Source organism: Strongylocentrotus purpuratus, unplaced genomic scaffold (assembly GCF_000002235.5).
Source record: "Strongylocentrotus purpuratus isolate Spur 01 unplaced genomic scaffold, Spur_5.0 spur5_contig_840, whole genome shotgun sequence".
NCBI classification, from domain to species: Eukaryota; Metazoa; Echinodermata; class Echinoidea; order Camarodonta; family Strongylocentrotidae; genus Strongylocentrotus; species Strongylocentrotus purpuratus.
In genome coordinates this window covers 899,702-1,036,179 of record NW_022145547.1, presented here as the reverse complement: position 1 = coordinate 1,036,179, position 136,478 = coordinate 899,702, and the positions used below count along the sequence as shown (strand labels likewise).

At 36.2% G+C, this 136,478-nt stretch overlaps 6 protein-coding genes across 6 annotated transcripts; all 6 read right to left on the bottom strand.

Annotated features, from left to right (window-relative positions):
• Window positions 1-5,494: 5,494 nt before the first annotated feature.
• Window positions 5,495-26,937, bottom strand: LOC105441660 (angiopoietin-1 receptor-like). Its single transcript, XM_030988242.1, has 11 exons — window positions 26,919-26,937; window positions 22,742-23,056; window positions 20,017-20,142; window positions 19,320-19,451; window positions 17,952-18,107; window positions 12,763-12,900; window positions 10,528-10,950; window positions 7,447-7,761; window positions 6,823-6,890; window positions 6,193-6,424; window positions 5,495-5,805 (listed from the first exon to the last, which is right to left on the bottom strand). The coding sequence occupies exons 1-11, from the start codon at window positions 26,935-26,937 to the stop codon at window positions 5,495-5,497; spliced, it is 2,235 nt and encodes a 744-aa protein (XP_030844102.1).
• Window positions 26,938-33,762: 6,825 nt separating this feature from the next.
• On the bottom strand, window positions 33,763-39,976 carry LOC105436569. Its single transcript, XM_030988234.1, has 5 exons — window positions 39,743-39,976; window positions 39,179-39,310; window positions 38,322-38,477; window positions 34,921-35,058; window positions 33,763-34,128 (listed from the first exon to the last, which is right to left on the bottom strand). The coding sequence occupies exons 1-5, from the start codon at window positions 39,776-39,778 to the stop codon at window positions 33,763-33,765; spliced, it is 828 nt and encodes a 275-aa protein (XP_030844094.1). The 5' UTR covers window positions 39,779-39,976.
• Window positions 39,977-47,647: 7,671 nt separating this feature from the next.
• On the bottom strand, window positions 47,648-57,977 carry LOC100893049 (receptor-type tyrosine-protein phosphatase U). The gene is made up of 11 exons (XM_030988224.1): window positions 57,968-57,977; window positions 57,194-57,346; window positions 56,242-56,492; window positions 55,482-55,557; window positions 54,458-54,561; window positions 53,349-53,559; window positions 52,511-52,610; window positions 51,829-52,072; window positions 51,129-51,168; window positions 49,009-49,117; window positions 47,648-48,451 (listed from the first exon to the last, which is right to left on the bottom strand). Exons 1-11 carry the CDS (start codon window positions 57,975-57,977, stop codon window positions 48,169-48,171), a joined length of 1,581 nt encoding a protein of 526 aa, XP_030844084.1. The 3' UTR covers window positions 47,648-48,168.
• Window positions 57,978-66,707: 8,730 nt separating this feature from the next.
• On the bottom strand, window positions 66,708-78,358 carry LOC105436594 (tyrosine-protein kinase receptor Tie-1-like). Its single transcript, XM_030988216.1, has 8 exons — window positions 78,340-78,358; window positions 74,200-74,514; window positions 72,202-72,450; window positions 71,782-71,913; window positions 71,157-71,312; window positions 68,803-68,940; window positions 67,895-67,933; window positions 66,708-67,138 (listed from the first exon to the last, which is right to left on the bottom strand). Exons 1-8 carry the CDS (start codon window positions 78,356-78,358, stop codon window positions 66,708-66,710), a joined length of 1,479 nt encoding a protein of 492 aa, XP_030844076.1.
• A 3,150-nt stretch (window positions 78,359-81,508) lies between these two features.
• LOC115918124 (receptor-type tyrosine-protein phosphatase mu-like) lies at window positions 81,509-94,843 on the bottom strand. Its single transcript, XM_030988613.1, has 8 exons — window positions 94,752-94,843; window positions 93,730-93,833; window positions 92,889-93,099; window positions 92,075-92,174; window positions 91,330-91,573; window positions 90,629-90,668; window positions 82,854-82,962; window positions 81,509-82,461 (listed from the first exon to the last, which is right to left on the bottom strand). Exons 1-8 carry the CDS (start codon window positions 94,822-94,824, stop codon window positions 82,179-82,181), a joined length of 1,164 nt encoding a protein of 387 aa, XP_030844473.1. The 5' UTR covers window positions 94,825-94,843; the 3' UTR covers window positions 81,509-82,178.
• A 4,873-nt stretch (window positions 94,844-99,716) lies between these two features.
• Window positions 99,717-110,085, bottom strand: LOC105436592 (fibronectin-like). The gene is made up of 5 exons (XM_030988210.1): window positions 109,790-110,085; window positions 108,615-108,929; window positions 105,545-105,862; window positions 100,967-101,128; window positions 99,717-100,048 (listed from the first exon to the last, which is right to left on the bottom strand). Exons 1-5 carry the CDS (start codon window positions 110,082-110,084, stop codon window positions 99,717-99,719), a joined length of 1,422 nt encoding a protein of 473 aa, XP_030844070.1. The 5' UTR covers window position 110,085.
• Between the last annotated feature and the right edge of the window lie 26,393 nt (window positions 110,086-136,478).

Genomic DNA, 136,478 nt, shown 5'->3' with positions numbered 1-136,478 from the left:
ACACTAGAACATATCTTCATTCAGCAACAGAAAGCAATTCAGCTAGGAGATCCATGCTGTCAAGGACATTTTATAGATGAAATTATCCTTTATCATTCTAACACACGAAATGAGTACGATTTATATGTATTTAATGAATTGTAGAAGCACTACCAAGGATGATGCCAAGGGCAGATACCCTTTTAGATAGATTTTTTAATTTTAAACTTTACTTTCAAACAAGTAATCTCTGAGATCCCACCTTACTTAGCACACGACCAGGTATTCATACCCTATTTCATATTTAGGTTACCTGTAGAATTGGAGAGCATAACTTCGTAGCTTGAGATTGGTCCATTACGATAACCACATTCTGGTTTCTCCCAAGTGAAAACAATACTGCGTTTCTTGATGGAAGTGGACTGAATATTAGTTGAAGGACCCGTAGGATCTGTAAAATAGAGGAGAAAAACTCATTCTCATTCATTTTTCTTATTCTTCAATTTGTACTTCATCTACATTTCCTTACTATCAGCTAATCTACATTTTGTCTTCGTAAACATCCTCTAACCCCCTGCAGTATACCTTTTCTAAACTGAACTTCCAGGCCAGCTCATTTCATATTACATATTCTCCAATGATATTTTGCAAGGTCTTATTCAAAGTATATTCGTTCAACTACCAGTTAAAATAATGGTTACCCTTGTATTCAAATTAGTCAAATGAATAACTGACTTAAGTCTAGCGTCTTATCCCCCCCCCCCCACTCAGTGTTATTTAGGGTACGCATATGCTTGTTCCCTCTTTTTGAAAGCACCCCCTATCTGAGGACTGCCAACATTTCCGGACCCCCCTTTCGCGGGCTTTTCGCGGGCTTTTCGCGGGCTTTTCGCGGGCTTTTTCTGCCTTGGAGACCCCCCTAAATCATGAAAAATGCTCAATGTACCCCCCTGAATTCGAAATAATTTCTCAGGAGTCCAAAGAGATGAGAGAGAAAAAGAAAAAACACCCCTTTTTTGTTTACAATTCTCGGGCCGGACTTTGTCGCACGAAAAGTACCCCTTTACCGGACATTTTGGTAACACGCATGGGGTCCATCCGTTCTCGGAGTGGGGGGGGGGGGGGGGTTGTATAAAGTAGATCATGAGCTGTAAATTGGTCTAGGCGTATTGTCAGCTCTCTGTTTTCTCCTGCAGCTGATTCAGAGGGACACGCGCGCACCCACACACACCCTCATGCTCACATCATAAACACACACCCTCACCGCCCACACACACACACACACACACACACACACACCGTCACCCTCCCGTACGTACATCAACACACAATACTAACGTGAATATCCTGCAGTAGCTGATTGGGAATCCGAATCACCATAACCGCTACTGGTTTTGCCTCTCACAAACACCATGTACTCAGAGTTGGGACGCAACTCCAGGACGTTGAAGGTAAAAGTTGAACCATTGACGGTCCCTGCTGAAGTCATTATACGATCACTTGGGGTATCCTCACACATATCGCCTTGAAGAACATAGTACTTGATTTCATAATGCGTAGGCTGGCATGGAGGAGTGGAAGGAGGTTGCCATGATACTGTTAGGCCAGGAGTGCCACTGTTTACCTGATATTGGGTAAGCTCTGTTATAACCGGTATTCCAGGAGCTGATAAGTGTACAGAAAGGAATTAATAAACATTTCATTCGGTCTAATCCAAGTTCCCAATAATTAATTGATTACACTGTGATTACACTAAATCTAATCTCTATCTTTAGAATATGTATTGACTCCAATTAATGTAGTTTTTTCTGATGTATGTTAGATTTGTATTATCAATGAGCCAATACTAGGCTAGCAGTAACAGCTATCTAACTCTCTTGGAGCAACGCCAATAGATGGACTGTATCAAAGCCTGGACTTTGAAACGTACAGTTTCCCATACTTTCCCTTGAAAACAAATACTCTTCAATCGTCAATAGTTTAATGTGTACAATGGACATATTACAGAATACGTGTCTTTATAACCAATACACATGTACGATAGGCCTATATCTCATTTATCAAACCTGATATATTAGTCATTGCCATTTCCATATGCCATTCACTCCTTCTCTGTTCGGTAGTAACTACTCTTATCCTGAAGCGAAATTCTGTGCAAGCATCAAGACCAGTTATTTGTACATAGTTTCTTCGTATGGGCGTTCGATCCTGGACAGTTCTCCACCCACCAATAGTATCATATCGTTCGTATTCGTAGCGATCCAAAACACCATGTAGGCTTTCACAAGAGGGTTCCTCCCACACAAAGCGCAAGGAGTGGGCAGTAGAGGTGTACGACACTGACTCGATAGCAGAGGGGTCTGTGAATAGGATCAAAGCGTTGAATGATAAATAACATAGTAAATGTAAGTAGTTGTAAAAGGTCAATCGCAAACAGGTGTACTTACTTGATCCTGAAACAAAAATAGAAGTGATCATTACGGAAAGTGACAATATTTCTCTAATAATTTGGAATCTCATCAATAACAATCATAACAACAAAAGTAGTAGGCCATTGGTCTTCCCGGACCTACAGAACACCACATAGGGTAGGCGTACACGAGGACAAACTAATGATTCGATACGTGTTTTATTAAGAAGACTTGCTTGTTATGTCGTGCAACCAAAATATAGTATTCCACGAACAGTCTATGGATAATGGTGCCCGGGGCAAACAAATGAAAATTTATTTATTTTTTCAAATTTTGAACTATGAAAAATCACTTTATATGGTTTGGCATTTGTCCTTTATCTTATACTTAACAAGAGACTAAAGATAATTATAAAATAGGAAGGAAGCAAGTGCATTTGCATGAAACAAATCTTGAACCCTTGAAAGAAAACTGTAAAGAAACTATAATATTAGAGCGCGAAATTTCAGGATCCTGACAAAACAATATTAAAGCAATGCGCTTAGCGATCCAGCTTTAGAAACTTTCACGCTTAAAACCTTAATTAAAACAAAATTATTTATCATGCAATTTATCTGCAAATTGAAGGTTCATATTATGATCTTATTTTAATTCTCTTTATTCCCTTGCTCTTGCTCTTTTGCGTTTTATTTTGTCTCTCTCTCTCTCTTGTAGTGTCTTTGTATGGGCTCTCTTCAAGTGCCATCCGGAGCACGTGCCCCCTCCCCCATAGATACAACATTACTAGTAGTTGTATTAGCATTATCTTTTATATACCTCCAGCTACTGTGTATCCAGTAAAATTCGAAGGTGGGCTCTCTGCTTTTCTAACCACAGCTATGATAGAGATGCTATACGTGGCATAATATTCCAAGTTTGTAAGGTATTTGGAGACGTCTGTAAAAAACGATGTGACGTTGAGTTCGTAGACTGGTGCATCTATTAAAGGAAGATCTTGACATGCCTCACGTGAGATGAGTTGATATGATAGTTTGTAGTAATCCACATTGCATTGAGACGGAACACTCCAAACAACTCTCAGTTGATTCCCAGTTGCATAAGCGGATGCACTGGTGACTATATTCAACACAAATAGAGAGAATATTTTCAATTGTTAATCTTGCGAAATATCGTTTATTTTAGGATAGCGGTTTGTTTTCTAGAGGGGTTATATCATACCAACCAATAACCATAACACAGAGAACTGCCTTCTACTCTTGCAACGCCGTCTCATTACATTATCATGAAATTCTTAGCTTAATTTTCTCTGTATCTAAGGATGAAGCCAAATATATTTCTACCTGTGTAAACATTGAACATGTTTTTACCTATTTTTTATTTTTATTTTTTGTGGGGGGGGGGGTGATAAAGAATATTCTATCCAACAAAAAGGTATCCTTGATTGCAATGAGCATACGAATTGGAAGCCTGCTAAAAGCTAGGTTGTATATTTGGGCGCCTATAAGGCATCATAATGCGGTGGACAAAAGCGTGATACCAGAAAGAGATTTGTTCTTATCTTTGTATCCTTACCTTTTTCCTCTTATGATAACTGTTAGCTCTGTAATAAATACATGGTCATACCTGAATCACAGTTAATTATGATAATCATAAATAACATTATGATACTAACATTTTCATGTTTGAAACTATTTATAAAAATTCCTCGAAAATGGTTAAAAATAATTAAATTTAAAGTCGTTCCGCCAATAAAACTTAGTGACTGAGATTGAAGGAAAATTAAAAATATAAAAACGACACTTTATAACGGGGAAAATATTTTAATACCTATATGAAAATACTTTAATGTCGCAAAGACATGATCCTTGAATTTGCAATGTGATTTTGTACATGTATATGGGCATATATATCCAATAAAACCTTGCATTATAGAAATATGGATCTCTTCCACAAATATTATTTAAATACACAGTTTTGGAACGAGGTTCATATAATTGGAATTCATACACAAAGCAGGGCAAGTTAACATCACGAGTGTGATTCTTTAAAAAGTATTATCTTTGTACTCTTTGACACTTACAAGTGACTTCCGTTACACCGATAGCATAAGACAGATTTCCAAGAGTTGACACATCACGGTTGACGGCATTGATATTCAGTTCATACATCGTGCATGCGTCAAGATTATTGAACTCTACTGATGAGTATGAAAAGTAATCATCAAGGTATGTCCTCTGAACAAAATTCCTAATTCTTTCACCATCCTTGTAGATTCTTGCAAAGTAGTACCAGAACACTCCATTCACATTTCTACAGTTGAGAGGTTGCCATGTGAATCCTATTCTTGATGGAGAGGTCCTTTCTGGATTAACCCTGACATTAATTTTGTAATGTTTGACGGTGCTAAAGAGAATCGGAAATATAAGAGAACGCACCTTTATTATTTTGCTTTATGATTGTGCAAACCTACATCTAACAAGCATTGCTTTCAAGTAGGTTCGTTTTTGTTCTTCTTCATTTCCTGTAACCAAATCATTTTGTATTATAATGACTTTTAAAAAAAGGTCAAAGATATTTCAATGCTCATTTCTGTTACCATTACGTTCATCATTGTCTGTCATTGTTTATATTATGTGAAAAGAAATTAAAAATAAATTTGCTTCGACTTTTACCTAAGTCCGTTAAAATGTTACGTGTTATTCATTCACGTAGTAAGGCTAGCGTGACGGTTGAAGGAAATATACATCGCAACCAAACTTTACCATTCATAATTTAGGTAAAGCAAAATTATTGAAAACTATATTTTTAGATCAATGCGTATGTTATATGCAGGGAATCTAATAGAGATTTGACTGGTAAGGTGTGTATGATACATACAACGGAGTTATATTTTCCAAGGGGTTATATTTTCATGGCTGGGAGTATATCTTTATTACGATCCTTGCAATCGATTTCACGTGACGAGCTTTGGACCCATAGCAACTTTGTTTCTGTATATTATATCCCATATTCATAATCATAACACGGATAACAAAATGTATCACCTTGTACCAGTACATGTCTTGAAACTGTTATGGGGAAAGGATATTTTGCTTATTAGTTCATTACTCACGTCCTGGCCTGGTTTCTGAATAGCCCATCATGGGTTCACTCTGCCCGGCACCATTTACAGCTGTAACTATGATCTTGTATTGCGAGTAAGGCTCTAACCCCACTAGAATATTGTATTGCGTGATATTGGTGTTCACTTCAAACTCTGTTGGGGTGGTTTCTGGTGATTGGCAGGCAAGCTTCTGATATAGACTGTAGCGTATGATATAGTAGTCAGGGGAGCATAGACTTGATGACGTTTCCCAGCTGACTTCAATTTGTGTGGTTGAAGGTGACATCTGAAGGGCTCCTACACGTGCGGGTCCTGGAAATGAATTTGAAATATACAGGTAAACGGAATTTGAAATATACAAATTGAAAGAAAATGTTAAGAAAAATTGAAGATCGTTAAACGAACGAGTGATGATAGCATTTAGACCATATTTGACTACCATGTACTTCTGAAATGTCCTGTTTTCTTAAAATTTACAAAATGATTCAAAGATATACATTTCACTTTAAGCGTATAGTGAAATAGTCTTTTTGGTTAATTTTCTATCATATGTCATAAATAAAGAAGGAGTAGAAAACAAACTAACTTGCCATAATGAATAAGCGAATATAAGGTATTGTAGATGTATTTCAGCCCAAGTGTTATCATTGTACAACTCAACGCAAATAAACATATACATAAGAAAACAGATATTCTTACGTATCAAATATGTGCTCACTGACAATATTTCTGAAGAGATCCCCAACTCGTCTTTGTTTCTAAATGCTGCGTTGATGCTATACGTAGTACAATCCGCAAACTCTCCAATGTTAGCAGTACCCGCCATAGTATCAAATGACAAGGTTCGAGGAAAGCCATTTTGACCATAGGTGCTGACATTGATTTCTAATCCAGAAAGGGCACTGCATCCCCATGATTCCTCTGGTATTACCTGTTATTAATATGAATATGAAAAACCGGAAGAGCACGCCAATTTGACAAATTAGCAAAATGTAAGTTTACCACATTTACCATCAAACCTTAGATGTTCAGTATACTCCGGACAAATCTTCACTGATCATTTCTTATGTGTTTTTTTTTTTATATATACGGAGTAAACATACGAAACGCTTTGTACAAACTAATTATCGTAAAAACGATACTTCGAGAAAACTGTGTATTTTAAATTGAAGTATTTGGGTCAGTTTATAAGCGCTCATACTAAAAATTTAACCCCCCCCCTCTCAATTAAGCAAATTGTAATTATTTAAATTAAGTAAATTGAACTGAAATGTGCTTCTTGATAGTAATAATAAGAAATTAAATGCGTTGAAATCATTCTTAGCTCACCTCCCAATCCAAAGTGATGAATGTTTGACCTCTATTTCTCACAGACAAAACAGGCGCCTGAGAAGGTGCTGCAAAAAGGGTTACAACAAAAACGAAGACAATTAAGTTGTTTTGGTTGTAATTCAGTTGCTGGTTAATACAAATAACTATACAATATTCATTATTGTACTGTCTACAAATTAGTTTGCCTTTAAGGTGAATTCACTACAGTGAGTCCATATTTACCAGCCTAACATTTGAGAGCGGGAAATTTAACAATCGAAAACTTTGAAACCTCAAAGGATCGCCGTTAAGGTCATAATGGTCAAGAGAAAAAACAATCATAATATCCAATAAACTAAACTGTTGTTTTTATAATATTTATCATTAACGCTTGGTTGAGTGCTTTTGTTTTCAACATCTTTGTACAATTTTTGACAACAGATTAATTCCATTAATTTAACTTACTTTAACCACCAACAATTTGCAATGATATAATTGCCTGTAATCTCAATCTTAAGTTAGAAAGCGTTAATAAGGTCGATATTGAAAAGAGCGAGTGAACTCCGTCCCGACTGCGGCCGTCAAAATGATGTTGATGATCCACCCATTATTAGTTGTTATGATAATAGTCACTGCTCTTACCAGTACACTTTGTCCTAGCTCTTGCTACTGAGCTGAACATCCCCTCACCAGATGGCCCCTCTCTCGAAGCAGTCACTCTGAAATCATACACTGTGTCCCGTGTCAAATTAGTGATCGTGAAAGTTGTATCTCTGATGCGATCGCTTGAAGCCCTGGCTATGTCACCCTGTCCATGTGTGCTGTGGTAGACTCGATATCCAATCACTGGCCCATCACCACGATCATTAGTCTCATTCCAATGTGTCCATCGGATGGTGACCGAGTGAGATGTCATCTCTTGGACGAGTATGTTAGATTCAACAAAGCTTGGAGGCTCTGATAGAACGTAAATTGAGTTTCAAAAACATTTGTATGAAGCCATCCTACAGACTACATATTTGAAGCCCCACTGTACTACTTGTAGCAACTTGCTCCCTCTATATAGAAAACAATGCCCAAGCGGTAACCGTTGGTCCCCCGTGATCCTCTTTTTCTTATGTTAATTGAGAGCTGAGTTGATGAGATAGCCACCTGTCACATGGAACCATTTTAAAGACAGAAAAGGCAATATAAAAAAGTGACAAATTGTGTTTATTATTTGTATTGATTGTTTGTGACGTACATGGATATGTACAAAGCATCTTCAATTCCATTCGCATTAACAATGAATGTATTCAGGACGCTAAGCTCTTGTCATTAAATCATAGCAAAAACAGGTATGCTGTTATAGTTCAGAATTACTTACCATAAACAGAGACAGCCAGATCTTTCGAGACATTTTCCCCGTTCGGCCTGCGCAAAAGACAAGTGAAATTCTGAGGTGCCTCACCGAGGCTCACCCTAACCTGGTACCGGGATGTCCTGGTTGATTCATTGACATTGGTCTCCAGAAGGACAATCCCTTCATCTGCACCGGCTGCATAGGTGACGCTGATGTTTTCAGAGGTCGGTGGAGGTGATCCTGTCACAACACAAACCAATGTTGTAGGTTCGCCATTGTTAACCTTGGTGTAGAAGAAGCTCGCTATGGCGTAAGAAGAATCAGGCTGTGGAGGTATGGGAGGGGTGGCAAAAGTGGTAGCACTAGTAGTAGCTTGAGTTGTAGCATAAATGGTTTCAACGAAGGAGATGGTTGAAGAAGTGGTACCAGAGCTTGCCGATGTTGTGCCAGGAATCGCTGAATATGCAGGTGATGAGACGAGAAAACATTGTTAAAATATCAGATTGTACGCCTCACGCACGCACATAACACTAACCCACACAGGCTTATACATGTTTATATAACATAATCATAGAAATCTAGCTATTCTAATGACAAGTAGCAATTTCGCAGGGCAGTTATATTTTTAGTTTCCATTTAAATCCCCTTAAAAACGTATCATTTTCTTTCTATCGCAACAGAGATGGTAATGCCTCATATATATTTTTTACGTAATTCATTCAGATATATTTAGTGGTAAACTGCAGCGGGGTTTTTGTTGTTGGTGATACCGTAAAGTGTAATACACTTCACATTTCTGTATCTTAAACAGAGAGCTCAGTATAGATGCAGGGCCTCTGTTATTCACTTATTCTTATCTATTTCTCCTTGTGCGCCTCAGAATAGAAGTTATATAGATAATCACACAACTGAGATCCTTATCCACTCCTTTGTCACCTCCCTTCTTGATTCGTGTAATAAAATTGTCTCCTCATCAATCTCCCCAATAAAGACATCGCCAAGCTTCAGCGAATTCAAAATTCAGCCGCCTGATTAGTTTCCAAATTACCAAGGCAAGAGCACATCACCCCCACTCTACAGGAACTCCATTGGCCATTGGCTACCCGTATCCCAGAGAATTCAGTACAAAGTCATCATTTTAACTTTCAAAGCACTTCATCAACTCTGTCCCAGCTACATATCTGAACTTGTTACACCTTACATACCCACTCGACTCGATCCCTCCGTTCTGCATCTCAACACCTCATTGAACCCACAACTTTTAAAACCAACTTATTATCAGGGTGGACTCTCCCTTTAAAGATACCATTTCCCTTTTGCAGCCAACATCAAATTATGTAAAACTTTGCAGGAATTGTGAATATGTCATGTATGTCCTATTTGTGAAATTTAAACGTTAGTAGTGTTCTAATATTCAAATTATGTAAGGAAACCCGTTTACTTGCTAGACTTCACTGTCAGACACTATTCAGTGACTGGCTGGCCTTTTTCTTCTTTGGTAATAACATACATAAAATGGGCTGTAAAGGGTACATCTACAGTCTACATCAATGACACACTTCTTGTAATGGCCAAAATTAAACTGATTGAATCTTTGCGCAGCATAAAACGTACAACCATTTGGTACAATGGTCTGAAATCAGACTACTACTTACCGGCTCTATAGCTCTTAGGTCGATTCGACAACTAATAGTCGTTAATTTCCAACTTAAAGACATTTTCAAGCCCCCTTTTTTGTGGGGGGAGGGTTTAAATTAGTATCATCTTTCAACTGCCGTTGGAATTTAACCTTTTCATTTGTTTGGCCTGCAAATGGGACATAGTACCTTTAAGTCGGTACTGTGCCTGCGATCGCACATTCGGTTATAGCAAAAATGTTTTTAAAAAAATCGACTATCACACCTCCACATAATTTACCCCCTTGGAAAATCATCCCCCCAGGACAATTATCCCCCGAAAAAAAATCTGCTTTTATTAAAACCAACTTATTATCAGGGTGGACTTTCCCTTTAACGAACAAGGGGTAATTTTCGGGGGGTTGTCCTAGGGGGGAGGGGGAGGAGGTGATGTTTCACGGGGGATAATACTTGTCCACGGGATGGGGGTAATTTGGGGAGGGGTAATTTTCCGGGGGTGATGGTCCTGATATATACAGGAAAGGTAATGTAAACAAAGTGACAAATTGTGTTAATTATCTGTATTCATTGTTTGTGACATACCATGTCATGTAGATATACAAGGCACTTTTACTTATCTGCAATAAAAAGAGTATCCTACTACGATTCCAATCGCATTAACAGTGAATGTTTAAAAAGGACGCATAAGCTCTTGTCAGCTGATCGTAGCAAAACAAGATGTTTTTGCGGTTCAGAATTACTTACCATAAACAGAGACAGCCAGATCTTTTGAGACACTTTCCCCGTCCAGTCTGCGCAAAAGACACGTGAAATTCCGAGGTACGTCATCCAGACTCACCCTAACCCGGTACCAGGATGTCCTGGTTGATTCATGGACAGTGCTCTCCAGAAGGACAATCCCTTCATCTCCACCGGCTGCATGGGTGACGCTGATGTTTTCAGAGGTCGGTGGAGGTGATCCTGTCACGATACAAACCAATGTTGCAGATCCGCCATTATTAACCTTGGTGTAGAAGAAGCTCTCTATGGCAGAAGACGGAATCAGCTGAGGAGGGACGGTAGTGGGAGCAGGAGTGGTAGCACTGGTAAAAGCTTGAGTCGTAGCTTCAACAATGGGGATGGTTGAAGAAGTGATACCAGAGCTTGCCGATGTTGTACCAGGAATCGCTGAATATGCAGGTGAGGAGAAGAGAAAATATTGTTAAAATATCAACTTGTACGCTTCACGCACACACGCACATACTACTTACCCACACGGGCTTATACTTGTTTATATAACGTAATCATAGAAATCTAGGTATTCTAATGACAAGTAGCAATTTCGCAGGGCAGTTATATTTTTAGTTTCCGTTTAAATCCCCTTAAAAACGTATCAGTTTCTTTCTATCACAACAGAGATGGTAATGCCTCATATATAATTTAACATAATTCATTCAGATATTTAGTGATGAACTGCAGCGGTTTTTTTTTTGTTGTGATGACGTAAAGTGTAATACACTTCACATTTCTGTATTTTTAACGCAGAGCTCAAAATACGCACAGGGCCTCTGTTATTCAGACACTTATTGTACAAATATACACTGTCATGAGAGGTTCTGGTTAAAACTATGTGCAAGAGGCGACTCCAGTAGTACTATTTGCTGAGAGGCGCAGCCCCGAAGCATATGGTACTTTTGGAGTCATCGAGGCCCATAGCTTTAACCAGTACCTCGAATAGAAGGCATGGCATATTTGTATTATATCCTGCATCAAAAAATTATTTTATTTAAAAAAATACCAAAAATTTTTTTTTTTAAATTAGAACCAAAAAAATGTCAATTTTTTTCTAAAAAGATTTAAAATATTTAGTTTGATGTAAAAAAAATTCAATTCAAAAACAAAATTCACATTTTTTTTCCAACCCCCAGATAGTTCTCCCAAATAGTACTTTCTAAGATATAGTTCAAGTATTTGTGGTCATGTAACAAGCTCTCAACCTATCAAAATTCAACAAATTTTTGATGCAGGATTATCTATTTCTCCTTGTGCGCCTCAGAATAGAAGTTCTATAGATAGATGGCTCAATAAAAATGCCAGATATTGTTACTCTTATTATTACTATCACTTGCAGTAGAATGGTGGAAGTTCGAACTGTAAAAAGATTAGGAAAACAATAATAAACAGGGTTCAAATTTACCACTATAGGAAAAATAATAACTTTTTAAAATATGATGCTTTTAAAATATAGCTTTTAACTGAAGAGCACGTACTTCAGAATATTAAAGAAGTACTTCCAGTTTGTCTAACAATTGATGTGCGGAAATCTTAATCTTAATACTAAATATCCGGCTCTCAAAGGTTCACCTTCAAGTGTAGTTACGATTAAATATCAAGACACACGAGAGCAGACTATTTGATCGTATTAGCAATATTATTCTGCACATTATATAGCACCATTCCGAGCGAGACGATATCTTGTTTTTCAATTACTGTTGTGCAAAAACAATCTATAACACCAAATACGCTTCGATTGCATGGGCATTAACATACATAATATTTCACAAGACAATAAGATGGTTCTCTATAAATGATGTACTGAATTTACATAGCTGAGTTTATGTGACCTTTGGGGCACCTATGTTCATGTTTGATATAAATGACAAAATCAAATTTGATCGAGATTAAAGTCTGCATGGATTGGAGAACGAATTCCATTGGTCAACTCAGCATAATAGACAAAAGCAGGGAATGCGTGTCAAATGATAACTAACTGCAAATCTAGCAACAAATTGGCTAAAACTAGTATCTGTTTAATCATGAAACTTTTTTCCCCTAGTTCTTGTTGTGTTTTTGCCTTTTGCTTTGACAAGCCCAAGAAATAATGAAGGACGAAATGGATTTCGGCTCTTTATCGTGATGTGTTTATTATGTGATAATAATGTATGGTAAAAATTTTAAAAAAACCTTTCTATGAAAACTGAAAGTTTAATAAAAAATCACCTTGACAGTTGACACCAGTCCAGCCTTCTTGACACTCAGTCCCATCAATGCATTCTCCTGTATCCTTGGTACAGATGTTACTTGGAGAGCAGTGGCACTCTTGCAAACAATTGGCTCCATACGTTCCCGGGTTACATTCTTTAAAAAAATCATGGGGATTGATACAGTAATAGAAGACAAGGAACAGCATTATAAGGTAGGCCTAATGCGCTTTTTAAACATCAATATTTCACACTAAGGGGCAGGAACAAGAACCCAAGGTACGTCGATGTAATTGTTGCCTTGATATTAAGTTTCGAGAATGAATTCAAACAAATCTTAAATAAATGAGTCAATGAGGTATCCAGGGTGCGTTATGAATGCTTAATAGATTTGGTTCCGCTAATCCGTTTTTTCAATTAGCTCCCACCCACAAGTGCATTAGAACGTCTTTTATACTTTTTAGTTAGATGTATCTGATGTGAATATATTAACGAGTACATTTATTTTTGTTTCATCTGTTAAATTGAAGTACACTGTCGAATAAATTACCCAGTTACTTCTAATAAGGTGGTTTCTACATACATCCGTTTGTAAATCACACTTTTTTCATCAATTTAATCCAAGCGGGACCGCTTCGAAGGATTTAAATGAAATTATTATAGTAAATGGATTTTAAAGCGAAGAACTGTTGTACATGCCCTAACATTTTGCCCTAACATGATTCGGCTAGGTAAATGCTTACGTAGGACAAATGTGTGTGGCACTGTTTTTTTTTTAACTATGACCAAATACCTAAATGGCCCTTTGAGAGCCTGAAACTGTCCAAAGATAAAGAATTAGAAATCAGTAACAACTTTTTCTTGTAGCATCGACCTAGGTTAACCTCCCATAGCTTAACGAAAAATTTTCATCGTTGCTTTATGCACATGAGGTATCCCTGAACAGCAAATTGTTTACGGAATTTTGTAACAAAATTGACATGCCATTTTGGTCGGAGCGGAAAAAAATATATAGCCACAAACAATATGTTTTTTTTTCTATTGATGATTAATGAGCATGAGTGGATCTTAAAGAAACTTAACAGTAATCTGAATCAACTCCCCTATTTTAATGGAAAAGTACAATTGAAAATGGCGTTTCGGACGTTACATTGTCCGTAAACAATGTAGACCCTCATTTAACCCACTAGAACAACAAATTAATGAGACTGTATATGGTTTGAGTAAGTTTATTAGTTGCTCCAAGTGATTATATTAAAAGAAAATATAATTTAATTATAGTAGTGCTTATATTAGAAATATGCTCAAAATTTGAAAAAGTCGTCTCATTTTCCGTAAACAGTTTTGTACCGTCCGAAACAAAAAATACCAATAAAATGATAATAATCCATATTTTAAGGTATCTAGAGTGAATAAATCATAATGAAATAAGTTATTGTAAGTCCTAACACAAGTCAAAACACAAATCAGGTCTTTCAAATCCATTAATTTGTTGTAATCACAAGAATGGTGTTTCGGACGTTACACAATTGTATTGTTAACACAAAGTCGACAAATTTCACCTAATTTTCGATCATATCTGCAAGTTACCATTTCACAATGGACACTCCTGTTAAAAACACTATTTTGATGATTTTATTCAGATTTGAATATAAAAATGTGTAGAAATATGATGCCAAAAATCAAATAATCCGTAAAATATCTAAATTTTCTGCAAAATTGACTTATAAAACATAAAACATTGAAGCCACACTTTGTGATGCAAGGCATGGCTGGTTGCTTCAGTATGTCATTAATTGTAATTTATCAGAAAAAATCTCAACAAAAGTGACTCATAACAAATATTCAGCTTCTTTAACAGCACTTTCTGGTATGCTGTTAGCACGTTTCGGACGTTACATTAAACTGTTAACAGACATTTTCATACTTTAACTAGTTCAAATGAGGGGCAATGATAGATGTGAGAATAGCAAATTTCATTTGTTCAACCTCTCCTTTTGCTATTTACATTGGTGTGTGTTTGCAAATCATGAGGTTTTCATTTTTATAGAGGTTGTTCCAAATGATGTCATATAACCAAAGATTGTATGGTCAATTTACACTATCTGGTAGGTTACAAAAATCAAAATCACCCACTTAAGCAATACCCAGTGTGCATGGTCATGACATGGATATGATACAGGTATATGAAGTTGATAAAATCAAGCAAATTAAAATGTATTTCTAAAAATTTATGAGAAATATGTATTTTCATCTGAAAATACATTTTAAAAAGGGCACTCAGTACATGTAACTAATCTATGTAGAAAGGATTACTACTGCCATTATCCAAAACTGGAATTGGAATTTACGCTTAATAATGATAACAATTTATCAAGCAATTTTATGAAATTGGCTTGCACACTACATGACACACTCATCGGTTGCATATATGTACAATTGATGAGCACAAAGGCTTACATTATAAAACAATAATCAGTAATCAGTATCCGATACCTATTCTAGAAACTTGTACAACATAATGTTGACATAGCTGTAGATCTGCCAAATTTCCAAATGACAAGAAAATGGATTACCAATTAGTGGGGGTAATTTAAGCATGAACATGAAAATAAGGTGTAGCCTCTTCAAAATTAATTAATTCATAATTTTTTCCTTTCATTGGATGAATTACCCTCAAATGTACTAGCCTTATGTACAAATAATTTTCAAATGCTTGACCCTCATAACAAAATGTACATGTTAATGATCATTTCATGATCCTAAAGATATAGTAACTTCCTCAAATTTATGCAAAAATATCGGGATGTACAATGAATTAGGATTTCCATATTTCTTATTACTTAAATGGCTGGGGCTACTTTTGTATACTTGTTAAAAGTATTTTTGTAATGTTTTGCTTACACTGTACACACTGTACATGTATGTGATAATGATATTATTGAATGACACACTTCATGAATCTAGTTTAAGGCAAAGTACAAAGCAAGCCGATTAAACATCTATGTTGTAAAGTTTAAAGAAATTGATGATCTGATTGAAATGTTCACATCTTGTAACATCCGAAACAAACTATAGCATATATTGTACACTGTTGTTCATAACCTGCAAAAGAGAGTATGTTTGTAAGTGAATTTTCTAGGAGTTGTGATGACTACAATTGCTATTAGCTCCATATTTCACTTTGTTAGATCACATAAGCATTTTTAACTACACGTTCCTGAAATGAACAGTATACCTTACATAAATTGAGTATTCGATGAAGACAAACTAGGTATATGTGAAAAACTAATTAAAACTGCACAAGTTTTTCAATAAATATTAAAGAAATATTTTTCTGCAAACAATTAATGTAACTTAGGTCAATAATACCTAAATAAAAGCCATTAAATTGAATAAAGTTATGATGTTAACAGTGTGTAACGTCCGAAACACCAGTGGTGTGACATATGGAAATTATTAGGCAATGCACTGGTTCCCCAATGTTTTTGGCTGTATTTAACTTGTATGATCAGTTGTTATAATAAAATATGTTTGACCTAAGAAAAAAGCATTTTACTTATTGAAATAAAAACTTTTTATTGTCAAAACCCTAATTTGGAGCTCTTTTTCACTTTCAAGGGACACAAAATCTGTATTTTTCAAGATAGAAACTCGATAAAATTTGCATGAATAATCTCTGAAACATATTCTTAAAGACCAACATATTTGTTGGTGAAGTTAATAGCAAATGAGTTTTATATCACAGTTATTAGATATGCTATAGTTCACAATAAAATTGTAAAAACTCAAAGTATTCATATCTGGTGAATAAATAAGGAGATAGATTAAGGTCCAAAATTTGCATTTCTCAAAAATATGAATAGTCCTGATCCTAAAAATACATGTTTGAAGTGAGTAAACATGATTTCATTTCAGACCCTATTGTGGACACATTTGGTATATGTTAAAAAAACCAGTGCCGTGTAGCTCCTAGCTAGAAAGTGGGATGGGGGAAGCAGCATCCTTCATAATGTGGAATATTACGAATTCGGTATTCCTTCCTTCCGATCGAGCACAATATTTAGGGGCTACGTGCTTGCACATTAATGATAACTTAAATAAATTAATACGGAAAAAAGTCGCTGGCTTTCCAGCTCTTACTCATAATTAGAATACATGTACAAAAATGTCGACTATTAAAAAATACAATTATTTTTCGCTTGTTTGTTTGTGTGCGTCTTTTCGAAACACGGATGAAGGAAATAATGCCCCTCGGAAAAGAATATGATTATTTTTGTTCATCTACGTGATGACAGAATATAACAAACTAAAATACCTTCACCTTCAATCAAGCACCACTTGTTAAAAGATAACAAAAGTAACAGCTGCACTGCTAAAGCCAGGGTAATTATGCTGCATTATTGTAGAGCGCTTAGAGACTTCTGACAAAGTAAGTGTTAGGCGCTATATAAGCACTGTAATTATTATTATTATTATTTTAAGTGGCAGAGTATATCCCATTATTGAATCTCTTTCATCCTCAAAGAGGTTTCTACTTCATTGTATTATTATATTAACATGTTCCTTGATACGCACTCATAACATTATTCTCGAATACTCTATTCAAGATATACTGAGGCTTATTTTAAGTTCAGGTTTCAAAAGATATAAGAAATATCAAATTAAATCGTGAGGAAACGCCATAATCAAGGTCCCTCTTAACGCCTTAGTATGTACTTGACAAGAAGACTAATTGACCTTTGAAAAGCACTTCTATGTAAACGAATACCTGTTCAAGTCTCATCACAAAAGTTAAAAGGTCACACATGGAGCAACCTCTATTTCAGTCTCGAGAATCGTATGGTTTAACCCATTCCTTACTGCACATATAAATATGCCTTCTTCGTCACTCATATCTTTCGTATTAATTTTTGCCGGCGCTAATAATGAAAGCTGCGTCAAGGTTGATTTTGTTTCTTTCATCTCTTTTCTCGTTACCTTCACTTACGCAAGAGAGTATCAAATATGTCAAGCGTTGGAGAGTAAAAACCCCGTTCATGAAAAATAAATTATTTGCTCGAATAGATATGTGAAGAACTGTTGAAAAATACATATACATGTAAATTGATGACTAATCTATTTTCAAACGAGTTGTTATAATGTATTTTGGAGGTCTCTTCTAGTAAAAATATGATTTCAGAATTTGATGTACATGACTCAAAGTACCTGTTGTACAATTGATTCCCATGAATCCTGCTGCACAGGTGCATCCAAAGGGGTCTGGTAGGCAGAAGAGTTTACCCCGACACCCTGGACTGTGATCATCTCCTGAAGAATCACAAGAAAAGCTGCCATCCTGCCCAAACCGGTTGCTGCCAAGGACTTGGGATAAAGTGACAATAAAGAGATAAGGATACAAGTGCCTTCATAATAGAGTTTAAAGGACAACATGGGCATCGCCATTTTCTTGATTGCATGGCGTACTATGCGGAGTCGTTTATAGACTAAATGTATTTAAATTTATGGATGCTTCCTTCCCAGGTGTTCGTGGTGTTGAAGTATTTCATTTCCCTGCTATAATATTTTGTACTCCAATTGCCAGAACGCAAATTACATAAAAAGGTTGATGTTGTTCTGGAATGAAGGTTTTGAATCAATGCAACAGATTTTTTAACCGCTACATTTTAGTACTTTTAAGTAAATGATTTAAGTAAATGAATTATAATTGTTACCCTATTATATATTTTTCACCACATGTAATTTTCACCTTCTTAGCTATGATTTTCCCTCATCGAAAATTAAAGGTTATGTTATTGAATTAAAAAGACTTTCCAATTAAAGATTGGGGCATGATACATGTACAACTCCCCGTCTGGTATGTCACATTTTCTTGAAAATGGATGCGCCCATGTCATGCTAAAAGGCATTATATTATACCAATAAATCTTCATTATATATCTCTTTTACCAGTTCGTAAGAATTATTGTACATTAAAAGGCAGTAATTCATCTCGTTTTTCAGAATACATACACTTATTCTTTAGGGTTAGTTCTCCTTTAAAACGACATTACGCAACAGATTAGTAATACTGTATCGAAATTGAGTTTAGTTGATTTGAATTTTATTCGCGTGATAGCTATATTGAAAAGAGTTTTAGGTATAGAACTATCAAAATGTACGAAATGACCGATGAAACAATGCAGTTTCCTTATCCAAGGTTTTCATCGATTGAATATTATTAATATTGTTACTTTTATCACTAGAATTATAGAGTATTGCAAACTGAATATTATCATTGTTTTCATTCACATCTATTGAACTTAATCCAAAACATGTTTTTGAAAAAGGTGTTAAGCTTGCTGTTGACGCATACGGGTAGTCAGGGTGTAAGGGGGGCACAAATTCATCCAAGTTGAAAAAAGGGCCTTCCATGAAACTGAAAGGGTGAGTGTGTTCGCGCGCACGTGTATGTGTGCGTGTGTGTGTGTGTGTGTAATATGTTCTTTCCCCCCCCCCCCACCTCCGCCTTGTTCAACAAGTATGTCTTTGCCAGTGTCTCGAAGCGCAGAGGACCCATATAAGTTTAAAACATACCGTGTTCACATGTTGTCCCGTTGAAACCAGGATGACATACACACTCTCCCGAGTCTGCATCGCACTTGCCTCCATTGAGACACTCAGTACAGGTGTGTTCACATTCAGATCCCCAACGATAAGCTGGGCATCCTGTTTGGAGTAAACAGTTGTAGTATTTCAAAGTGGAAAACAATGCAGCATCTAAACAATATCATACATAGATTACCTATATGCCAATATGCATCAACATGCCTGCATTCTGACTTTCTATTTCTAAATTTCCACCTAACACATAAAAAGATAACAATCGTCAATATTCGATTTTCACTATGCTGATATTATTGCATAATTTTTTTTAAGGAATCAATAAAATACGCTACTATCCACAGAACTTAGATACATTTTTTTTTTTTTTTTTTTTGGGGGGGGGAGGCCTTACGCATTACTTTTTACGGATATTTCGTTGACAACAATAATATTGAATTATAAGTACATTTTGTTGCAAGTTCAACGATCATGTTGGAAATGAAAGGTGCTTCGGAATAAGAGAATATGTAAGATACATGTACGAATAGGTAAGCTGTCAACTTACTGACGACATGAAGTAGGAATATTGCATTTCCTGCATCCCATCGTTTTCCAGGAAAAAAACACTTATATACCCCAGTTTGGTTTAGCTGCATGTTCTTCAAAGTTAGACTCTGCTTTCTACTACTGTCAGGTACAACATCTCCATTAAACCGCCATCGGAAGTCATCTTCCGTTCTGTTGGTGACAACAGCGATTGTAACAGTTTCCCCGACATGGACAGTCAAAGTTGTCTGTTCAGGCAGGAATGTTGCTGCAAAAATAAATGGTTTATTATATGCAAGAAAAACAATGTTCATGCAGTGCAGAAGCAGCTTTGGGGGAAATTTCTTCTGAAAAATATAGATTATATAATCTGTGTAGGCGTACCAGTTTGTAAGTACATGAATGGTGTTCTTTTTTCCAATCATAAGCACATGTACGCTTGATTTTTAGGACTGGAAGTAGGCGTATATAAATCATCAAATGTAAAAGTCAAAAAGGGGTATTCTTTCGAATGTATGAACAGGCTTATACAAGATATATTTTGACAATTATTTGAGTCTATCATTATATTGAAGGTGTCGTGGTTTAGTAGTAAAGTAACTGAAGTACATCGTACAGATTCGAATCCCTGTCATGGCAATACTTTCGTTTGTCAAGACATTAACCTATAGATTAGCTTCTCTCCCCACAATGAAATAAATGGGTACCCGGTGGGAATAAATCCTTCAATGCTCGGGGGCCGTATTAGGGTCGCCCGGCTGAAGCGGAGGGAATATGATTGCAGGCCCTCGGGAAGAACGATATTACAAATGATGAGGCTATTCCTGAAGACAAGGAATACCATATTGTTATATTACATTAGGTCAGGGAATGAGTAATATAACTTGCTCAGAAAATGCATCTCGCATCCGAATTTCCGACGTTTTATCAGTGCTCTATCACTTCCACAAATGTGAAAATGTTTTACGATCCGTTATTTTTTTTCTTCAGTGTCCTCCTACAATATTAAGTAGATATATTTCCTTACAAATTTCAAGGTATAGGACAGTGTATATACATAAAATTGCTATTACCCTCATTTCGTTTTCAAAAGATCTTCTTAAAATTTATCTCAGTTTTGGGGAATATTTTTTCCTTCTAGAATGGAGCTAGTTGTATATTCTTCCGAAAATAAATTATTAAGGTGCATGAGTTTAACCATTTTCAAAGATTCAACAAGAATTGGTGGCCCCCATATGGCTGTGCATGCTGTTATATGATCCAAGAAACGGAAACAACGTACAAGCATCAGACACTGTAAAAAAAAGTTGGGCAGATGTTACTGGGTAAATCGAAGTTGGGCAAATTTTGTCCGATAATTGGGTTATTTTCTCCCAACTGTTTACTATATGAAGTTACTTAATGAAAGGTAAAAAATAGGATGGGTAGATGTTACTTGGCAAATCGATGTTAGGCAAATGCTGTCCAATAATTGGGTTATTTTCTATCAATCATGTAGTAACCGATAAAATGAGTGGTTAATATTATTGGGCAAATTAGAGTTGGGCCATTTTTGTCAAAAAATTGGGTTATTTTCTCCCAACCATTTACTACATGCATTTACCCAATTAAATGTTCAAAATAAGTTGGGCAGATGTCACTTGGCAAACGTGAGTGGGGCAACATTATAATGCGACAATAGGGTTATTTTTTATAAGAGGTGTCGTGGTCGAGTGGATATGTCACATGACTATGGATTATGAGGTCCGCGGTTCGAGTCCAGCCGCGGCACTAATCTCTCTTTGCATATGATATTTTATCCAACTTATTTGTCCAACTAGTGTCTAACTTATGCTACACATTATGGTAAGAATTGGGTGAATTTTTGATTGGGTAAATTTTTGTTGGTTAAAAGTTGGGTATTTTCATTTTATCCAACACTGGGTAAATCATGCAAAATCTTTAATTTACCCAACAGTTGCTTGGACACATAATCGCCCTCATGTTGGGTGAAAATTGGGCAATTTTTTACCCAACATTTTTTAGAGTGTACATCAGTCACACCAACAAGACCGTATCAGAACAATTACCCCCTCGACAATCATCCCCGAAAGAATTACCCCCTTAAAAACTAACCCCTCCCCCCGAGGACAACAACCCCCGAGAACAATTGCCCCCTGAAAAATTTAGACAACTAGACATTGTGCTGACTTTTATTTACCTCTTATAAAATCACTTCTCGCTAGTGATTATATCAAACGTCCTTCATCACTCAATTCATTTAAGAGAAATATGACCTAATTTTTGCAAATATGTTTCACGGATGACAATCTCAAATATTCTTAACTTTCCTATTTCTAATCGGATTTTGCTCAAAGTTTTGCTAACCAGTTCTCTGTTTGTTTGCGCTTTTAATAAAACCAACTTGTTATCGGGGTGGAATTCCCCCTTAATGAACAGAGGGTAATTGTCCTCGGGGTGGTTGTCCTTGGTTGTGGTTTACCTTAGGGGTGGTTGTCATTGGGGGGGGGGGTAATTTTCCGAGGTGTAATTGTCGCTGGGGGTAATGGCCCCGTTGGTAATTTGCCGGGGTGATTGTCCAGGGGGTAATCGTCCTCGGGGTTGTTGTCCTTGATTGTCCTTGGTTGTGGTTTACCTTAGAGATGGTTGTCCTGGGGGGGGGGGTAATTTACCGGGGTGTAATTGTCATAAGGGGGTTAATTGTCCTGTTGGTAATTGACCGGGGGTAATTGTCCTAGAACCCAAACGAGACCGATAAAAGACTGACAACAGACCCAGTAAACAAGTTACATTACCTCCAATAGCCCCAAAACTGGTCGGTTTGGAGTTGGTTTTAAAGACCCTCGATTACAAATATTTATACTCACCATTGTGCATCAAGACAACAGTTGAAGAAGTACGTGTGGTTCCTTCATATTCGAAAGCTACGAAGAATGCTCCTAATGCCTTGGTTTGATTAGACTGTTCGAAGATTAGCTTTCTTATACATTGACCTTCATTTACTGTGACGATGTAGGTTGGGAGACGTGTAGTATCAATGGTCCGAATAATGCGGTCAAACATAATAATGTCTCTGATGCTCGCATCTTTCTGTCCTAGGTAAGCGCCGATATATTGATCACGTGTGTTGGGAGGATCCAGGAGGGGGTGATTGGTCACTAATGTCAGGTCTACGATGTATTCTAGAAAAAACAAAACAATAGTCAATAATAGATTTAATAGCATGCACATCTCAGTAGACTAATTAGACCAGAATTTGTTATTAATATTTTTTTTTTTTATTGCAACCAAAACTTGAAATTGGATTTCAAATAAAAATGCAAATACAAATAGAGATAGATAACAGTTGTACAAATATTGGACACAGTCAGAAAAAAACTATCAATTCTGAAACATAAATATATGTATATAATCATGTGCTACAATCGAATTATTATACATTATGAATTAATTAAAGTAAGCTCATGAGTACAATATTTAAAAATTATTGTATATAACATCAGAATTTATAAGGGCATGTATGTTTCAAAATTGAGCAGTTGATATTAATAATGGATTAAAAAAAGAAAACATTACACAGATTGAGAACCGAGCTGTGGGAGAGGGTGTCGTGTATCGCCTACTGTTGAGAGACAGGAGGGCGTAAACTCACATTCATAACATAGCAACAAAACACCCTTCCAACTCTCAACAGACGATATGTCATGTAATAATAATAATAATAACATATTTATAAAGCGCATAATAAACTGTGGTTTCCTTATGCGCTGTACAAGCATGAATGACGAGAAATGTAAATCTCATTGAAATCAAAATAAGCAATTAACAAACTGAGCCTAGATATGGAGTATGAATTCGGATTCGTTCTACAAGTAATAAAGAGAAAACTGAAAGCAATATTTCAGTATTCATTGAGGAGGAAGAGTATAAATTTGAATCTCACTTTATGTAAGTCATGCAAGTATGATAAGAATGATGAAATAAAAATTTCATGAGACTGATTTTAAAAAAATTATACATTGTGCAACTTGAATCATAACATAGAATGAAAACCAACAGTACTTCCGGTCCTGAATGAGGGGAGTCATCTTTAACAGCATTCGCCATAGGGCCTTAGCTAAATGGGAAGTTACATAGAAGCTAATCTAAATATTTCATTAAAATGCTCACTGAAAGATGCTTTAATCTACAATGGATGTCTAACAGTTTACTACATTAATATTCAAGACACCCCCCCTAACAAAAAATACAACAATAGAATGGCTCAGACGTGACTTATTTATATTTCATCGATATTTGATATTCCTTTTATCTCTAGATACTCCAATTTCTCTACATTCACAAGTTTTGCCCAGAGCTTTTTTGTTATGTTGTAACTCTCAGATGTCTGTTTTTGTTTTGTCAACATGGTCAATAAACCATTTTTGATATGTATTCCGATAGTTATTCAAATGTAGACTCATTTTCCTGGCAACGAGCAATTTAATTCACCTGTTTAGTTGTTGCTAGGTCGGACATTCATTATGGCTCGCCCTAATTATAATAACAATATAAAAAGCACAGCTACTATATGAATGTACTCTACTACACAGTGATGAAAACAAAATTCCTAACGCTAATACTTTACAAACAATACAAAAACCAATTCAAAAGCTTTCAGAAAACAAGTGCGTCTTCAGCAAAAACTCTGAGATAGCAACAGATAAGTCTGTTTGTATGTCTAGTGTTGGGTTATTCCAAAGCTGTGGAGCGGTGGAACTGAAGGCGCAATCTCCAAGAGATTGTCGTTGTGTGAGGTAGCCTTAGAAGGCAGCTTGTCCTGTGTATTTCGTTAGTTATGTGCACATGGATGTGATTTAAAAGATAATAATGTAGACAAATAATTTGGGGCTTGACCATTCAATGCTTTTTAAACAACAAAAAGTGTATTAATTGCAATTCTACGCCTTTTGGGCAACCAATGGAACCTTTTCAAAATTTGTTTTCCGTCGGGAAAAAAGAGAAAAGGGGGAGGGGAAAATAGAGAGGGAAAGGGAAAAAAAAGAAAAGAAAAACAGAAAAGGAAAGGAAAAAAGGAAAAGAAAGGAAAGGAAGGAAAAAAAAGGAAAGAGAAGAGAAGAAAGAAAGAGAAAAAGAAAAAAGGGAAAAAGGAAAAGAAAGAAAAGAAAGAAAAGGAGAAAAGGAAAAAAGAACGAAACAAAAGAATCGGGAGATGAAAGAGAGGAGAGAGAGGAGGAGGTAAGAGCCTGAGAGAGGAGGGGTTGTTCGGTGGAGTCGTCTCGTCGAGGGAGCACGGAAGACACGCATAAATATTTTGCTGTGTCGGGTTGGCTGTGTCGGTATTCTTGCTCGATCCTCGTGTCATATATCAATGCAAAAGTTTGAAGTCGGTGGGATGTATAATGTCAGTCGGCCGACAAGTTTTTTTTCCCTACGAACTGTGACGCTTTATCCGCTGTGACGACTTCGAGAGAGACTATAACTAGAATACTAGTTTTTCTCGAAGTTTCACTTTCCTGTAACATCGGCTAAAGAAATCAGAGTTTTAAAATTTTCGTGGAAACTAAATTCAAACAAGGTTTACGAGTCAAGAACGGTACAACGAATCGTCTTTTTCCCCCTAATATTTATTGATACGCCAAAGCTTCCGCGCTTTGCGCGAGAGGGGGTAACTGAATTCATACAAGGATTGAGAGTCGAGAACGGCACCAAAAATTGCCTTCTTTCTATGATAGTTTAATGAAACGTCAAAGCTTCCGCGCTTTGCGCGGGAAGGGGAAAAATGAATTCAGATTATTAGGGTTAAGAGTCGAGAAAACGGTACAACAAATCGTCTTCTTTCTATTATAATTGAATGAAACGTCTGAGCTTTCACGTTTCGCGAGGGAGGGGGCGCGGATTAAGAGTCGAAAACAGTACAACGAATCGTCTGCCTTCGCGCGGGATACGGTAAACTTCATTCAGACAAGAATTAAGGGTCAATATGCATCTAATAATTTGATGAAACGTCTAAGCTTCGCGCAGGAGGCCCTTCAGCGCCCCCCCCCCCCCCCCAGGGAGCGCGCTTCGCGCGGAAGGAGGGAATACTGAATTCAGATGATTAGGATTAAGAGTCGAGAACGGTACAACAAATCGTCTTCTTTATATAATAATTTAATGAAAGGTCAAAACTTCCGCGCTTTGCGTGGGAGAGGGGGGGGGGGGAACCTCATTCAGACAAGGATTAAGAGTCAAGAACGGAACAACGAATCGTCTTGTTTCTCTAATAATATAATGAAACGTCTAAGCTTTCGCGCGGAAAGGGGGAACTGAATTCAGACAAGGATTCGAGTCGAGAACAGTATACAACGAATCGTCTGCTTTCTCTCATAATCGGAAAAATAAATTCCGACAATTAGGGTTAAGAGTCGAGAACGGCACTAAAAATCGTCTTCTTTCTAAAATAATTTAATGGAAATTCAATGCTTAAGCGCTTCGCGCGGGGGACCCTTCGCCCACAACCAAGATTTTTTTTTTTTTAAATATAGTGACCTATACCAGTATTACAAATAAGTTATCAAATTAAGCTCATCTGACCTTAATTAAATGCCCAAAACTCCCAAGCTTACGGGGGCTAGCTACGCTCTACGCGATCATAAATAATGTATATACATCGAATTGTCAAACAGTTAAAATGTACTCAGAAATTCAGATATTTCTTTTCAAAAGATGACTTTCACGTCCTTAAATCTTATAATATGCAAACATCACTTTGGTTCAAACTTTGACTTTTGAGTTGTTAACAGTCAAAAGGATTCAAACTTATTAATTCTCTCGTTTTGTCACACTCAGTATAAAGTAACGTTACGCAAAAAATATCGGGGTTAGTATTATGTAATATGTATAGACTTGTATTGACTTTTAAAAGAGGAATTGTTAATGTATTTTCCCTTATTTTTACAGAATATCTAGTTTCTCTCATTCAAGTATACTTTTTGATTAAATGGAGGTTATTTACATGGTAAATCTATTCGTTAAGATAATAAATGGTGAATATTTACTTACCATTACTCGTAACAACCATGTAGAATAATACAAGCATGAGTCCAGAAAAAGAATTGCTCCAACACAGTAAGGATGCCATCATACACTAGCGAAAACACTGAAGACACTGCTTCAAATTGTCAATCTAGGAAGCATCAACGAGGCAAGATGAAATTGTCCAGGCCATATTCAGGAGTAGTGTTTCCTTGTTCACAAAATTTAGTATTAAATTTAATTTATCATGGATATAATTTATTGTCACTCATAAAAATGGGTTTTTTCCGATGAGAAATTATCCAACAAGAAGGAAGTTTCGGCTGGGCTAAATTTGGCACCACTGGTGAATTTTGTTCGTATTTCTCTCCTATGGTGCAGACAAAATAGCAAATTTAAGCCAGGTCTATAACTTACCTGGTCGCCCTAGACAGAACGAAACTTTCTGCATACTACTTCAATCATCGACAATAGCCCTTGTCAAGACTCGAGAGTACAAAGTTTCCTCCTTGTCTCACAATTTAAATTCGTCTATCGGGGTTGCGGAAATCTTTTAAAGCATATACTTACAGCGACCTGGTAATCACTCAAATGCGATTCAAACTACGTCATATATCGAGCCAGCTATTTATGGAACAGCCAATAGCGTGTTCCGATAGATTGTGTCTGATCCCCACTTTGCAGCTAGAAGATTTGCCTCATCCAAAGGGGAAAATACCACTACGATTCCGGATATCAAGGCGGAACCTTACAGAAACTGGATGTTTATACTGAAGATATTTGTTCTCCTTATAATAACTCAGCTTGTAGAAGGAACGCACGAAATGATTCCATTAGTTACTTATTTGCCATTTACTCCTTTTTCATGCCATTTTAAAAATGTCGTCTTTAATAGCGGTCGTATATTTTGATATGTAATAGGCCCGCATAATGTGTGGACATAATTATGTGGACCCGTATATTTGGGCTCTGTGTGCGAGAGCGTGTGTGGGTTGGTGTGTATTGTGTAGGTGGGTGGTTGTGTATGTGTGTGTGCGTTGATGATTGTGCGTGTGTGTGGGTGTGTGTGTGTACGTTGATGGTTGTGTTTGTGTGTGTGCGTGTGTGTGAACATATGAGACGAGGATTATATGAATAGTGTATTTGATTCACTTCACTAACATTGTTCGAACAAAGCATACATTGATTATAATATACTTCTGCAAAGATCCCCCCCCCCCCCCAAATGTGTTTGAAGACAAATATTGATAAAAAAAATACATAAATTGGGTTTTCTGTTGTACGCGGAAAACTTGAATTGTGTTTCTTTCATAAATATTTGTATGATAGTATCACTACATATGTAAGAGAGTCAGTGAGGCATTGTCCGTAAACACTGCGTGTAATAGGCATGTTACTTCCCTCTCTCAGTCACTCCATTCTGTCTTCAAACAAGCAAGTTGAGGGCGCCATACACTTCAAGCTGTAACCTTTACTAGTTGTCTGGGGTAGTTGTCCTGGGGATAGTCGTCCTAGAGGGTGTTTGCCGTATGGGGTAGTTGTCAAAGGGGTTAGATGACTGGGGTGGTTATCCGGGGGTGGATTTAATAATAATAATTCATAATAATAATTCATAATAATTACTTTTACAGGGGGGCCTACATCCTACAAGCTCTGCTTTTTTGTCGGCCCTCCTTCCCTTTTAACTGCATGTTTATTTGTTTGATGTATTGTATTGAGCAAATTGATTTACATGTATATGTATATTAATATGTGAATATGTTCAAACGTACCATCATTTTAAAAATGAACAGTTGAAAGAGGAGAAATAAATGAACTGAATTGAATTGAATTGAATTGAATTGATTTCCAGTGGGTAGGTGTCCGGATACGACCTTTTCGATATCGTCTGGGGCATCGTCTGGAAAAACTTCTACACCATGCACCTTTGAAAATAATCCACAAAACCTTAATTATGATTTGATGGATTTCGTGTCTAGTTATTTCATATCAAAAATTATTTCACCGTTTTAAATAAAATGGTATTAAATATGTCTTCATAAGTCTTAATGAATAATTAATCGAGTAATTATTAAATAGTTACAATGAGAACGATGGTTGGGATCCCCTAAAAAGCATGATAAATCTTTTTTTTTTGCATAATGGGGTAATTTAGGTGATTTTTTTTTGTAATCATCTTCTTCCGATTAATGCATTTTTAAATTTAATAATTGTTACCGCAATATAATCTGGCTTGTATCTGACTGGCTGTGCTAACAGTCTGCTAAATTCCAAACTGCTTTAATAATCAGACGGATTAATTTTGTTGAGAACCGTTCAAAGTGCCAAATGACGAGCTGAAACAAAATAACTTGATTTGCTTTTGTATTCTTTATTGTTTTTACTTCTTTGATGTTTACATATTGTGCGTTCTATATTTTTATTTATCAGTATTCATATTTAATATGTGCCAAAACATCCCCTGCTCATATGGTAATATATACATGTTGACTTGGATTGCATTATCTTACTCTATTAATTAATTTCTAATTCTACTATATAATGATTGGCTAAACATCCACCCTCATATAACATAATGCTTTCACGTTAATTTTATGGTGCATAGTCTTGGTCTATATTCACAACTATTATTTTCATATTTCATCGTTCACATCCTAACAAATTATCGTTTACCTATTCATCAACTTAAATTCCACTTTTTAGTAGACGTAGAGGTAGCAGTCGTAGTAGTAGAAGTAGTAGTAGTAGTAGTAGTAGTAGTAGTAGTAGTAGTAATGATATTAATAATAACTGATAATTTATTTATTTCACAAAAGTGGAAATAATGCTTTCCACCACATTTCACGTGTACTTCATTGTGCATAGGCCTAGTCTATATCTATATTCACATCTTATTTTTTCATATTTCATCGTTCACATCCTAACACATTATCGTTTACCCATTCATCAACTTAAATTCCACTGCTTCGTAGAAGCATGGAGTTACTAGCCTGGTAGAAGTAGTCGAAGTGGAAGTAGTAATAAAAAACATTCATAGTAATAATGATGATAATAATAATAATAACAATAATGATAATAATAATAATAATGTTGATGATAATAATAATAATGATAATAATGATAATAATTTTAAAAATAACAACTATAATAATAATAATTGATAACTTGATAAACTCTTGTCCATCGAAGCTGTGAATCCTTTCCACTAGCAACGAGAGGCAATAACACTTGTAATCAATACAATGCCTAAGTGGTGACCATTGGTTTGCCCCACGGTACCCTTTTTCATATGTTAATTGAGAGCTGATTTCATGCTTTAAAGAAACTAATCGCATACCTTTACTTTCATGTAGTGTGGTACCCAAGGTGTGCAACTATTTTTACCCAAATTCGTCAGACCTGTGCGAATCATTATTATTTAAAAAGGTTGTACTTCAACTGATCCCCGATATGAACAGATTTGGGAGTAAGGCGAGTAGAGATGGTGAATGAAAACGAAGCCATGATACTTTTTGACAGCTTTCGTCATGGTATTCCATTTGGATACTTAAGAGGAGACGCCACAGTCCATCAGCACAGTTTTTCTTTCAGTTATTGAGATTAAATTTGATATTTCACGATAAGTGATAAAGTATGATTTCATCTTCACGAAATTAAAGAGACATAGACATATATTTGTAATATATTTCCACTTAAAATTATAAAAAACTTTTTTTTGATAACTCAAAATCATCTTAATGGATTTTTTTCATCTCGTGTATTCAATTCTTCTTCACCACGTTGAAATTGTCTCTGTTCATGGCGTCAGTTACATCTTCGTATATAGCTTCTTGATCAGGTTTCTTGAGATCTTGGTAGGTATGAGGGTCAGCAAGATTCTGGTAGCTCTGCGCATCGGTATTAACACCTTGGTAGGTGTGGCTGGCAGTGTGCAGGTCTTGATAGGTATGGACGTCTGTCTTTGACGGATCAAATACAGGGTTCTCATACTGCGGAGACGAATCGGTCTCATTCCCTTTAGACTTAGAAGTGGCTGATTCATCGCTGTAAGTTAATATGAAAACAAAGATATAAACCGCAGTAATGAAATACGTAATTAAAACAATAATTATGTCCCAATAAATAGGTATATATAAACATGTCAACATGACAATTGGTATGGGGGAATGGTATTTACAAAAAAACTTACTATTACATACGACTTTCAAACAGGTTGCCATGGTATTAATAAAGCGTTATGCTTTAGAATATTTACATTGAATAGCATTTTTTTAAACAATAAATTAAATTACTATACAGACCCAAACAAAACTACAATCATAATTTATCTTGTTGTTTCATGACCATATGGTTTTAGCATCTTGCATGGAACAGTACGATTAGGATGGACTGATAAGAGGGACAAGTTAAGAATAAGGTATTTCTCTAACCTTCTTCGCTTGTAAAAGATGATGATGAGAATTATAACGATAACAATCACAAAAATAGCACCAACAGTGCTTCCTACGACTGTTGCTATGGAACCTGATGAAACTCCAGCTGCATTTGATTTTGGTGGAGAAGAGACAGTAGGTGAAGAGGATGGTGTGGGAACAAGGATGGTAGTGAAAAGAAATTACATGAGTTAAAAGTCACGAAGATAGCATCAGAGTTAATAGATTAAACCATAATAAATCAGATACTAGATTTGAAATACTAAGGTAGCATCAGAGTTGATATATATAAATGATAAATAAATCAGATACAAATGTAATAGCAGCATAATTATGATCATAATTGATTGCAATGGCATGTGAACAGACCGGTCCCAGTAGTAAGCTTACTAGCACAGCTAGTCATGCACGATTCGCGTATGGAAAGTTGTGTGTGTGCGCGCGCGCCAGAGGATGTGTGCGTGTGTGCGTGTGTGTGTGTGTGTGGGCGACGATTATTGTCCAATGAATGGAAAATATATAAATCTATAGAAGTGAGGTCAAGACGAACAAATAATAAAATTTAATGATAATAATAGTAATAATTATAGTAATACGAGAAATTTAATTCGTCATTGGAACAAATTAGGTGGTCTGTAATTCAATCTGAACAACTGGAAGCCTATAGACATCTATGAAGGAGAGTGAAATCATATATTTATATGGGACGAATTGATGTTGCAGTATACATTGCTGATCATGAAGATGGTGATAGCGATGATGACGATGATCATAAGGATAAGAAGAAGAAAATGCCGTGTAGATTTATGATGTGAACGAAATTCACCGTCCATAGGCATAACACACAAATTAAGACAATTCTGACATGTCGCCTAAATTTTCACTATGACGATGTTATCAAAATGAGGAATCGTGTGGATTACTATAGTAGAGAATTGTCGCAGCTACAACATATCAATATTTGAAAGAAAATCGATCAATATTCACAGAGATACAATCAATTTTCCATAAATGTGCTGACGTCATAATATGCAAATTCGTATTTTGAGTTCCAAGGCCATTATGATGATGTCACGATATACTTAATGGCCAAATGAGACATGAAATCATATCTCCGACTCATACTCTATCCTAAAATGAGAAAAAATGGGGGCCTCCAGGCATCCGAAAGAGCTTTAAAAGATGTGTTATATGCATGACGGTTTTACGTAATCCGACGATGACTTCTACAAACATGGACTGTATCAAAACCGATATCAATTGGAAATTTGAAACATACAGTTTCCCCATACTATATATTATAAACAATTACTCTTTAATCACCTATAGTGCAATGTGTACAACGGAAAATTGCATAATTCATGTATTTATAACCAATAAAATAAAATATTCCGCATATCACAGTATGTCTCTATGCGCTAGGCCTTTATCTCATTTCGCAAACCTGTTATCATTGCCATTTCCATATGCCATGCACTTCTTCTCAGTGGGATAGTAACTACTCTTATTCTGAAGCGATATTCTGTGCAAGCATCAAGACCAGTTATTTGAACATCGTTTCTTCGTATGGTCGTTGGATACCGGACATATCTACCCTCATGAGTAGGATCATAGAGTTCGTATTCATAGCCATCCAAAACACCGTGTAGGCTTTCACAAGAGGGTTCCGCCCACACAAAGCGCAATGAGTCGGCAGTAGAGGTGTACGACACTGATTCGATGGCAGAGGGGTCTGTGAATAATATCAAAGTGTTGAATAGTTAATTAACAACATAGCAAATGTTAGTAGATATAAATCCAAAGCTGAAATAGAAAAAAGGAATTCGGATCTTATTAATCATTACGGAGAGTGACAATATTTCTTTCAAATGTTTAACGATTACAAATCACTTTATATGGTTTTGCATTTGCCCTTTGTCTTATATTTAAACAAGGCTGATGATAATTTGCATTACAATAAATCTTGAACCCTTGAGAGAATACTGTATAAATCTCATAAAAATCTTATACTGGGGTGCGAAATTTCGGGACCTAAAGGAACATACACGATGAGCAAGGCGACCAAGCTTTAGAAACTTTTGCATTTGAAACCTTAATACGAAAAATATTTCTAATGGAAATTGCTATGCAAATTTAGACTTTATATCATAATGATATTTATCTTCTCTTTATACCCTTTCTCTTTCTCTTTTGCGTGTTTTGCGGTCCCTTCAAGTGCCACCCGGAGCAAGTGCCCTTCCCTCCTCATAGATATGCCAACGCTAGTATTAGCATAATTGTTTACATACCTCCATCTCGTGACGAGCTTTGGACCAATAACAACTTTGTTCCCTTATATTATATCCAATATGCTTAATGACAACACGGATAACATAATACATCACCTTGTACATTTCTTAAAACTGTTATGGGGAAAGGATATTTTGCTTATAAATTCATTACTCACGTCCTGGCCTGGTCTCTGAATAGCCCATCGTGGGTTCTCTCTGCCCGGCACCATTTACAGCTGTAACTGTGATCTGGTATCGCGAGTAAGGCTCCAACCCCACTAGATTATGATTATTGAGTTGTGTATAGGTGGTGTTCACTTTAAACTCTGTTGGGGTGGTTTCTGGTGATTGGCAGGCAAGCTTCTGATAGAGACTGTAGCGTATGATATAGTAGTCAGCGGAGCGTGGATTAGATGATGGTTCCCAGCTGACTTCAATTTGTGTGGTTGAAGGTGACAACTTTAGGACTCCTACACTTGCGGGTTCTGGAAATAAGTTTGAATATGAAATATACATGTAAACGGAACTTGTAATCTACAAATCAAGTAGATGTGTTTTGGGTATAAAAAGAATTGGAAGAAAGTTGGATTAAGAAAAAATTCTACGAGGCACTCAAAACGTTAGGACTTTGTATTAAAAAATATGATGGTGATGTTATAAGATGTGTAATATTCCAAGTTTAAAAGGTTTCTGGGGACATCTGTGGAAACTGACGTGACGTTAAGTTTGTAGACTGGAGCATATATTATAGGAATATCTTGACATGCCTTACATGAGATTGGAAAATTTCGAATGTTTGATATAACTGCGCCTCTGATTGTTATAGATGGCGAAAGTACAAATGCCTATTAGTTTTACTATTAGTTTTACCATCAGTAATATTAGTAGGGGAAGTAGAAGTCGTAGTAGCAGTAGAACTAATATTTTTTTTAAATTGTATTATTATTATTATTAATAACATTTGTTTCTCGCAAACAAGATTCATTTACACTTTATATAAAACAAACAGCAAGGCGTTGATATTTTCTGCTTCATATCTTAACACGCCTGTATTCTTATGTTAATCTATGATCCCATGTGAGCTTGCGTGTATCACCGTCAACGTCGTGAATTGGGGAACTTCGAACTGTAAACAAAAAGTAAAACGATAATAAAGAAGGAAACTGTTAGGTATTTTATACAAATACACTCGTCCTATCATCCAGTCAACACATCTTGCATACACACGGCAGGGTTCAAATTCACCACTATGGGAAAAAACAATAAGTGTTCAAAATTTAAAAAAAATTACTATGAAAACTGACTATTCGGGAAAATATAAATCACCTTGACAGTTGACACCAATCCAGCCTTCTTGACACGCAGTCCCATCAATGCATTCTCCTGTATCCTTGGTACAGAAGTTACGTGGAGAGCAGTGACACTCTTGCAAACAATGAGCTCCATACGTTCCTGGGTTACATTCTTTAACAAAATCATGGGAATTGATAAGTAATAGAACATAAGGAACATCATTATGAGGTAGGCCGAATGTGCTATTTAAACATCAATACCTAAATAACTGGGTCAATGAGGTATTTATAGTGTGGTACGGTATGTCACTGAAACAGCTCCCGTAGCATTTTTGTGCCAAAGTTGATTTTTTTTTTGTTGCTGTTTTGGCTTCAAAAGGGTCCCAGCGTACAGAAGAAGAACTTATCAATTGCACTCAGTGCTCTAAATCCTTTGAACTTTATGCATTACTAAATGTCTAATCACTTTTGTCCAGTTAATGTACCGATATACTGGCAAAAATCAGAGAAATATCTACAATAAAACACCTTTTTGGCTCGAAATTTATATTTCACACACTGCATCACTCATTAAAATTGATATCAGAATGAAGGTATTTTAATTATCCATCTTTTGACACCAAATACATGGTGATTGGAGATTTTAGTTCAAAAGTTATCTTTAAAACTCGATGTAAACACACCAAACAAGTCCTTAATACACTAATGCACGTATATGCATACATTTATTACACATGTGGGCAAAAATGTTGTTTTTGTGGAAATCAAATCGATAACTTTGGATTGCTATGACTTTTTATTGAAACAATACATAAAACTCTCCCTCGCACAGGATACTGTCGTTGTACATACAAAAATTCCTGGAAAGTTATGACAAAATGCAATTCTCCAATTTTGATATATGGAAAATAATGTTTTTTGATAAAATTCAATTTTTCGATTTTTTTTTTTTTAAAAATCATGTTTTTTACTTAAATTTGCGCTGTTAATTAATCCCAAATTCTTTAAAATTGGTATCAAAATGTAGATAATTTAACTATCTTTCATATGACACCAAATTCATGGTGGTTCAAGGTTTCTTTAAAATATTAATTACATAATACTATTTTGTCGTCAAAAGGGACACTTTTGACATTCTAGACGGTCAATTTGTTATGTGGAGCTATGCGATCTTTACATCTGTGCACATGAAAATTGGTTTCCTTCCCAGCTAGGTTGACCCCCCCCCCCTGGCTCCGGGTCTAGGACCCCCCCCCCCCCCCCAGGAAATGAAGGAGGGGTCTGAAAATTTGCACCCCATCATTTTTTACCAATTGGGACCCTTTTGAAGCCAAAACAGCAACAACAAAAAATCAACATTGGCACAAAAATCCTACGGGATTACATACCATACCGCACCATTTAGGGTGCGTTTTGAATGCTTGGTAGATTTGTATCAGCTGGTTCGGGTTATTTTTTTTTCTCGTCCGCTCCCACCCACAAGTGCATTTGAACGTCTTTGATAGTTCGATATAGTGATAATTATAGAAAGATCGATTTCAATCATTTTTGAATACTCTCTTAAATTCGGTACAGTTTCGAATAAAGTACCTAGATATTTGTGATATGCAAGTTTCTACATGTTATTGTAGAATAGGCTTTAAAAAAATATTCGTTTAATTGAAATGGGGCCGCTTCGAAGGATTTAAATAGAATCAATAAAGTTTATAGTACATGGGTTTTAAAGCAAAGAACTTTTGTACATGTATGTTGCCTTAGTAATGCAACATTCTGCCCTTACAGAATTTGGCTAGGAAAATGTTTATGTTGGACAGATTTGTGTGACTCCTTGCCAGAAAGTTGGATGAGGAAGCGTTATCCTTTATAATGTGGAATATTGTCAATTCAGTTTTCGTTCCTTCTTTCGAGCGATTTTAAAAGACTATGTGCTTCAACGAATCCAGAATCGTGCAGCCCGTATTATTTCAAATGCAAGAAAATATGATCATGTGTCTCCCTTGTTAAAACAACTACACTGGTTACCTGTTCATAAGAGAAGAATGTATAAAGTTTCACTATTTGTTTATAAATCCATATATAACCTTATCCCATCCTATATTTCTAGTCTGTTTTGTCCCATCCAGCAATCAAGATATCCATTACGTTCAAGGTCAGACCCCCTTCTTCTGCAAATCCCCCGCATCAATTCGAAGAAGGGTCAACAAAATATAATTTTTTCTGGTCCCACTATTTGCAATAGTCTCCCTTTAAGCATTCGTTCTTGCACCTCAGTCGCATCATTTAAGAGACATTTAAAAACTCATTTGTTTTCTTTGTCATTGTCATTTTTTAGAGTGTAATGCACTTCGAGAGTATATAACTTTTATGTTTGTATTTTAAAATGTAAGGCGCCTTGAGCATGTTCATGTAAAGGAGCTAAATAAATACCAATATGTATGTATGTATGTATGTAATGGCTACTTCAAAATCTTGATACGGAAAAGAGTCCATGGCTTTCCGGCTCATCCTCATTCATAGAAGGCATGTACAAACATTTTGACTATACGATAAAACGTCATTATCTTCTCGCTTTTCAAAACACGGATAAATGAATTAATATCCCTTGGAAAAGAATATAAATATTTGTTTTCAGTTTCACGATGACGGAATAATAAAAACTAAAACACTTTCACTTTCAACCCAAGCACCGCTTGTTAAAAGATAACAAATCTCATGTTTCGAATGGCAGAGTATATCCCATTATGGAATCTCTGTCAACCTCAAAGAGGTATATAGTTCATGGTCATATGTTACCATGTTCCTTGATACACACATAACATTACTATCGATTACATTGTTTAGGATATACCTGTGCTTATTTTAAGTTCAGGTTTCCAAAAATTAAAAGTGGAACAAATTGAACCGTGCTGAAATGTCATGATAAGAACACTAATTGTCATTTGAAAAGCATTTCTATGTAGACAAATACTTCTTCTCATCACACGAGTTGCAAGGTCGCACATAGGCCAGCCTCTCTTTCAGTCTTGAAAATCGTATGGTTTAACCCATTCAATACTGCAAATATAGATATACCTTCTTCTTCACTCATATCTTTCGTATTTTATTTTTGCCGGCACTAAAAATGAAAGCTGCGTCAGGGTTGATTTTGTTTCTTTAATATCTTTTCTCGTTACCTTCACTTACGCCAGAGAATATCTAATATTTTAAGCGTTGTAGTGTAAAAACCCCTCTCATGAAAGACACAATTATTTGCCGGAAGAGACATGTGAAGAACTTTTGTAGTATACATGTACATGTACATTTATGAGTAATCCATATTTACACACGTATGTTATATCACATTCTTCTTTAAGATTATGTATTTTTGAGCTCTCTTATAATATACATATTTGCTCAGGAATGATTCTATAATTTGATTTACATGATTATAAGTACCTGTTGTACAATTGATTCCCATGAATCCTGCTGCACAGGTGCATCCAAAGGGGTCTGGTAGGCAGAAGAGTTTACCCCGACATCCTGGACTGTGATCATCTCCTGAGGAATCACAAGAAAAGCTGCCATCCTGCCCAAAGCGGTTGCTGCCCAGGACTGAGGATAAAGAGATAAGAATACAAATGCTCTCAACATAGAGTTTCTAGTATTATTCTATCGACATTGAGTTGATTCGATTCTGATTCGAGTGATAGCTTTATTGAAAAGAGTTTTGAGTATTAAACGATCAAAATGTACGAACTTACTGATGAAACAATGCTGTTTTCTTAACCAAGGGTTTCATCGATTGAATCTGATTAATTAAAGATGATGTTGTTATGTTCATCACTATGCGTTAGAAGAGTATTACAGATTGAACCTTATTTCAAGCAGGTATTTTACATGAAATCATTGTTTTCATTCACATCAAACAAATTTTGAGCTGAATGCATGACAAGAAAATAGTTTGGCATGTGTGCAAATAAAATGTGTAAACTAAAATATGATATAACTCGACATTTCGCTTCGGAAGCTTGGTGTCGAGACATATGGGTAGTCAGGGTGTGTGTGTGGGGGGGGGGGTAAATTCATCCACTTTGAAAAAAGGTCATCCATGGAACTTATACTCTTTATGAGTGTGTTCGTGTGTGCACGCGTGTGTGTGCGTGTGGGAGGGTGTGTGTGTTTGTAAGTATGTGACTCTTTGTTTTGTTGTGTCTATCTGTTCCCCCCCCCCCCCTCGCCCCCAAATTGTTCAACAAGTATGTCTTTGCCAGTGTCTCGACGTGCAGAGGACCCATACAAGTGTAAAAACCTACCGTGTTCACATGTTGTTCCGTTGAAACCAGGAGGACATACACACTCTCCTGAGTCTGCATCGCACTTGCCTCCATTGAGACACTCAGTACAGGTATGTTCACATTCAGATCCCCAACGATAAGCTTGGCATCCTGGTTGAAGTAAACAGTATTATTATTTCAAAGTGGATAAGAATCCAGCATCTAAGCAATATCAGAAATAGATAACCGATATGCCAATATGCATCGACATGCCTGCATTCTAACTTTCTATCTGTAAACCCCCTAACACATATATAACAATTGTCAATATCAAATTTTCAATATGCTAAAATTATTGCCTTTTTTTTTAAAGGGAAAAAGAATCTATAGCCAAAAAATGCCATGTTAGTATGGAAACAGCCGTGAAAATATGCTGAAATCCACCAAACATAAATACATTTTTAGGACCTTTCGGATTAATTTCACTGATGTTTCGCTGACATCAATAATGTAGAATCATAATTACTTTTGTTGCAATGAAAGTTGCTTCGAAATAAGAGAACATGTAAGATGCATGTACGGATAGGTAAGCTATCAACTTACTGATGACATGAAGAAGGAATATTGCATTTTCTGCATCCCATCGTTTTCCAGCAAAACACTTGTATACACCAGTTTGGTTTAGTTGCACGTTCCCCAAAGTTAGACTCTGCTTTCCATTATTGTCAGATAACTTATCACCATTAAACCGCCACCGAAGGGAATCTTCCGTCATGTTGGTGACGACTGCGATTGTAACAGTTTCCCCGGCATGGACAGTAAAAGCTGACCGTTCAGGCAAAACTGTAGCTGTAAAGTAAATGGGAGCATAATGGGAGTAATATACCAGAGGAAAAAAATGAATTGTAGAAGCAGCTTTAGGGGAAGTTTCTCTAAAATAAAGTGATTTATTGTAGAGGCTACTTCTAAAGTCGTTTATCGACTGTATGATCTGTATAAGGTTTTAAGCATATGAATGGGGTTCCGTTTTCCGATTAGCACTTGAACGCTTGATGTTTAGTACTGGAAGTATAGAAATCATCAAAATAATGTAAAAGTAAAAACGGGGTATCCATTTGGATGTATAAATAGGCTTATATGTACATATTTTGATGACTTTTTAATACAATCATTGTATTGAAGGTGTCGTGGTCTAGTAGTAAAGTCGCTGAAGTACATGGTGCGGTCAAATACGCGTCACGACAATACTTTCCTTTGGCAATACATTTCTCTACATTAGCTTCTCCCCCCACTATAAAATAAATGGGTACCCGGTGGGAATAAATCCTCCGATGCTCGGGGGCCGTATTAGGGTCGCCCGGCTGAAGTGGGGGAGAAATATTGAAGGCCCTCGTGATGGACCATATTAAAAGTGACGAGGCTACCCGAAGACAGGGAAGACCATATCATTATTATATTACATCAGGTCAGGGAATGAGGGAAAAATGATCAAGAACTGCAATTTTGAAAATGCTTTTTAGTGATTCTAAATGTTTTCTATCCGTTGATTATTTTCTTCTTCAGTGTTCTCGCACAGTGTTAAGTGGAATTGTTTCATTACAAATTCACGAAATAGGACAGTGTTTATACATGAAATCGCTATTACCCTAATTAAAAGCTATAAGATAATTTTGATATTATTTTTCAGTTTTTTAGAATGTGTTTTCCTTTAGACCGGAGTAAGTTGTATAAATCTCCTAAATTAAATTATTAGGCAACGGCCAGAGGTCAATAATCTGGTCCCTAAGTGTCACTATTTCCAGAAAAATGGTGGCTCCCAGTTGACTGTGCATGCTGTTATATATTCCAAGAAACTGAAGCATTGTACGAGCTTTAATCTTCAGTCACACCAACGAGACCGATAGGAGACTGACTACAGACCCAGTAAACAAGTTATATTAGCTCCAGAGGCCCCAAACTGGTCGGTTTGGCGGTGTGACCAAGGTATTAAAGACTTTCGATTTTACAAATATTTTGAACTCACCATTGTGCATCAAGACAACAGTTGAAGCCAGACGTGCGATTCCATCATATTCAAGAGTTGCATTGAATGCTCCTAATGCCCTGGTTTGATTAGACTGTTTGAAGTTAAGCTTTCTTATATCTTGACCTTCGTCTACTGTGTTGCTATATTTTGGGAGAACATGAGTATCAGTGGTCCGGATAATTCGGTTAAACCTGATACTGTCTCTGATGCTTGCATCTTTCTGTCCTAGGTAGGCGCCGATATATTGATCACGTGTGTTGGGAGGATCCAGGAGGGGGTGATTGGTCACTAATGTCAGGTCTACGATGTATCCTAGAAAGAAAGAAAATAGTCAATAATAGATTAGTTAACATGAACATCTCAGCGAACAACATTGACCAGAATTTAGGTTTCCAGTCCTGAATGAGGGGAGTCATCTTTAACAGCATTTGTCATGGGACCTATAAAGCTAAATGGAAAGTTACATAGTAGCTAGTATGAATCTTGCATTAGATTGCTCACAGAAAATGCTTTAACCCGTAATGGATGTATAAGAGTTTAGTTCATGGGTATTAAAGACATCCATCCAACCCCCCCCCCCCCCTCCCATAAAACAAGAACAATTATTGATCAAAAATGCTTCGACCAGGGGTTCTCTTAATTTGTCAGACGGACAATAAATCTTCTGAAATTACTGAGACTTTCCCATTTTACACTTACACATAAATTACCGTTTATAAAGAGGAGGGTGAACATTTTCAAAACAATCCTAGATTGACATAAGGCCAAATAGCATTTAATTAATGTCATTATACTTTATACATGAAACTGTGTTTTCAATAGGAAGTACCTTCCCCATTTCCACCTGTGTTTCATCGCTTGTAATGTAATTTATTGCTAATGAATAAAGAAAGTTTGGAGATGGCAAGCAGACTACAAACAAATGTTCTATTTCTCAAAAACATGGCAGTGATTGGAGAAACAATAATATAAAATTCCCTTCTTTGCTATAGCTTATAATAAAGGTTAATCATTGCATGAACGTTACCTGCGGATGTACATGAACAACAGTATGAAATTAAATCTGCTCTAAACCATGACATACATGGAATAAAATCTACATCAATCTTGCTGGGTACTTGATTAAAAGAAATATTCCTTTCAACACTCACAACCCTTCATCGAATGACTAATGCAATCAAAATATTCCTATAAGATTTCCTCTCTGTAAGACAGCCTATCCACCCAGGTGTTAAATGGGTACCCGGTAGGATGCGAAAGCTAATGTGCTTAGATTAGCAAGTGTGCGCTTGTAAAAATGATGCATTGGCTGGAATGCTCCCTAGGGAGTGGAGAATGTGAACACATTGTGTGCGGGTAAGCCTGAATCCGATGACCGGGGTAATAATATGATTGCAGGGCCCTCAGGGAGAACAGTATGAATACTGATGAGGCTACCCTGGGTAAACAAGACATATTATTATTATTATCATTATTATTACAAACTTTCTGCGGACAAATACCCAAGTAAATTGGGGCTTTCACCGTTCAACGTTATGTTAACAAGCAAATGTATCTCACACGCAATACTATGCCTCATTGGCAACCAATGTAACCTTTCTATCAAAAAGATGTGTAATAGTGGAACATTTCGTGGAATCGGATAAAAGTATTGTACATGCATTCTGAACGCGCTGTAACCTGATTATTTGTAAATATGGCAAGCCAAACCATAATCCATTACAATAATCAAGCCTACTGCTATTGAATGCATGGACAAGGCTTTCAGTGTTTTCCGGTCTTAATATCGACAAATGTGACGGACATTGTATCAAATAAAAACTGTAGAAGGCAGATTTGCATGTGTTGGATATGTGCTTCTTTATGTTTAAAAAAGAATCAAGCCATATATAAACCCTACCTAACAACGCGTAATGCATGCAATTTTGCATACTGTCATACAATTATTGAGGTGCATGAATAATAGTTAGAGCGCCTTGAGCACGTGGCTTGGTGGATATGTCCGCTATATAAATATCCGTTATTATTATTATTATTATTATTATTATTATTATTATTATTATTATCTATCGAGGGAATACAAAGAGATATATTTGAAAACATAACGAAAATGGCTCATTGAGAGAAGCGACATTCGTCTGCATTACCCTGTGTTATAAGAGACGCTTCGGACTTGTACAATTTCACAACGGTATACTGATGTGATCTCAATTAATTACTGACACCGATTTTATGTCCTCGAATTGTCAAACAGTTAAAATGTAATCAGAAATTCTGATATTTCTTTTCAAAAGAAATGTCACAAACGTGACTCTTAATGACTTTCACATCCTTAAATTTGGTATGCAAACATCACATTGGTTCGAGCTATAAGTTTTGAGCTTTTAACATTCAAAAGTTTCTTTCTTTCTTTTATTAATTATTTCTTTCTTTTTGTCTCACCTAGGCTAGTATAAAGTAACGTTTCGCAACAAATATTCGGATACATATACTGTAATATGTATGGACTTACATTGACTTTAAAAAGAGAAATTTGTTATGTTTTTGTTTTGTGTGTGTAGCTTATTTTATTTCTCTTATTCAAGTATATTTTTTGAATGAATGGATGTTATTTATAAGGCACATCGCTTCGTAAAGATAATGTGTATTTATTTACTTACCATTACTTGTAGCAGCTATGTAGAACAATCCAAGCATGAGTCCAGAAAATGATTTTCTCCATCTTAGTAAAGACGCCATAATACTTAGGTGAACACACTATTAAACAGGTATAATATGTTTATCAGTGATTAGTCGAGCCGTGTGCTCTATAGATACACCATTCCAAATCCTTAAGGAATTCTCTGTAATGGAGTGTGTTCGATACTAGCCTTTTGACAAGGCCTCGTGACTCTGGCTATTTTCCACCCCAATCAGCGGTCGCTCGGCGTCTATCAGACATGTGGCCTTGTTTAAAGGCTAGTTCAATACTAAATCCAGGCCAGAAAGGCCTTGAAATTAACTGGTTGCAGCCTCAAAAATTGACATTTTAAACAATCCAAGCGCACCTTTGTACATGTAGCTCTTCAATACCAGTCTCTTTACAACTGTTTGGTTCGCTTGGATAAGGTACAAGTTCTGCCGTTGTTAATTTTGTTTGGTGATTGACAGTGTTTTAGGTGAAACTTACGGTTCTAAGTTTGGCTATTTGTGGAATCCTAAATGAGAACCGTATTATATAGGCCTCTCTTCTTTTACGTACAAAAACTCCAATCATGATACGAAGAAGCACTATTAGGTCAGCATCGTGCTTCCATTAATCAAGCTGGTCAAGTGAAGATCAGGACCTTGTAAAAACTGAAGACATAATAGTTGAGCCAACCGCATCCACAGATGGACAGAAAGGACTGATTGAAATAATCAATCTAGAAAACATCAGCGAGGCAACATAAAATAGTCCAGGTCATACTCAGGAGTTGTGTTTCCTTGTTCACACAATTTAGCTTTAAATTTAATATATCATGGATATAAAATGGGTTTCCCCATATTAAATTATCCAACAAGAAGGAAGTTTCGGCCGAGCTTAGTTTTGAACTACTGGTGATTTTTTCGTATTTCTCTCCTAGTGAAGACAAAATACCAAATTTAAGTCAGTTCTATACCTCAGCTGGTCGTCCTAGATAGAAGGAAAACTTTCTGCAAACTACTTCAGTCTTTGACAACAGCCCTTGCCAAGACTCGAGAAGACAAAGTTTCCTCCTTTTCTCACAATTAAAATTCAGATATGTTCTGATTTCCTTGCGTTGGAAATCCGTCTATCGGGGTCACGGATATCTTTTGAAGCATATAGCGACCTGGTAATCCCTCAAATGCGATTCAAACTACGTCATATATCGAGCCAGCTATTTATGGAACAGCCAATAGCGTGCTGCGATAGATTGTGTCTGATCCCCACTTTGCAGCTAGAAGATTTGCCTCATCCAAAGGGGAAAATACCTCTTCGATTCCGGATATCAAGGCGGAACCTTACAAAAACTGGATGTTTATATTGAAAATATTTGTTCTCCTTATAATAATTCAGCTTGTAGAAGGAACGCACGAAATGATTCCATTTGTTACTTAGTTGCCGTCTATTCCTTTTAATGCCTTTATAAAACTGTCGTCTTTAATAGCGGTCGTATATTTTGATATGTAATAGGGCCACATGATGTGTGGGCATATATGGGCCGGTATATTATGTGGGCCGTGGGTGCGGGAGCGTGTGTGGGTTGGTGTGTATTGTGTAGGTGGGTGGTTGTGTATGTATGTGGGTGTGTGTGTACGTTGATGGTTGTGTATGTGTGTGTGCGTGTGTGTGAACATATGAGACGAGGAGTAAATGAATAGTGTATTTGATTCACTTCACTTACATTTTTCGAACAAAGCATACATTGATTATAATATACTTCTGCAAAGATCCCCCCCCCCCCCCCCCCCCAAATGTGTTTGATTGATAAAAGAATACATAAATTGGAATTTCTGTTGTACGCGGAAAACTTGAATTGTGTTTCTTTCATCAGTATTTGTATAATAGTAGAACTACATATGTAAGATAGTCAGTGAGGCATTGTCCGTAAACACTGCGTGTAATAGGCATGTTACTTCCCTCTCTCAGTCTCAGTCACTCCATTCTGTCTTCAAACATGCAAATTGAGGGCGACATACACTTCAAGCTGTAACCTTTACTAGGTGTCTGGGGTAGTTGTCCTGGGGGTAGTCGTCCTAGAGGGTGTTTGCCATATGGGGTTAGTTGACTGGGGTGGTTATCCGGGGGTGGATGTAGTAATAATAATTCATAATAATAATTCATAATAATTACTTTTACAGGGGGGGGGGGGCTACACCCTACAAGCTCTGCTTTTTTTTGTCGGCCCTCCTTCCCTTTCAACTGCATGTTTATTTGTTTGATGTATTGTATTGTGCAAATTGATTTACATGTATATGTATATCAATATGTGAATATGTTAAAACGTACCATCATTGTAAAAATGAACAGTTGACAAGGGATAAATAAATGAATTGAATTGAATTGAATTAATGTCCAGTGGGTAGGTGTTCGGATACGACACTTTAGATATCGTCTGGGGCATCGTCGTGAAATTCTTTTGCACCATGCACCTGGAATTTCATCTTCATATGTTTGGAAATAATCCATAAAACTGTAATTATGATTTGCTGGATTTCGTGTCTAGTTATTTCATATCAAAAATTATTTCACCGTTTTAAATAAAATGGTATTAAATATGTCTTCATAAGTCTTAATAAATAATTAATCGAGTAATTATTAAATAGTTACAATGAGAACGATGGTTGGGATCCACCCAAAAGCATGATAAATCTTTTTTTTTGCATAATGGGGTAATTTAGGTGATTTTTTTGTTGTAATTATCTTCTCCTGATTAATGCCTTTTTAAATGTAATAATTGTTATGGCAAAGTAATCTGGCTTGTATCTGACTGGCTGTGCTAACAGTCTGCCAAATTCCAAACTGCTTTAATAATCAGAGGGATTAATTTTGTTGAGAACCGTTCAAAGTGCCAAATGACGAGCTGAAACAAAATAACTTGATTTGCTTTTGTATTCTTTATTGTTTTTACTTCTTTGATGTTTACATATTGTGCGTTGTATACTTTCATTTATCAGTATTCATATTTGATATGTGCCTAAAAATCTCCTGCTCATATGGTAATATATGCATGTTGACTTGGATTGCATTATCTTACTCTGTTAAATAACTTTTAATTCTACTATATAATGATTCGCTAAACATCCACCCTCATATAACATAATGCTTTCACGTTATTTTCATGGTGCATAATCTTGGTCTATATTTACAACTTTTATTTTCATATTTCATCGTTCACATCCCAACATAACACATTATCTTTGAACTATTAATTAACTTGAATTCCACTGTTTAGTAGACGTACAGGTAGCAGTCGTAGTAGTAGTAGTAGTAGTAGTAGTATTAGTAGTAGTAGTAGTAGTAGTAGTAGTAGTAATGATATTAATAATAACTGATAATTTATTTATAATTTCCACAAATGTGGAAATAATGCTTAGCACCACATTTCACGTGTACTTTATTGTGCATAGGCCTAGTCTATATTTATATTCACATCTTATATTTCATATTTCAACGTTAACATCCTAATACATTATCATTGAACTATTAATCAACTTGAATTCCACTGCTTCGTAGAAGTAGTAGAAGTGGAAGTAGTAATAATAAAATTCATAGTAATAATGATAATGATAATAATAATAATAATGTTTATGATAATTATAATAATGATAATAATATTAATGTTGATAATAACAACTTTAATAATAATAATTGATAATTTATTCATTATTGTTCATCGATGCTGTAATAATGCTTTCCACCAGCAACGACAGGCATTAACACAAGTAATCAATAGAATGCCTAAGTGGTGACCACGGTACCCTTTTTCATATGTTAATTGAGAGCTGATTTCATGAGATAATCATCGGTCTGTGACCATACAGGGAGGTCTAATCCCTCCTGGTCAAACTAGTACAGATAGGCTTTAAAGAAACTAATCTCATACCTTTACTTTCATGTAGTGTGGTACCCAAGGTGTGCAACTATTCTTACCCAAATTCGTCAGACCTGTGCGAATCATTATTATTTAAAAACGTTGTATTTCAACTGATCCCCGATATTAACAGATTTGGGAGTAAGGCGAGTAGAGATGGTGAATGAAAACGAAGCCATGATACTTTTTGACAGCTTTTCGTCATGGTATTCCATTTGGATACTTAAGAGGAGACGCCACAGTCCATCAGCACAGTTTTTCTTTCAGTTATTAAGATTAAATTTGATATTTCACGATAAGTGATAAAGCATGGTTTCATCTTCACGAAATTATAGAGACATACACATATATTTGTAATATATTTCTCCTTAAAACTATAAAACTTTTTTTCATTTCATTTTGATGGACTTTATTCATCTCGTGTATCAATTCTTCTTCAGCACGTTGACATAGTCTCCGTTCATGGCGTCAGTTACATCTTCGTATATAGCTTCTTGATCAGGTTTCTTGAGATCTTGGTAGGTATGAGGGTCAGCATAATTCTGGTAGCTCTGCGCATCGGTATTAATACCTTGGTAGGTGTGGCTGTCAGTGTGCAGGTCTTGATAGGTATGAACGTCTGTCTTTGACGGATCAAATACAGGGTTCTGATAATGCGGAGACGAATTGGACTCTTTTCCTTTAGACTTAGTAGTGGCTGATTTATCGCTGTAAGTTAATATGAAAACAAAGATATAAATCGCATTAAGGAAATACATAATCAAAACACTAATTATGTATAGTATGGTATTTATTCATCAACATATCGCAGCCAATGGCTGAATTGCATGCATGATTTACAGAGATTTTATTTTAAAAATATTAAAAAAAAACCATCATATTTACAGTTCGTTCTTTAACAATAATTCAAAGACAAGAACCTCAATTAAACTCATAAACTGTCCCAATAAATAGGTATACATAAACATGTAAACATGACAATTGGCATGTGGGAATCGGTATGGTACCTTTAAAAGACTTATTATTTACATACGTCCTTCAAACTGGTTGCTATGGTATTAAGAAAGCGTTATGCTTTATAATATTTACATTGAAAATCTTCTTTTTTTTTAAAGAAATTAAATTTCTATACAGATCCACTCAAAAATACAATCATAATTCATCTTGTTGTTTTATGACCATACGGTTTTAGCATCTTGTATGGAGCAGTACGATGCGGATGGACTGATGCGAGGAACAGGTTAAGAAAAAGGTATCTCTCTAACCTTCTTCGCTTGTAAAAGATGATGATGAGAATTATAACGATAACAATCACAAAAATAGCACCAACAGCGCTTCCTACGACAGTTGCTATGGAACCTGAAGGAACTCCAGCTGAGTTTGATGTTGATGGAGAAGAGACAGTAGGTGAAGAGGATGGTGCGGGAACAAGGATGGTAGTGAAAAGAAATGACAGGAGTTAAAAGTCACGAAGATAGCATCAGAGTTAATAGATAAATACCTACTAAATCAGATACTAGATTAGAAATGCCGAGGTAGTATCAGAGTTGATATATATAAATGATAAGTAAATCAGGTACACATGTACTAGCAGCATAATTATGATCATACTTGATTGTAATGGCATGCGAAAAGACTAGTCCCAGTAGTTAGCTCACTATCACAGCTAGACATTCATTCGTGTGTGTGGGTGTACGATTATTGTTCAATGAATGGAAAAGTGAGGTCAAGACGAACAAATTATCAAATTAAATGATAAAAATAATGATAATAATAATAGTAATATAATAGTAATAAAAATTTAGTAATAATATCGATTATCAAGGAGCACTAAAACCACAATCTTAACCAAAATTATGCTCTATATATACATGTAAATGTTGATATAGTTCTACTAACGCGGACATCCAATTTTTCCGAAACCAAAACCTTTGTTTTTAGATTCGAAATATGCAACGATTTCGATAATTCAATACATTTGTCCATTATTGTGAGCATACCTCAAACAGGAATTGCAATTTCGATGTTCAGCAATGGTAACTCTCAATGTACTTGGAAAAAGTATCTGCCGTTCATGTTCAAAATCTTACAGTGACACCATATTGTCAAAACCATGGCAGTAATGAGTCGCGTTCTGACTGATGAACGCGTAAACAAAGGTCATTAAGAATGTGGTCTAGAATCCAGCATTGCGACATCTTCATTCTCATGTATATATTAACATATTATAAGATTACATTTTATAAAGCACCTTTTCATTAGATACAAAGCGCATAAAAAAAGAAATACTGACTAACAAACAAAAAGAGAGAACATTACCGTACGAAGCTTACATTAATTACAAACAGAGAGGAATATTAAAACGAATAAGAACAGATGTAATTCCAGACACCTCTTGAAAGCTGTGAGAGTAGGGCAATTTTTTAGTACAGGTGGTAAGTTCGGGGTTTAGGGGGCAATGATAACGGGAAAAAACCTATCATCTATCTGTTTACTGGTTCGAGGGACGGTGAGTGTTGCACTACTGGCTGATGATGTATTATACATGGATGTGTGCGAATGGAGTAGATCACCTCGGTATGATGCGGTCTGATTAGTGATACACTTGTAAGTGAGAGTTAAGGTGTTATATTATGATACGATTATTAACGCGGAGCCAGTGAAGATCAGTGATGAGAGGGAAGATATGGACACATTTTTTGTTTACAATGAATGAGAGGGTTCCCCCACACACAAAGTGCAATGAGTGGGGAGTAGAGGTGTACGACACTGAATCAGAGGGCAGAGGGGTCTGGGAAGAAAGTCAAAGTGTTGAATGATAAAAAAAAACCTAGCAAATATTAGTACTTGTAAGAGGTAATTCGCAAACAAGTGTACTTTAAACCCCTTGAGAACCCTTGAGAGAAACTGAAAAAACTATATCTTATATTGGGGCGCGAAATTGGGGGGTCTGAAGGAACATACGCGATGAGCAAAAAAGAAACTTTCGCATTTAAAACCTAGTATAGGTATATAAGTATTGATATTCATAACTTAGTCAGACCTTGCATGCAAAATTGATGCAAAATCAGGAATCTTGGACAAAAGTGATTAACTTCGAGAAATCTGCTCAATAAATTTTGACTGCATTTACCACTTTGATTCCCGATCGTAGAGAACCATTTGTTTTGGTACTAATTAACAATGATTGCTTACATATTCGTAGTAAGTTAAGCCGCATTGATATTGAACATATTGAAGAGGTTGGTTTGATCTAAAAAGAAGTTACAAGTACAAGCAATGGGAATGTGCCATGTCTCTTTAAACGTAGGACAATCGGGACAATTTCCATTCAAACGCAAAAGCGATTTCAAGTGCAAGACTCTCGTAAAATAGGCCATCCTACCTGTTTGTACTTCAGACGGATCTCCGAACAGAGTGGATTTCTAAATAAAAGGTAAACAAGGAATATGAAAAACATTTTTACTGAAATGAAATGTTGATGTATTTATCCAGTAGCAGTTTTAATGAAGTTTAGTCGAACCTTTTCTATACTAGGGAAGCGCATAACATGTGTTAATGCCTCTGCGATATACATACAATGGCCATATCCTGCACTTCCAAGTGACTTTGGGTAATAACAGGTACCAAGTACTGAAGTAGTTAGACCACTTTCTTCGGAGTTCATAACGGCGGTTAAGTTTTTAAAAATGGTATAGGCCTATCTGTAATGGTCCATCAAGTTGTGTAGCACGAATCATTACAAAATACTGAAATTCTCTAAAAGGCTAACCCATAACACTTGAATTCTTTGATCCATAATGTGTTATTGTATTTTTCCCCCACGGAACTGTCCTCTAAATAATACCACACGTTGCGTTTTTCTGATAGGGCTTGTATCTAAAAGGAGCTATATTAGACAATGATAACAATATCAGAAACACCCGACGAAAACACTTATTCTTAAGCCACTCATTATTGTCCCTTATAACCGATATTTGCACCTAAATATTACTTCCACAATATAATTATGCCACGAAACCGTAGGCTCTTACATCGTGTAGGCAGACCGTCAGTCCCTTTGGACATACATATCCACCGTATACCTTTCCTCCAACATTGCTCTCAACACCTATTCGAATATCATATATCGCTTTGTCTTTGAGGGGTGCATTGTGGTAATGTCCATAAGTCTCGTTATCCCCTATAGTTAGCTCTATCGGAAGATCATCTTTGCTGATGTTAGCTGCTATGTATGAGGAGGGATTCTCGGCATAGGATCCATACGCTGCCTGTTGACGTCGGCGCCTTGCTAACGGACGTCTCTCTTCAACAGCAACAAGTATGTGCCTGAGAGTTTAAAGAGATATTTGTCATGATTATACCCTCTATCACTATCCTTAATTTTAATAATCATCATTTTATTCCAAAGCAAGGACGAGGAAAACCTAAATTTATGTAGGCCCTTGTCAGTCCTTGTGTAAATAATGTTGATGCCACAGCTTGTATACATCATTACATGACTAGCAGACTTTCTTTAAAAAATCATATTACTTCTTGAAGTAAAGTAGCCTTCACGATTAATAAATTAATGCTTTCAAGAATTAATATAACAAAAGCTTGTTCATTAATAAAGTTATGAGAGGTTTTATATTACTGTTTATAAGCTCTGGTCTATATATATATACACATAAACAAGATACAAAGATTTATATAATTTAAGGTCGACAAACATCGTTTGGAATATGTAGCTGGCGAACGCCAGACACGGCTAGCAAGAATACTTACGTTATATATGGAGATTCAAGCACATCACTAAACTGAATGGTAGTCGAACCGTCAGGGGAAGATACTATCACTGGTGGGTTGGGCTTTGGAAGCTCGTCAGCTATGGCACATTACAAAAAAGAGATGTCAACATCAAACTTAAACCTCATTGAGCAATTATCTTTATCCAATATTGAAATTAGAAATATCCTCAGAGACTAGTAATTAATTCTAAGTATCAGTTTTCCGCTGCTGTACACGTCGGTTATAAACCTGTAGTCTGGTAGAAATAAAAGCTGGATGGTGATGGTATTCTCTTGTTTCTTATTCGAAAAGAAAAGTAGAGGACGGTTGCACTAAAGTCCTCATATTTACCACGTGGGACCTGGGCTTATTGTCCCTGATGTAATTCGAACCCTGTCATCTTGATTTATAATGAATAGTGTAAGCAGTGTTTTTTTATAAAGCTATAGGAGGTGTCAATGGTTAAACATGGGGGCCTTTAGTCAGCGTTGAACACCAATAAAACTAATGTTAACATGCATGCAAAACAATTTTAGTTTAACGGGTTTGTCCTATTGTCGTCATCTTTATTGTCAAGATGGATGGAGAATCATATTCACCTTGTTACTTATTATCATGTTAATTTGTAATCGTATGTAGTCTTTACTGCAAATTTGACACTACCCTCTCACAATATTATAACCCCTATTAAATTATCTTTATTTTATTCACTTATTTATTTCATCAAATATGTATTTATTTATTCTTCTCCCCCCCCCCCTTTTTTTTTTTTTTTTTTGGGGGGGGGGGGTTCTTTTTTAACAATTTCCAAATTTATACATATTTCTTCCAATACCTGCAGGAGGTTCCGTAAATTCTTCAACATGCTGACTAGACTCTCCCTCCCCTTTGCTAGTGGACGCTACCACGTAGACCTCATAGAGTGTAGCTGGCTCCAGATCATCAAGTTCAAAGCTCAAAGAGGCTCCCGCTACCTTTTCAATCGTAAATGAATCTCCTGGCTGGAATGATCTGTCGTATGGCTTTCCTTTTACTTTGTAGGCCAGCTAGAGAGAGAGAGAGAAAGAGAGAGAGAGAGAAAGGTTAGAGAGAGAGAGAGAGAGAGAGAGAAAGAGATAACGCAATTGTGGATAATACCATCGTCTACTGATGTGTATTAAGGTCACCTTGTGGATATTTGCAATTTGACCCGGAAACAACTGAAAAAGTCTTTGTCCGTTCATTTTTAAAAGATCGGTAAAATGCATCTGCATACATTTTTTTTTTTTTTTTGGGGGGGAGGGGCGTTCAAACGATTCTTTATTAATGAGACTTGAATATCAAACTGCTAACCTGCACTGTGAAGCTTATTTGACTCATCGAAACAAATCTTGGTTGAACAAACTCCACAACTGTACCTATACTTCAGCATAAATTATGATTTAGTGATTCCGAAATGATTCAGAAATAAATTTATTTTAAAAATGCGTTTCTTTTTCATAAAATGGATTAACTATATTTGTATATCAAAATATCAGTCCTATTCAAGTACTCAGATGAAACCTAGTCACCTAGTCTAACCGAAGATACTGGAAACCTCAACTTAGAACAAAATATTACCTGATATAGAAGAGAACTCCAAAGAGAAGGTTAGAAAAAGGATTACAGTTCGGATACACTTTTGTATTGTATTGTATTTATTAACATTTATTTCCTTCTCAACAGCACAATATAAAACACAATGTATATATACATGATATATGTAACAATTATTTATACAGTAAATAATTCAGATACGAAAGGAGGCGAAAACCCGGAAAGCATAGCTTGAGTTGGGAACGCCCATAATAAATTAACACAGTTACCGAAAGAACATTATAGATATTATTAAGAAAATTACATTGTATATAAAAGAACACTTAAAGCATTACGAGAACTTTCCTTGAAATTAAGTATTGAAGTTACCGTATGGGAGATGATTTTTCCACGGGGGTACCTCGGCTCCTTCCAGGTGATCAGTAAAGATTTTGATCTGCTGGAAACAGTCAACGCCTGAGGCTCACTAGGAACTGTAAAGCAGGAAATAAGATCAATACAAACAAGTGCAATACAAGTCAATATTTGTGTACGATTGTATCATTTAGATTTCGAACCTAAAACAAAACGATCATACAGTTAACTACTTTTTTTTCTCTATGCATTGGTTTGCGTTGTATTTGTGCAGAGAATTTAAGTGTTTTAACATCTACTGTAGATTCGTTTTATTTAAATTGAAGGTTAAATTGTAGAGGTGTTGTGGATAAGTCACCCGAATGCAAATCACAAGGTACGGGGTTCAAGTCCCGCCGCAGCACTAATGTCCTTTGTCAAGACATTGATCTACATTTGCCACCACTCTCCACCCAGGTGTAAATGGGTACCTGATAGGCTTGCGCGCTAGTTACTTTGGTAGCTCGGCTACGACCAGGGTAGTATGTGTAAAGCGCCATGAGTGTCAAAACCTGACGGATACCGGCGCTATATAAATAACCATATTATTATTAGTTATTAAGATAAGATCTGGCTGAAGGATTTTCAATACGGTTCTCCAAATTTATGTCTACATCTGTGTCATCTGTGTAATTATTCCCTCCCTTAGTCAACTAAAACTGTTGTCTAAAGTGATATTTTTTGTGCAATAAGCCTAATATTCCTGAACATATACTCAACCGAATATCCTTCCGAACACTTCAATGGCGTTCTTACATAATCTAAAGATGAATTCTACATAGCCAAAACGATATACGGCATTGAAATTGCCCTTGAGTTGATTTCTTGAAAGTCTCTGCGATTGTGTTTTATGAACATGTGATGTTTTTATAGCCTATATTTCCCTGTGTCTGAACGTTTTTTTCTTTCTTTTCCTTTCTGAATGGGGATGAGTATATTTCTACAATAATTATTTTGATCTACATGTGACATTATAGAAATGAGAAGATAAATATCGTACTTCCTTCCGATGTAATCCTGACAACAGGTGGGTCCGGGCTTGGGTCACCAACACCCCGAATGGTCTCCGCCATGACCTGTATAGTGAAAGAAAAACTTTGTGATATAAAAGGGAGATGAAGAGCGGGAAAGTACTAATATAGAGAAGAACAAAGTTATGAACCTCCTGACATTGTTTTCTATTTCATCAGAAAGAATATAGATACCAAGATGGTGTAAAAAAAAAACTCCTCACCATACATATATATTTTGTTTACATTAGAAAAATCAGGAAACCCACAGAGTGCTTCTCCTTGTTTTGTCCCTCGTCATCCTTTGAATGTCATCCCTTAAAGCCCATCTGTACTAGTTTACAGGAAGGATTAGACCCCCCCCCCCTGCATACAAGGTCACTGGACAGGTGGTTATCTCATCAACTCAGCTCTCAATTAACTTAAGAAAAAGAGGATCACGGGGGACCCATGGTCACAGATTATGCATTGTTTGTTATATAGAGGGCCGCGCACGAGAGTGAGACTTTAAGTTCTATATGAGCTATCATACAACAAACACATCGTAGAGTCTTATATCTTTAAGTTCTCTTTGCAAAACGCAGGATTGAGGAAGCCATATCTGAAGATATTGCCGACAGAAACTCTCTGTACGGATGGATACTATTTTAAACCATAGGTCCGTTATCACAATATTAAGAAAAGGTATTTTATATCCTATTATCAATATACAGAATCCCTTTAGAAAACGACTTAAGGGATCACGCTTGCCTGAACGGAATAATTCATGTCCGGCTGGAGATGGAGAATAATTGTGGAAAACCTGTAGTTAATGTCAGAGCAACGCCCGTCCCGACACGAGATGCTGACGTTTCTGGGCGTGGAACTATTATCATCCGTCTCACAGTAGAGAATGTAGTAACCTATTATCCTGCCCAGAGGAGGGTTCGGTGACATCCATTCTACTGTGATGCTCTCCTGGTCGGAAGATGGCAGATTTACTCCGATTGGTTGATCTGGGCCTGTAATATACACATGATGGAGACAAGTCGTAGGATAATTATGGTCGAAATAACTGAATGGTCTATCACACATTGGAAGTAGTATAAAATAATATCATGTTTCGTTTTCTGTCGGTTAGTCTGAATTAAAAGATCCTCATAGTGAACCTATTGACTGGCAATGATGGCGGAAGATAGATTTCAACAAGCAATGTTAACAATTTAGATGATTATTATTGTACTCGCACTTGGCAACACGCACACTCAGAATCAATAACCCACTATGGACAGCTGTCAATAAGGGTCTTGGGTGCAAGAAATCTAAAATTCACGATAACTCCATTACGTCTTATTTTATGACTGGTAATGAATACTTAATTAGGGATCCATTTATTAAAAAGGGAAACTTCTCTATGCTCTTTTTATTTTCGTTTAAGGAGTGGATGAAAAAAGAATGAATAATGTAACAACAAAACAAATTAAGGAATTGTACCAGTACATCTTCTCATAATATTAGTTCCTGTAGATGAACAAGTCTAAATTTCACAACTTTGAGTACAACATAATTATTATCAGAGTTATATTTCTGGTTCTATAGATACACGGTTAACATTGATAACGAACAGCTGTATTTGAAAAGATATAATTTTCGTCCTTAACGCTGTTTTGTCTTCTTCATCGTTATCAAAATGGAACTAAAAGACATGCATTTTGTGACCTACTTGCTTCATCTGTCTGTGCCCAAATCGCAGGACCATACTCCCCTGCTAGTTCATAATTCCAAGCCCTGATCCTAATGCTGTAATTTGAATAGGGGATGAGGCCAAATATCTCGTGCTCAGGTCCCGACACATTACTATGATAAACCACGTTTCCTGGAAATGAACAACAGGAATAATAACATCAATAAAAATGGCTTCTCATAAAGTGCTCTTTTGACGCTCATGGCCTTAAGACATTATTACCCTGCTTATAGCCGAGCCGCCAAAGTAGCTAGCGCGTAAGCATATCAGGTATTCATTTACAATTGAGTGGAGAGTGCAAATGCAACGTCTTGCTAAAGTACATTAGTCCCGTATTGTGATTTGAACCCCATACCTTGTGGTCTACAGTCCGGAGACTTATTCATTAGACTACAAAACCATTACAAAACATCATGCGTAAATTTTACTTGGGAGTATTAAGCTAGCATATCGGAAACAAAGCTAGACTAATTGTTTGTTTAAGGAAATTTCGAAATGAGGCCGCGGAATGGAACAATGGACACCATTAATTTAAAATTTGTTGCGCAGATTTGTCTACATGTATGATTAATGGACTAAATTAAAAGAATGATCATGATGCAAGACCATATTGAATACTACATCTTATTTGCCTTTGCCGGTCGTGATCACTTGATCAATGTTTGAACCTAAGTCAAATTTTTTCTAACTATTTTTATCCACACATCACTGACAAATACACCCTCTAGCTTACAGCAACACTTAAGTACTGACCATAATTCATCATTAATCGAGATTCTGCCTTCAGAATATCCTAAAAGTATCCACACAAAAACGGCGGGCATAATTACTTCAGGGTTTAAAATTGCAAAAGATAAGTCCGCAAAATGACCTATCCGCTCATGTTGAATTATTATACTGAGTTAGACAATACCTCCTGTGCATTAAATAAAAAATAGTATGATTATTATTATTATTATTTCCAAAAATAATTGCAAAAAAACTACATTGGTTGGCGCTTAGAATAAACAAAAATATTTATCTATTCGGTGTTATCCAGTGTTATTCGTCGAATCTATCAATTTCATCTACCAGAGAAAAAAAAAGCAGGTCAGTTTTTGCAAAGAAATATGACACTAGAACATATTTTCATTCAGCAACAGAAAGCAATTCAGATAGGAGATCCATGCTGTCAAGGTTATACCATGACATTTTATAGATGAAATTATCCTTTATCATTCTAACACACGAAATGAGTACGATTTATATGTATTTAATGAATTGTAGAAGCACTACCAAGGATGATGCCAAGGGAAGATACCCTTTTAGATAGATTTTTTAATTTTAAACTTTACTTTCAAACAAGTAATCTCTGGGATCCCACCTTATTTAGCACACGACCAGGTATTCATACCCTATTTCATCTTTAGGTTACCTGTAGAATTGGAGAGCATAACTTCGTAGCTTGAGATTGGTCCATTACGATAACCACATTCTGGTTTCTCCCAAGTGAAAACAATACTGCGTTTCTTGATGGAAGTGGACTGAATATTAGTTGGAGGACCAGTAGGATCTGTAAAATAGAGGAGAAAAACTCATTCTCATTCATTTTTCTTATTCTTCAATTTTGTACTCCATCTACATTTCCTTACTATCAGCTAATCTACATTTTGTCTTCGTAAACATCCTCTAACCCCCTGCAGTATACCTTTTCTAGACTGAACTTCCAGGCCAGCTCATTTCATATTACATATTCTCCAATGATATTTTGCAAGGTCTTATTCAAAGTATATTCGTTCAACTACCAGTTAGAATAATGGTTCCCCTTGTATTCAAATTAGTCAAATAAATAACTGACTTAAGTCTAGCGTCTTATCCCCCCCCCCCACTCAGTGTTATTTAGGGTACGCATATGCTTGTTCCCTCTTTTTGAAAGCACCCCCTATCTGAGGACTGCCAACATTTCCGGACCCCCCTTTCGCGGGCTTTTCGCGGGCTTTTTCTGCCTTGGAGACCCCCCTAAATCATGAAAAATGCTCAATGTACCCCCCTAAATTCGAAATAATTTCTCAGGAGTCCAAAGAGATGAGAGAGAAAAAGAAAAAACATCCCCTTTTTAAAGAAATCTCCGGGTGAAAAGTTAATACACCCCTTTTTTGTTTACAATTCTCGGGCCGGACTTTGTCGCACGAAAAGTACCCCTTTACCGGACATTTTGGTAACACGCATGGGGTCCATCCGTTCTCCGAGTGGGGGGGGGGGGGGGCGTTGTATAAAGTAGATTATGAGCTGTAAATTGGTCTAGGCGTATTGTCAGCTCTCTGTTTTCTCCTGCAGCTGATTCAGAGGGACACGCGCGCACCCACACACACCCTCATGCTCACATCATAAACACACACCCTCACCGCCCACACACACACACACACACACACACCGTCACCCTCCCCTACGTACATCAACACACAATACTAACGTGAATATCCTGCAGTAGCTGATTGGGAATCCGAATCACCATAACCGCTACTGGTTTCGCCTCTCACAAACACCATGTACTCAGAGTTGGGACGCAACTCCAGGACGTTGAAGGTAAAAGTTGAACCATTGACGGTCCCTGCTGAAGTCATTATACGATCACTTGGGGTATCCTCACACATATCGCCTTGAAGAACATAGTACTTGATTTCATAATGTGTAGGCTGGCATGGAGGAGTGGAAGGAGGTTGCCATGATACTGTTAGGCCAGGAGTGCCACTGTTTACCTGATATTGGGTAAGCTCTGTTATAACCGGTATTCCAGGAGCTGATAAGTGTACAGAAAGGAATTAATAAACATTTCATTCGGTCTAATTTAGGTTCCCAATAATTAATTGATTACACTGTGATTACACTAAATCTAATCTCTATCTTTAGAATATGTATTGACTCCAAATAATGTAGTTTTTTCTGATGTATGTTAGATTTGTATTATCCATGAGCCAATACTAGGCTAGCAGTAACAGCTATCTAACTCTCTTGGAGCAACGCCAATAGATGGACTGTATCAAAGCCTGGACTTTGAAACATACAGTTTCCCATACTTTCCCTTGAAAAAAAATACTCTTCAATCGTCAATAGTTTAATGTGTACAATGGACATATTACAGAATACGTGTCTTTATAACCAATACACATGTACGATAGGCCTATATCTCATTTATCAAACCTGATATATTAGTCATTGCCATTTCCACATGCCATTCACTCCTTCTCTGTTGGGTAGTAACTACTCTTATTCTGAAGCGATATTCTGTGCAGGCATCAAGTCCAGTTATTTGAACATCTTTTCTTCGTATGGTCGTTGGATACCGGACATATCTACCCCCATCAGTAGGATCATAGAGATCGTATACGTAGCGATCAAAAACACCATGTAGGCTTTCGCAAGAGGGTTCCTCCCACACAAAGCGCAAGGAGTGGGCAGTAGAGTTGTACGACACTGACTCGATAGCAGAGGGGTCTGTGAAGAAAATCAAGCTATGAATATTTAATTAACAATATAGCAGTTGTAACTAGATATAAGGGGTAAATCCAAAACAGGAATAGAAAACTGGATTTCGGGGTGTACTTACTTACACAAGAAATAATGTAAATCACTATGGAAAGTGACAATATTTCTCTTATAACTTAGAATCTCATCGTAAGGGTCACGCAAAGAACTCCGTCATAACGACCAATACAACAACAATAGTAGGTCCTTTGTCTTCCCGGGCCTACATAACACCACAGAAGATAGATATATACCAGAACAAACGATTGATTCGATGAATTTATTATTATTAATTGGACTCGCTTGTCATGTCATGCGTTACAAAAGTGTGCTTCCGTGGAGTATCTATTAATTATGGTGCTCGGTGCAAACCAAAAAGCCGGAAAAATTGAGATTTCTTTCAATCGATGAATCAAATAACTTTGTACTTGTTCTTTATCTTATATTTAACCATAGGCTGTTGATGATTTAAAAATGTAGCAACGACAGTTGATTTTTTTGTTCAATCTTGAACGATTCAAAGAATTAAATTCTATAATGGGGCGCGAGATTTCAGAATCCGGACGGAACATACGCGATGAGCAAAGCGACGGAGCTTCAGAACTTTCGCATTTAAATACCTTAATTAAAGAAAAGCCTTATTTCTATTGCAATTCATTCTGCAAATTGAAGTTTCATATTATAATCCTATTTGTCTTTCCTTTAACCCCTTTTTTCTTTTCTTTTGCGTTTCCGTTTCCTGCGCCCCTCTCTGTCGCGTGTGTTATAATGTTTGTTTGGCGCTCCCTTCAAGAGCCACCCGGAGCTAGTGCACCCTCTGCCACACCCCCCCCCCCCTTCATCGAAGATACGCCAAAGCTAGTATAATCATATTTGTTTATATACCTCCATCTCGTGTGTCTCCGCTAACATTCATAGGTAGGCTCTCTGCTCTTCTTATCACAGCTATGATGGAGATGCTATAAGTGGCATAATATTCCAAGTTTGTAAGGTATTTGGAGACATATGTAAAAGGCGATGTGGCGTTGAGTTCGTAGACTGGTGAATCTATTACAGGAACATCTTGACATGCCTTACGTGAGATGAGTTGATATGATAATCTGTAGTAATCCACATCGCATTGAGACGGAACACTCCAAATAACTTTTAGTTGATTCCCAGTTGCAGAAGCAGATGCCCTTGTGACTGTATGCAATACAAAGAGAGAGAAAAATGTAAATTGTTAATCTTGCAAAATAAAGTACATTTCAGGAGAGTGGTTTGTATTCTAGAAAGGTATTACACCAACCAATAAACATAACACAGAGACCCGCCTAATAGTCGTATAACTCCATCGTATTACATAGTCATGGTTTTCCGAGCTTAATTCTCTATGTAGCCAAAGATTAAGCTAAACATTTCTACCTGTGTAAACATTGAACATGTGTTTACCTATTACTTTTTAAGTTAAAGAATGTGATAACCTCTTTCCAACAGACGGGATTTCCTTGATTTGGAGTAAGCGTAAGAATTGGAAGCATGTCTATAGAGCGCCAGGAGTGTCAAGTCTGACAGATAAGAGAGCTATACAAGAACCCACAATTACTATTATAATAATTATTATTATTATTATTATTATAGCTGGGCTATTTGTATTCGAGCGCCTTTAACATATCATAATGCGAAGGACAAAATCATGATACAAGAAACAGATTTTATCTTTTCTTTTTTTTTCTTATCATTTTACCTGGACCCTTTGTTATGATAATTATACGCTCTCTAGTCAATACAGGGTCGATATCTGAACCACAGTTAATTATAACAATTATTAATACAATTATAATGCATGACGTATCTAGATATTGAATAAAAAGAGACTTACAAATTCAGTTGAGAATCCCGCCCCTTACTATCACTATTCTTTATGAAAATTCCTAGAAAATAGGTAAAATGCTAAACATATATACGAAAATCTGTAAACATTGTAAAAAAAGATTTTTTGTAACGGGGACAATTTAGTAATCTCTACCTGAAAACCCTTAAATGTCTTAAAGACATGATTATTGAATTCGAAATGTAATGTCGTACATGTATATGGACATAATGTATCACTATAGGAATGTGGATATCTGGCACAAATATGATTTTACTATGCAGTTTTGGAACGGAATAGTTGGAATACGTTCACAAAATAGGGCAATGTGACTTCCCGAAGGTGATTCTAAAAATGTAATTTCATTTGTACTTTTGTGTACACTTACAAGTAACTCCTGTTACACCGATAGCATAAGACACACTTCCAGAATTCCACGGAGCCTGGTTGACGACATTGATATTCAGTTCATACATCGTGCATGCCTCAAGACCATTGAACTCTACTGATGAGTATGAGAAGTCATCATACAAGTATATCCTCCGAGCCGGTGCTCTACTCCTACCACTATCCGTGTAGATTCTTGTATAGTAGTAATAGAACACTCCATTTACATTTCTGCAGTTGAAAGGTTGCCAGGTGAATCCTAATCGTGTTGGAGACGTCCTTTCTGGATTAAGCCTGACATTTGTTATGTTGGACGTTGCTGAAGTGAATCAGAAATATAAGAGAACGTACCTAAATCCGTTAAAACTTGACGTTTTATTTGTTTACGCAGCAAGGCTAGCGTGACGGCTGAAGGGAATATACATCGCAACCAAACTGTACCATTCATAATTTAGGTAAAGTAAAACAAAATTCTTAAATATGATATTTTTAGATCAATGCGTATGTCATATGCAGGGAATCTAATAGAGATTTGACTGGTAAGGTGTATGATACATTTTCGGACTACCGAAAGGACTTTTTTGTCCACAAGGGGGTATATTTTCATGACTGGGAGTATATCTCTATTACGATCCTCGCAATCGATTTCACGTTAGGTGACGAGCCTTGGACCCATAGCTACTTTGTTTCTGTATATTATATCCAATCTTCATAATCATAACACGCGGTTAACACAATTTATCACCTTGTATATTTCTTGAAACTGTTATGGGGAAAGCATATTTTGCTTATAAGTTCATTACTCACGTCCTGGCCTAGTATCTGAATAGCCGATCGTGGGTTCACTCTGCCCGGCACCATTTACAGCTGTAACTGAGATCTTGTATCGTGAGTAAGGCTCCAACCCCACTAGATTATTGTATTGTGTGACGTTGGTAATCACTTCAAACTCTGTTAGAGTGTCTTCTGGTGAAGAGCAGGCAAGCTTCTGATATAGACTGTAGCGTATGATATAGAAGTCAGGGGAGCATAGACTTGATGACGTTTCCCAGCTGACTTCAATTTGTGTGGTTAAAGGAGACATCTGTAAGGCTTCTACACCTGCGGGTCCTGGAAATAAATGTGAAATATAACTAAACTTGCAATTTGCAAACTGAAAGAATATTTAAGAACAAATTGAAGACCGGTAAATGTACCAGTAATGATGCCATCTAGTCCATATTGGGCTACCATGTACTCCTGAAATTCCCTCGCATGACAGACCTGTGTTCTTTGATTCAATGACTATACATTTCACTCTTAGCGTTGTGATATAGTCTTTATGGTAAATTTTCTTTCATCCGTCAAGATAAGCGATATAAGGTATTGTGAATGTAATACAACCCAAGCGTTAATATTGTACAACTCAACGCACTAAACATACAATTAGAAAACAGATATTCTTACGTATCAAAGACGTGCTCACTGAGAATATTTCTGAAAAGATCCCTAACTCGTCTTTGTTTCTAAACGCTGCGTTGATGTTATACGTAGAACAATCCTCAAGCTCTCCAATGTCGGCAGTACCCGCCGTTGTATTGAATAACAAGGTTCGAGGAAAGCCATTTTGTCCATCGGTGCTTACATTGATTTCTAATCCAGAAAGGGCACTGCATCCCCATGATTGCTCTGGTATTACCTATTATCAATATAAATATGACAAACGGGAAGAATTCACCCATTTTACTAATTTGCAAATGTTAAGTTCGCCATATTCACCGTCAAACCTAACATTTTCAATACGGAGTAAACATACGAAACGCTTTATCCAAACTAATTAACGTACGAAATGATACTTCGAGTGGACTTTTAGTAATGTGTACAATTGTGTATTTTAAATTGAAGTATTTGGGTCCGTTTATAAGCGCTCATACTGAACATTTAAACCCTTTTTTCCAATTAAGCACATTTTAATCATTGAATTTAAGTAAATTAAACTGAAATGTATTCCTTTATAGTTGATAATAATAACAAAATAAAATGCAATGAAATCATTTCAGCTCACCTCCCAATCCAAAGTGATGGTTGTTCGACTTTTATTTCTCACAGACAGAACAGGCGCCTCAGAAGGTGCTGAAAAAAGGATTAATACCAAAAATAAAGACAATTATGTTGTTTTGGTTGTAACTAAGTTACTGGTTAAAACAACTAACCATATATTATTCACATTAGGTGAATATTATACTGTCTACAATTATTTTGCCTTCAATGTGAATTTACTACGGTGAGTCCATATTAACCAGCCTCACATGTCAGAGCGGGAAATTTAACAATATAATTTTTTAAAGAATGCAATGTAATATAGGTCTTTGGAACCTGTTTAGGTCCTAATGGTCAGGAGAAGAAAAGCAATCATTATTTTTAATAAACTATACTCTTACTTTTATCAGATTTATCATTAATTATGATAATATCGCGACTATATTTGCTATTATTAATAAATCTTCAGCTCGAGGAATGAAAATGTGCGGAACCTGTAAGGTACACGCTTGGTTAAGTGCTTTTGTTGTCAATAACGGTTAAAAAATAATAACAACAGATAAATTAAATTCATTAAACTTACTTTAGCCACCAACAATGTTAAATGATATAAATTCCCTTAATCTCAATCTTAAGTTAGAAAGCGTTAATAAGGTCTAGGTTGAAAAGTGTTAATGAGGGTTTGGGAGGGGGTTGTAATTTTTAATTCTTGATTTGTATTATTTGTAAATTGTATTCTTGTATGTATTGAATTTTTATACGGAAAATAAAACCAAACCAAACCAAACCAAAGAGCGGGTGACGTGAAAGAGTGAACTTCATCCCGACTGCGGCCGATAAAATGATGTTGATGAGCCACCCATTATCAGTTGTTATGATAAAAGTCTACTGCTCTTACCAGTACACTTTGTCCTAGCTCTTGCTACTGGGCTGTACATCCCCTCACCCGATGGCCCCTCCCTCGAAGCAGTCAATCTGAAATCATACACTGTGTCCCGTGTCAAATTAGTGATCGTGAAAGTAGTATCTCTGATGAGATCTCTTGAAGCCCTGGCTATGTTATCCAGTCCGTGTGTGTTGTAGTAGACTCGATATCCAATCACTGGCCCATCACCACGATCATAAGTCTCATTCCAAGGTGTCCATCGTATGGTGACCGAGTGAGATGTCATCTTTTGGACGAGTAAGTTAGATTCAACAAAGCTTGGAGGTTCTGATAGAACGTAAATTGAGTTTCAAAAACATTTGTATGAAGCCATTCAAATTTTAAGACTACATATTTAAAGCCCCACTGTACTACTTGTAGCAACTTGCTCCCTCTATATAGAAAACAATGTCTAAGCGGTAATCGTTGGTCCCCCGTGATCCTCTGTTTCTTATGTTAATTGAGAGCTGAGTTGATGAGATAGCCACCTGTCACATGGAAACCATTTTAAAGACAGAAAAGGCAATATAAGAAAACTGACAAATTTTGTTTATTATTTGTATTCATTGTTTGTGACGTACATAGAGATGTACAAAGCATCTTCAATTCCATTCGCATTAACAATGAATGTACTCAGGACGCTAAGCTCTTGTCAGTAAATCATAGCAAAAACAGGTATGCTCATGGGTGTCGATCCGTAACTGATACCTATTCATCAGGGGGGATGATCTATTCATTCATCCCCCCCTGATGAATAGGTATTACGTAAGGATCGACACCCATGGGTATGCTGCTATAGTTCAGAATTACTTACCATAAACAGAGACGGCCAGATCTTTCGAGACACTTTCCCCGTCCGGTTTGCGCAAAAGACAGGTGAAATTCTGAGGTGCCTCATCGAGGCTCACCGTAACCTCGTACCAGGATGTCCTGGTTGATTCAGTGACATTGGTCCCCAGAAAGATAATCCCTTCATCTGCACCGGCTGTATTGGAGACACTGATGTTTTCAGAGGTCGGTGGAGGTAATCCTGTCACGACACAAACCATTGTTATAGGTTCGTTATTGTTAACCTTGGTGTAGTTGAAGCTTGATATGGCGTAAGAAGGAACAGGCTGTGGAGGGATGGTAGGGGTGGCAGGAGTGGTAGCACTAGTAGAAGCTTGAGTTGTAGCTTCAACAATGGGGATGGTTGAAGAAGTGAAACCAGAACTTGCCGATTTCGTTCCAGGAATCGCTGAATATGTAGATAAGGAGAAGAGAAAACATTGTTAACATATGAGATTGTACGCCTCACGCACGCAAGCACGCACATAACACTAACCCACACAAGCTTATACTTGTTTATATAACATAATCATAGAAATCTAGGTATTCTAATGGCAAGTAGGAATTCCGCAGGGCAGTTTAGGAATTCCGCAGGGCAGTTATATTTTTAGTTTCCATTTAAATCCCCTTAAAAACGTATCAATCTATTTCTATCACAACAGAGATGGTAATGCCTTATATATATTTGTTTAAATAATTCATTCAGATATTTAGCGGTAAACTGCTGCGATTTTTTTTTGTGATGACGTAAAGTGTAATACACTTCCCAGAGAGCTCAGTATGCGCAGTGCATCTGTTATTCAGACACTTATTCTTATCTTTTTATCCTTGTGGTGGTTATGTGGTGGTTATTTTAACTGTGCGCCTCAGAATAGAAGTTCTATAGATAGATGGCGCAATACAAATGCCAGATATTGTTACTAATATTATTACTATCAGTTGCAGTAGTAGTGGTACTACTTCTACTACTTCTAGTAGTAGTAGTAGTGGTGTTTTTAATCTATATATTTCTTTTTATTATTATTATCATTATCAATATTATTATTATTATTATTTGTTGCTCGCAAATGAGAGCCATTTACACGTTGTAACCGTTGAGGTTTTATGCCTCATATCTTAACACGCCTTTATTCTTATGTTGAACTATAAGCCAATGTGAGCTTACGTGTATCACCATCAACCTCCTCAATGGGGGAAGTTCGAACTGTAAAAAGATTAGGAAAACAATAATAAACAGGGTTCAAATTTACCACTATAGGAAAAACAATAACTTTTCAAAATACAGTGCTTTTAAAATATAGCTTTTAACTGGAGAGCACGTACTTCAGAATATTATAGAAGTACTTCCAGTTTGCTTAACAATTGATGTGCGGAAATCTTAATCTTAATACTAAATATCCGGCTCTCAAAGGTTCACCTTCAAGTGTAGTTACGATTAAATATCAAGACACACGAGAGCAGACTGTTTGATCGTATTAGCAATATTATTCTGCACATTATATAGCACCATTCCGAGCGAGGCGATATCTTGTTTTTCAATTACTGTTGTGCAAAAACAATCTATAACACCAAGAACGCTTCGATTGCATGGGCATTAGCATACATAATATTTCACAAGACAATAAGATGGTTCTCTATAAATGATGTACTGAATTTACATAGCTGAGTTTAAGAGGAACTGCCAATGATCATATGTGACCTTTGGGGCACCTATGTTCATGTTTGATATGAATGACAAAATCAAATTTGATCGAGATTAAAGTCTGCATGGATTGGAGAACGAACTCCATTGGTCAACTCAGCATAATAGACAAAAGCAGGGAATGCGTGTCAAATGATAACTAACTGCAAATCTAGCCACAAATTGGCTAAAACTAGTATCTGTTTAATCATGAAACTTTTTTCCCCTGGTTCTTGTTGTGTTTTTGCCTTTTGCTTTGACAAGCCCAAGAAATAATGAAGGACGAAATGGATTTCGGCTCTTTATCGTGATGTGTTTATTATGTGATAATAATGTATGGTAAAAATATTAAAAAAACTTTCTATGAAAACTGAAATTTTAATAAAAATCACCTTGACAGTTGACACCAGTCCAGCCTTCTTGACACGCAGTCCCATCAATGCATTCTCCTGTATCCTTGGTACAGATGTTAAGTGGAGAGCAGTGGCACTCTTGCAAACAATTTGCTCCATACGTCCCTGGGTTACATTCTTTAAAAAAATCATGGGGATCGATAAAGTAATAGAAGAAAAGGAACAGCATTATGAGGTAGGCTTTATGCGCTTTTTAATCTTCAATATTTCACATTGACAGGAAGGCCCAAGGTACATTGATATAATTGTTGGCATGATATCAAATTTCTAGAATGAATTCAAACAAATCCTGAATAAATGGGTCAATGAGATATCTAGAGTGCGTTTTGAAAGCTTGGTAGACTTGGTTCCGCTAATTCGTTTTTTTTCTTCTTCAATGCACTCCCGCTCACAAGTGCATTTAAACGTCTTTGATACTTTTTAATAAGATCTATCTAATGATAGATATATTAAGCTCGATTATATTTATTTTTTATATTATCTGTTAAATTCCGATATATTTGAATGAATTACCCAGACATTTTCAATGAGGAGGTTTCTTATATGTATTTGCAGATCATACTTTATATATCAATTTGATCCAAGGGGAACTGCTTCAAAGGATTTAAATGGAATTATTATAGTTTATAGTACATGGGTTTTAAAGCGAAGAAATGTTGTACATGCATGTTGTTTTAGTAATTGGGATGGGGAAACATCATCCTATAATGTGGGATATTACGAATTCGGTATTCCTTTTCTTCTGATCGAGCACAATTTGTAAGGGCTACATGCTTGCACATTAATGGTTACTTAAATAGATTGATACGGAAAAGAGTCGCTGGCTTTCCAGCTCTTCATCATAATTAGAATACATGTACAAAACAATATATGGACCAACCAAGATATTTCAAGAGCCCTGAAGGTTAGGATTTATAATGCCCTCATTCGTCCTATAGCCACCTACGGGTCTGAGACGTGGACGCTAAGGAAAACTGACCGGGATAAACTGGAGACCTTTGAGATGAGATGTCTGCGGACAATAGCAGGAGTCCATCTTCTAGATAAAATCAGAAGCGTAGACATCAGAAAGTCATTGAAAATCTCCAAGACAATAAATGAGGAAATATCCAACCGCCGCCTGAAATGGTTTGGACATGTGGTACGTATGCCACAGGAACGCCTACCAATACAAGTCCACACCAATGACTTTACTGCGCCACGGCCACCAGGACGTCCTCCCCTGAGGTGGAAAGACCAAATCCGCCAAGACTCTGGATTAAGCCTGGAGGCTGCCCAACACCAAGCCCAGGACAGAAATGAATGGAGGCAGACCACCCGTAGGAGCGCAAGGGGACACTCCGTCCTGAGCATTTAAGCTTAAGCTAAGCTAAGTACAAAAATGTTGACTATTAAAAAACCCAATTATTTTTCGCTTGTTTGTTTGTGTGCGTCTTTTCGAACCACGGATGAAGAAAATACTGCCCCTCGGAAAAGAATATAATTATTTTTGTTCATCTACAGAATATAAAAAACTAAAATACCTTCACCTTCAATCAAGCACCACTTGTTAAAATATAACAAAAGGGATATTTTAAGTGGCAGAGTATATCCCATTATGGAATCTCCTTTTATCCTCATAGATGTTTCTAATTCATGGTATTATTATGTTACCATGTTTCTTGATACGCACTCATAACATTATTCTCGAATACTCTATTCAAGATATATTTCGGCTTATTTTAAGTTCAGGTTTCAAAAAGTATAAGGCAGACCAAATTAAATCGCGAGGAAATGCCATAATAAAGGTCCCTCTTAACGCTTTAGTATGTACTTGACAAGAAGACTAATTGACTTTTGAAAAGCACTTCTATGTAAACGAATACCTGTTCTCATCACATGAGTTGCAAGGTCACACGTGGAGCAACCTCTCTTTCAGTCTTGAGAATCAAATGGTTTAACCCTTTCATTAATACAAATATAAATATGCCTTCTTCGTCACTCATGTCTTTCGTATTCAGTTTTTGCCGTGGCTTATAATTAAAGCTGCGTCAAGGTTGATTTTTTTTCTATTTCATCTCTTTTCTCGTTACCTTCACTTACGCAAGAGAATATAAAATATGTCAAGCGTTGGAGATTAAAAACCTTTTCATGAAAAATAGATTTATCTGCCGGAATAGACATGTGAATAACTGTTGAAATATACAATAACATGTACATTCATGAGTAATCCGTTTTTAAACGAATATGTTTCATACATTCTTCTTCCAAGATGATGTATTTTGGAGGTCTTTCGTAGTTAAAATATTCGCTTCTGAATGATTCCAGAATTTGATTTACATGACTCAAAGTACCTGTTGTACAATTGATTCCCATGAATCCTGCTGCACAGGTACATCCAAAGGGGTCTGGTAGGCAGAAGAGTTTACCCCGACACCCTGGACTGTGATCATCTCCTGAGGAATCACAAGAAAAGCTGCCATCCTGCCCGAACCGGTTGCTGCCCAGGACTTGGGATAAAGTGACAATAAAGGGATAAAGGATACAATTGCCTTCATAATAGCGATTCAAACGAGCTTACGCAATAGATTAGTAATACGGTATCGACATTGAGTTACGTTGATTTTGATTCGCGTGATAATTATATTGAAAAGAGTTTTAGGTATTGAACGATCAAAATGTACGAAAATGCCAACGAAATAATGCTGTTTCCTTATATCAGGGTTTCATCGATTGAATTTTATTAATGAAAGCTTTGTCAATGTTATCACTATACGCATTTCGTACATTATAGAGCAGGCCTGTTATAGAGTATTGCAGATTGAACATTATTTCAAGCATGTAATTTACATGAAATCATTGTATTTATTCACATCAACAAAATATTAAGCTTAATCCAGAACATGTATACAAAAAAAAAAGGGGGGGGGGGTGTATCAACTAAAAGCGCAGAGGACCCAATAAAGTGAAGAAACCTACCGTGTTCACATGTTGTCCCGTTGAAACCAGGAGGACATACACACTCTCCTGAGTCTACATCGCACTTGCCTCCATTGAGACACTCATTACAGGTATGTTCACATTCGGATCCCCAACGATGAGCTGGGCATCCTGTTTGAAGTAAACAATATTAGTATTTCAAAGTTGATAAGAATCCAGCATCTAAACAATATCAGAGGTAGATAACCGATATGCCAATATACATTGACATGCCTGCATTCTAACACTCTATCTATACATCCCTCCTAACACAATAAAAAGATAACCATTGTCAATATTCAATTTTCATTTCACTGATATTTTGATGGCAACAATAATATAGAATTATAAACAATTTCAACAATGTTTGAATATAACGATGCTTTAGATACATGTACGGATAGTAAGCTGTCAACTTACTGACGACATGAAGAAGGAATATTGCATTTTTTGCATCCCATCCTTTTCCAGTTGCAAAACACTTGTATACCCCAGTTTGGTTTAGCTGCACGTTCTCCAAAGTTAGACTCTGCTTTCCTTTACCGCCATGTATCCCAACTAAATTAAACCGCCACCGGAGGTCATCTTCCGTTAGGTTTGTGGCAACAGCGAATGTAACAGTTTCCCCGACATGGACAGTCAACGTTGTCTGTTCAGGCAGGATTGGCGCTGTAGAGTAAATGGGAGTAATATGCTATATAATGATAAAAAACGTTTGAGGGGGGGGGGGGGAGAAAAAAATCCGCATCACCACCACTCTAACATGCAGGCCCCGTAAAACGTTTTTTCAAAAAGGGGGGGGGGGCTAAAGTATTTACGATCAGGTAGATCAGGAAGTAAGTGGAGCTGATTGACGTGGGGTCCAGGGGCAAAGCACCTGCGGGGGTGAAGGGCCGGAGCCCCATGAAGCTTAGAGGTTTTAGCCCATTTAATTTAATCGATGAGCATCGAGGGGCCCGCCTTAGGGCCCTTGTTTGGGTCCAGGGAGAAGAGCCCCCGGAAGCTCAGGGGTTTTAGGCATTTAATTACGGTCAGATGAGCATTCAGGGGTCCGTATAATTAGGGCCCCGGTGGGGTCAAGGGGGCGGAGCCCCCGGAAGCTCATGGGTTTTAGGCATTATTACGGTCAGATGAGCATATTTTGATACAAATTATTTGTGACACTTGCAGGTCACAAATTGGAGTGGGTTCCAGGGGGCGGAGCCCCCAGAAGCTCAGGAAATTTAGGCATTAAATTACGGTCAGATGAGAAACCAGGGGCCACCTGAGGGCTTTTGGAGGGGTCCAGGGGGCAGAGCCCCCCGAAGCTCAGCGAAAAATCATGCCATTTCAGTAACATCTGTAAGTCACTGATAACGAATTAGAAATAAACCACGTTTGAATTTTATTTAGGGGGTCAACTGCCCCCCCCCTCCCATCAGTACGCCATTGATGTTTAGTACTGAAAGTATAGAAATCATCAAATGTAAAAGTCAAAATGGGGTATTCTTATGAATTTATGTATAGGCTTACATGGTAATATTTTGACAAATATTTGAGCCAATCATTGTATTGATGATGTGATCTAGTCGAGACGTCACTGAAGAACATGGTTGGGATTCGAATCCCTGTCAAGGCAATACTTTCCCTTGTCAAGACATTAACCTGGATTAGCCTCTCTCCCCACATGAAATAAATGGGTACCCGGTGGGAACAATGGTCACCCGGCTGACGTAAGGGGAAAATGATTGCAGGGCCCTCGGGAAGAACGATATCAAAATTGACGAGGCTACCCAAAGACATGGAAGACCATATTATTATATTACATCAGGTCAGGGAATGAGCAAAAAAATGCTCAGAACATGCATCTCGTGTCCAAATTGTATAAGTTTTATCACTTCCGTAATTGTGAACATGTTTTAGAGTGATTCTAAATCCATCCCTTGCTTTTTTGTTCAGTGTCCTCGTACAATATTAAGTAGATCTGTTCCCTTAATACAACTTCAAGATATAGGACAGTGCCGTAAATACATGAAATTGCTGTTACCCTAGTTTCACTTTAAAAAGTTCAAAGATGTTCTTAATTTTTATTCAGTTTTGGAAAATATGTTTTCCTTTAGACTGGAGCTAGTTGTATGTTTCTCCTAAATCAAAATATTAGGGAACGTCCAGAGAACGTCAAAGTCGGGTCCTTTTGTCTTTCTTTTTTCTGAAAAATGGTGGCTCCCAGTTGGCTGTGCATGCTGTTATAAGTTTCAATAAACGGCAATAACGTACAAGCAAATGCATCAGTCACACCAACGAGACCGATAAAAGACCGACTCAGACCCAGTAAACAAGTTTCATTTAATAACTCAAGTGGCCCAAATATGGTCGGTTTGGAGTTGGTTTGGCAGTGTGACCGAGGTAGTAAAGAGTTTTACAAATATTTATACTCACCATTGTGCATCAAGACAACAGTTGAGGTCAAACGTGTGGTTCCTTCATATTCTAAAGCTACGTAGAATGCTCCCAATGCCTTGGTTTGAATAGACTGCTCGAATATTAGCTTTCTTATACGTTGACCTTCATTTACTGTGCCGATAAAGTTCGGGAGACGTGTAGTATCAATGGTCCGGATAATGCGGTCGAACGTGATATTGTCTCTGATGCTTGCATCTTTCTGACCTAGGTAGACGCCGATATATTGATCATGTGTGTTGGGAGGATCCAGGAGGGGGTGATTGGTCACTAATGTCAGGTCTACGATGTATCCTAGAAAAAACAAAACAATAGTCAATAATAGATTTAATAGCATGCACATCTCAGTAGACTAATTAGACCAGAATTTGTTATTGTTATTTTTTTTTTTATTGCAACCAAAACTTGAAATTGGATTTCAAATAAAAATGCAAATACAAATAGATATAAATAAATAAATATATGTATATAATAATGTGCTACAATCGAATTATTATACATTATGAATTAAATTAAAGTAAGCTCATGAGTACAATATTTAATAATTATTGTATATAACATCAGAATTTATAAGGGCATGTGTGTTTTAAAATTGAGCAGTTTATAATGAAATTGATATTAATAATGGATTAAAAAAAGAAAACATTACACATATTGAGAACCGAGCTGTGGGAGAGGGTGCCGCGTATCGCCTGCTGTTGAGAGACAGGAGGGCGTAAACTCACATTCATAACATAGCAACAAAACACTCTTCCAGCTCTCAACAGACGATATGTCATGTAATAATAATAATAATAATAATAACATATTTATGAAGCGCATAATAAACTGTGGTTTCTCTATGCGCTGTACAAGCATGAATGACGAGAAATGTAAATCTCATTGAAATCAAAATAAGCAATTAACAAACTGAGCCTAGATATGGAGTATGAATTCGGATCCGTTCTACAAGTAATAAAGAGAAAACTGAAAGCAATATTTCAGTATTCATTGAGGAGAAAGAGTATAAATTTGAATCTCACTTTATGTAAGTCATGCAAGTATGATAAGAATGATGAAATAAAAATTTCATGAGACTGATTTAAAAAAAATTATACATTGTGCAACTTGAATCATAACATAGAATGAAAACCAACAGTACTTCCGGTCCTGAATGAGGGGAGTCATCTTTAACAGCATTCGCCATAGGGCCTTAGCTAAATGGGAAGTTACATAGAAGCTAATCTAAATATTTCATTAAAATGCTCACTGAAAGATGCTTTAATCTACAATGGATGTCTAACAGTTTACTACATTAATATTCAAGACACCCCCCTAACAAAAAATACAACAAGAGAATGGCTCAGACGTGACTTATTTATATTTCATCGATATTTGATATTCCTTTTATCTCTAGATGCTCCAATTTCTCTACATTCACAAGTTTTGCCCAGAGCTTTTTTGTTATGTTGTAACTCTCAGATGTCTGTTTTTGTTTTGTCAACATGGTCAATAAACCATTTTTGATATGTATTCCGATAGTTATTCAAATGTAGACTCATTTTCCTGGCAACGAGCAATTTAATTCACCTGTTTAGTTGTTGCTAGGTCGGACATTCATTATGGCTCGCCCTAATTATAATAACAATATGAAAAGCACAGCTACTATATGAATGTACTCTACTACACAGTGATGAAAACAAAATTCCTAACGCTAATACTTTACAAACAATACAAAAACCAATTCAAAAGCTTTCAGAAAACAAGTGCGTCTTCAGCAAAAACTCTGAGATAGCAACAGATAAGTCTGTTTGTATGTCTAGTGTTGGGTTATTCCAAAGCTGTGGAGCGGTGGAACTGAAGGCGCAATCTCCAAGAGATTGTCGTTGTGTGAGGTAGCCTTAGAAGGCAGCTTGTCCTGTGTATTTCGTTAGTTATGTGCACATGGATGTGATTTAAAAGATAATAATGTAGACAAATAATTTGGGGCTTGACCATTCAATGCTTTTAAACAACAAAAAGTGTATTAATTGCAATTCTACGCCTTTTGGGCAACCAATGGAACCTTTTCAAAATATGTTTCCCGTCGGGAAAAAAGAGAAAAGGGGGAGGGAAAAATAGAGAGGGAAAGGGAAAAAAAAGAAAAGAAAAACAGAAAAGGAAAGGAAAAAAGGAAAAGAAAGGAAAGGAAGGAAAAAAAAGGAAAGAGAACAGAAGAAAGAAAGAGAAAAAGAAAAAAAGGAAAAAGGAAAAGAAAGAAAAGAAAGAAAAGGAGAAAAGGAAAAAAGAACGAAACAAAAGAATCGGGAGATGAAAGAGAGGAGAGAGAGGAGGAGGTAAGAGCCTGAGAGAAGAGGGGTTGTTCGGTGGAGTCGTCTCGTCGAGGGAGCACGAAAGACACGCATAAATATTTTGCTGTGTCGGGTTGGCTGTGTCGGTATTCTTGCTCGATCCTCGTGTAATATATCAATGCAAAAGTTTGAAGTCGGTGGGATGTATAATGTCAGTCGGCCGACAAGTTTTTTTTCCCTACGAACTGTGACGCTTTATCCACTGTGACGACTTCGAGAGAGACTACAACTAGAATACTAGTTTTTCTCGAAGTTTCACTTTCCTGTAACATCGGCTAAAGAAATCAGAGTTTTAAAATTTTCGGGGAAACTAAATTCAAACAAGGATTACGAGTCAAGAACGGTACAACGAATCGTCTTTTTTCCCCTAATATTTATTGATACGCCAAAGCTTCCGCGCTTTGCGCGAGAGGGGGTAACTGAATTCATACAAGGATTGAGAGTCGAGAACGGCACCAAACATTGCCTTCTTTCTATGATAGTTTAATGAAACGTCAAAGCTTCCGCGCTTTGCGCGTGAAGGGGAAAAATGAATTCAGATTATTAGGGTTAAGAGTCGAGAAAACGGTACAACAAATCGTCTTCTTTCTATTATAATTGAATGAAACGTCTGAGCTTTCACGTTTCGCGAGGGAGGGGGCGCGGATTAAGAGTCGAAAACAGTACAACGAATCGTCTGCCTTCGCGCGGGATACGGTAAACTTCATTCAGACAAGAATTAAGGGTCAATATGCATCTAATAATTTGATGAAACGTCTAAGCTTCGCGCAGGAGGCCCTTCAGCGCCCCCCCCCCCCCCCAGGGAGCGCGCTTCGCGCGGAAGGAGGGAATACTGAATTCAGATGATTAGGATTAAGAGTCGAGAACGGTACAACAAATCGTCTTCTTTATATAATAATTTAATGAAAGGTCAAAACTTCCGCGCTTTGCGTGGGAGAGGGGGGGGGGGAACCTCATTCAGACAAGGATTAAGAGTCAAGAACGGAACAACGAATCGTCTTGTTTCTCTAATAATATAATGAAACGTCTAAGCTTTCGCGCGGAAGGGGGAACTGAATTCAGACAAGGATTCGAGTCGAGAACAGTATACAACGAATCGTCTGCTTTCTCTCATAATCGGAAAAATAAATTCCGACAATTAGGGTTAAGAGTCGAGAACGGCACTAAAAATCGTCTTCTTTCTAAAATAATTTAATGGAAATTCAATGCTTAAGCGCTTCGCGCGGGGGACCCTTCGCCCACAACCAAGATTTAATTTTTTTTTAAATATAGTGACCTTTACCAGTATTACAAATAAGTTTTCAAATTAAGCTCATCTGACCTTAATTAAATGCCCAAAACTCCCAAGCTTACGGGGGCTAGCTACGCTCTACGCGATCATAAATAATGTATATACATCGAATTGTCAAACAGTTAAAATGTACTCAGAAATTCAGATATTTCTTTTCAAAAGATGACTTTCACGTCCTTAAATCTTATAATATGCAAACATCACTTTGGTTCAAACTTTGACTTTTGAGTTTTTAACAGTCAAAAGGATTCAAACTTATTAATTCTCTCGTTTTGTCACACTCAGTATAAAGTAACGTTACGCAAAAAATATCGGGGTTAGTATTATGTAATATGTATAGACTTGTATTGACTTTTAAAAGAGGCATTGTTAATGTATTTTCCCTTATTTTTACAGAATATCTAGTTTCTCTCATTCAAGTATACTTTTTGATTAAATGGAGGTTATTTACATGGTAAATCTATTCGTTAAGATAATAAATGGTGAATATTTACTTACCATTACTCGTAACAACCATGTAGAATAATACAAGCATGAGTCCAGAAAAAGAATTGCTCCAACACAGTAAGGATGCCATCATACACTAGCGAAAACACTGAAGACACTGCTTCAAATTGTCAATCTAGGAAGCATCAACGAGGCAAGATGAAATTGTCCAGGCCATATTCAGGAGAAGTGTTTCCTTGTTCACAAAATTTAGTCTTAAACTTAACTTATCATGGATATAATTTATTGTCACTCATAAAAATGGGTTTTTTCCGATGAGAAATTATCCAACAAGAAGGAAGTTTCGGCTGGGCTAAATTTGGCACCACTGGTGAATTTTGTTCGTATTTCTCTCCTATGGTGCAGACAAAATAGCAAATTTAAGCCAGGTCTATAACTTACCTGGTCGCCCTAGACAGAACGAAACTTTCTGCATACTACTTCAATCATCGACAATAGCCCTTGTCAAGACTCGAGAGTACAAAGTTTCCTCCTTGTCTCACAATTTAAATTCGTCTATCGGGGTTGCGGAAATCTTTTAAAGCATATACTTACAGCGACCTGGTAATCACTCAAATGCGATTCAAACTACGTCATATATCGAACCAGCTATTTATGGAACAGCCAATAGCGTGTTCCGATAGATTGTGTCTGATCCCCACTTTGCAGCTAGAAGATTTGCCTCATCCAAAGGGGAAAATACCACTACGATTCCGGATATCAAGGCGGAACCTTACAGAAACTGGATGTTTATACTGAAGATATTTGTTCTCCTTATAATAACTCAGCTTGTAGAAGGAACGCACGAAATGATTCCATTAGTTACTTATTTGCCATTTACTCCTTTTTCATGCCATTTTAAAAATGTCGTCTTTAATAGCGGTCGTATATTTTGATATGTAATAGGCCCGCATAATGTGTGGACATAATTATGTGGACCCGTATATTTGGGCTCTGTGTGCGAGAGCGTGTGTGGGTTGGTGTGTATTGTGTAGGTGGGTGGTTGTGTATGTGTGTGTGCGTTTATGATTGTGCGTGTGTGTGGGTGTGTGTGTGTGTACGTTGATGGTTGTGTATGTGTGTGTGTGCGTGTGTGTGAACATATGAGACGAGGATTATATGAATAGTGTATTTGATTCACTTCACTTACATTGTTCGAACAAAGCATATATTGATTATAATATACTTCTGCAAAGATCCCCCCCCCCAAATGTGTTTGAAGACAAATATTGATAAAAGAATACATAAATTGGGTTTTCTGTTGTACGCGGAAAACTTTAATTGTGTTTCTTTCATAAATTTTTGTATAATAGTATAACTACATATGTAAGAGAGTCAGTGAGGCATTGTCCGTAAACACTGCGTGTAATAGGCATGTTACTTCCCTCTCTCAGTCACTCCATTCTGTCTTCAAACATGCAAATTGAGGGCGCCATACACTTCAAGCTGTAACCTTTACTAGGTGTCTGGGGTAGTTGTCCTGGGGGTAGTCGTCCTAGAGGGTGTTTGCCATAATAATAATTCATAATAATAATGCATAATAATAATTCATAATAATTACTTTTACAGGGGGGCCTACACCCTACAAGCTCTGCTTTTTTTTGTCGACCCCCCTTCCCTTTCAACTGCATGTTTATTTGTTTGATGTATTGTATTGTGCAAATTGATTTACATGTATATGTATATCAATATGTGAATATGTTAAAACGTACCATCATTGTAAAAACGAACAGTTGACAAGGGATAAATAAATGAATTGAATTGAATTGAATTGAATTGATGTCCGGTGGGTAGGTGTTCGGATAAAACATTTTAGATATCGTCTGGGGCATCGTCGTGAAATTGTTCTACACCATGCACCTGGAATTTCATCTTCATATGTTTGGAAATAATCCACAAAACCTTAATTATGATTTGCTGGATTTCGTGTCTAGTTATTTCATATCAAAAATTATTTCACCGTTTTAAATAAAATGGTATTAAATATGTTTTCATAAGTCTTAATAATTAATTAATCGAGTAATTATTAAATAGTTACAATGAGAACGATGGTTGGGATCCACCCAAAAGCATGATAAATCTTTTTTTTTTGCATAATGGGGTAATTTAGGTGATTTTTTTTGTAATCATCTTCTCCTGATGAATGCATTTTTAAATGTAATAATTGTTACCGCAAAGTAATCTGGCTTGTATCTGACTGGCTGTGCTAACAGTCTGCCAAATTCCAAACTGCTTTAATAATCAGACGGATTAATTTTGTTGAGAACCGTTCAAAGTGCCAAATGACGAGCTGAAACAAAATAACTTGATTTGCTTTTGTATTCTTTATTGTTTTTACTTCTTTGATGTTTACATATTGTGCGTTCTATACTTTCATTTATCAGTATTCATATTTAATATGTGCCTTAATATCCCCTGCTCATATAGTAATATATGCATGTTGAATTGGATTGCATTATCTTACTCTGTTAATTAACTTCTAATTCTACTATAGAATGATTCGCTAAACATCCACCCTCATATAACATAATGCTTTCACGTTATTTTCATGGTGCATAGTCTTGGTCTATATTTACAACTTTTATTTTCATATTTCATCGTTCACATCCCAACACATTATCGTTGACCTATTCATCAACTTAAATTCCACTGTTTAGTAGACGTGGAGGTAGCAGTCGTAGTAGTAGTAGTAGTAGTAGTAGTAGTAGTATAAAGTAGAAGTAGTAATAGTAGTAGTAGTAGTAGTAGTAGAAGTAGTAGTAGTAGTAGTAGTAGTAGTAGTAGTAGTAGTAGTAGTAGAAAGTAGAAGTAGTAATAGTAGTAGTAGTAGTAGTAGAAGTAGTAGTAGTAGTAGTAGTAGTAGTAGTAGTAGTAATTATATTAATAATAACTGATAATTTATTTATAATATCCACAAATGTAGAAATAATGCTTAGCACATTTCACGTGTACTTTATTGTGCATAGGCCTAGTCTATATCTGTATTCACATCTTATATTTCATATTCCATCGTTAACATCCTAACACATTATCTTTGAACTATTAATCAACTTGAATTCCACTGCTTCGTAGAAGTAGTAGAAGTGGAAGTAGTAATAATAAAATTCATAGTAATAATGATAACGATAACAATAATAATAGTGTTTATGATAATTATAATAATGATAATAATATTAATGTTGATAATAACAACTATAATAATAATAATTGATAATTTATTCATTATTGTTCATCGATGCTGTAATAATGCTTTCCACCAGCAACGACAGGCATTAACACAAGTAATCAATAGAATGCCTAAGTGGTGACCATTGGTGCCCCACGGTACCCTTTTTCATATTTTAAATGAGATAATCACCTGTCAGTGACCATACAGGGAGGTCTAATCCCTCCTGGCCAAACTAGTGTAGATAGGCTTTAAAGAAACTAATCTCATACCTTTACTTTCATGTAGGGTGGTACCCAAGGTGTGCAACTATTTTTACCCAAATTCGTCAGACCTGTGCGAATCATTATTATTTTAAAAGGTTGTATTCCAACTGATCCCCGATATTAACAGATTTGGGAGTAAGGCGAGTAGAGATGGTGAATGAAAACGAAGCCATGATACTTTTTGACAGCTTTTCGTCATGGTATTCCATTTGGATACTTAAGAGGAGACGCCACAGTCCATCAGCACAGTTTTTCTTTCAGTTATTAAGATTAAATTTGATATTTCACGATAAGTGATAAAGCATGGTTTCATCTTCACGAAATTATAGAGACATACACATATATTTGTAATATATTTCTCCTTAAAATTATAAAACTTTTTTTCATTTCATTTTGATGGACTTTATTCATCTCGTGTATCAATTCTTCTTCAGCACGTTGACATAGTCTCTGTTCATGGCGTCAGTTACATCTTCGTATATAGCTTCTTGATCAGGTTTCGTGAGATCTTGGTAGGTATGAGGGTCAGCAAGATTATGGTAGCTCTGCGCATCGGTATTAACACCTTGGTAGGTGTGGCTGTCAGTGTGCAGGTCTTGATAGGTATGAACGTCTGTCTTTGACGGATCAAATACAGGGTTCTGATACTGCGGAGACGAATCGGACTCTTTTCCTTTAGACTTAGTAGTGGCTGATTTATCGCTGTAAGTTAATATGAAAACAAAGATATAAATCGCATTAAGGAAATACATAATCAAAACAATAATTATGTCCCAATAAATAGGTATACATAAACATGTAAACATGACAATTGGCATGTGGGAATCGGTATGGTACCTTTAAAAGACTTATTATTTACGTACGTCCTTCAACTGGATGCCATGGTATTAAGAAAGCGTTATGCTTTATAATATTTACATTGAAAATCTTCTTTTTTTTTAAAGAAATTAAATTACTATACAGATCCACTCAAAAATACAATCATAATTCATCTTGTTGTTTCATGACCATACGGTTTTAGCATCTTGTATGGAGCAGTACGATGCGGATGGACTGATGCGAGGGGCAGGTTAAGAATAAGGTATTTCTCTAACCTTCTTCGCTTGTAAAAGATGATGATGAGAATTATAACGATAACAATCACAAGAATAGCACCAACAGCGCTTCCTACGACAGTTGCTATGGAACCTGAAGGAACTCCAGCTGAATTTGATGTTGATAGAGAAGAGACAGTAGGTGAAGAGGATGGTGTGGGAACAAGGATGGTAGTGAAAAGAAATGACAGGAGTTAAAAGTCACGAAGATAGCATCAGAGTTAATAGATAAATACTTAATAAATCAGATACTAGATTAGAAATACCGAGGTAGTATCAGAGTTGATATATATAAATGATAAGTAAATCAGATACACATGTACTAGCAGCATAATTATGATCATAATTGATTGTAATGGCATGCGAAAAGACCAGTCCCAGTAGTTAGCTTACTATCACAGCTAGACATTCACGATTCACGTATGGACATTTGTGTGGGTGTGCGCGTGTGTGGGTGTACGATTATTGTTCAATGAATGGAAAAGTGAGGTCAAGACGAACAAATTATAAAAATAAAATGATAAAAATAATGATAATGATAATAATAATAGTAATATAATAGTCATAACAATTTAGTAAAACTATCAATTATCAAGGAGCACTAAAACCAAAATCTTATACAAAATTATGCTCTATGTATACATGTAAATGTTGATATAATTCTACTTATGCGGACATCCAAGGTTTCCGAAACCAAAACCTTTGTTTTTAGATTCAAAAGATGCAACGATTTCAATAATTCAATACATGTGTCCATTATTGTGAGCATACCTCAAATAGGAATTACAATTTCGATGTTCAGCAATGGTAGCACTCAATGTACATGGCAAATATATCTGCCGTTCATGATCAAAATCTTACAGTGACACCATGTTGCCAAAACCATGGCAGTAATGAGTCGCGTTCTGACTGATGAACACCTAAACAAAGGTCATTAAGAATGTGGTCTAGAATCCAGCATTGCGACATCTTCATTCTCATGTATATAATAACATAATACAATATTACATTCATAAAGCACCTTATCATTAGATACAAAGCGCATAAAAATAAATACTGACTTACAAACAAAAAGAGAAAACATTACCGTACGAAGCTTACATAAATTACAAACAGAGAGAAATATTAAAACGAATGAGAAGAGATGTGTTTTCGGACACCTCTTGAAAGCTGTGAGAGATGAGCAATTTTTTAGTACAAGTGTTAAGTTCAAGGTTTTGGGGGCAATAACGGGAAAAACCTATCATCTATCTGTTTACTGGTTCGAGGGACGGTAAGTGTTGTACTACTGGCTGATGTGTATTGTACATGGATGTGTGCGAATGGAGTAGATCACCTCGGTATGATGCGGCCTGATTATTGAGACACTTGTAAGTGAGGGTTAAGGTGTTATATTATGATAGGATTATTAACGCGGAGCCAGTGAAGATCAGTGATGAGAGGGGAGACATGGACAACTGTTTGGTTTACAATGAATGAGAGGGTTCCCCCCCCCCCCCCACATACAAAGTGCAATGAGTGGGCAGTAGAGGTGTACAACACTGAATCAGAGGGCAGAGTGTTGAATGATAAAAAAATCTAGCAAATATTAGTACTTGTAAGAGGTAATTCGCAAACAAGTGTACTTAAACCCCCCCCCCAAAAAAAAAACCAAAAAAACAACAACAACAACAACAACAACAAACAAAAAATGATGTCATCATTACGGAAAGTGAAAGATTTGTCTTATAATTTAGAATCTCATCGTAAGGCTCATGTAGGCTCTCCGCTATAATGACCATTCCAACAAGAGTAGTAGGCCATTGGTTTTCCCGGGCCTAAAGAACACCACATAGGGTAAACGTACCTCGGGACAAACTCATGATTTGATAAGTGTTTTATTAGGTGGACTTGCTTTCATATCATACATTACAAAATCTAGTATTCCGTGGCGTATCAAGGGAATATGGTTTTTAAAAACTCGGAAAATATAAGATTTCTTTCAAATCTTAAACCATTACAAATCACTTCATACGGTTTTGCATTTACCATTTGTCATTTATGTAACAACGGGCTGATAATCATAATAAAATAGGGAGCAAGCAAAGGCATTTGCATTAAAAAAAAATCTAGAACCCTTGAGAGAATACTGAATAAAAATGTTATCTTATATTGGGGCGCGAATTTTGGGGGTCTGAAGGAACTATACGCGATGAGCAAAAAAGAAACTTTCGCATTTCAAACCTAGTATAGGTATAGAAGTATTGATATTCATAACTTAGTCAGACCTTGCATCCAAAATTGATGCAAATCACGAATCTTGGGCAAAAGTCATTAACTTCGAGAAATGTGCTCAGTGAATTTTGACTGCATTTACCACTTTGATTTCCGGATCGTAGAGAACCATTTGTTTTGGTACTAATTAACAATGTTTGCTTACATATTCGTAGTAAGTTAAGCCGCATTGATATTGAACATATTGAAGAGGTTCGTTTGATCTAAAAAGAAGTTACAAGTACAAGCAATGGGAATGTGTCATATCTCTTTAAACGTGGGACAATCGGGACAATTTCCATTCAAAAGCACAAGCGATTTCAAGTGCAAGACTCTCATAAAATAGGCCATCCTACCTGTTTGTACTTTAGACGAATCTCCGAACAGAGTGGATTTCTAAATAAAAGGTAAACAAGGAATATGAAGAAAAAAAATTACTGAAATGAAATGTTGATGTATTTATCCAGTGGCAGTTTTAATGAAGTTTAGTAGAACCTTTTCTATACCATGGAAGCGCATGGCATGTGTTAATGCTTCTGCGATATATGGCCAATATTCTGCACTTCCACTTGACTCTGAGTACTAACAGGTACCAAGTACTCAAGTAGTTAGACCACTTTCATCGGAGTTCATAACGGCGATTAAGTTTTAAAAAATGGTATAGGCCTATTTGTAATGGTCCATCAAGTTGTGTAGCACGAATCATTACAAAATACTGAAATTCTCTAAAAGGCTAACCCATAACACTTGAATTATTTGATCCATAATGTGTTATTGTGTTTTTTCCCCACGGAAACTGTCCTCTAAATAATACCACACGTTGCCTATTTCTGATAGGGCCTGTATCTAGAAGGAGCTATATTAGACATTGATAACAATTTCGGATTCACCCGACGAAAACACTTATTCTTAAGCCACTCATTATTGTCCCTTATCACCGATGTTTGCACCTAAATATTACTTCCACAATATAATTCTGCTACGAAACCGAAGGCTCTTACATCGTGTAGGCCAACAGTCCCTTGGGACATATATATATATATCCACCGTTAATATCTTACCATTCCTCCAACGTTGCTCTCAACACCTGTTCGTACATCATATATCGCCTTGTCTTTGAGGGGTGCATTGTGGTAATATCCATAAGTCTCGTTATCCCCTATAGTGAGCTCTATCGGAAGATCGTCTTTGCTGATGCTAGCTGTTATGTATGCGGAGGGATTCTCGGCAAAGGATCCATACGCTGCCTGTTGACGTCGGCGCCTTGCTAACGGACGTCTCTCTTCAACAGCAACAAGTATGTGCCTGAGAGTTTAAAGATATATTTGTCATGATTATACCCTCTAGACACTATCCTTTATTTTAATAATTATCATTTTATTCTAAAGCAAGGACGAGGAAAACCTAAATTTATTTAAGACCTTGTGCGAATAATGTTGATGCTACAGCTTGTATACATCATCACATGACATCAGAATGACTAGCAGACTTTTATTTTAAAAAAATATATTACTTCTTGAAGTAAAGTAGCCTTCACAATGAATGAAAGAATGCATTTAAGAATTAATATACCAAGAGCTTGTACGTTAAAAATGTTATGAGAGGTAGTCCATGATGAAAATATAGCAGGAATGTAGATTCACACTGACGTGGCCATCCATCTTGTCTGCGACAAAGACAGTATTGAAACCCGTTGGCTCACTAAATGCATTCCCGGTTTCTCCCTTTAACAAAAGCATTGCGCAGATGAAGAGCAGTGCGTTAGAAAGACAGACATTGATATAATAATAAAATGAAAATGACGATGATGGTTTTTAGTAGTAATAATAAATTCAATTATAACAACAAATAACGTAATAGTCTATATAACGACTATTACTACTGTTTTTTTAAGCACTGGCCTATTTATTCACATACTTCAAAGATTGATATCTTTTTACATAAGCCAATCATTGCTCGGAATATGTCGCTGGAGCACGTCAGACATGGCTTGCAAGAATACTAACGTTATATATGGAGATTCGAGCACATCGCTAAACTGAATGGTAGGCGAACCGTCAGGGGAAGATACTATCACTGGTGGATTGGGCATCGGAAGCTCTTCAGCTATGGCACAATACAAACAAAAGATATTGACATCAAACTTAAACCTCATTGAGCAATGCCCTTTATCCAATATCGAAATTAGAACAATCCTCTGTTTACAGTTGCACACGTTAAATAGACCTACGAGACTCGTAAGAAAATTCTAAGTATCTCTGGGATCTCTTGTCCAGAGCCGTACACGTCGGTTAGGACTTGTAGTCTGGTAGAAACCAAGCTGGATAGTTGTGCTATTTTGTTTTTCTTATTCGAAAAGAAAAGCAGAATATGGTTGCAGTAAAGTCCTTCTACCTACGAATTGCCCCTGCTGTAAATCGAACCCCGCCATCCCAATTTGTGAATAGAAAGTGATAACAAGTGTCACAGAGACTTGAAAAGATTAAACATTGGGGTCTATGGTTAGAGTTAAACGCCCGTAAAACTAATGCTAATATACATGGAAAGACAAGCTTAGTGTTGATGAGTTTGTCTAATCGCCTTCAACTTCATTGTCAAGATAGATGGAACAAAAAAAACATTTACAATATTATGATCCATTTTAAAATATTTTTGTTTTATTTATTTATTTACTTAATTTGTTATGTATTCTTTTATTTGTATTCATTTACTAATTTATTTATATGATTATTATTATCATTTATTTATTTATTTCTTCTTATTATTATTATTTATTTATTTATTTATTTATTTTATTATTTTTTTTTTTTTTTTTTTGGGGGGGGGGGGGATTCCAACTTTCTATAAGTCTCTTCCAATACCTGCAGGAGGTTCCGTAAATTCTTCAACATGCTGACTAGACTCTCCCTCCCCTATGCTAGTGGACGCTACCACGTATATCTCATAGAGTGTAGCTGGCTCCAGATCATCAAGTACAAAGCTCGAAGAGGCTCCCGCTAACTCTTTCATTGTAAATGAATCTCCTGGCTGGAATGATCTGTCGTATGGCTTTCCTTTTACTTTGTAAGCCAGCTAGAGAGAAAGAGAGAGAGAGAGAGAGAGAAAGAGATAACGCAAGTGTGGATAATACTATCATCAACTGATGTGTATTAAGGTCACCTTGTGGATATTTGCAATTTGACCCGGAAACAACTGATAAAGTCTTTGTTCGTTCATTTGTTAAAGATCGGTAAAATGCATCTGCATACATTTTTTGGGGGAGGGGCGTTCAAACGAATCTTTATTAATGAGACTTCAATAGCCAACTGGTAACCTACACTGTGAAGCTTATTTGACTCATCTAAACAAATCTTGGTTGGACAAACTCCACAACTGTACCTATACTTCAGCATATGATTCAGTGATTCAGAAATGATTCATTTGGGTCATGAGTTTTCTCCTGCTCGTTGATATATTTATTTTTAAAATATGTTTTCTTTTTAAATGGATAAAGTATATTTGTATATCAATATAATTATCATTCCAATTCAAGCAATCGGATGAATCCTAGTCACCTAGTCTAACCGAAAATACTGGAAACCTCAACTTAGAAAAAATATTACCTGATACAGGCGCGTACACAGGGGGGGGGGGTGAAACCCCCCCTTTGGTATTTTTGGGCGTAAACCCCCCTCCCCTTTTGGATTAAAAAAAATAATAATTATAAAAAAAAAATTAAAAAAAATCCCATGGCTGACCTATAAAGGTGACTTACCCCCCCCCCCCAAACGGAGTCAAATGTCAAATTTTCAAATTTCGAGACCAAAAAAAAAATGTCCTGTAAAATATTACATGATACAGGCGCGTACACAGGGGGGGTTTGGGGGGTTAAACCCCCCCCCCCCTTTGGTATTTTTTGTGCGTAAACCCCCCCCCCCCCTTTTGGATTAAAAAAAATAATAATTATAAAAAAAAAAAAAAAAAAATCCCATGGCTGACCTATAAAGGTGACTTACCCCCCCCCCCCCAAACGGAGTCAAATGTCAAATGTTCAAATTTCGAGACCAAAAAAAAAAAAGTCCTCTTACCCCCCCCCCCCCCTCCCCGCTTATTCAGCGGCTGGCTGAGCCGTTGCGAAATTTTCGGCCCGATTTATAAATGTTAAACCCCCCCCCCCCCTTGAAAAAATCCTGCGTACGCGCCTGACCTGATATAGAAGAGAACTCCAAAGAGAAGGTTAGAAAAAGGATTACAGTTCGGATACATTAAGCATTACGGGAACTTTCCTTGAAATTTCAGTATAGAGGTTACCGTATAGGAGATGATTCTTCCGCGGGGGAACCTCGGCTCCTTCCAGGTAATCAGCAAAGATTTTGATCTGCTGGAAACCGCCACCTCCTGGGGCTCACTAGGAACTGTAAAGCAGGAAATAAGATCAATACAAACAAGTGCAATACAAGTTAATAATTGTGTACGATTGCAGTAGAGGTGTACGACACTGAATCAGAGGGCAGAGTGTTGAATGATAAACAAATCTAGCAAATATTAGTACTTGTAAGAGGTAATTCGCAAACAAGTGTACTTAAACCCCCCCCCCCCACAAAAAAAAAAAAAAAAAAAAAAATGATGTCATCATTACGGAAAGTGAAAGATTTGTCTTATAATTTAGAATCTCATCGTAAGGCTCATGTAGGCTCCCCGCTATAATGACCATTCCAACAAGAGTAGTAGGCCATTGGTTTTCCCGGGCCTAAAGAACACCACATAGGGTAAACGTACCTCGGGACAAACTCATGATTTGATATGTGTTTTATTAGGTGGACTTGCTTTCATATCATACATTACAAAATCTAGTATTCCGTGGCGTATCAAGGGAATATGGTTTTTAAAAACTCGGAAAATATAAGATTTCTTTCAAATCTTAAACCATTACAAATCACTTCATACGGTTTTGCATTTACCATTTGTCATTTATTTAACAACGGGCTCATAATCATTATAAAATAGGGAGCAAGCAAAGGTATTTGCATTTAAAAAAAATCTAGAACCCTCGAGAGAATACGGAATAAAAACTTTATCTTATATTGGGGCGCGAATTTTGGGGGTCTGAAGGAACTATACGCGATGAGCAAAAAAGAAACTTTCGCATTTCAAACCTAGTATAGGTATAGAAGTATTGATATTCATAACTTAGTCAGACCTTGCATCCAAAATTGATGCAAATCACGAATCTTGGGCAAAAGTCATTAACTTCGAGAAATGTGCTCAATGAATTTTGACTGCATTTACCACTTTGATTTCCCGATCGTAGAGAACCGTTTGTTTTGGTACTAATTAACAATGTTTGCTTACATATTCGTAGTAAGTTAAGCCGCATTGATATTGAACATATTGAAGAGGTTCGTTTGATCTAAAAAGAAGTTACAAGTACAAGCAATGGGAATGTGCCATATCTCTTTTAACGTGGGCCAATCGGGACAATTTCCATTCAAAAGCAAAAGCGATTTCAAGTGCAAGACTCTCATAAAAAAAGGCCAACCTACCTGTTTGTACTTCAGACGGATCTCCGAACAGAGTGGATTTCTAAATAAAAGGTAAACAAGGAATATGAAGAAACAAATTACTGAAATGAAATGTTGATGTATTTATCCAGTGGCAGTTTTAATGAAGTTTAGTAGAACCTTTTCTATACCAGGGAAGCACATGGCATGTGTTAATGCTTCTGCGATATATGGCCAATATTCTGCACTTCCACTTGACTCTGAGTACTAACAGGTACCAAGTACTCAAGTAGTTAGACCACTTTCATCGGAGTTCATAACGGCGATTAAGTTTTAAAAAAATGGTATAGGCCTATTTGTAATGGTCCATCAAGTTGTGTAGCACGAATCATTACAAAATACTGAAATTCTCTAAAAGGCTAACCCATAACACTTGAATTATTTGATCCATAATGTGTTACTGTGTTTTTTCCCCACAGAAACTGTCCTCTAAATAATACCACACGTTCTGATAGGGCCTGTATCTAGAAGGAGCTATATTAGACATTGATAACAATTTCGGATTCACCCGACGAAAACACTTATTTTAGAGCCACTCATTATTGTCCCTTATCACCGATGTTTGCACCTAAATATTACTTCCACAATATAATTCTGCTACGAAACCGAAGGCTCTTACATCGTGTAGGCCAACAGTCCCTTGGGGCATATATATATATATATATCCACCGTTAATATCTTACCATTCCTCCAACGTTGCTCTCAACACCTGTTCGAATATCATATATCGCCTCGTCTTTGAGGGGTGCGTTGTGGTAAATGCCATAAGTCTCGTTATCCCCTATAGTGAGCTCTATCGGAAGATCGTCTTTGCTGATGCTAGCTGTTATGTATGAGGAGGGATTCTCGGCAAAGGATCCATACGCTGTCTGTTGACGTCGGCGCCTTGCTAACGGACGTCTCTCTTCAACAGCAACAAGTATGTGCCTGAGAGTTTAAAGAGATATTTGTCATGATTATACCCTCTAGACACTATCCTTTATTTTAATAATCATCATTTTATTCTAAAGCAAGGACGAGGAAAACCTAAATTTATGTAGGCCCTTGTCAGCCCTTGTAAAAATAATGTTGATGCCACAGCTTGTATACATCATTACATGACTAGCAGACTTTCTTTAAAAAATCATATTACTTCTTGAGGTAAAGTAGCCTTCACAATTAATAAATTAATGCATTCAAGAATTAATATAACAAAAGCTTGTACATTAAAAAAGTTATGAGAGGTAGTCTATGATAAAAATATAGCAGGAATGTCGATTTATATTACTGTTTATAAGCGCTGGTCTATATATATATATATATATATATATATATATATATACATACATAAACAAGATACAAAGATTTATATAAATTATTTAAGGTCGACAAACATCGTTTGGAATATGTAGCTGGCGAACGCGAGACACTGCTTGCAAGAATACTTACGTTATATATGGAGATTCAAGCACATCGCTAAACTGAATGGTAGGCGAACCGTCAGGGGAAGACACTATCACTGGTGGGTTGGGCTTTGGAAGCTCGTCAGCTATGGCACATTACAATAAAGAGATGTCAACATCAAACTTAAACCTCATTGAGCAATTACCTTTATCCAATATTGAAATTAGAAATATCTTCAGAGACTAGTAATTAATTCTAAGTATCAGTTTTCCACTGCTGTACACGTCGGTTATAAACCTGTAGTCTGGTAGAAATAAAAGCTGGATGGTGATGGTATTCTCTTGTTTCTTATTCGAAAAGAAAAGTAGAAGACGGTTGCACTAAAGTCCTCATATTTACCACGTGGGACCTGGGCTTAGTATCCCTGCTGTAATTTGAACCCCGTCATCTTGATTTATAATGAATAGTGTAAGCAGTGTTTTTTTATAAAGCGATATGAGGTGTCATGGAGATTTGAAATGGATAAACATTGAGGTCTATGGTTAGAGTTGAACGCCCCTAAAACGTTTGCTAACATGCATGCAAAGACAAACTTAGTGTTGAATGGTTTGTCTAATCGCCTTCATTGTCAAGATAGATGGAATACAATAACCATTCACAATATTATAATCTGTTTTAAAATATTTTGTTTTATTTATTTTTTTACTTAATTAGTTATGTATTCTTTTATTTTAATTCATCAATTTAAATTATTTAAATGATTATTATTATCTTTTTTTTGGGGGGGGGGGGGGGGGTGGGGGGGGGGGGGGGGGGGGGGGGGGGGAGGTTCCAACTTTCTACAAGTCTCTTCCAATACCTGCAGGAGGTTTCGTAAATTCTTCAACATGCTGACTAGACTCTCCCTCCCCTTTGCTAGTGGACGCTACCACGTAGACCTCATAGAGTGTAGCTGGCTCCAGATCATCAAGTTCAAAGCTCAAAGAGGCTCCCGCTACCTCTTTCATTGTAAATGAATCTTCTGGCTGGAATGATCTGTCATATGGCTTTCCTTTTACTTTGTAAGCCAGCTAGAGAGAAAGAGAGAGAGAGAGAGAGAGAAAGAGATAACGCAAGTGTGGATAATACTATCATCCACTGATGTGTATTAAGGTCACCTAGTGGATATTTGCAATTTTACCCGGGAACAACTGATAAAGTCTTTGTCCGTTTATTTGTAAAAGATCGGTAAAATGCATCTGCATACATTTTTGGGGGGAGGGGCGTTCAAACAATTCTTTATTAATGAGACTTGAATAGCTAACTGGTAACCTACACTGTGAAGCTTATTTGACTCACCTTAACAAATCTTGGTTGGACAAACTCCACAACTGTACCTATACGTCAGCATATGATTCAGTGATTCCGAAATGATTCAGAAATAAATTTATTTAAAAAATGCGTTTCTTTTTCATAAAATGGATTAAATGTATTTGTATCAATATAATTATCATTCATATTCAAGCAATCGGATGAATTCTAGTCACCTAGTCTAACCGAAAATACTGGAAACCTCAACTTAGAAAAAAATATTACCTGATATAGAAGAGAACTCCAAAAAGAAGGTTAGAAAAAGGATTACAGTTCGGATACACTTAAAGCATTACGAGAACTTTCCTTGAAATAAGTAAGTAAATATATAAGTTAAGTATTGAAGTTACCGTATAGGAGATGATTCTTCCACGGGGGTACCTCGGCTCCTTCCAGGTAATCAGCAAAGATTTTGATCTGCTGGAAACCGCCACCTCCTGGGGCTCACTAGGAACTGTAAAGCAGGAAATAAGATCAATACAAACAAGTGCAATACAAGTCAATATTTGTGTACGATTGTATCATTTAGATTTCGAACCTAAAACAAAATGATCATACAGTTAACAATTTTTTTTTCTCTATGCATTGGTTTGCGTTGTATTTGTGCAGAGAATTTCAGTGTTTTAACATCTACTGCAGATTCGTTTTATTTAAATTGAAGGTTAAATTGTAGAGGTGTTGTGGACTCGTGGATAAGTCACCCGACTGTAGATCACAAGGTACGGGGTTCAAGTCCCGCCGCAGCACTAATGTCCTTTGGTAAATCATTGATCTACATTTGCCACTCTCCACACAGGTGTAAATGGGTACCTGATAGGCTTGCGCGCTAGTTACTTTACCCTAGTTACGACCAGGGTAATATGTGAAAAGCGCCATGAGCGTCAAAACCTGACGGATACCGGCGCTATATAAATAACCATATTATCATTATTTATTAAGTCTAAGATCTGGCTGAAGGATTTTCAATACTGTTCTCCAAATTTATGTCTACATCTGTGTCATCTGTGTAATTATTCCCTCTCTTACTCAACTAAAACTGTTTGTCTAAAGTGATATTTTTTTTGCAATAAGCCTAATATTCCTGAACATATACTCAACTGAATATATCCTTCCGAACACTTCAATGGCGTTCTTACGTAATCTAAAGATGAATTCTACATAGCTAATACTAATACAATACGGTATTGAAATTGTCCTTGAGTTGATTTCTTGAAAGTCTCTGCGATCGTGTTCTATGAACAGGTCATTGTTAGAGCTTTTGTTTCCACGTTCTTTCTTTATTTCCCTTTTCTGAAATGGGGGGGGGTGATAATATGTCCAGAATGATCTATATACATGGAACATTATAGAAATGAGAAGATAAATATCGTACTTCCTTCTGATGTAATCCTGACAACGGGTGGGACCGGGCTTGAGTCACCAACACCATGAATGGTCTCCGCCATGACCTGTATAGTTGAAAGAAAAACATTGTGATATAAAAGGGAGATGAAGAGCGGAAAAGTACTAATGCAGAGTAGAACAATTTAAGGACAATTTAGAGATTGACCTTGAATGGATGGACGGAAACGTTATGGACCTCCTGACACTGTTTCCATTTAGCATGAATTGTTTATTATAAAAGCATTTCATCAGAAAGAATATTTAGATACAAAGAAGGTGTAAAAGAAATTCTGCACCATACTCATATATATATATATATATATTTCATTAGAAAAATCAGGAAACTTACAGATTGCTTCTCCTGGTTTGGTCCCACATCATCCATTGAATGTCATCCCTTAAGCTCTATAATGAGCTGTCTTACAACAAACATATCGTGAAACCTTACATCTTTTAGTTATCTTAGCTAGACGCAAGATTGAAGATGCCATCTCTGCAGACATTGTCGACAGAAACTCTTTTTACGGATGGATACTAATTTAAACCATAGGTCCGTTATCACAATATTTATGAAAAAGTATTTTTATATCCCATTTTCAATATACAGAATCCCTTTAGAAAACGCCTTCAGGAATCACACTTGCCTGAACGGAATAATTCATTTCCGGCTGGAGATGGAGAATAATTGTGGACAACCTGTAGTTAATGTCAGAGCAACGCCCGTCCCGACACGAGATGCTGACGTTTCTGGGCGTGGAACTATTATCATCCGTCTCCCAGTAGAGAATGTAGTAACCTATTATCCTGCCTAGAGGAGGGTTCGGTGACATCCATTCTACTGTGATACTTTCCTTGTCGGAAGATGGCAGATTTACTCCGATTGGTGGCGCTGGCTCTGTAATGTACACATGATGGAGACAAGTCGTAGGATAATTATGGTCGAAATAACTGAATGGTATATCACACATTGGAAGTAGTATAAAATAATATCATGTTTCGTTTTCTGTCGGTTAGTATCAATAGAGAAAAATCCTCATAGTGAACCTATTGACTGGCAATGGTGGCGGAAGATAGATTTCAACAAGCAATGTTAACAATTTAGATGATTTTTACATTGACTGTGTTTTCGAAAGAAGCAAAATATTTTGAAGTAATAATACTATCTTATTGTACTCGCACTTGGCAACACGCACACTCAGAATCAATAACCCACTATGGACAGCTGTCAATAAGGGTCTTGGGTGCAAGAAATCTAGAATTCACGATAACTCCATTACGTCTTATTTTATGACTGGTAATGAATACTTAATTAGGGATCCATTTATAAAAAAGGGAAACTTCTCTATGCTCTTTTTATTTTCGTTTAAGGAGTGGATGAAAAAAGAATGAATAATGTAACAACAAAACAAATTAAGGAATTGTACCAGTACATCTTCTCATAATATTAGTTCCTGTAGATGATCAAGTCTAAATTTCACAACTTTGAGTACAACATAATTGTTATCAGAGTTATATTTCTGGTTCTATAGATACACGGTTAACATTGTTAACGAACAGCTACATTTGAAAAGATATAATTTTCGTCTTTAACGCTGTTTTGTCTTCTTCATCGTTATCAAAATAGAACTAAAAGACATGCATTTTGTGACCTACTTGCTTCATCTGTCTGTGCCCAAATCGCTGGACCATATTCCCCTGCTAGTTCATAATTCCAAGCCCTGATCCTAATGTTGTAATTTGAATAGGGGATGAGGCCAAATATCTCGTGCTCAGATCCCGACACATTACCATGATAAACCACGTTTCCTGGAAATGAACAACAGGAATAATAAAATTAATAATAATGGCTTCTCATAAAGTGCTCTTTTGACGCTCATGGCCTTTAGACATTATTACCCTGCTTATAGCCGATCCGCCAAGCCGAGCCGAGCCGTACCCTGTGGTCTACAGTCCAGAGACTTATCCATTAGAATACAACATCTTTACAAGACATCATGCGTAAATTTTACTTGGGATTATTAAGCTAGTATATCGGAAACAAAGTTAGACTAATTGTTTGTTTAAGGAAATTTCGAAATGAGGCCCTGGAATAGAACAATGGAAACCATTAATTTGAAAATGTTGCACAGATTTGTCTACATGTATGATTGATGGACCAAAGTAGAAGAATCATCATCGTGATGCATCTTATTTGCCTTTGCCGGTAGTGATTCTTTGCTCAATTTTTGAACTTTAGTCAATATTTTTCCTACTATTTTTATCCACACATCACTCCCAAATACGGCAATTTACAGCAATACCTCAGGACTGACTAGAATTCATCATTGATTGATATTCTGCATTCAGAAAATCCTATATTATTTAATGCCTTACCATGGCAAAATATTATTCCGCAATATGACCTATCTGCTAATTTCCAAAAATAATTGCAAACAAATAAATTGATCGGCGCTTATAATAAACAAAAATATTTATATATTCAGTGTTATAAGCGGCAAAATTATTCGTCGAATCTATCAATGTCATCTACCAGAGGAAGAAAAAAAGCAGGTCAGTTTTTGCAAAGAAATATGACACTAGAACATATTTGCATTCAGCAACAGCAAGCAATTCAGCTACGTGGTCAAGGTTTTACCTTGAAATTTTGTAGATGAAATTATCCCTCAACGAAATGAGTACAATATAATATGGATTTAATAAATTGAAGAAGCACCATCTGGGATGATGTCAAGGGCAGATAGTTTTTTTTTAAATCTATACTTATAAACAAGCAATCTCTGGGATTCCGTCTCATTTAGCACTCGACCAGATATTCATTCCCTCTTTCCTTTTTAGGTTACCCGTGGAATTGGAGAGCATAACTTCGTAGCTAGAGATTGGTCCATTCCGATAACCACATTCTGGTTTCTCCCAAGTGAAGACAATTTTGCGTACCCTAGTGGAAGTCGACTGGATATTAGTTGGAGGACCAGTAGGATCTGTAAAACAAAGGATGAACCTCATTCTTATTCATTGTCTTATTCTTTAATTTGTACTTCATCTACAATTTCTTACTATCAGCTAATCTACATTTTGTCTTCATAAACATTCTCTAACCCCCTGTAGTATACCTTTTCTAAACTAAATTTCCAGGCCAGTTTATTTCATACAACATATTTTCCAATGATATTTTGCAAGGTCTTATTCAAATTATATTCGTTCAACTACCAGTTAGGATTATGTTTCCCCTTGTATTCAAACTAGTCAGATAAATAATAATAATGATAATAATAATGCATGTAATTTACTGCGCTACAAGAGCTCCTGATATGCTTAGATTTACAGTTAATTAAAAAGATGTGTCTAAGAAAGAACTAAATTAAGTCCTAAATATGGGAGTCTGAGAAATTCCCGGAGGAATGGGGAAGAGCAATAATAACCCCGATCTATAAGAAGAAAGATAAGCTAGACTGTGGGAACTACAGAGGTATCTGCCTACTGTCCCATGCAGGAAAAGTGCTGACAACAATCCTACAAAGAAGAATTCTCAAAAGAACAGAAGAAATCCTCTATGAATCCCAGGCAGGATTCAGACCAGGCAGGGCTACGACGGACCAAATAGCTGAGAAATACCTGGAAAAGAACAGAAGCCTGTACTGCTGCTATATCGACTTTCAGAAGGATTTTGATTCGGTATTGCAGAAGGGCCTGTGGAAGGCGATGGGATGTTTTGGATATCCAAGCAAGCTGATACGACTGTTACAAGCACTGTATGAACAATCCCAGAGTACGGTCAGAGTAAATGGAGAGCTGACAGAGTGGTTCAAGACAACCGTAGGAGTCAGGCAGGGGTGTGCCATCTCCCCACAACTTTTCAATATACTCCTCGAACTAGTTATGACCATGGCAATGGATGAAGTCCAAATAGGAGCCAAAATTCAAGGAACCTGCATAAACAATTTACGTTTTGCAGACGACATCGTCTTGATAGCCGAGACTCCAGAGGAACTGCAGACACTGGTTGATAAAGTCTACAAGGCAAGCTGTGACCTTGGTCTCAAGGTGAACATAGCAAAGACAGAAGTGCAAGCTATTAGCAAAAGCAAGTGCAACCTCAACATTGACATAGCCAACGACAGACTAAAACAGGTGGAAGATTTTGTGTACCTGGGAGGGAAAATAGCAGAAAACGGCTCAAGTACAAGTGACATTAAGAATCGTATTAGGAAAGCAGGGGCAGCTTTCCAAAGGCTAAATAACATATGGACATCAAAAAGCATTAGTAGTCACACGAAGATGCAACTGTACCAATCACTCATTCTCTCTATACTACTTTGTAGGGCAGAATCCTGGACAGTTAAAAAAGAAGATAGCAACAGACTTCAAGTATTTGAAATGGCATGCCTTCGTCGCATAATGGGGGTGACAAGACTAGATAAGATCCGTAACACACACATCAAAGAATCCCTCAACCTCGATCAAGATGTTATGGACAAAGTCTCCACTAAAAGACTCAAATACTTCGGCCACGCCCTAAGAATGAAACCTACAAGATACCCCAAAATTGCAGTGGAAGGAAAGGTCACTGGAAATCGACCCAGAGGCCGTCCACCCAAAGATGGCTTGACTGCATCTCAGAGGACTGCAAAGCAAGATCTATACCAAGGCTGACAGATGCATCAAGACTGGCTGCGGATAGAAAAACTTGGCATACCATCACCATACAGAAGCCATCACGAGGCCCCTGGCCTGCGTGGCCGGCATAAGTCAATTAAGTCAAGTCAAATTAAGTCTAGCGTCGTATAAAGTAGATCGTGAGCTGTAAATTCGTCTAGCCGTACTGTCAGCTCTCTGTCTTTTTCCTACAGCTGATTCAGAGGGACACGCGCGCACCCACACACACCCTCATACTCACATCATAAGCACACACCCTCACCCATCCACACAACACACACAAACACACCCACACACAATACTAACATGAATATCCTGTAGTAGCTGCTCTGGAATCCGAATCGCCATAACCGCTACTGGTTCTGCCTCTCACGAACACCCTGTACTCAGAGTTGGGACGCAACTCAAGGATATTGAAGGTGAAAGTTGAACCATTGACGGTCCCCGCTGAAGTCATTATACGATCCATCGAGTTATCCTCACACATATCGCCTTGAAGCACATAGTACTTGATTTCATAATGCGTAGGCTGGCATGGAGGTGAGGAAGGAGGTTGCCATGATACTATCAAGCCAGTAGTGCCACTGTCTTCCTGATGCGGGGTAAGCTCTGTAATATCTGGCATCCCAGGAGCTGATGAGTGTATAGAAAGGAAAGAATAAACATTTCATTTAGGCTAATTTAGGTTCCCAATAATTAATTGCACTGTGACTACAATGTTGATGTTGATGTTGTTGGTAATAGTTTAATGGCGTTCATTCAGTATAAAATAAATATGCCATATCTTCACTTTTCCATAAAGAAAACTCAAAATAAAAATTTGTAATTATATAATTAGTTAACCAGTATCGCAATTTAATAGGAGTCTCTAGGTGGTTGCAACTTCTTATTTCTGCTTTTTTTATACGTTTAATCTGGTCAGCTCGGTTTCGATTGGATAGAAATCTAGCTTTGCTCGATGTGAAACAGGTTTCTCGGCTACTCGGCGTGCGTGCGCAGTGATCTTTATATTTGTAACACACGTTGCCTAGACCACTCAGAAACACAGAAACACTAAAATTGAACCACATTGTACAGGGGCGCTCCTAATTACACTTAATCTAATATCTATCTTTATTTGTATTGACTTCAATTAATTCAGTTTTCTGTGATGTATGTTATATTTGTATTGTTCATGAGCCTTTACTAGGCTAGCAGTAAAACTAAAAGCTATCTACCTATCTTGGAGCAACGTCACTGGATGGACTGTATTAAAACCGATTTGAATTGGAATTCGAAACATGCAGTTCCCAGGCCTGGCAGTTCCCCATACTATCCATTATAAAGAATTACTATTGAATCGCTAATAGTTCGATGTGTACAATGGACAAATTGCATAATTCATATCTCTATAACTAATACAAATGTACGATAGACTTATATCTTATTTGGCAAACCTGATATATAAGTCATTGCCATTTCCATATGCCATGCAGTCCTTCTCAGTGGGGTAGTAACTAATCTTATTCTGAAGCGATATTCTGTGCAAGCATCAAGACCAGGTATTAGTACATAGTTTCTTCTGGACATATCTACCCCCATTAGTAGGATCATAGAGATCGTATTCGTAGCGATCAAAAACACCGTGTAGGCTTTCACAAGAGGGTTCCACCCACACAAAGCGCAAGGAGTGGGCAGTAGAGGTGTACGACACTGACTCGATAGCAGAGGGGTCTGTGAAGAAAATCACAGTGTTGAATAGTCAATTAACAATATAGCAGATGTAACAAGATATAAGGGGTAAATCTTGGGTAAATTTTGGGTGTACTTACTTACACAAGAAATAAAGTAAATCACTACGTAAAGTGACAATATTTCTCTTATAACCAAAAAGAGCAGTCCTAAATGTAACTTGAAACTGAAAGAACAGATTATTAAACAAGTCTCCTCATTTAACTACCTCGGCAGCATGATCACCGAGGATGCCAGGTGTGAGACAGAGACCAAGAGCAGGACAGCTCTCGCTAAATCTGCATTTGTAAAGTAAGTCAACATTCTGACAAATCGAACGTTGAGTATGATGACCAGAATAAGAGTATTTTATTGTTACATCTACCCAGTACTTATGTATGGTAGTGAAACATGGACTTTAGCCTCTGATACTAAAAAGCGTTTGGAAAGTTGCGAAATGTGTTTTTTAAGAAGAATGATGAAAATCCCCTGGACTGACAAAGTTATTAATGAGGAATTTCTTACACGAGCTGGAGTGCAAAGGAAAATGATACATGAGATGTTGATTAGGCAGTTGAAGTTCAAGGGTCACATTACTCGTAAAGAAGGCCTAGAGAATCTTGCTTTGACAGGGAAAATTGTGGGGAGAAGGAGAAGGGGAAGAAAGAGGATACTTTGGATGGACAGTCTGCAAAAATTGTTAGTAGAGAGAGGAGTGAAAGAACTGAGAGTGGTACTAATACAGAAGGCTAGGAGCCGAGGGTTGTGGAAAAGCATGATCGCCAAAGTCAAACGATATGGCACTTAGAGAGAGAGAGATAACTTATAATCTCATCGTGAGGGTCATAGGCGCCGGAAGTGGGGGGCAGTTTCCCCCCCCCCCCCAGTCAAAAAAGTGGGGGGGGGGGGCGGGCAAAACGCAAAACGCAAAACGCAAAAAAAAAAAAAACGCCCCCCCCCCCTCCAAAAAAAAAAAAAAACAGTAAAGAACTAAACATGGTTTGTATATCCAAAAGAACGTAACAATAATAAAAAACCTGAATTAAATCACATATACAATTCCATTCAAAGAAAAAGGAAAGTTCACAGGAATTAAATTTCATAAACATTGCGCATGCCACCTATACGGTATTTATCAATGGAGGTCTCTATGATAGCGATACGCGCATATCGTGGACATATTGTGCGAGAATGGGAAAGCGTGTCCGTTTTTTTTTGTTATAGGGGTGAGAAGACATGAGCCCCTGAACGCTGGTGTACTGAGAGGGGGGGGCGTGGGAGGGGAGTGATGTATTTCTTAGTCGAAACAAGTGATTTACAAATGTTTTTTCTCCAGTCATAACTTTTTATGCGTTCGTTGGAAAATAAGAAAGTCCCAAATAACAGTCGAAGTACGCTTATTTAGAAGCCTTTATGTCATGTCCTGCAAAGTGGCTGGGCTCGAGCCCCCCCCCCCCCTCCTTTTTGAAAAAGTATGTTAAAGAGAAAAAGAAAGAAAGACGGAGAAAAAAATAAGTGACCTGCCAATGTCACAAATAAGGTATAAAAAATGTTCATGACCGTAATTAAATGCTTAAAACCCCAGAGCTTACGGGGCTCCGCCCCCTGGACCCCACCAAGGGCCCTAGGGCGGGCCCCTGGATGCTCATCTGACCGTAATTAAATACCTAAAACCCCTGAGCTTCCAGGGGGCAGAGCCCCCGGAAGCTCAGGGCCCCTGGATGCTCATCTGACCGTAATTAAATACCTAAAACCCCTGAGCTTCCGGGGGCTCTGCCCCCTGGACCCCACCAAGGGCCCTAGGGCGGGCCCCTGGATGCTCATCTGACTGTAATTAAATACCTAAAACCCCTGAGCTTCCGGAAGCTCTGCCCCCTGGAACCCCACCAAGGGCCCTTAGGCGGGCCCCTGGATACTCATCTGACCGTAATTAAATACCTAAAAACCCATATTGCTCCGTTTAGTCTCATTTCACAACGCCCCCTATCGTCAGAGCATGGTCAGAGTCAACAGCCTAACATGTTAGCCTATGGACGTTTTTTTTTAAAAATCGTTAAAAATTCATATTTTTTTTAAACGAAAAGCACATCCACCCCGACGTACGTTATCACTAGCTCTTTCATTGGAGCCCTCATGTCTCATTGACTTTTGAAAGTTCACCCACCGTAATTTTTCAAAATAGGTTGCAAGCTCGTCATTGCCTATAATACACATGTGAAACAAGTCTAACTTTGGACTCAGTTTGCCAAGCGATTTGAAGATTATAGGTCGAGCACATGAAACATAAAAAGCATGAATTATCATAGATCACTTCTGCCTATTTCATTATGTCCATTTCATCCAACCCCCCACCGTAATTTTTCAATTTAGTAAAAGCAAACATTTAACCGAGGTAAGCAAAAACATGAATATTCATGACACACCATGGACTATTCGGTTATTAACAGAGGGGTGCAATCGGTCATCACGTCAAACTCCCCTAATTGCCACCAAGTATTTCATATAATTATATAGTTTGGTATGTTTCTTTTACTCACTCATGAATTATTAAAGATCAATGATGGTTTAAAGAAATGTAAAAGAAATGTTAGTTGATATTTATTAACAAAGTAATTTATATTTAGCAAAGCAATCTCACATACAAAATTACTATCAAGTGTCGTCTGCGCCGATTGTCGCCTGCTTCGTTAAAGGCACATATTTATCGTTTGGACTGTAAGGTATACCAGGTAGATTTGTATTTTCCTGCAGTACAACGTATAGCTGGAAAATGTTGTATATGCGGATCCTTTTAATGATTACGTAATGGAAGTGGCGAGGCGGTATGGTTTGAATAACTTAGGCAGGTGAAAGTTATTGTATTGAGAAGGAAAGGAATGTTCAGAAAGGCATGGAGAGGGAAGTGGGCGTGGTAGTCATTCTAGCTTTGCACCTACATCAGTACGAGAATACACCCGACGGCGCGGTGGCCTGTACTTATGGCGCGCGAACACATCACACCCAATGGCATACACCCGGTACCCTGGAACACAGTGGAACATTCTAAGAAATTAAAAAATTATCTACAAAATGGACCTCTTGAATCATCTGAGAAGTAACTTACCCTATTCTGATTACTTCAATGAATGTCAAGATAACAATGGCTGCTTTTCCATCCAAAAATAAAACCAGTTTGCAATTACAAATAGTCAATTTCTCAATAATTTCACAAAATATATTTGCCGTCGCATTCAATATGACGTCATTGACAGCTGATTGGCTAGTTTGGAAGTGACGTCGAACGAGCTATGTTTGTGCTGCAGTGATCGAGCGAGCGAAAATGAGACAATCGGAGCAATATGCTAAGCTTCCGGGGGCTCTGCCCCCTGGACCCCACCGAGGGCCCTAAGGCGGGCCCCTGGATGCTCATCTAACCGTAATTAAATACCTAAAGCCCCTGAGCTTCCGGGGGCTCAGCCCCTTGACCCCCTGCCGAGGCTCATGCCCTGGACCCCACGCCAATTTACGCTCTACCTGATCGATAATACTCCACTTTGAAAAACGTTCCGCGGGACCTGCATGTAACGTGTAAGACTGGTGGTGATGCAGATTTTTCGTCTGCCCCCCCTTCCGATTTTTTCTCATTACGTCACTGCCCCTGGAATGTTTGCCCCCCCCCCCCAATCCCAAACTGCTTCCGGCGCGCCTGGTAAGGGTCTCTGTTATAGCGACCAATACAACACGAATAGTAGGTCCTTTGTCTTTCCGGGCCTACAGAACACCACAGAAGATAGACATTTACCAGAACAAGCGATTGATTCGACACGTGAATTATTAAGTGGACTTGCTTGTCATGTCATGCGTTACAAAATTGTGTTTTCCGTGAAGTATCTAGGGATGATGATGCTCGGTGCAAACAAAAAATCCGGAAAAGATTGAGATTTCTTTCAATTGATGAACCGTTACAAATAACTGAAAACGGTTTTGCACTTGTTTTTTGTCTTAGCGGTTGATGATGATTATTTTAAAAAAAGGTAGCAACGACAATTGATTTTTTTTTGGTTCAATCTTGAGCGCTTTAAAGAATACGTAAACTATATCCTATATTGGGACGAGAGATTTCAGGATCTTGACGGAATATATGCGATGAGCAAAGCAACCGAGCTTTAAAACTTTCGCATTTAAATACCTGAATTTTAAAAAAGCCTTATTTCCATTGCAATTCAATCTGAAAATGTAAGGTTCATATTAGAATCCTATTTGTCTTTCCTTTATCCCCTTTTTATTTTTGGTTTTAGTTTTCTTTTCCTGCGCCTCTCTCTGTCGCGTGTTTTTGTTTGTTTTGTGCTCCCTTCAAGAGCCACCCGTAGCTAGTGCCTCCTGTGCCCCCTCCCCTTGGTAGAAACGTCAAAGCTAGTATAATCATATTTGTGTCTATACCTCCATCTCGTGTGTCTCCGTTAACATTCATAGGTAGGCTCTCCTCTCTCATTATCACAGCTATGATGGAGATGTTATAAGTGGCATAATATTCCAAGTTTGAAAGATATTTGGAGACATCTGTGAAATCTGATGTGACGTTGAGTTCGTAGACTGGAGCATCTATTACAGGGACATCTTGACATGCCTTACGTGAGATGAGCTGATATGATACCCTGTAGTAATCCACATTGCATTGAGACGGAACACTCCACTGAACTGTCAGACTGGGTTGATCCTCAGTTGCATAAGCGGATGCACTTGTGACTTTATTCAACACTAAAAGAGAGGAAAATGTACATTATTAATCTTGCGAAATGTCGTACCTCTAAGGAGGGCGGCTTGTATTCTAGAGGGGTTATATTACACCAACCAATAGCCATAACACAGAGAACTGCCTGCTAGTCTTGCAACGCCGTCTCGTTACATTATCATGAACTTCCTAGCTTAATTATCTCTGTATCTAAAGATGAAGCCAAATATATTTCTACCTGAGAAAACATTGAACATGTTTTTACCGATTTTTTTTTTTTGTGGGGGGGGGTGATGAATGTCATAACCTCTATCCAACAAAAAGGAATCCTTGATTGCAGTGAGCATACGAAGCCTGCCAAAAGCTAGGTTGTATATTTCGATATACAAAAAGGATGACTCTTCCCAAGTCTCTAACTATCGCCCTGTTTCTATTCTCTCGAGTTTGTCCAAAGTATTGGAAAGACTTATATACAATAGGCTATATTGTTTTCTAACAGAAAATGACTTACTGAATCAGGATCAATATGGTTTCAGGAAATACCACTCAACCGATTTAGCCCTTGCACAATTATATGATAAGGTTTCGAATGCTTTGGCGTCTCGAAAGCATGTTATTGGTGTATTCATGGACTTAAGCAAAGCATTTGACACTCTTGATCACAAGGTACTATCGAGCAAACTTCATTATTACGGAGTAAGAGGAGTTGCTCTTGACTGGTTTAATGATTATTTGTCAGGTAGAAAGCAATATGTAAGCTACGAATCTGTAGATTCATCATTATTGCCTATGAAATGTGGTGTCCCACAAGGATCGATACTCGGTCCTTTATTGTTTCTACTGTATGTTAATGATATCTCGAACTCAACTACATCATTACAATATATTATATTTGCTGATGATACTAATGTGTTTTGCTCCAATTCCGATTTTCGATCACTTCAGAGAATTCTGAACACCGAGCTACCTAAGCTGTCTTTGTGGTTTAGGAGCAACAAATTGTCTCTGAATCTGAAAAAAACTAATTATATTCATTTTCAAAGCAGGAAAAATGCAACTGATAAACCTATACCTGAAATAGTCTTGGATGGTGAATATTTGGAGAAAAAACAAAATACTAAATTTCTTGGAACTATCATCAATGAAAATCTGAAATGGAGTGATCATGTACATTACGTTTCAAAGAGAGTGTCACGCACTGTTGGTTTACTGTATAAGTTAAAACATTATGTGCCTTTGAATATTCTATATATGCTATACAATTCCTTGATTCTTCCTTACATGTCTTATTGCAATATACTGTGGGCAGACTCAAAAGTATATACTGATAAAATGCTACTTTTACAAAAGAAAGCGATTCGTGTGTGTACCAATGCTGGATATCGCGATCACACTGATCCCCTATTCGCGAGGTTAAAAACTCTGAAAGTAACTGATATTAACTTTTTACAAAAAGCACTGTTCATGTTCCGTCTACATAATGATTCCCTACCTTCCCACTTCCCACCAATGTTTTGTTTGAATAGAAATATTCATACATACCCAACCAGACAATCAAATAAATACCATTTATGTAATCCTAAAACAACAATGGCTATGAAATCTATAAGACATTCTGGTCCGGATATTTGGAACTCACTGTCCGTTGACATCCGTAACTTGAAGTCAGTATATACTTTCAAGAAAAGTGTGAAATCAATTTTATTGAGCAAATATTGACAAATCTCTTAAATTAACACATGATATCATATATGTTTGTCAGCATTTCCTTGATATAGCAGGAAAATCCCCCTCCCATGCACCCTCTATCCCATTTTTTTTTGGTTGCAAGTCACCGTTTATTTTTTGTTATTTTCCCCCAATTATGTTCTGTAATTTACTTTACTTTACAATCGTTATGATTTTAAATGTTTCTGGGCTGCAAGCGTATCAAGCTGTCACGCTTAGGCTGTAGCCCTTCTGTATCATCACCTCTTCGAGCGTATGTATCTATGATTTACTGAATGTGGAAATGTAATTTAACTTATGTTTTATACTCATGTAAAGACATTGTCACATTATTGTTATAACCTATGATGATTCAGTAACCAATAAATATTTAAACTATTTCAACTATATTTGGGCGCCTTAGGCATCATAATGCGGTGGACAAAAGCGTGATACCAGAAATAGGTTTTTTTTAATTCTCATCTTTGTATCTATACCTTTTTCCTCTTACGATAACTGTTAGCTCTGAAATAAATACATGGTCCATACCTGAATTACAGTTAATTATAATAATCATAAATAAACATTATGATGCATGACATATCCAAGTTGGACATATCTAAATATTAAATAAAAAGAGGCTTACATATTCAGTTAAGAGTCCCCGCCCCGTACTAACATTTTCATGTTTGGAAATATTTATAAAAAATTCCTAGAAAATGGGTAAAATAATTAAATATGAAGTCGTTTCTCCAATAAATGACTGAGATTCAAGGAAAATTAAAAATGTAAAAACGACACTTTGTAACGGGGAAAATATTTTAATACCTATATGAAAATACTTTAATGTCGCAAAGACATGATCCTTGAATTTGCAATGTGATTTTGTACATGTATATGGGCATATATATCCAATGAAACCTTGGTATGTGGATCTCTTCCACAAATATTATTCAAATACACAGTTTTGGAACGAGGTTCATATAATTGGAATTCATACACAAAGCAGGGCAAGTTGACATCTCGAGTGTGATTCTAAAAAGTATTATCTTTGTACTTTTTGACACTTACAAGTAACTCCCGTCACACCGATAGCATGAGACACATTTCCAGGAGTCAACACAACACTGTTGACGGCATTGATATTCAGTTCATACATCGTGCAAGCCTCAAGACCATTGAACTCTATTGATGAGTCTGAAATGTTATCCAAGTATGTCTTCTTAGCCGGTAGTTTCTTTCTATCACCATCCTTGTAGATTCTAGCAAAGTAGTACCAGAACACTCCATTCACATTACTACAGTTGAGAGGTTGCCAGGTGAATCCTAATCGTGTTGGAGACGTCCTTTCTGGATTAACCCTGACATTTGTAATGTTGGACGGTGCTGAAGTGAATCAGAAATATAAGAGAACGTACCTAAATCCGTTAAAACTTGACGTGTAATTCGCTTACGTAGTAAGGCTAGCGTGAAGGGTGAAGGGAATATACATCGCAACCAAATGGTAACATTCATAATTTAAGTAAAGCAAAATTCTTTAAAAATTGTATTTGTAAACAAATGCGTATGTTATATGGAGGGAATCTAATATACCGATTTTGACTGGTAAGGTGTATGATGTAACATTTTCGGACTAATAAAGGAGTTATATTTTCCCAAGGGGTTATCTTTTCAGGACAAGGAGTGAAATATCTTAATGACGATCCTCGCATTCGATATTACGTGACGAGCCAACGCTAGAATTAGCATGATTGTTTATATATATATATATATATATATATATATATATGTATACCTCCATCTCGTGTGTCTCCACTAAGATTTATTGTTAGACTCTCTGCTTTTCTTATCACAGCTATGATGGAGATGTTATAAGTTGCGTAATATTCCAAGTTTGAAAGGTATTTGGAGACATCTGTGAAATCTGATGTGACGTTGAGTTCGTAGACTGGATCATCTATTACAGGGACATCTTGACATGCCTGCGTATGTTATATGCAGTGAATCTAACAGAGATTTTACTGGACTACCGAAAGGAGTTTTATTTTCCCAAGGGGTTATATTTTAAAGACTGGGAGTATATCTTTAGTACGATCCTCGCAATTGATTTCACGTGGCGAGCTTGGACCCATAGCAACTTTGTTTCTGTATATGTTATATCCAATACTCATAATCATAACACTGTAAACAAAATTTATCACCTTGTACATTTCTTGAAACTGTTATGGGAAAGGATATTTACTCACGTCCCTGGCTGGTATCTGAATAGCCGATCGTGGGTTCACTCTGCCCGGCACCATTTACAGCTGTAACTGAGATATTGTATCGCGAGTTAGGCTCAAACCCCGCTAGATTAATATGTTGTGTAGAGGTGGTATTAACTTCAAACTCTGTTTGGTTGGTTTCTGGTGAAGAGCAGGCAAGCTTCTGATATAGACTGTAGCGTATGATATAGTATTCAGGGGAGCATAGACTTGATGACAGTGCCCAGCTCACTTCAATTTGTGTGGTTGAAGCACGTACCCTGGTTGAAGGTAACATCTGTAAGGCTTCTACACCTGCGGGTCCAGGAAATAAATGTGAAATATAACTAAACTTGTAATTTGCAAACTGAAAGAATATTTAAGAACAAATTGAAGACTGGTAAACGTACCAGTAAGGATGCCATCTAGTCCATTTTTGGCTATACTCCTGAAATTCCCTCGCATGACAGACCTGTGTTCTTTGATTCAATGACTATACATTTCAGTTTTAGCGTTGTGATATAGTCTTTATGGCAAATTTTCTTTCATATGTCAAGATATAAGATATAAGGTATTGTGAATGGAATACAACCCAAGCGTTAATACTGTACAACTCAACGCACTAAACATACAATTAGAAAACAGATATTCTTACGTATAAAAATATGTGCTCACTGACAATATTTCTGAAGAGATCCCCAACTCGTCTTTTTTTCTAAATGCTGCGTTGATGTTATACGTAGAACAATCCTCAAGCTGTCCAATGTTAGCAGTACCCGCCGTAGTATTGAATGACAAGGTTCGAGGCAAGCCATTTTGTCCATCGGTGCTTACATTGATTTCTAATCTAGAAAGGGCACTGCATCCCCATGATTGCTCTGGTATTATCTGTTATCGATATGACAAACGGGAAGAATTCACCCATTTTACTAATTTGAAAATGTTAAGTTCGCCGGGGGAAACGGACACTTTTTTTTTTTTTTTTTGGAGTCCAAAAAAAAAATCACAACGAATCAGCCAGCCGCTGAATAAGCGCGGGGGGGCTGTAAGAGGACGTTTTTTTTTTTTTGATCTCGAAATTTGAAAATTTGACATTTGGTTCCGTTGGGGGGGGGGGGTTAAGGTCACCTTTTTTAGGTCAGCCATTGGCATTGGCATGATTTTTTTTTGATTTTTTAAATATTTTTTATAAAAAAAAACAAACTCAAAAGGGGTTTTTTTTTAAAAAACATACACAAAACATACATATTAAAAAACCTAAAGGGGGGGTTAACCCCAAACACACTTTGTGATTATCAGGTGGGCTGTATAACGTACAGACCACCTTATAATTTCGTTAGAATTGCCTTTATTTATTTATTATATATTTTTCTTATTTCTAACCACTTTTTTGTTGGCAAGATAACTTGGAAATGGCTCAATCAAATGCCTTGAAATTTGGCATACATATGTATAGGCATATGTACAAAGCACAATAACGTTTTCAATATTGACCTTCACTGATGACGTCATCTAGGCGCCATTTTGTAAAATTTTACGAAAATCAACTCATGATCATATCTTCATAACCAAAGGTTATTTCATATTCATATTTATCATGATCAAGGCCAATATCCGTCCGGTCAATTGCAGGTCAAAAAACGCGCGCGTGCGCATACCTCCGCGCGTCAATGCGCGCGCAAAATTTTGAAATGCTCAAAATTGTCTCAAAATCATTTTGCATACGTTTTAGGCATTTTATAAAAAATCGCGCACACGCGCATGCGCGCGCGTTTTTGCGCGTAAAACTATTACACAACATAGAATCGCCATTTTTTTTCTTTCATAAAATTCCACATATTTTTACAAACAATTTAATACCATGTTTGTCTCTTTATGACTATTAGTAACGGAATGATCGACCGTTTAAAGGTATTACAAAGTTTTGGGAATATTTCATCAGGATTGGATCATGAAATTTAAAATTTGCATTACTATTGTGCAATATAGTGTTAGAACACCCAACTCTAAAAAAATTGGGCTCTAAAAAGCTTTTGATTTGGAGTTATTAAAATTTTAAAAAATAAAAAAATTTACCGGTACTCCCGGTAAATTTGGTATAGCTCCCTCTCAGTTCGAAAATTTATATGTCATCTGAACAGCATAACACATACATAGCACTATTGTCAAAGTGTAATAATTAACATGTTTTGATACCCAATCATATTACCAGACTTAAATAATATATATAATCATGAAGATAATTATTTTAAAGTCGAGTTGCCTTAGTGTAAGATTTTTATACTGTCTCCTAAATTTGAAGAAAAATATACTTGTCTGTACACTGTAATCGCAATATATAATTTTATGATCGATCGGACCGTCACCATCTTTACTGTACTTACGTACGTTAATCTATGAATTTCCTGCGCGGACCGGAATATCCTGTGTTGTTCTCTTCAACTCATTTTTCCATTTCCCTCTCTTAATCGTTTCTGTGTTTTCAACTTTGAAATGCATTTGTTATTGCTCGACTTTGATAATATTGTTGTTCGCCAGCTCTGTGAACGAACGCACATATTGCCTGTATTTTGGTCAAGTCAATTGGCCGTGATGAACTGCAAAGATCTGGCATTGATCCCTGTGCATGTGTATTAGGCCTACGTATAGTACATGTTACGTGTATACGTGTATTAGTCTATGTGTGTAGGGCCGGATTGGCCAGAAGAATTTCCGAGCACATTTTTTTTAGGGATAATCTCAAAATACTCCCCAAAGTCGTTGTACGGGGACAGTTTGGGTAATCATTTATATACAGAACGTAACATTATTTATTTTGCATTTCTTTATTAAAAATAAAGAAGATACGTTTAATCTTACAAACGAAGATAAATCAATAATAAGGTTGACGACGTTTTCCCGAACAGTCGATTATGTGTATACTGCACATTCTTATTTTGAGATCATCCCTTTGTGAGTTTACGGGTACGGTACGCTTGTTTATTTAGCCTAATGACCTCTGGTAGAGGTCAGTAATTGCTACACGTGTTTGGGCTAACCTCCCTCTTTCCGTATAATTGAATTATATTCTTCGCCTCCGTCTCATAACCATGCACCAACTGCATTGACCAGGTCCGTGTTATAACACTCTCACTTGATATTCTCGCTCACCCTCTCTCTCTCTCTCTCTCTCTGTCGCTTCTATATCCCTCTCATCTCCCCCCCCCCCCTCTCTTTTGTATCCCTCTCTATCCCTTCTCTCATTTCTCTCTCTCTGTCTCTCTCTTCTCTCTCGCTATCTTTATTTCTCCCATTTTCTTTCCCTCACTCTTTATTTCTCAGTACCCCATACCATTCTACCCTTTCTCTATTTATTTCTCTTTTGATGTATATTGTATATAATCTGTCTCTCTCTCTGTCTCTCTCTCTCTCTCTCCCTCTCATCGCATCACCTCGTTTATCCCTTTCTACATATTTCTATATCCATATCACTTGTTAGTCTCTCTCTCTCTGTCGGTCTGTGACCGTCTGTCTGATGACTGTCTCTCTTTCTTTATCCACACACCTCTCTCTCTCTTTCTTTCGCTCCAACTTTGTCTCTCTCTCTCTCTAGAAGTTCTCATTCGAGTGATATAGGACCATATTTTTTTTTTTTAGGGTTATGTAGATGAGGATGATATAAATATGACAAATATAATAGTAATCACAATTACGAGAGAACTTCTCATTCACGTAATAGGACAGTAGTTTTTGGTTGGAGTTTATGACAAGAATAATAATAATCATAAAGACGATAGAAGTTCTCATTCGCGTGATAGGACTTATGTCGGGGTTATGTAAATGAGGGTAATATAATTATGACAAAGATAATAATTATCACAAAAGCAAGAGAAGTTCTCATTCACGTGATAGGACAGTAGTTTTTGGTTCAAGTTTATGACAAAGATACTAATTATCACAAATGCGAGAGAAGTTCTCATTCATGACTGTGATAGGACAGTAAATTTTGGTTGGAGTTTATGACAAGAATAATAATAATCACATAGACGATAGAAGTTGTCATTCGCGTGATAGGACCATATTCCTTTTGTCGGGATTATGTAAATGAGGATGATATAAATATATGACAAAAAAAATAATAATCACAAAGACGATATAAGTTTTCATTCACGTGTAGGATCATATTTCTTTTGTCGGGGTTATGTAAATGAGGGTGATATAAATATATATCAACAATAATAATAATAATCACAAATGCGAGAGAAGTTCTCATTCATGTGATAGGACAGTAGTTTTTGGTTGGAGTTTATGACAAGAATAATTATAATCACACAGACGATAGAAGTTGTCATTCGCGTAATAGGACCATATTCCTTTTGTCGGGATTATGAAAATGAGGATGATATAAATATATGAAAACAATAATAATAATCACAAAGACGACAGAAGTTCTCATTCGCTTGATAGGACCATATTTCTTTTGTCGGGGTTATGTAAATGAGGGTGATATAAATACATGACAAAGATAATAAATATCACAAATGCGAGAGAAGTTCTCATTCACGTGATAGGACAGTAGTTTTTGGTTGGAGTTTATGACAAAGATACTAATTATCACAAATGCGAGAGAAGTTCTCATTCATTGTGATAGGACAGTAGTTTTTGGTTGGAGTTCATGACAAGAATAATAATAATCACATAGACGATAGAAGTTGTCATTCGCGTGATAGGACCATATTTCTTTTGTCGGGATTATGAAAATGAGGGTGATATATTATGACAATAATGATAATAATCACAAAAACGATAAAAGTCCTCATTCACGTGATAGGACCATATTTCTTTTGTTATTATTTATTTTCTTATGTAAATGAGGGTGATATAAATATATGACAAAGATAATAATAATCACAAATGCGAGAGAAGTTCTCATTCATGTGATAGGACAGTATTTTTGGTTGGAGTTTATGACAAGGATAATAATAATCACAAAAACGATAGAAGTTGTCATTTGCGTGATAGGACCATATTTCTTTTGTCGGGGTTATTCAAAATGAGGGAGATATAAATATATGACAAAGTTAATAATTATCAAAAAAACGAGAGAAGCTCTCATTCACGTGATAGGACAGTAGTTTTTGGGTGGGTTATGACAACAATAATAATAATCACAAAGACGATATAAGTTCTCATTCGCGTGATAGGACCATATTTCTTTTGTCGGAGTTATGTAAATGAGGGTTATGACAAAGATAATAATTATTACAAAAGCGAGAGAAGTTCTCATTCACGTGGTAGGACAGTATTTTTTGGTTTGAGTTTATGACAAGGATAATAATAATCACAAAAACGATAGAAGTTCTCATTCGCGTGATAGGACCATATTTCTTTTGTCGGGGTTATTCAAATGAGGGTGATATAAATATATGACAAAGATAATAATTATCACAAAAACGAGAGAAGTTCTCATTCACGTGATAGGACAGTAGTTTTTGGTTGGGTTATGACAACAATAATAATAATCACAAAGACTATAGAAGTTCTTATTCGCGTGATAGGACCATATTTCTTTTGTCGGGGTTATTCAAATGGGGGTGATATAAGTATATGACAAAGATAATAATTATCACAAAAGCAAGAGAAGTTCTCATTCACGTGATAGGACAGTAGTTTTTGGTTGGAGTTTATGACAAAGATACTAATTATCACAAATGCGAGAGAAGTTCTCATTCATGTGATAGGACAGTAAATTTTGGTTGGAGTTTATGACAAGAATAATAATAATCACATAGACGATAGAAGTTGTCATTCGCGTGATAGGACCATATTCCTTTTGTCGGGATTATGTAAATGAGGATGATATAAATATATGACAAAAAAAATAATAATCACAAAGACGATATAAGTTTTCATTCACGTGTAGGATCATATTTCTTTTGTCGGGGTTATGTAAATGAGGGTGATATAAATATATATCAAAAAGAATTTCCGTTTCGGTTTAATAAAATTTGGAGTGGACTATTAGGCTATTATTATTATTATTATTATTATAATAATAATCACAAAAACGATAAAAGTCCTCATTCACGTGATAGGACCATATTTCTTTTGTTATTATTTATTTTCTTATGTAAATGAGGGTGATATAAATATATGACAAAGATAATAATAATCACAAATGCGAGAGAAGTTCTCATTCATGTGATAGGACAGTAGTTTTTGGTTGGAGTTTATGACAAGAATAATAATAATCACATAGACGATAGAAGTTGTCATTCGCGTGATAGGACCATATTCCTTTTGTCGGGATTATGAAAATGAGGGTGATATAAATATATGAAAACAATAATAATAATCACAAAGACGACAGAAGTTCTCATTCGCTTGATAGGACCATATTTCTTTTGTCGGGGTTATGTAAATGAGGGTGATATAAATACATGACAAAGATAATAAATATCACAAATGCGAGAGAAGTTCTCATTCATGTGATAGGACAGTAGTTTTTGGTTGGATTTTATGACAAGAATAATAATAATCACAAAGACGATAAGAGTTTTCATTCGCGTGATAGGACAATATTTCTTTTGTCGGGAATATGTAAATGAGGGTGATATAAATACGTGACAAAGATAATAATCATCACAAATGCTAGAGAAGTTCTCATTCACGTGATAGGACAGTAGTTTTAGGTTGGAGTTTATGACAAGGATAATAATTATCACAAAAACGATAGAAGTTGTCATTTGCGTGATAGGACCATATTTCTTTTGTCGGGGTTATTCAAATGAGGAAGATATAATAATATATGACAAAGGTAATTATTATCACAAAAACGAGAGAAGCTCTCATGCACGTGATAGGACAGTAGTTTTTGGGTGGGTTATGACAACAATAATAATAATCACAAAGACGATATAAGTTCTCATTCGCGTGATAGGACCATATTTCTTTTGTCGGGGTTATGTAAATGAGGGTTATGACAAAGTTAATAATTATTACAAAAGCAAGAAAAGTTCTCATTCACGTGGTAGGACAGTATTTTTTGGTTGGAGTTTTTGACAAGGATAATAATAATCACAAAAACAATAGAAGTTCTCCTTCGCGTGATAGGACCATATTTCTTTTGTCGGGGTTATTCAAATGAGGGTGATATAGATATATAACAAAGATAATAATTATCACAAATTCGAGAGAAATTCTCATTCACGTGATAGGACAGTAGTTTTTGGTTGGGTTATGACAACAATAATAATAATCACAAAGACTATAGAAGTTCTCATTCGCGTGATAGGACCATATTTCTTTTGTCGGGGTTATTCAAATGAGGATGATATAAATATATGACAAAGATAATAATTATCACAAAAGCAAGAGAAGTTCTCATTCACTCGATAGGATAGTAGTGTTTGTTTGGAGTTTATGACAACAATAATAATAATCACGAAGACAACTTCTATAGAAGTTCTCATTCGCGTAATAGGACCATATTTTTTGGTTGTGGTTCATGTAAATGAGTATGATAATATATGTTTGGCAGAGATAATAATAATCGTAAAAACGATAGAAGTTCTCATTCACGCGATAGGACCATTGTTGGGGTGTATGTAAATGAGGGTGATATAAATATATGAAAACAATAATAATAATCACAAAGACGACAGAAGTTCTCATTCGCTTGATAGGACCATATTCCTTTTGTCGGGGTTATGTAAATGAGGGTGATATAAATACATGACAAAGATACTAAGTATCACAAATGCGAGAGAAGTTCTCATTCATGTGATAGGACAGTAGTTTTTGGTTGGATTTTATGACAAGAATAATAATAATCACAAAGACGATAAGAGTCCTCATTCGCGTGATAGGACCATATTTCTTTTGTCGGGGTTATTCAAAATAATGAGATGATATAAATATATGACAAAGATAATAATTATCACAAAAACGAGAGAAGTTCTCATTCACGTGATAGGACAGTAGTTTTTGGTTGGGTTATGACAACAATAATAATAATCACAAAGACTATAGAAGTTCTCATTCGCGTGATAGGACCATATTTCTTTTGTCGGGGTTATTCAAATGGGGGTGATATAAGTATATGTCAAAGATAATAATTATCACAAAAGCAAGAGAAGTTCTCATTCACTCGATAGGATAGTAGTGTTTGGTTGGAGTTTATGACAACAATAATAATAATCACGAAGACAACTTGTATAGAAGTTCTCATTCGCGTAATAGGACCATATTTTTTGGTTGTGGTTCATGTAAATGAGTATGATAATATATGTTTGGCAGGGATAATAATAATCGTAAAAACGATAGAAGTTCTCATTCACGCGATAGGACCATTGTTGGGGTGTATGTAAATGAGGATGATATAAATATATGACAAAAAAAATAATAATCACAAAGATGATATAAGTTTTCATTCACGTGATAGGATCATATTTCTTTTGTCGGGCTTAAGTAAATGAGGGTGATATAAATATATGACACCAATAATAATAATCACAAAAACGATAAAAGTCCTCATTCGCGTGTTAGGACCATATTTCTTTTGTTATTTTTTTATTTTCTTATGTAAATGAGGGTGATATAAATAAACGAAAACAATAATAATAATCACAAAGACGACAGAAGTTCTCATTCGCTTGATAGGACCATATTTCTTTTGTCGGGGTTATGTAAATGAGGGTGATATAAATACATGACAAAGATACTAATTATCACAAATGCGAGAGAAGTTCTCATTCATGTGATAGGACAGTAGTTTTTGTTTGGATTTTATGACAAGAATAATAATAATCACAAAGACGATAAGAGTTCTCATTCGCGTGTTAGTACCATATTTTTTTTTTTTTTTTTTAATTTTCTTATGTAAATGAGGGTGATATAAATCTATGAAAACAATAATAATAATCACAAAGACTATAGAAGTTCTCATTCGCGTGATAGGACCATATTTCTTTTGTCGGGGTTATTCAAATGAGGATGATATAAATATATGACAAAGATAATAATTATCACAAAAGCAAGAGAAGTTCTCATTCACTCGATAGGATAGTAGTGTTTGTTTGGAGTTTATGACAACAATAATAATAATCACGAAGACAACTTCTATAGAAGTTCTCATTCGCGTAATAGGACCATATTTTTTGGTTGTGGTTCATGTAAATGAGTATGATAATATATGTTTGGCAGAGATAATAATAATCGTAAAAACGATAGAAGTTCTCATTCACGCGATAGGACCATTGTTGGGGTGTATGTAAATGAGGGTGATATAAATATATGAAAACAATAATAATAATCACAAAGACGACAGAAGTTCTCATTCGCTTGATAGGACCATATTCCTTTTGTCGGGGTTATGTAAATGAGGGTGATATAAATACATGACAAAGATACTAAGTATCACAAATGCGAGAGAAGTTCTCATTCATGTGATAGGACAGTAGTTTTTGTTTGGATTTTATGACAAGAATAATAATAATCACAAAGACGATAAGAGTCCTCATTCGCGTGATAGGACCATATTTCTTTTGTCGGGGTTATTCAAAATAATGAGATGATATAAATATATGACAAAGATAATAATTATCACAAAAACGAGAGAAGTTCTCATTCACGTGATAGGACAGTAGTTTTTGGTTGGGTTATGACAACAATAATAATAATCACAAAGACTATAGAAGTTCTCATTCGCGTGATAGGACCATATTTCTTTTGTCGGGGTTATTCAAATGGGGGTGATATAAGTATATGTCAAAGATAATAATTATCACAAAAGCAAGAGAAGTTCTCATTCACTCGATAGGATAGTAGTGTTTGGTTGGAGTTTATGACAACAATAATAATAATCACGAAGACAACTTGTATAGAAGTTCTCATTCGCGTAATAGGACCATATTTTTTGGTTGTGGTTCATGTAAATGAGTATGATAATATATGTTTGGCAGGGATAATAATAATCGTAAAAACGATAGAAGTTCTCATTCACGCGATAGGACCATTGTTGGGGTGTATGTAAATGAGGATGATATAAATATATGACAAAAAAAATAATAATCACAAAGATGATATAAGTTTTCATTCACGTGATAGGATCATATTTCTTTTGTCGGGCTTAAGTAAATGAGGGTGATATAAATATATGACACCAATAATAATAATCACAAAAACGATAAAAGTCCTCATTCGCGTGTTAGGACCATATTTCTTTTGTTATTTTTTTATTTTCTTATGTAAATAAGGGTGATATAAATAAACGAAAACAATAATAATAATCACAAAGACGACTGAAGTTCTCATTCGCTTGATAGGACCATATTTCTTTTGTCGGGGTTATGTAAATGAGGGTGATATAAATACATGACAAAGATACTAATTATCACAAATGCGAGAGAAGTTCTCATTCATGTGATAGGACAGTAGTTTTTGTTTGGATTTTATGACAAGAATAATAATAATCACAAAGACGATAAGAGTTCTCATTCGCGTGTTAGTACCATATTTTTTTTTATTTTTTTTTAATTTTCTTATGTAAATGAGGGTGATATAAATCTATGAAAACAATAATAATAATCACAAAGACTATAGAAGTTCTCATTCGCGTGATAGGACCATATTTCTTTTGTCGGGGTTATTCAAATGAGGATGATATAAATATATGACAAAGATAATAATTATCACAAAAGCAAGAGAAGTTCTCATTCACTCGATAGGATAGTAGTGTTTGTTTGGAGTTTATGACAACAATAATAATAATCACGAAGACAACTTCTATAGAAGTTCTCATTCGCGTAATAGGACCATATTTTTTGGTTGTGGTTCATGTAAATGAGTATGATAATATATGTTTGGCAGAGATAATAATAATCGTAAAAACGATAGAAGTTCTCATTCACGCGATAGGACCATTGTTGGGGTGTATGTAAATGAGGGTGATATAAATATATGAAAACAATAATAATAATCACAAAGACGACAGAAGTTCTCATTCGCTTGATAGGACCATATTTCTTTTGTCGGGGTTATGTAAATGAGGGTGATATAAATACATGAAAAAGATACTAATTATCACAAATGCGAGAGAAGTTCTCTTTCATGTGATAGGACAGTAGTTTTTGGTTGGATTTTATGACAAGAATAATAATAATCACAAAGACGATAAGAGTCCTCATTCGCGTGATAGGACCATATTTCTTTTGTCGGGGTTATTCAAAATAATGAGATGATATAAATATATGACAAAGATAATAATTATCACAAAAACGAGAGAAGTTCTCATTCACGTGATAGGACAGTAGTTTTTGGTTGGGTTATGACAACAATAATAATAATCACAAAGACTATAGAAGTTCTCATTCGCGTGATAGGACCATATTTCTTTTGTCGGGGTTATTCAAATGGGGGTGATATAAGTATATGTCAAAGATAATAATTATCACAAAAGCAAGAGAAGTTCTCATTCACTCGATAGGATAGTAGTGTTTGGTTGGAGTTTATGACAACAATAATAATAATCACGAAGACAACTTGTATAGAAGTTCTCATTCGCGTAATAGGACCATATTTTTTGGTTGTGGTTCATGTAAATGAGTATGATAATATATGTTTGGCAGGGATAATAATAATCGTAAAAACGATAGAAGTTCTCATTCACGCGATAGGACCATTGTTGGGGTGTATGTAAATGAGGATGATATAAATATATGACAAAAAAAATAATAATCACAAAGATGATATAAGTTTTCATTCACGTGATAGGATCATATTTCTTTTGTCGGGCTTAAGTAAATGAGGGTGATATAAATATATGACACCAATAATAATAATCACAAAAACGATAAAAGTCCTCATTCGCGTGTTAGGACCATATTTCTTTTGTTATTTTTTTATTTTCTTATGTAAATGAGGGTGATATAAATAAACGAAAACAATAATAATAATCACAAAGACGACTGAAGTTCTCATTCGCTTGATAGGACCATATTTCTTTTGTCGGGGTTATGTAAATGAGGGTGATATAAATACATGACAAAGATACTAATTATCACAAATGCGAGAGAAGTTCTCATTCATGTGATAGGACAGTAGTTTTTGTTTGGATTTTATGACAAGAATAATAATAATCACAAAGACGATAAGAGTTCTCATTCGCGTGTTAGTACCATATTTTTTTTAATTTTTTTTAAATTTTCTTATGTAAATGAGGGTGATATAAATCTATGAAAACAATAATAATAATCACAAAGACTATAGAAGTTCTCATTCGCGTGATAGGACCATATTTCTTTTGTCGGGGTTATTCAAATGAGGATGATATAAATATATGACAAAGATAATAATTATCACAAAAGCAAGAGAAGTTCTCATTCACTCGATAGGATAGTAGTGTTTGTTTGGAGTTTATGACAACAATAATAATAATCACGAAGACAACTTCTATAGAAGTTCTCATTCGCGTAATAGGACCATATTTTTTGGTTGTGGTTCATGTAAATGAGTATGATAATATATGTTTGGCAGAGATAATAATAATCGTAAAAACGATAGAAGTTCTCATTCACGCGATAGGACCATTGTTGGGGTGTATGTAAATGAGGGTGATATAAATATATGAAAACAATAATAATAATCACAAAGACGACAGAAGTTCTCATTCGCTTGATAGGACCATATTTCTTTTGTCGGGGTTATTCAAAATAATGAGATGATATAAATATATGACAAAGATAATAATTATCACAAAAACGAGAGAAGTTCTCATTCATGTGATAGGACAGTAGTTTTTGGTTGGATTTTATGACAAGAATAATAATAATCACAAAGACGATAAGAGTCCTCATTCGCGTGATAGGACCATATTTCTTTTGTCGGGGTTATTCAAAATAATGAGATGATATAAATATATGACAAAGATAATAATTATCACAAAAACGAGAGAAGTTCTCATTCACGTGATAGGACAGTAGTTTTTGGTTGGGTTATGACAACAATAATAATAATCACAAAGACTATAGAAGTTCTCATTCGCGTGATAGGACCATATTTCTTTTGTCGGGGTTATTCAAATGGGGGTGATATAAGTATATGTCAAAGATAATAATTATCACAAAAGCAAGAGAAGTTCTCATTCACTCGATAGGATAGTAGTGTTTGGTTGGAGTTTATGACAACAATAATAATAATCACGAAGACAACTTGTATAAAAGTTATCATTCGCGTAATAGGACCATATTTTTTGGTTGTGGTTCATGTAAATGAGTATGATAATATATGTTTGGCAGGGATAATAATAATCGTAAAAACGATAGAAGTTCTCATTCACGCGATAGGACCATTGTTGGGGTGTATGTAAATGAGGATGATATAAATATATGACAAAAAAATAATAATCACAAAGATGATATAAGTTTTCATTCACGTGATAGGATCATATTTCTTTTGTCGGGCTTAAGTAAATGAGAGTGATATAAATATATGACACCAATAATAATAATCACAAAAACGATAAAAGTCCTCATTCGCGTGTTAGGACCATATTTCTTTTGTTATTTTTTTATTTTCTTATGTAAATGAGGGTGATATAAATAAACGAAAACAATAATAATAATCACAAAGACGACAGAAGTTCTCATTCGCTTGATAGGACCATATTTCTTTTGTCGGGGTTATTCAAAATAATGAGATGATATAAATATATGACAAAGATAATAATTATCACAAAAACGAGAGAAGTTCTCATTCACGTGATAGGACAGTAGTTTTTGGTTGGGTTATGACAACAATAATAATAATCACAAAGACTATAGAAGTTCTCATTCGCGTGATAGGACCATATTTCTTTTGTCGGGGTTATTCAAATGGGGGTGATATAAGTATATGTCAAAGATAATAATTATCACAAAAGCAAGAGAAGTTCTCATTCACTCGATAGGATAGTAGTGTTTGGTTGGAGTTTATGACAACAATAATAATAATCACGAAGACAACTTGTATAGAAGTTCTCATTCGCGTAATAGGACCATATTTTTTGGTTGTGGTTCATGTAAATGAGTATGATAATATATGTTTGGCAGGGATAATAATAATCGTAAAAACGATAGAAGTTCTCATTCACGCGATAGGACCATTGTTGGGGTGTATGTAAATGAGGATGATATAAATATATGACAAAAAAAATAATAATCACAAAGATGATATAAGTTTTCATTCACGTGATAGGATCATATTTCTTTTGTCGGGCTTAAGTAAATGAGGGTGATATAAATATATGACACCAATAATAATAATCACAAAAACGATAAAAGTCCTCATTCGCGTGTTAGGACCATATTTCTTTTGTTATTTTTTTATTTTCTTATGTAAATGAGGGTGATATAAATAAACGAAAACAATAATAATAATCACAAAGACGACAGAAGTTCTCATTCGCTTGATAGGACCATATTTCTTTTGTCGGGGTTATGTAAATGAGGGTGATATAAATACATGACAAAAATACTAATTATCACAAATGCGAGAGAAGTTCTCATTCATGTGATAGGACAGTAGTTTTTGTTTGGATTTTATGACAAGAATAATAATAATCACAAAGACGATAAGAGTTCTCATTCGCGTGTTAGTACCATATTTTTTTTTATTTTTTTTATTTTTTTTATGTAAATGAGGGTGATATAAATCTATGAAAACAATAATAATAATCACAAAGACTATAGAAGTTCTCATTCGCGTGATAGGACCATATTTCTTTTGTCGGGGTTATTCAAATGGGGGTGATATAAATACAAAGACAAAGATACTAATTATCACAAATGCGAGAGAAGTTCTCATTTACGTGAGAGGACAGTAGTTTTTGGTTGGATTTTATGACAAGAATAATAATAATCACAAAGACGATAAGAGTTCTCATTCGCGTGATAGGACCATATTTCTTTTGTCGGGGTTATTCAAAATAATGAGATGATATAAATATATGACAAAGATAATTATTATCACAAAAGCGAGAGAAGTTCTCATTTACGTGATAGGACAGTATTTTTTGGTTGGAGTTCATGACAACAATAATAATAATCACAAAGACGATAAGAGTTCTCATTCGCGTGATAGGACAATATTTCTTTTGTCGGGGTTATTCAAAATAATGAGATGATATAAATATATGACAAAGATAATTATTATCACAAAAGCGAGAGAAGTTCTCATTCACGTGATAGGACAGTATTTTTTGGTTGGAGTTTATGACAAGGATAATAATAATCACAAAAAAGATAGAAGTTCTCATTCGCGTGATAGGACCATATTTCTTTTGTCGGGGTTATTCAAATGAGGGTGATATAAATATGACAAAGATAATAATTATCACAAAATCGAGAGAAATTCTCATTCACGTGATAGGACAGTAGTTTTTGGTTGGGTTATGACAACAATAATAATAATCACAAAGACTATAGAAGTTCTCATTCGCGTGATAGGACCATATTTCTTTTATCGGGGTTATTCAAATGGGGGTGATATAAATATATGACAAAGATAATAATTATCACAAAAGCAAGAGAAGTTCTCATTCACTCGATAGGATAGTAGTGTTTGGTTGGAGTTTATGACAACAATAATAATAATCACGAAGACAACTTGTATAGAAGTTCTCATTCGCGTAATAGGACCATATTTTTTGGTTGTGGTTCATGTAAATGAGTATGATAATATATGTTTGGCAGGGATAATAATAATCGTAAAAACGATAGAAGTTCTCATTCACGCGATAGGACCATTGTTGGGGTGTATGTAAATGAGGATGATATAAAGATATGACAAAGATAATAATAATCACAAAGACGATAGAAGTTTTCATTCCGAACGTGATAGGATCATAGTTTTTCGATGGGGTTATAATGTAGATGAGAATGAAAGAAAATAATGATCATAAAACAAGTCAAACATTCAGTGCAGAGGTCCAGGCGAAGAGAGGGAGATCGAGAGGGTGCGAGAGGAAGGGAAAGAGGGAACAAGTGAGAGTGAGAGTGACAGAGAGAGCCTGGGTCTATATTTCGGAGAGAGAGGGTCTATGTGGTGAAAATGATTATTTTCGAAACTTCCAAGGGTATGATGAACATTACAACGAACTTCTGTAGGAAAGAGAGAGAGAGAGAGAGAGAGAGAGAGAGAGAGCGGTATATGGATAGACATATTTATTGTATTTCTTTCATGTTTATTTGAACGATTGTGTGGTCATTCATTTTCAAATTGCTTTCTTTCTTGTATTCTTTTCTGAATGCATTTCACGGACATAATAATTGGAAAAAATGATAAGACTTCATATGTATCCCGTAGCATATTGAAACTGTTTGTTATAAATGTATATCAAAATGACTGATCAGTCGAAGCTGAGACTAGATTGAGACGGTTGCGGAGGAGGGTTTACGGGTACGTCAAACCATAGGTTACTCACTCTGCCGTGAGGAGACTATAACTCCATTGATTTGTGCGATACAATCCTGAACGGTACTTGCTCTCACACAAACGCACACAGATGCTGGAACCATTGAGCTCTAAAAGAGACCGTGGACCTTAGCCATGCGAATGCAGTGGCTTTCCCGCTGTGGAGCGGGGTCAGCGCCGAGCGGGGCGAAAGCCCATTTTCAATATCGATTATACCATGAACCATTTACAACAGTAGATGGCGCTAGTATACAACAACATGAGCTGGTTTAAATACAGGCAGCTTGGAACTAATAATTGATTTATTAATTACTGTTTAATTCACTACAAAAAAAAAAAAAGTATTTCAGCGGGGGAGATTGGTTAAAGATATTCCTATAGCATCTTGTTATAATATCAAAGAGTTTCAGATGAATTAAATATTTTTACCAAAACTTTGTAATACCTTTAACATAAATTTCTGTGCGTGCGAGCTCTTGTATTACATAGAATATACAGACAAAAACATGCCTACACAAAATCGATTGTAGCTCTTTAGGATGGAAGGTCATCCAAATTCTTTTTTCATATTGTGATAGAATATAAATTGGAGATATGATTTCATGTCTTATTTTACCCTCAACTAACTCATGACGTCATCATAATGGCCTCCGAACTCAAAATTTCAATTTGCATATTATGTTGTCATCATATTTTTGGAAAATTGATAGTATCTCTCTTAATATTGATCAATTTTCTTCCAAAATTGTATATGTTTTAGCTGAGACAATGTTCTACAAATGCAGTGTTCACAATTTTTAATTTTGACAAAAGCATCATGGCGTAATTTTGCGATTAAAGGAGGAATGCCAATTTTTCACATTTTGCGTGTATTCTCTAAGGGACATGACTTTTTCTCAGAACTGGATTCTACATTTCCGTCTTTTGCGAGCAATAACTCCGTCGTTTTAGCTTCGTTTACGCTGAACTTCGAGTATGTTGTAGCTGAGACAATTAGCTATCTCAAATGTGCCATTTATTTTGTCTTAAGTTTTAGTTGGACCAGCCCACCTATGCTTGTTCCAAACAAGTATATGTCTAGTATATTTTTCTTATTTCTAACCACTTTTTTGTTGGCAAGATAATTTGAAAATGGCTGAATGAAATGCCTTGAAATTTGGCACACATATGAATAGGCATATGTACAAAGCACAATAAGGTTTTCAACATTGACCTTTACTGATGACGTCATCTAGGCGCCATTTTGTAAAATTTTACGAAAATCAACTCATGATCATATCTTCATAACCAAAAGGTATTTCATATTCATATTTATTATGATCAAGGTCAATATCCGTCCGGTCAATTTGAGGTCAAATAACGCGCGCGTGCGCGTACGTTCGCGCGTCAATGCGCGCGCAAAATTTTAAAATGCTCAAAATCGTCTCAAAATCATTTTGCATACGTTTTAGGCCATTCTAAGCATTTTATAAAAAATCGCGCACACGCACATGCGCGCGCGTTTTCGCGCGTAAAACTATTGCACAACATAGAATTGCCTTTTTTTTCTTTCATAATATTCCACATATATTTACAAACAAATTGATACCACGCTTGTCTCTTTATGACTATTAATAACGGATTGATCGACCGTTTAACAAAAAATTCCGTGCGCGCGAGCTCTTGTAATACATAGCATATATGGGCAAAAACATGCCTATACAAAATCCATTGTAGCTCTTTAGGATGCAAGGTGACCCCAATTTTTTTAAATATTTTTTAATAGAGTATGATTCAGAGATATTGTTTCATGTCTCATTTGACCCTCAATTAACTCTTGACGTCATCATAATGGCCTCTGAACTCAAAATTCCAATTTGCATATTATGACGTCAGCATATTTATGGAAAATTGATTGTATCTCTGTAATATGGATCAATTTTCTTCCAAATTTTGATATGTTCTAGCTGAGACAATTTTCTACAAATGCAGTTGCTACTATTCTTCATTTTGACAAAGGCATCATGGCGTATTTTTGCGATTAAAGGAGGCATGTCAATTTTTTACATTTTGCGTGTATTCTCTATGGGACATGACTTTTTCTCAAAACTCGATTCTACATTCCCGTCTTTCGCGAGCAATATCTACGTCGTTTTAGCTTCGTTTACGCTGAACTTCGAGTATGTTGTAGATGAGACGAAAAAGCTATCTCAAATGTACCCTTTATTTTGTGTTAATTTTTTGTTGGATCAGCCCACCTATACTTGTTCCAAACAAGTATTACAAATCTAGTTATTATTCTTGTCATAAACTCCACCAAAAACTACTGTCCTATCGCGTGAATGAGAAGTTCTCTCGCATTTGTGATAATTATTATCTTTGTCATATATTTATATCACCCTCATTATTTTGAATAACCCCGACATAAGAAATATGGTCCTATCACGCGAATGAGAACTCTTATCGTCTTTGTGATTATTATTATTCTTGTCATAAACTCCAACCAAAAACTACTGTCCTATCACATGAATGCGAACTTCTCTCGTTGTTATATGATCATGATTATCTTTGTCATATATTTATATCACCCTCATTTACATAACCCCGACAAAAGAAATATGGTCCTATATATCACACGAATGAGAACTTCTGTCGTCTTCGAAATTATTATTATTCTTGTAATAAACTCCACCCCAAAACTAGTGTCCTATCACGTGAATGAGAACTTCTCTCACTTTTGTGATAATTATTATCTTTGTCATAATTATATTACCCTCATTTACATAACCCCGACAAAAGAAATATGGTCCTATATCACGCGAATGAGAACTTCTGTCGTCTTCGTGATTATTATTATTCTTGTCATAAACTCCACCCAAAAACTACTGTCCTATCACGTGAATGAGAAGTTCTCCCGCATTTGTGATAATTATTATCTTTGTCATATATTTATATCACCCTCATTATTTTGAATAACCCCGACAAAAGAAATATGGTGCTATCACGCGAATGCGAACTTCTCTCGTTTTTATGATAATGATTATCTTTGTCATATATTTATATCACCCTCATTTACATAACCCCGACAAAAGAAATATGGTCCTATAAATCACACGAATGAGAACTTCTGTCGTCTTTGTGATTATTATTATTCTTGTCATAAACTCCACCAAAAACTACTGTTCTATCACGCGAATGAGAACTCTTATCGTCTTTGTGATTATAATTATTCTTGTCATAAACTCCAACCAAAAACTACTGTCCTATCACATGAATGAGAAGTTCTCCCGCATTTGTGATAATTATTATCTTTGTCATATATTTATATCACCCTCATTATTTTGAATAACCCCGACAAAAGAAATATGGTCCTATCACGCGAATGCGAACTTCTCTCGTTTTTATGATAATGATTATCTTTGTCATATGTTTATATCACCCTCATTTACATAACCCCGACAAAAGAAATATGGTCCTATATATCAAACGAATGAGAACTTCTGTCGTCTTTGTGATTATTATTATTATTGTCATAAACTCCACCAAAAACTACTGTTCTATCACGCGAATGAGAACTCTTATCGTCTTTGTGATTATAATTATTCTTGTCATAAACTCCAACCAAAAACTACTGTCCTATCACATGAATGAGAAGTTCTCCCGCATTTGTGATAATTATTATCTTTGTCATATATTTATATCACCCTCATTATTTTGAATAACCCCGACAAAAGAAATATGGTCCTATCACGCGAATGCGAACTTCTCTCGTTTTTATGATAATGATTATCTTTGTCATATGTTTATATCACCCTCATTTACATAACCCCGACAAAAGAAATATGGTCCTATATATCACACGAATGAGAACTTCTGTCGTCTTTGTGATTATTATTATTATTGTCATAAACTCCACCAAAAACTACTGTTCTATCACGCGAATGAGAACTTCTATCGTCTTTGTGATTATTATTCTTGTCATAAACTCCACCCCAAAACTACTGTCCTATCGCGTGAATGAGAAGTTCTCTCGCATTTGTGATAATTATTATCTTTGTCATATATTTATATCACCCTCATTATTTTGAATAACCCCGACATAAGAAATATGGTCCTATCACGCGAATGAGAACTCTTATCGTCTTTGTGATTATAATTATTCTTGTCATAAACTCCAACCAAAAACTACTGTCCTATCACATGAATGCGAACTTCTCTCGTTTTTATAATAATGATTATCTTTGTCATATAATTATATAACCCTCATTTACATAACCCCGACAAAAGAAATATGGTCCTATCACGCGAATGAGGACTTCTATCGTCTTTGTGATTATTATTATTCTTATCATGATTTATATCACCCTCATTTACATAACCCCGACAAAAGAAATATGGTCTTATCTCACACGAATGAGAACTTCTGTCGTCTTTGTGATTATTATTATTCTTGTCATAAACTCCACCAAAAACTACTGTCCTATCGCGTGAATGAGAAGTTCTCTCGCATTTGTAAAAATTATTATCTTTGTCATATATTTATATCACCCTCATTATTTTGAATAACCCCGACATAAGAAATATGGTCCTATCACGCGAATGAGAACTCTTATCGTCTTTGTGATTATTATTATTCTTGTCATAAACTCCAACCAAAAACTACTGTCCTATCACATGAATGCGAACTTCTCTCGTTTTTATATGATAATGATTATCTTTGTCATATATTTATATCACCCTAATTTACATAACCCCGACAAAAGAAATATGGTCCTATCACGCGCATGAGGACTTCTATCGTCTTTGTGATTATTATTATTCTTGTCATAATTTATATCACCCTCATTTACATAACCCCGACAAAAGAAATATGGTCCTATCACGCGAATGAGAACTTCTATCGTCTTTGTGATTATTATTATCCTTGTCAAAAACTACAACCAAAAACTACTGTTCTATCACGTGAATGAAAGTTTCTATCGTATTTGTGATTATTATTATTCTTGTCATAAACTCCACCCAAAAACTACTGTCCTATCGCGTGAATAAGAAGTTCTCTCGCATTTGTGATAATTATTATTTTTGTAATATATTTATATCACCCTCATTTTACATAACCCCGACAAAAGAAATATGGTCCTGTATATTAAACGAATGAGAACTTCTGTCGTCTTTGTGATTATTATTATTCTTGTCATAAACTCCACCAAAAACTACTGTTCTATCACGCGAATGAGAACTTCTATCGTCTTTGTGATTATTATTATTCTTGTCATAAACTCCACCCAAAAACTACTGTCCTATCGCGTCAATGAGAAGTTCTCTCGCATTTGTGATAATTATTATCTTTGTCATATATTTATATCACCCTCATTATTTTGAATAACCCCAACATAAGAAATATGGTCCTATCACGCGAATGAGAACTCTTATCGTCTTTGTGATTATATTTATGCTTGTCATAAACTCCAACCAAAAACTACTGTCCTATCACATGAATGCGAACTTCTCTCGTTTTTATGATAATGATTATCTTTGTCATATAATTAGATCACCCTCATTTACATAACCCCGACAAAAGAAATATGGTCCTATCACGCGAATGAGGACTTCTATCGTCTTTGTGATTATTATTATTCTTGTCATATATTTATATCACCCTCATTATTTTGAATAACCCCGACATAAGAAATATAGTGCTATCACGCGAATGAGAACTCTTATCGTCTTTGTGATTATTATTATTATTCTTGTCATAAACTCCAACCAAAAACTACTGTCCTATCACATGAATGCGAACTTCTCTCGTTTTTATGATAATGATTATCTTTGTCATATAATTATATCACCCTCATTTACAAAACCTAGACAAAAGAAATATGGTCCTATCACGCGAATGAGGACTTCTATCGTCTTTGTGATTATTATTATTCTTGTCATGATTTATATCACCCTCATTTACATAACCCCGACAAAAGAAATATGGTCTTATCTCACACGAATGAGAACTTGTGTCGTCTTTGTGATTATTATTATTCTTGTCATAAACTCCACCAAAAACTACTGTCCTATCGCGTGAATGAGAAGTTCTCTCGCATTTGTGATAATTATTATCTTTGTCATATATTTATATCACCCTCATTATTTTGAATAACCCCGACAAAAGAAATATGGTCCTATATATCAAACGAATGAGAACTTCTGTCGTCTTTGTGATTATTATTATTATTGTCATAAACTCCACCAAAAACTACTGTTCTATCACGCGAATGAGAACTTCTATCGTCTTTGTGATTATTATTATTCTTGTCATAAACTCCACCCGAAAAACTACTGTCCTATCGCGTGAATGAGAAGTTCTCTCGCATTTGTGATAATTATTATCTTTGTCATATATTTATATCACCCTCATTATTTTGAATAACCCCGACATAAGAAATATGGTCCTATCACGCGAATGAGAACTCTTATCGTCTTTGTGATTATAATTATTCTTGTCATAAACTCCAACCAAAAACTACTGTCCTATCACATGAATGCGAACTTCTCTCGTTTTTATGATAATGATTATCTTTGTCATATAATTATATCACCCTCATTTACATAACCCCGACAAAAGAAATATGGTCCTATCACGCGAATGAGGACTTCTATCGTCTTTGTGATTATTATTATTCTTGTCATATATTTATATCACCCTCATTTACATAACCCCGACAAAAGAAATATGGTCCTATCTCACACGAATGAGAACTTCTGTCGTCTTTGTGATTATTATTATTCTTGTCATAAACTCCACCCAAAAACTATTGTCCTATCGCGTGAATGAGAAGTTCTCTCGCATTTGTGATAATTATTATCTTTGTCATATATTTATATCACCCTCATTATTTTGAATAACCCCGACATAAGAAATATGGTCCTATCACGCGAATGAGAACTCTTATCGTCTTTGTGATTATTATTATTCTTGTCATAAACTCCATCAAAAAACTACTGTCCTATCACATGAATGCGAACTTCTCTCGTTGTTATATGATCATGATTATCTTTGTCATATATTTATATCACCCTCATTTACATAACCCCGACAAAAGAAATATGGTCCTATCACGCGCATGAGGACTTCTATCGTCTTTGTGATTATTATTATCCTTCTCATAAACTACAACCAAAAACTACTGTTCTATCACGTGAATGAGAGTTTCTATCGTAATTGTGATTATTATTATTCTTGTCATAAACTCCACCCAAAACTACTGTCCTATCACGTGAATAAGAAGTTCTCTCGCATTTGCGATAATTATTATTTTTGTAATATATTTATATCACCCTCATTTTACATAACCCCGACAAAAGAAATATGGTCCTATCACGCAAATGAGAACTCTTATCGTCTTTGTGATTATTATTATTTTTGTAATATATTTATATCACCCTCATTTTACATAACCCCGACAAAAGAAATATGGTCCTATCACGCAAATGAGAACTCTTATCGTCTTTGTGATTATTATTATTATTGTCATAAACTCCACCCCAAAACTACTGTCCTATCGCGTGAATAAGAAGTTCTATTGCATTTGTGATAATTATTATCTTTGTCATATATTTATATCACCCTCAATAATTTGAATAACCCCGACATAAGAAATATGGTCCTATCACGCGAATGAGAACTCTTATCGTCTTTGTGATTATTATTATTCTTGTCATAAACTCCACCCAAAAACTACTGTCCTATCACGTGAATAAGAAGTTCTCTCGCATTTGTGATAATTATTATTTTTGTAATATATTTATATCACCCTCATTTTACATAACCCCGACAAAAGAAATATGGTCGTATCACGCAAATGAGAACTCTTATCGTTTTTCTGATTATTATTATTCTTGTCATAAACTCCAACCAAAAACTACTGTCCTATCACGTGAATGAGAACTTCTCTCGTTATTGTGATTATTATTATCTTTGTCATATATTTATACATCTACTCTCTAAAAAAATCGAGTGATCACGGACGTCACTCCTCTGGAGAGTGAAAATGTAGTGAAAATAGAGTGAACATTCACTCTTTTCTTCTTAGAGAGCACTCTATTTATAAAATCAATCGATTTTCACTCCTGAACAAGTGATCACGGACGTCACTCCTAAGAAAGTGAAAATAGAGTGAAAATTCACTTTTTTTTAAAAAGAGATACATAACCCTAAACAAAAATAATATGGTCCTATATCACGCGAATGAGAACTTTTAGAGAGAGAGAGAGAAAGTTGGAGCGAAATAAAGTGGAAGGGGTGATATCATGGACCTACTATGGTGATAGTAAGTGAGAGAGAGAGAGAGATGTGTGTATGATAAAGAGAGACAGTCATCAGACAGACGGTCACAGACCGACAGAGAGACAGACTAACAAGTGATATGGATATAGAAATATGATACAGAAGGGGATGAACGAGGTGATGCGATGAGAGGGAGAGACAGATATATATATACAATATACATCAAAAGAGAAATAAATAGAGAAAGGGTAGAATGGTATGGGGTAGAGAAATAAAGAGAGAGGGGAAGAAAATGGGAGAAATAAAGATAGCAAGAGAGAAGAGAGAGATAGAGAGAAAGGAAAGAAGGGATAGAGAGGGATACCAAAGAGAAATACAAGAGAGAAAGAGGGGGGGGGGGAGATGAGAGGGATATAGAAGCGACAGAGAGAGAGAGAGAATATCAAGTGAGAGTGTTATAATATGGACCTAATCAATGCAATGTAACATGCACCTACTAGTAGTAGGTGCATGGTATGGTGGCCCTGAAGGGACATCGCGAATAGACTAAATCGTGAAAAATATGCGATAAAATTCACGATATCGTCAATTTTATCGCATATTTTTCACGAAGAAATTCACGAAATTGACGATATCGTGAACTTTATCGTGAACTTTTCACGATGAAATTGACGATATCGTGAATTTTATCGTGAAAAGTTCACGATATAAAGTTCACGATATCGTCAATTTTATCGTGTACTCTATCGTGTACTCTATCGTGTACTCTCCTGACGGGCGCTACGTAAACAAAACCAGCCCTAGCTGGGGGAGACAGAGAGAAGGAAAAAAGGGAAAGGGAAAGAGAAGATAAAAGGAAAAGGAAAGAAAGAATAAGAAGAAGAAAAGAGGGAAACGGGGGGGGGGGGTGAAGGGCTCTTGCCTCCTCCTCACTCCCCCCCCCCCGCCAAAAAATAAATAAGGAGAGAGAGAAGGGAAAGGGAAAGGGAAAGAAAATATAAAAGGAAAGAAAGAAGAGGAAGAAGGAAAGAGGGAAACAGGGGAAGGGCGAAGGGCTCTTGCCTCCTCCCCCCCCCCCCCGCCAAAAATAAATAAGAGAGAGAAGGGAAAGGGAAAGAAAATATAAAAGGAAAGAAAGAAGAGGAATAAGAAGGAAAGAGGGAAACGGGGGAAGGGCGAAGGGCTCTTGCCTCCTCCCTCCCCACCCCCCGCCAAAAAAATAAATAAGAGATAGAGAGAGAAGGGAAAGGGAAAGGGAAAGAGAAGATGAAAGGAAAGAAAGAAGAGGAAGAAGAAGAAGAAAAGAGGGAAACGGGGGCGAAGGGCTCTTGCATCCCCCCGCCCAAAAAATAAATAAGAGAGAGAGAGAGAGAAGGGAAAGGGAAAGAGAATAAAAAAAGGAAAGGAAGAAGAATAAGAAGAAAAGAGGGGCTCTTGCCTCCTCCCCCCCTCACGCGCCAACAAATAAATAGGAGAGAGAGAGAGAGAGAGAGATAGAGAGAAGGGAAAGGGAAAGGGAAAGAAAATATAAAAGGAAAGAAAGAAGAAGAAGACGGAAAGAGGGAAACGGGGGAAGGGCGAAAGGCTCTTACCTCCCCCTCCCGCCGTAAAGGGAAAGAGAAGGGAGAGGGAAAGAAAATATAAAAGGAAAGAAAGAAGAGGAAAAAGAATAAGAAAAGAGGGAAACAGGGGCGAAGGGCTCTTGCCTCCTTTCTTTTCTTTCTTTTCCTTTCTTTCCTCATCTCCCTCTTTTTCGTTTTTCTCTTTCTTTCTTCTCTTTCCCTTTCCTTCTCTCTCTCTCTCTTATTTATTTTTTGGCGGGGGGCGGGGGGACGAGGCAAAAGCCCTTTGCCCCCGTTTCCCTCTTTTCTTCTTCTTCCTCTTCTTTCTTTCCTTTTATCTTCTCTTTCCCTTTTCCTTTCCCTTCTCTCTCTCTCTGATTTATTTTTTGGCGGGGGGGGGGAGGGGGGCAAGAGTCCTTCGCCCTCCCCCCGTTTTCCTCTT

Bases quoted from the DNA above. Each gene is read 5' to 3' on its own strand.
- LOC105436569 (XM_030988234.1), bottom strand. From the start codon at position 39,778: ATGCAGAAAATGCAATATTCCTTCTTCATGTCATCA. The intron at 39,311-39,742 runs GTAAGTTGATAG...TACTTCAACCAG, and splicing joins ATTCCTTCTTCATGTCATCA to GATGCCAAGCTTATCGTTGG. The intron at 35,059-38,321 runs GTACTTATAATC...ATTTTGTTAAAG, and splicing joins GGGAATCAATTGTACAACAG to AATGTAACCCAGGAACGTAT.
- LOC105441660 (XM_030988242.1), bottom strand. The intron at 20,143-22,741 runs GTGAGTATAAAT...TTATTTTTGCAG, and splicing joins TGTTGTCTTGATGCACAATG to CAACATTCCTGCCTGAACAG. The intron at 10,951-12,762 runs GTGATTTTTTAT...CTGCATATTCAG, and splicing joins GACTGGTGTCAACTGTCAAG to CGATTCCTGGTACAACATCG.
- LOC115918124 (XM_030988613.1), bottom strand. From the start codon at position 94,824: ATGGCGGAGACCATTCATGGTGTTGGTGACTCAAGCCCGGTCCCACCC. The intron at 93,834-94,751 runs GTACGATATTTA...CCTGCTTTACAG, and splicing joins CAGGATTACATCAGAAGGAA to TTCCTAGTGAGCCCCAGGAG. The intron at 82,462-82,853 runs GTTAGAGAAATA...ATTAACTTACAG, and splicing joins ATCTTTTACAAGCGAAGAAG to CGATAAATCAGCCACTACTA.
- LOC105436592 (XM_030988210.1), bottom strand. From the start codon at position 110,084: ATGTTACCTTCAACCAGGGTACGTGCTTCAACCACACAAATTGAAGTG. The intron at 101,129-105,544 runs GTATAGACACAA...TTTTCTTCACAG, and splicing joins CGGAGACACACGAGATGGAG to ACCCCTCTGCTATCGAGTCA. The intron at 100,049-100,966 runs GTACTAATACCT...TACACTCATCAG, and splicing joins ATATGTCCAGAAGAAACTAT to CTCCTGGGATGCCAGATATT.
- LOC100893049 (XM_030988224.1), bottom strand. The intron at 56,493-57,193 runs GTAGGTCACAAA...TGTATATTACAG, and splicing joins GGCACAGACAGATGAAGCAA to GCCCAGATCAACCAATCGGA. The intron at 55,558-56,241 runs GCAAGCGTGATC...TTCACTATACAG, and splicing joins ACATGAATTATTCCGTTCAG to GTCATGGCGGAGACCATTCG.
- LOC105436594 (XM_030988216.1), bottom strand. The intron at 72,451-74,199 runs GTGAGTATAAAT...TTTACTCTACAG, and splicing joins TGTTGTCTTGATGCACAATG to CGCCAATCCTGCCTGAACAG. The intron at 68,941-71,156 runs GTACTTTGAGTC...ATTTTTTTAAAG, and splicing joins GGGAATCAATTGTACAACAG to AATGTAACCCAGGGACGTAT.